General features: G+C 42.5%; 1 protein-coding gene across 2 annotated transcripts; it reads left to right on the top strand.

Moving 5' to 3' along the window:
• Positions 1-23357: 23357 nt before the first annotated feature.
• On the top strand, positions 23358-137684 carry FOXP4 (forkhead box P4). 2 transcript variants are annotated; one of them, XM_068269506.1, is made up of 17 exons: positions 23358-24065; positions 81844-82030; positions 82740-82829; positions 82912-83034; positions 84361-84447; positions 86004-86154; positions 94743-94932; positions 103192-103299; positions 106120-106207; positions 106637-106720; positions 109861-110062; positions 110462-110538; positions 110620-110721; positions 116556-116677; positions 128979-129045; positions 132266-132420; positions 133913-137684. In XM_068269506.1, the coding sequence occupies exons 2-17, from the start codon at positions 81860-81862 to the stop codon at positions 134046-134048; spliced, it is 1953 nt and encodes a 650-aa protein (XP_068125607.1). In that variant the 5' UTR covers positions 23358-24065; positions 81844-81859; the 3' UTR covers positions 134049-137684. The 2 variants fall into 2 exon arrangements, with proteins under 2 accessions (XP_068125607.1, XP_068125608.1); XM_068269507.1 differs by lacking the exon at positions 23358-24065 and adding an exon at positions 25018-25035.
• Positions 137685-144179: the final 6495 nt, after the last annotated feature.

Below are 144179 nucleotides of genomic sequence, written 5' to 3'. Positions count from 1 at the left end.
TAGAACAGGGTACATTGGTGGCCACCACCAATCAGAGCCAGGGACTGATCTAGGAGGGGGCAGGCGGGTCTCTTGCCCCAGGCGCAGTTTGTTGAATTCTTAAAAAGGCGGCAAAATTTGGATGGGGAATGGCAGTTTAGGCACCAAAAACTGACCTTTAGGCGCCAAAACCTGACCTTGCCCCAGGCGCAACTTGGTCTAGATCCATCCCTGATCAGAGCAAGAGATGTAGGGTTAGAGTAGGGCACATATACCGCACACATGAATCCAACTGTATTGTATGGTTTTTAGGGTGACTAGTACCAATCAGAGTAGGCCAGCGTAGTATAGTGTAGGATCCGCCCAAAAAGAGTCTACCATGACGTGGTGGGCGGGCTTTCAATCCTACTAAATGCAGACAAAACTGAAGTCCTTCTGATCGGAGGGCAGCGCATGACAACAAAACAACCTAACGTGCAGTCTTCACCACTGGGAATAGGAGGCATGGATCTATGCAGCTCTGATCATGTGCATAGCATGGGAGTTCTAATTGATGGGGATTTAAACTTCAGAACTCACATCTCTGCTGTGGTGAAATCATCCTATTTCACCTTAAGAACATCGCAAAAATCAAGCACCTCATCCCCCCAGAAGATCTACCAACTTTAGTTCATGCCTTCATTACCTCCCGACTGGACTACTGCAATGCTCTCTACACTGGCCTTCCAAAAAAGGACTTGTACCGCCTACAGCTGATACAGAATACTGCTGCCAGACTGCTAACCAACGAACCCCGTCACTGCCACATAACGCCAGTCCTGCACTCCCTTCACTGGCTACCTTTAGAATGGATGGTCCTATTCAAAATCGGCCTACTGACATTTAAATCACTGAATAATCTGGGCCCTGGATACATGAACGAAATGTTGCAGCTGTGTAGCAATACCCACATTCTCAGATCCAGAGGTTATAATAATCTAGTCATACCCAGAGTCCACTTGAAAACTTTTGGTCCCAGAGCCTTCTGTCATGCTGCCCCTACGTTTTGGCACTCCCTACCTCAACAGATTAGGACAGCTCCATCCCTGAACGTGTTCAAATGCAGACTGAAAACCCACCTGTTCAGTTCGGCATTTGCAGAAATATACGGTAACTTTTTTTGTGTGAATACTTCATCCTACTAACAATTACTGAATCTGAGAGAGTCTAAGCGCTTTGAGTCCTATGGGAGAAAAGCGCTATAGAAATGTTATTGTATTGTATTGTACTGCCCAAAAGATTTTACTTTCCACCAGTTGGATTAACTAAAAGACTCTTAATGCTTGGATCACCAACCATCATTACCCTGAAGTGCCAATTCACAATTCCAGTTACACCTTTTCAGACAGGTGGCTGAACTGCGCACTTGTTAAGCCAATTAGCACCATTTGGTTGTAATTTAAATGCAGCTGAATGGCAGCGTTATATAACAAGTGTCTCAGCGACTGATACGCGGTGGTGTAACTGCACAGCAGAAAACAGCCACAATGCAGCGGCCGCACTCAGATGTGCCTCCATGAAGAGGCTAGCCATGATGCTGGATGGCTGGCTGGACGTGATGCTGGCTGGTACTGATGCCGGGACCACCACAGCATGCCCCCAAAGAGAAACCACAGCTCCCAGCATGCCCCCATGGAGGCTCCACAGCTTTATGAGGTAGCCTGGAAACTGTAGTGCCTCTATGGCCACATGCTGGAACCTGTGGTGATTCAATGTAGGGTATGCTGGGAGCTGTGGTGCATCAATAGGGGGGGCATACTGGGTGCCATTGTGTGTGTGCCCCTCTCCTCTGACAGCTATCACCCCCCCCTTCTCTCTCCTCTGCCAGCCCCCACATTTGCTTGTGACGCAGTCATACACATTTGCTAGCTTGTGATGCAGTCATACACAAGTATGAAATGTGTGCCCCATTAACACAGTGCTTATGGAATGTAACCTAGATTCATGTACTTTTATGTTATCATCATTATTTGTATCCAACCATAATCTGTTATGATTATGGCCACTCATATGGGGGCCCTTCATTTATTCTGCAAGACTTGTGGCTAAAAAAGCCATATCTCTTATGTGAACACAAGGCCAAGCACCTCACCTATAGATGGATAGATGCATCAGGACTGGTGTGGAGAAAATTGTTGACATCACTGGACAGATATGTCAAAATGTTATATACTTAAAACGTAGTTGGGAATGCAATTACTGAGATCCTGAGACAGAAAATATGCATTAATTAAATATAAGTATTCAAATTGATAAGGGCCATGACACAGCCAATGTCAGTGAGTGGCAAAAACACAATAGCTAACAATACAGAAAGGTACTGTATACAGTGGTGTGAAAAACTATTTGCCCCCTTCCTGATTTCTTATTCTTTTGCATGTTTGTCACACTTAAATGTTTCTGCTCATCAAAAACCGTTAACTATTAGTCAAAGATAACATAATTGAACACAAAATGCAGTTTTAAATGATGGTTTTGATTATTTAGTGAGGAAAAAAACCTCAAAACCTACATGGCCCTGTGTGAAAAAGTGATTGCCCCCCTTGTTAAAAAATAACTTACCTGTGGTTTATCACACCTGAGTTAAATTTCTGTACTCACCCCCAGGCTTGATTACTGCCACACCTGTTTCAATCAAGAAATCACTTAAATAGGAGCTATCTGACACAGAGAAGTAGACCAAAAGCACCTCAAAAGCTAGACATCATGCCAAGATCCAAAGAAATTCAGAAACAAATGAGAACAAAAGTACTGTAATTGAGATCTATCAGTCTGGTAAAGGTTATAAAGCCATTTCTAAAGCTTTGGGACACCAGCGAACCACAGTGAGAGCCATTATCCACAAATGGCAAAAACATGGAACAGTGATGAACCTTCCCAGGAGTGGCTGGCCGACCAAAATTACCCCAAGAGCGCAGAGAAAACTCATCCAAGAGGCCACAAAAGGCCCCAGGACAAGATCTAAAGAACTGCAGGCCTCACTTGCCTCAATTAAGGTCAGTGTTCACAACTCCACCATAAGAAAGAGACTGGGCGAAAACGGCCTGCATAGAAGATATCCAAGGCGCAAACTTTTAAGCAAAAAGAACATTAAGGCTCGTCTCAATTTTGCTAAAAAAAACATCTCAATGATTGCCAAGACTTGTGGGAAAATACCTTGTGGACCGCCGAGACAAAAGTTGAACTTTTTGGAAGGTGCGTGTCCTGTTAAATCTGTCGTAGAAGTAACACAGCATTTCAGCAAAAGAACATCATACCAACAGTAAAATATGGTGGTGGTAGTGTGATGGTCTGGGGTTGTTTTGCTGCTTCAGGACCTGGAAGGCTTGCTGTGATAGATGGAACCATGAATTCTACTGTCTACCAAAAAATCCTGAAGGAGAATGTCCGGCCATCTGTTCGTCAACTCAAGCTGAAGCGATCTTGGGTGCTGGAGCAGGACAATGACCCAAAAGACACCAGCAAATCCACCTCTGAATGTCTGCAGAAAAACAAAATGAAGACTTTGGAGTGGCCTAGTCAAAGCCCTGACCTGAATCCTATTGAGATGTTGTGGCATGACCTTAAAAAGGCAGTTCATGCTAGAAAACCCTCAAATAAAGCTGAACTACAACAATTCTGCAAAGATGAGTGGGGCAAAATTCCTCCAGAGCGCTGTAAAAGACTCGTTGCAAGTTATCGCAAACGCTTAATTGCAGTTATTGATGCTAAGGGTGGCCCAACCAGTTATTAGGTTCAGGGCCATGTAGGTTTTGCGTTTTTTTTCTCACTAAATAATAAAAACCATAATTTAAAACTGCATTTTGTGTTCAATTATGTTATCTTTGACTAATGGTTAACGTTTTTTGATGAGCAGAAAAATTTAAGTGTGACAAACATGCAAAAGAATAAGAAATCAGGAAGGGGGCAAATAGTTTTTCACACCACTGTCAATAAAAATACATAAAATGATCAGAATTTGATTGCAAACAAATGATATTTGTTTGAGCAATAGAGTATATCTGTAAAAAGCACCAAATCAGGTTTGTAATCATGAAGTCGGCCTTGGCCATGCACCACAACTCTTATTATACATTTTGCTTCAGCATGGCCAGATTCCTGCTCCAGTATTGAGGTGTTCAGCCCTGCGCTGTGTGGTATAGCTACTTCTGTGTCAGTGGACTGACCCCTTGCTCTCCACTTGGCAGTGTAGAGAGCTGGGTGCTGCAACTAATTTGTGCCATTCAGTGGTCATTTACTTCATAATTTGTTGTATATCTATCTTGCCTTGTCCTCTGCTGAAGTGGATTATTGACCATGACACTCATCAGGACATTTGTAACTGGAATCAATTAACCACTCCTGCCGCCTGGACGTAATTGTCACATCTAGACGACTGCTGCTGGGCTGCTGCGCGATCTAATGCGCCCACTCGCTCCCGTGCTGCACTCATTAGCGCTGAGATCAATGAATGGGAATATAGTTCCCATTCATCGATCTAAGTCCCTGGCAGAAAAACCGACAGCTTCTTATCAGAGGCCGCTGTCTTTCTGAAAAAAAAAAGTTTCCTGTCCTCCTAGTGCTTCCTGGAAGCGAGCTCTCGCTTCCAGGGCTAAAAAAAAAAAATCTTATTGTGGCCATCTTGTGGCCAAATAGTAAAACTGCATGTACATACATTTTTTAATAAAATAAACACACATTATTAACCACTTTACCCCCAGCGATGCGGATTTCTCCGTCCCTTTTTTCCACCCTGTTAACACCAGGGACGGAGAAATCCGCACCTGACGCCGCTCCCGCCGTTGTCCGCGCTCCCACTCGCTCGTCCGTGCGCCCCCGTTCTCGCCCGGAGATCAATGAACGGGAAAAAACTTTCCCATTCGTTGAACCAAGCCCCGCAATGATCAGCTGCTTCTACGAGAAGCAGCGCGATCATTGTGAAAAAAAAAAAGTTTCCCAGCCTCATAACACTTCCTGCAAGCGTACTTCCGGACGCTTGCAGGACGCATAAAAAAAAAACTTACTGTGCCCATCTTATAGTAAAACTACACCCTAAAGCATTTTTCATATACAAATACATTAGTTATACACTAAAGATTAACTCATTTCCTCCCACACTCCCCAATATTTTTTTTTTTTGTAAAAAAAAAAAAAAAAAAAATTACAATTAAAAAAAATACATAAATAGTTACCTTAGGGACTGAACTTTTTAAATATTTATGTCAAGAGGGTATAACACTGTTACTTAATAAACTATGGGCTTGTAATTAGGGATGGACGCAAAACTGAAAAAAATGCACCTTTATTTCCAAATAAAATATTGGCACCAAACATTGTGATAGGGACATAATTTGAATGGTTTTATAAGCGGGACAAATGGGCAAATAAATTTCATGGGTTTTAATTACAGTAGCATGCATTATTTAAAGACTATAAAGGCCGAAAACTGAAAAATAATACATTTTTTCCCACATTTTTTCCTATTTTCCCATTAAAACACATTTAGAATAAAATAATTCTTGGCATAATGTCCCACCTAAAGAAAGCCTAATTGGTGGCGAAAAAAACAAGATATAGTTCATTTCATTGTGATAAGTAATGATAAAGTCATAGACAAATGAATGGAAGGAGCGCTGAAAGGTGAAAATTGCTCTGGTGCTCAAGGGGTAAAACCCCTAAGTTGTGAAGTGGTTACATTTAAAATTAATTGTTTACATCCCACACCAAAAATTACCCAAATACAATTTTTATGGAAAAAAAAACATAAATAGTTACCTAAGGGTCTGAACTTCTTACATATGCATGTGAAGAGGGTATATTACGAACATTTTTTAAATTATAAGCTTGTAAGTAGTGATGGACGCAAAACTGAAAAAATGCACCTATATTTTCAATTAAAATATTGGTGCCATACATTGTGATAGGGACAAAATGTAAATGGTGTAATAACCGAGACAAATGGACAAATAAAGTACATAGGTTTTAATTATGGTAGCATGTATTATTTTAAAGCTATAACGGCCGAAAACTGAGAAATAATTATTTTTTTCAATTTTTTTTCTTAATATTCCCATTAAAATGCATTTAGAAAAAAATAATTCTTAGCAAAATGTACCACCCAAAGAAAGCCTAATTGGTGGCGGAAAAAACAAGATATAGATCAATTCATTGTGATAATTAGTGATAAAGTTTTTGGCGAATGAATGGAAGTGAAAATTGCTCTGTTGCATGAGGTGAAAAATCCCAGCGGGCTGAAATGGTTAAAGTATATTTATCTGTGAGCCCCTGGAATAGCTCAATAAGTAATGTTTTTTTCATAGGCCTTGTTAAGGGCTGGTTCACACTACAGTAAAAAAAAACAACCCAAAAAAACATTCTAACTTAGCGGGGCACAAGCAGATATGTAACTGGATCCTTTGTTAAGCATGGGATCCATTCAGACATTCCAGTTGAAACAGAGTGGAACAAGAATAGAAGGGGTGCAAAATATACTTTCCCAACAGGCCTATGCTGCAGATGCTAAGGGAACCATTGCAAGTCTATGATAAAGCCGATGAGAAAGGACAGTGTCCAGTCTCCCTAGGCTGTTTATTCATTACAGAGCTACTCTTATGTGTCGTATGTGTTTTCTGGGTTTGGGGACAAGCACCAGAAATCCCGGCAAAAAAAAACAGGGTGCTCCTTGGATTGCAAAAGACCAATGTGAATCCTCTCTAACACTATACAGGATTCTCATTGGTTCATGGGTGGACCAATGAGAATCCTTTCTGTTGCTAGGTAGGATTCCCATTGATCTTTTATAATACAACAGGAGCTGTATGCATCTGCGGGGACTGCTGGCGCTTGTCCCAGAACCCAGGAGCCGTGTCAGCAGAACAGACGCCCCAAATAGTGGCGGCAGTCGACCTGAATTTCGGCAACGACAACAACAGTGGACCAAATGCATGGTTGTGAGTGGGGCATAGCGCATCCTCTCAAGATAGGCTGGGAAGAAACTATTTTGCATGCAAGTAGCCTTAGGATCCAGACACACTCTCATCCACTCAGGTGGGCGTGCTTACAGAAATTAAGTGCAGTGGTTAACCTATTCAATTATATTGAATGGGACAGCACAGTGTTGTACACAGGAACGCATGCAGACGTCTATTGTTAGAAAACACTGCTGTACAACACATACTTGTGCTCACTCATCAGACAGTGCAGTATACTTATCTGAAGTCACTGAGTACCGTTCATTGATATGTGTTGCTGAAATCAGCTGAGGAATTCAACAGTGTGCACAGGCCCTTAGTGGATAATAATTAGAAATTTGAACTATATTTAAAAAACAAATGTAGGTCACTAATTTTAAGGATAACTCTTGCAGTTTGATATAGCTTGATGGATGAGTTCCTTACAGTACATTGTTACATTTTTTTTTTTTTTTGCCACTGTCATTAGTGTTTTTTTAACACTAAGGCCTCTTGCACACTGCAAGCGATTCAGATTCAGATTCCGCTTTTTAATCTGTTTTTACTTCCGATTCAGATTCAGATTTGCAGTTTGCTCCTTGCACACTGCAAATCTGAATCTGAATCGGAGGTAAAAACAGATTAAAAAGCGGAATCTGAATCTGAATTTCTTGCAGTGTGCAAGAGGCCTTATATTTAATAAAGATATTTTGGATTCTATTGTATATAATTGAATGTCCGTAACTACACTGCTAAATTTCTTCTCCTTTCCTATAGTTCATTTTTGTCACAGATTTTATTTATGTGACTCATGATTTTAGGAATAGATTACGACCTCATTCACACTACGTGAGGTGTTTTTTTTGGTTTTTTTTGCATTCTTCCACAATGCAGGAACACATTAGCACTGACAGTTCATTGTTAATTAATAGGTTCATTCACATCTAATGCTTTTCTGTAAGTATTCGCATTTAAATATCTGACAGCTCCACATTTAAATAACCGTCCACTGTTTTCCACTATAAGGGCCCATTCACACTAAGCACATTGCGCAATGTATGTGTTATGATATGCTGTATGTACGTTTCCACATGTACATCATGCTATACCTACAATCAGCTTTCATTATAGTGCATATTGTTGGTGGAAAAAGGTGTGTGGTAATACATTCAAATGACCCTGTGTGTTACAGAGTGTAATTGTGCACAGACATTTGTGGCCTAAATGCACTAAACTGGGATAAGATTGCTGTGTGCTGACAGCACAGTACGATTTGCATAATTAACATGACCCATGTTACCTAGTGACACATTGTTAGCATACTTAGGTAACGCAGGTCGCGCTAATTAGGCAACTCGTGCTATGCTGCCACTGGTAGTAATGGTAAAATTGCTGTGCATTCTCTATCCATGGCAATCTTAACGCAGTTTAGTGAATCAGGACCATTCACAGTTATGGGTACTGCTTTGTCATGGGTTAATTACATATGTGAAGGCGCAACACAACACACAATGAACACAGTCCCTCATGTATTAAATGAAGCTGTAAACACGTGTATCGAAGTGACACACAGAACTCAAAGGGCGTAAGATGTGCCCAGGAGTGTATAAAACTGAGTTAAAAACAAATAAAAGAGAAAAAGGGGGAGGTGGCTTACCTCAATAACGACAAATGGGTCTCTATTCACTTCCTGTGCTGAAAGGTTTCAAAAGCTTTTAACTCCTGGGCGCCTCTTACCCCCTTGTTTCCCTCCTTGTGAAGGCTAAGTCTGGTCACCACGTGGCTGATGCCACATGTCAGGACCTTACTGCTGTTTTTCAAGAGTGCGACCATCACCACCCTCTCTGGGTACCTGTGTGGAGTCGGGTTTGTGCATCTCCACCTGCTTTCAGTGGTTGGTTGCTCCCTATGCAACCTCCCTTTGTGAGTATTCATTTCACCTCATTTTCATTTTCATATACTTTGTGACGTGCTGCACCATTTGGGCTCCTGCTCTGTGTTTTCTTCTAGGTCCCTTTTACACTTAATCAGTTGCTCTCAGTTATAAATGAAAGAAAACTGATTTTCAAAGTAATGCCCATGTTTTCCTATGGCACCTTTCACACTTAACGCGTTGTAACTGAAATATTTTTCACAATGCACTGCTATGGAAAAAACGCATACCAACACGTACTAACGCACACTAACTCGCACCAACTGATTAAGTGTAAATGGGCCCTAGGGTGCATGGCTCACCCTCCCCCACAGTACATGCATTTTTTACAATTGATAAGGGGGAATGTAGACTTTTATACCTTATGCACACTATGCATGTACTGATGCAAGACATCAATTACAATGCACACATTATTTTAACCCATCCAGTGCTTACTATTACTGCAGAACATTCCATTTCCATGCCCAGTATCCAGAAACATGTTATAGGCAGTGCGTTATGATAATGGAATCCATTGCAATGCAGAGACATGAACGTGTCTGTTGAGTGATACAGATAGTGAGTTTGCATGTGCCAAAGCATTATATTATTGCACAACACACTGTGCATAGTGCATACATGTCAAACTCCGGCCCGTGGGCCAGATTTGGCCCTTGGAGCCATCAGTTTTGGCCCTCAGATGGTTTCCTCACTTTGCATTATGTTTGGCCCACTCTAGACCTCATCATAGAAGCTGTATTGGAGGGTAAGTCCTAGATCACAAGGAAAGCCACGTGTTTGTGTGTGTGTGTGGGGGGGGGGGGGGCAGCACTAGATACCAGGGAACTGTTTAGGAGAGGGAAGGGGGCCACTAAACACCAGGGAACTGTATAGGTAAGGGAGGACCACTAAACATCAGGGAATTATATAGCTGAGGGAGGGAGGACAACTAAACATCGGGGAACTGTATAGTGGATGGAGGGGGCTATTAGACACCAGGGAACTTTATAAGGTAGAGAGGTGGCCACTGGACATTGAGGTTGGCCCGTGACAATTTCAGCCCACTTTGTATTTAAATTCGACACCCCTGGCATAGTGTGACTGAGGGCTAAAGCCGCATCTACACGAGTAGATGCGGCCGCGATGCTCCTTATCAATCGAGCTGCTGATGCGGCTCGATTGATAAGATCCGACAGGACGGATCTCCGCACCACCGGTTCCCTGCTCGATCTCCGCGAGGGGACAATGGCAGGGAATCGTGCGGGAGATAAGCGGCGCCGGCGGGGACAAGCGGGCACGAGCGGGGAATCGAATGCGGCGCACGCGCGGCGAGCGGGGACGTGGCGGGCACGCGGAAGAGGCGATCTGGCGGCTAATCGAGCCGCCGGATCGCTGCAATGTCCCATGGTGTAGATGGGGCTTAAGTTGTGTGTAACAGAAGGCAGATAGTTAACTGTAGAGCTGCATCTTTGCATATGGAGTTGGGGATTTGGTCAGAACTGGTAGTCTCCTCAATGCTAGTAAGCTCAGGCAGATACTTATCCATCATTCAGTGAGGTTTTTGTTCATCCTTAAAAGACAACTAAAGAGAGAGAGAGGCTGCCATGTTTATTTCCTTTTAAGCAAAACCAGTTGCCTGGCAGCCCTGTTGACCCTCTGCCTCTTATGCTGGGGATACACGGTACGTTTTGTACCGTGTATCGAGCCGCTCGATAGATTCCAGCGCATCCCCGGGGGCGCCCGGATCGATTCCCGCTCTTCCCCGCGGGCAGCTTCTTATCTTGCGCTTGTTTCTTCTATTGTCCTGCCCGCTGGTATCGAGCGCGGAACAGATCCGGCGGGGTATCGGACACGTCGGAAATTATCAATCGAGCCATCAGCAGCTCAATTGATAAAAAAAAGCGTACTGTGTATCCCCAGCATAATACTTTTAACCATAGACCCTGAACAAGCATGCAGTAGATCAGGTGTTTCTGACATTATTGTCAGATCTGACAGATTAGCTGCATGTTTGTTTCTGGGGTTATTTAGACACTTCTGCAGCCAAACAGACCAGCAGGGCTGCCAGGCAACTGGTATTGTTTAAAAGGAAATAAACATGGCAGCCTCCATAGTCTTCTCACTTCAGTTGCCCTTTAATTCATTTTGTAGCAGGACAATGACACCAAATGCTCAGTCAGAGTTTTGATAACTTATGTTCCGGGAATCGAACCAGGACCCTTAAAAGAGATGGTATGGCCTGCACAGATGGAGCAGCTGCAAAATCAGTGCTTTAGTGGCATCCAAATATAAATTCTAGATGCTCAACCCTAACCGGACTGAAGTAAAAAAAGGGAAGATGAGCTTCAGTAACTTTAAAACATTGGGGATTACTTGGGATTAATGTATTTTACAGAAAGAACATCACCCCACGCAAATGCTAAAGAGGAAAAAAAAAGTTAAATGTTATTAAACATTAGTTAAAACAGATTGTTCCTTTCAATAAAGGTGCCAATGAATAAAACAAACTTGATCTAACTTCTATGACAGGGCCTGCCTAAAGTATCTCTTGAAAGTATCATCACTTAGTTTATCCTTCTACTACATTGATTCGGTACAGTCAAGATTGTGTCATTGATGGGCATCTTTACTACAGTATTAACAAATTTAAGCACTTAACATAATTACATTTATACAGTCATTTATACAGTAGATATACCATATATACATACACTTACCTAAAAGATTATAAGGAACACCTGTTCATTTTCTCAATAATGCAGTTATCTAATCAACCAATCAGAATGGGAAATAAAGGTGATTTAAGCAATTCTGAGCGCGGCATGGTTCTTGGTGCCAGACGGGCTGGTCTGATTATTTCACAATCTGCTCAGTTACTGGGATTTTCACGCACAACCATTTCTAGGGTTTACAAAGAATAGTGTGAAAAGGGAAAAACATCCAGTATGCGGCAGTCCTGTGGGCAAAAATACCTTGTTGATGCTAGAGGTCAGAGGAGAATGGGCCGACTGATTCAAGCTGATAGAAGAGCAACGTTGACTGAAATAACCACTCGTTACAACCGAGGTATACAGCAAAGCATTTGTGAAGCCACAACACGCACAACCTTGAGGCGGATGGGCTACAACAGCAGAAGACCCCACCGGGTACCACTCATCTCCACTACAAATAGGAAGAAGAGGCTACAATTTGCACGAGCTCACAAAAATTGGACAGTTGATGACTGAAAAAATGTTGCCTGGTCTGATGACTTTTGATAGAGTCAGAATTTGGCGTAAACAGAATGAGAACATGGATCCATCATGCCTTGTTACCACTGTGCAGGCTGGTGCTGGTGTAATGGTGTGGGGGATGTTTTCTTGGCACACTTTAGGCCCCTTAGTGCCAATTGGGCATCGTTTAAATGCCACGGGCTACCTGAGCATTGTTTCTGACCATGTCCATCCCTTCATGACCACCATTTACCCATCCTCTGATGGCTACTTCTAGCAGGATAATGCACCATGTCACAAAGCTTGAATCATTTCAAATTGGTTTCTTGAACATGACAATGAGTTCACTGTACTTATCTCAACCCAACAGAGCATCTTTGGGATGTGATGGAACGGGAGCTTCATGCCCTGGATGTGCATCCCACAAATCTCCATCAACTGCAAGATGCTATCCTATCAATATGGGCCAACATTTCTAAAGAATGCTTTCAGCACCTTGTTGAATCAATTCCACATAGAATTAAGGCAGTTCTGAAGGCGAAAGGGGGTCAAACATCGTATTAGTATGGTGTTCCTAATAATCCTTTAGGTGATTGTATGGTAAATGTTCATAACTATGCCAGCCACTGCATAGACAGATGCCCAGGATTGAGTAAAACTCATCAAAATGTATGTATTAAAGGTGAGAGAGCTGGTGACCTTTTAAATGTTAATATCTTTTAGAGTTGGTGTGTATATAAAAGGGTTAATTCATTTGAATTCAGTTGTTAGTGTCTGAAGCATGTTTCATGGAATGCAGTTGCTTCCTCGGATGCCAATTATGCATGTACATGCAACAGAGGTATGAGGAAAACTGGGCCCCAGGTAATATCGATAGTAGAATATCAGTAATTAAACCAATATTCTACTATTGAGGATAGTAATTATACCAATTTTCTTTGTTTTAACAATCTTTTTCATTGAAGAAAAGTTATAAGATACAATTATAACATTTCTATATATTTTTTTTCCTTAAGTGAGGGTGTAGAGGATAAGCAAGTCTTCATAATAAACAGGTAAACATAAACATATAAAGCAATTAACTGGAAACAAAAGTGGAGGGCAAAATTAATGTATATATTAATTATATATACACTAATAATGTTTTGCATAGCAATATAAAGAGGTACCTTAAATAGAGATGTAGCGAACGGTTCGCCGGCGAACGGTTCCAGGCGAACTTAGGGGGTTCGCGTTCGCCTGCACCAGGCGACCTTTTGCGGAAGTTCGATTCGCCCCATAATGCACTATGAGGGTCAACTTTGACCCTCTGCATCACAGTCAGCAGGCACATTGTAGCCATTCAGGCTACACTAAGCCCTGGAGCCCCACCCCCTCTTATATAAGACAGGGTCCGGCGGCCATTAGCCTCACTCGTGTGCCTGCTAGAGAGAGGAAAGGGACAGCTGCTGCAGGCTTTTTCTCCTAGGGACAGATTAGTTAGGTTCTAGGCTGCTTTGCTTGCTCCTGACTGATTAATATTGCTTTTAAAGCACCCAGCAACAGCTCTTTTCAGAGCTCATCCTGTACATATTTTTTTTTCTGTGTGTCAAACTGACACTTTTGTTGCATGCACAGCCTTGCTAATTGATATTGTGTGTGCCACTGCCAGCAGCCCAGCACATTCAGTGACTACCTGTGTGTGTGACAGGGAGCTGCACATTGTACTACCCAGTACTGCATATACCCCAGTACCTGTTGTGTTTACTTAACCCACCTCATCACTGTATATACCTAGCTTTGTGTTGAGTGAACAAAGCTCACTGCATCTAACTACCCAGTACCTGTTGTGTTTACTTAACCCACCTCATCACTGCATATACCTAGCGTTGTGTTGAGTGAACCCAGCTCACTGCATATAACTACCTGTTGTGTTGAGTGAGAACCCATCTCACTGCATCTTAAGTACCTTTACTGTTCAGTGAACCCAGCTCACTGCATCTAACTACCCAGTACCTGTTGTGTTTACTTAACCCACCTCATCACTGCATATACCTAGCGTTGTGTTGAGTGAACCCAGCTCACTGCATCTAACTACCTGTTGTGCTGAGTGAGAACCCACCTGGCCACCTCACTGCATCTAACTACCTGTTGTGTTGAGTGAGAACCCACCTCACTGCATCTTAAGTACCTTTACTGTTCAGTGAACCCAGCTCACTGCATCTAACTGTGATTTCGTGTGGACCTGCCCCAAAATACAGTGCTTAGAAGAAGGCACGTGCCATCACTTCCCAAAATCGTGAGGAGGTGCTTGAGTATTTAACACAGAACACCTCATCTCCCGCAGCCACCAGCGCTACAACAAGCACCACATCCACTGCATTTGACACTTCGCAGGAGTTATTTGGTGGTGGTGGTGAAATCACTGATTCCCAGCCACTACTGCAACAACAACAAGAAGGCGCAGGTACACCACCTCATACTTCTGAGGTAGGTGGCGATAGTATGGACGTAACGTGTGTGGATGGGGATGATGGTGGACCACCTGAAGTTGGTGCACTTGAGGAGGTGTCTGAGGAAAGCGCAGCTGGCCAGGAGGATTATGATGACGATTATACGGATACTACATATGTTCCCGGTAGAGGAGATGACCAAGGGGACAGTTCAGAGGAGGAGTCAGAGAGGAGTAGGAGGAGACGACTCCATGATAGAAGCAGAGGGAGCTCGTCCTCAGAAACAGCTGGGGGCAGTGTCCGGCACCATGTATCACCAGCTATGGCCAGCCAGCCAACATGCCCTTCAACGTCAGCTGCTGATGCCACCGTAGCGCCATCACCCCAGGGGGGTTCAGTGATTTGGAAATTTTTTCACGTGTGTGTCTCAGATCGGAGCAAAGCAATCTGTTGTCTCTGCCAGCAAAAATTGAGCCATGGAAAGGCCAACTCTCACGTAGGGACAAGTGCCTTACGAAGGCACCTGGAGAGAAGGCACAAACAGCTATGGCAAGAACACCTGAGGAAAAGCAGCACCCCTCAAAAGACAAGCCACCCTCCTTCTCCTCTTCCTCCTTCAGGTGCATCATCTTCATCCACTTTCTCCCTTGCACCTTCACAGTCACCCTCCTCCACACCGCCTCTTCCCTTCAGCGGTTCCTTCTCCTCTGCCCACAGCAGTACCCAGCTGTCCGTGAAGGAAGTATTTGAGCGTAAGAAGCAAATGTCTGCCAGTCACCCTCTCGCCCGGCGTCTGACAGCTGGCGTGGCGGAACTATTAACTCGCCAGCTATTACCATACAAGCTGGTGGAGTCGGAGGCTTTCCGTAAGTTTGTGGCCATTGATACACCGCAGTGGAAGATACCAGGCCGCAATTATTTTTCGCAAAAGGCCATACCCAAACTGTACCGTGCAGTTGAGAGGCAAGTGGTGTCATCTCTGGCACACAGCATTGGGTCAAGGGTCCACCTGACCACGGATGCCTGGTCTGCCAAGCACGGGCAGGGCCACTACATTACATACACAGCCCATTGGGCCAACCTGGTGACCGATGGCAGCAAGCAGGGAGTAAGTGGCTGCGCAGCGGACCGACTTGTCACACCTCCACGGCTTGCAGGCAGGCCTCCAGCCACCTCCTCTCCACCTGCTACCACCGCTTCGCTGTCGTCATCCTCCTCCTGCTCCTTGGCTGGTGCCGCGATCTCCTCTCCAGCTACACAGCCCCAGCACCCCAGGGCCTATGCTGCATGCTAGGTACGACGGTGTCACACAGTGTTAGACATGTCTTGCCAGAAAGCGGAAAGTCACACTGGAGCAGCTCTCCTGGCTGCTCTTAACAAACAGGTGGAGCAATGGCTGACCACGCACAAGCTTGAGATCAGCAACGTGGTGTGTGACAATGGCAGCAATCTCATTGCTGCGTTGAATTTGGGAAAGCTAACACACATACCCTGCATGGCACATGTGCTGAATCTGGTCGTGCAAAGATTTGTGTCCAAGTACCCTGAATCTGGTCGTGCAAAGATTTGTGTCCAAGTACCCAGGCTTAGAGGACGTCCTGAAGCAGGCCAGGAAGTTGTGTGGGCATTTCAGGCGCTCTTACAAGGCCATGGCACGCTTTGCGGACATTCGGCGTAGAAACAACTTGCCGATGAGACGCCTGATTTTCGATAGCCCGACTCGCTGGAATTCCACCCTGCTGATGTTCTCTCGCCTGCTAGACCAGGAGAAAGCCGTCACCCAGTACCTGTATCATTACAGTACAAGGATACAATCTGGGAGGATGGGGATGTTGTGGCCCAACAACTGGACACTGATGCGAAATGCATGCAGGGTCATGGAGCCCTTTGAGGAGGTGACCAAACTGGTGAGTTGCGATGAGGGCACCATCAGCGATTTGATCCCCTACGCCTACTTCCTGGAGCGTGCCGTGCGTAGAGTGGTGGATACAGCTGTGGAGGAGCGTGAATGAGAAGAGTTACGGCAGCAGGAGTCAAGGGAGCCATTTACACCCGAACCCGATGTTCCCACAACACCTGCCGCAGCACAGAGGGGGGACGAGGAGGAGGAAGAAGAGGAGTCGTGTTGGGAAGGAGAGGAGTCAGACTCTGATGATGGTGATGATGAGGAAGGTGTTTCTGTGGAGGAGGAAGAGGCGGCGGAAGAAGAACAACCGTGGCAGCCGTCACAGGGGGCTTCTGCTGCTCCACGTTCCCGTGGTATTGTTCGTGGCTGGGGGGAGGAAGAGGAGTTGCATCCCGTCACTGAGGAAGAGCAAGAGGAGATGGAGAGTATGTCTGCATCCAACTCTGTGCAGATGTCCTCTTTCATGTTGTCCAGCCTGTTGAGGGACCCCCGTATTAAAAAACTTAAGACGAATGACCTGTACTGGGTGGCCTCGCTACTAGACCCTCGGTACAGGCACAAAGTGGCGGACCTGTTACCAAGTCAACACAAGGCAGAAAGGATGCAGCACTTGCAGAACAAGCTGTCGATGATGCTTTACAATGCGTTTAAGGGTGATGTGGCTGCACAACGCAATCAAGGTACCACTGGCAGTAACCCGCCTCCACGCAGGCAAGGACAGGACACTCCAGCGATCTCAGGGTGATGTCGAACATGCGGACGTTCTTTAGTCCAACTCCTCGCCATAGTCCTTCCGGATCCACCCTCCACCAATGCCTGGACCGGCAGGTAGCTGACTACCTGGCCTTGAGTGTGGATGTAGACTCTGCGAAAAGCGACGATGAACCCTTGGACTACTGGTTGCGCAGGCTTGACCTGTGGCCAGAGCTGTCCCAATTTGCCATACAATTTCTCTCTTGCCCTGCCGCAAGCGTCCTGTCAGAAAGGACCTTCAGTGCAGCTGGAGGCATAGTTACTGAGAAGAGAAGACGCCTAAGTCACGACAGTGTTCAGTACCTGACCTTTATCAAAATGAATGAGGAATGGATCACGGAGGGCTACTGCACGACCGAAGACTAAGTCAGTCCCCACACACAGCATCTCTGCCTGCAGGCCGCTTGACTGCCTTCTCCGCCACCACCAACAGGGTCCAGGACTCTAGGCGGATTCCTGAATTTTTAAGGCCGCTGCTAGCAGCGGCCGCTACACGAATTTCTCTGGTGCGTGTTCATGCCTGCCTAATTTTTCTGGCTGCACTGCGGGCGGCTGCAACAAAAAAAACAAATGGCATGTACATGTGCCCATCCCCCTTCGTGATCATTACCTTGCCGCGGTGAAGGGGCTTGCGCATCACAATGAAGCAATGACCGCCGGCTATTTGAGTGTCTCGGGTGGGGGTGGCACACAAAAGATAATAAGGTCGTTGCTTCATTGTGGTCAGACCAAATTTGATCAGCTGGACAGTCACTGTTGTTCTATCAGTGGGCTACCACAGCCCGGCGACCATATGGGCTTGAAAAACGCCACGGCCTACACTCTGGCCACGGTGCGCACCAGTCCAGCACGGCCGTCACTACGCAAACAGCTGTTTGCGGTGCGTTACTCAGTGAGTTTGGTGTGTCAGTGTGAAGCAGAACTCTAATTACACTCCCTAATTGATGTATACCCATGCAAGATGTTTGAAAGCACTTTAGGCCTGCAATTTAGCATTCAATGTGATTTCTGCCCTTAAATCGCTGCTTTGCGTCAAATCCAGATTTTTCCCCGGGACTTTGGGCATGTATCCCACTCCGCTATGCTCCCCCCCCCCCCCCCCTTGAAACATCTTTTCCATCACTTTTGTGGCCAGCATAATTTTTTCTATTTTTCAAAGTTCGCCTCCCCATTGAAGTCTATTGCGGTTCGCGAACTTTTACGCGAACCGAACCTTCCGTAGAAGTTCGCGAACCCGGTTCGCGAACCGAAAATCGGAGGTTCGCGACATCTCTAACCTTAAAGAACAAGTAACACCCATGGTAACCTAGAAATAAAACACACATATATAAGTAGATAAATACTAGTTCTACTTACATAACAGATGTATTGCACTGTCCACGTTATGATTCCTGTGAATTTTATAAAGGAAAAGCAGAGAATCCTATTCTAGACAGTTTCCATCTTGGTTACCTTTGAATGAAGCTAATCCTGACATCATTTCCTCCCTCACTCTTTTTTTTCTTCTCTTGCTAATTATGTATTCATTACCCGCCCTCCTCCGAGAGTCTTCAGACACTCCCACTGAGGTCTATACTAGGAAGTGTACAGTCTTATGTCATTAGAAGGAGGGGAAAATAAAGGGAAGAGGAGGAATATTATAAATAAAAAGATAACCCAGCATGCAACTATGTGGCAATGGCAATTAAAGGGCCAGTGCTCCTAAGGTATGTGGTAACTCCAAACCATAACAGCAAAAGTTTTGAAAGTTTTGAATGCAGGATTAGCATCTTTATCACTTAATACACTCAGACCAGTTGTTGAAAATAAATTTTTATGGTGACAATCCCGCTTTAAAAGCATGTATATATCAATTTTCTGCTATCAACCTCTGTACTCTAATTCTTCTACTAACCCTCCTCCATTTATGTCTAATGCTGGGCATACACGGGTCGATCCAGCGGCTAATCGGCTGCCGGATCGACTCCCGCCGCGTCCCCACTCGTCCGCGCGTGCGCACAGATCGATTCCCGCTAGTCCCTGCCGGCGCTTCTTATCTTCCGCTTGATTCGCCGCTATTGTCCGCCCGTGGGTATCGAGCGCGGAATCGATCCCCCCGGTGATCGGACATGTCGGATATTATCAATCGAGCCGTCAGGCTCGATTGATAAGCCTCCCTCGACGCCGTGTATGCCCAGCATAAAGCCTAGTAAACCCATCCAATTTCAACATGCAGTACCGAATAAAAATTGTAAATCAGAATCACATGTTAAAATCGATTAAAAAACGCAAATCGGAATCGCATGTAGTGTGCAAGAGGCCTCAGAAGCAAACATGGGTGCATAATAATACAGACAATTGTATACACCAAATATATGGTAGGCACTGGTACAAAATACAGAATTGGTAGATATAGTAATTACAGTGACAAATAAGATGTATGCATGTCCCTGAGTACAATGCACTGTAAACCATTGAATTTTTTCCTCTGTTGCGGTCATTTACAGAACATATTATTAATCAGACAGTTGAAACATGTTTTGCATTAGTGCAACACCTCATAGAGCATTCTCAAAGTTTCCTTTAGGTGCACACATAACATAGCGTGAAAGGCTGTGTTTTATTTCATGTTTTATGTTAATGTTGTGTGAGTTTTTGTGCGATTTTGCTGCGTTTTTGGTGCGTTGAAGTATCTGGATAGTCCAGAGGCTTCCCCAGTCTTCCTACACTCTTCTGTTCCTGTGCTGTGGATCCTTACTACAATATTCAACGTTGAATTTGAATATTGCTTACTGCCACACTCCGCTCAGTGTAGGAGCATGGGTGCACTGCGCAGGCCCAAAGTATGACCCGTGCCTCCACAGCAAAACGAAACCGCTAGTACACAACTTTTTCTTACATGCATGAGCAGCTTCATGCTACTGGGGCCTGCACAGTGTGGTCATGCTCGTACATGGAGGAGAGCGCGGCTGCAAAGCAGAAGAGGGTCCCGGCCGGCAGCGAAGGGGTCATGGAGGATTGGAGAAGCCTATGAAGCAACCTCTCTCTACAGTGCTATCTTTTTTTTCTGTGCCTACAGTTTACTTTGATTGCCAAAAGGTTGCATTCATTACCTGGTCATCTGGGTTATAACAGAACAGATTGAAAACTGCTGCAAGATTGGTGAAAGAGAGTTACAATTACATGCAGCACCCACAGCAATAATTTAAAGCTTCGAATGGGAAAATATACTGACATGATAAGCATATCTATAGTCCTAATCTTAAATATATAATGTAGTGCAGTAGTGTCTGCACACCTTTCAATGATGGGTGCTGGATTACTGAGGAAATGGCTACCTCATGCAAAGTTACAACTGTCTTTTGAAGTTTGTATTCCACACTCCAAAAGTTCTGGTAGAAATTATCTTTATTCCATCAAAAGTTACATTGTCTATGGAATGGATCTGGAACCCTTGGGACAATTCACGTAAGAGTTCTGTACAGACCCATCACTACAGTAGGCGAGAGGCTAGTGATGCGTTCTGTTGCTATGGAGGGGTGGGGGCAAGGGAGGATGGCACGTCACTAAATTAGCGATAGGGAAGTGGAGGAAAACAATGGGATCCACTTCCACCTCAGAGGAGCTCACAATCTAATTCGTACCATAGTCATATATCCATTGTAGTCTAGGGCCAATTTAGAAGGAAGCCAGTTAACTTATCTGTATGTTTTGGGGTGCAGGAGGAAACCGGAGTGCCTTGAGGAAACCTACTCAGGCACGGAGAGAACATACAAACTCCTTGCAGATGCTGCCCTCACTTAGTTGACATACTCTTCTTGCGCTTATGTGCAAAGGTTTTCTCAAACACTTTTCCAGTTGATTTTTCCCAAACTCTAATACACGGCCTACAGCTTTTCTGTTGCAGGGATATTAGTTGGGACAATCTCACTCAGGCAATAACTCACGGGAATAACTCTAGTCTATATAAATGAGTTAAATAAATAAATTGACTTTGGGTAAAATGTTTGTGAAGAAGCTGCTGCTTTATAAATGAATTACAATAACTGTTTTGTTAGGTATTTTGTAGGAATGGGTATTACACTTAATTTGCAGTCCAGTGATGGTCTTTTTGGCTACCTGCAATTTTTCAAGGTGTTGCCATACGGTCCAGAACCACAGATATACCTCTGTTTCCAAGAAACGGCTGTGCTATGGCCGAATGAAACATCTGTTGGTGAGAAAAATCCTCAGCTGAATACACAGTGGCTGCGCACAATGCACAGAACCACTTCACAAAGGACTTTTGGATAGTTTGCACACCACTGAAGGCTTTTCCCTGCAGTGCTAAGAATAAAAGAAAGCCTGATATGGTATTATATACGTCTGCATTACACATGGAGATGTCCCCAGTGCACGTCTGCAGAATGAAGTGCAATTATCATATGCTAAAATGAAACAGTATTTAAGAATATGTCATTTTTGTTCTATAGCGTTACTTTTTTTTTACATCAGCTAGACAGGATCTGTAAAGTAAAAGTAAAAGTGCCAGTAAAATAGCAGTGTGTTTTTAGACTAAAGCAGCAAAAAGCATGCCTGTCTGGGCACAGGTGGAATACGGTAGCTGAAACACGAAATCCATTTTTACCACTGATTTCTTCAGAATACCTCTCAAGGGCAATTCAAATTATTTGCTAATTAATGTAAGTGTGAGGCATTAAGCTGAAGCCTCCTGGTGCTTAACAAAGCAGAGAATTTTTCCTCTACTTGTGCTAGGAGGCCTCAGAACTGAACATGAAAGTTTACTTTGGGATGGACTCTTTCCTGCATGATTTGTTTTCAGTTTTGAAGGTGGGGCGTGTGTGAACACACAGGTTTGTCAGCTAAGCTCTTACACTGCTCTTCATGCATATACTCTCTCTCTATATGTGTATATGTATGTATATATATATATATATATTATATATGTATATATATATATATATATATATATATATATATATATATATATATATATATATATATATATATATATAAAATTAGACTTCTGTGTTAGGATACCACAAGGGTGGCTTGTGAATGCCAATGAGGGGGTACATTTATACAATTTTCTATTACAGGTTTACCCTCAACTTAATGCACAGGGAATCTCTGTCTCTCTCTCTCTCTCTCACACACACACTTTACTATCATAGGCAAATGCATAAACGTGCCGTACACTTATCAACATTCTTAATTGATTAGATTTTGATAACAACATTGCACTTAACAAAAATCAATTAAAAACTAGGGCCCAGACAATACATGTTTGATTGAAATATTAATGAAAACTTGATAAGGGAAGGTCTTTCATTTTTCCTAATCAAGAACAGGAGGGAGTTGTGGGGTACTGAGAACCAAGTAGCTTTATACTGTATCAAATGATACGTGGCCAGCGGTGGCAGTGTTTTAATCGATTTTTTAATGTTGCTTGATGGAAAATGCTGCAAATTGTCCATATCATGGAGATAGTGGTTGTTTGCTGGTCTTTCTTAAGTTCTAATAGAATATGACAAACTATTCTATATAATAATTTCCTGGTTCCTGTGTCCTCCTGTATCCCTTGTACCTGGCATTCAGTCAGACTTCGGGCAGCGGTTGTCGATGTGTGCATGCGCTGGTGTGGGTGGGGCACGATCATGCATGCAAGGTCGCGGCACTCACCCATTGGCCTAGCACCCGTTATTTTATTTTTTACTAGTATACTATAAGATGCCAATAACTTTTTGGCTTTTAGGTGGAGTTAGAAGCAGCACCCTGAGGAAACCCATATAGATGGAACAAAAACTTCATCCATACTGTCTACATGGTAATCCAACTAGGTACCAAGATGCTAGAGTTATTTGCCATTGCTTTCCATTTGTGCTATTTGTCCTGTCTGCAAGTTGTCATTCTGTGGGTGGAAAATACACACACACAATTTTAGAAATTAGAAAGTTGAGAAATGAAGGTGTAGAAGAGCTGGAAGGACATGCCCGGGTACTATTCCTCACAGGCAGTGCACTTACTAGGCTTCAACTCTCACTGTCCTTCTTTCCCCCAAATCCCAGTCTTGGAGGTGCTGGGTTTGTCACCTACAAGATAAGTCACACACAAAAAGCAAACAAAAACAAGTCCAAACTTTTTCTCTCCCCCCCTTGGAAATGTGCAGCCAGTGGGAGGCCGGGGGGGGAGCCCAGCTAGAAGAAAAGAGTGGCAGAAGAAAAGCGGGCTGGAAGCGTCCTCCGAGCCGGCAGAGCGAGCTGCTGCTGCCTTTCTTGTGAATAAGCCCTGTCTGAATCCGCGTGTGCACTGAGATGTGAAGAGGCGGCTCAGATTTCGTGCCTAAAGAGAAGACCCAATCTTTTCTTCTTCTTCCCTAGCCTGCCTCCTTTGCTTTCAGTCTCAGAGCTGGTGTCTTGCAGAGAGAGGGAGGAGGGGGCCGGGGAAGGATTGTCTGAATGTGTTTTGTGTGCTGTTTTGGGAGGGGAAGGGGCTCGGAGCAGATAGAGAGAGGTGCTGCTCTGCTCTTGTCTTTGTAGTGTCACGGTGGGGGGGCGAGGAAGGAGGGCTTTTTTCGGCTGTTTCTGTATCCAGTCACTCTCTGCCTTCTGCTTGGGAAGAAGCGAGGACGGTCTCTCCCTTCCCGTGAAGTTTGTATAGGGGATATTTGTGTGTGTGCACGTTGTGGCGGCGGAGAGCCTTCCTTCCACCTGCTGCTGTGGGATCCCCGGGGCCCGCGGACACGCGCTGGCTGCCGCCTATGTGACTGAGGGAGTCGGTGGGCTGGAGGAGTCGCTGCCACTCGCGACAACAAAAACTTCTCTCCGCGCTCCACCTAAGTTTTGTTGATGTTCTGAAGCGCTGCATGGATTCGGTATCTGGCCGATCACGTCTAGGAAGGCACTTGCAACGTATCTAGAGGTAATCTGGATTCTTGTGAAATACCCCGTACGATGAATTACATACACGTATAGATTACAGGACACAATTACTGCTCTCTCTTCCCCACAAAGCCCCGATTGTACTGTAATGTTGTGCATGTGTATGTTGAAATAAGTTAAGCTCGATGTGTCCAAAAGATAGATCCCTCTCAGATCATAATCTGATCAGATAGGGATCGATCTGATTGAATCCTTCCACACACTGCACATAGATTTTGAATAGGTTATTAAATATCTATTAAGTCGCAGTGTGGGCCAACGTTTCCGACATGCCACCGATTGATATCTACCTTCTTGTTCGATCAATTTCGTATGAAGATCGATCTGATGATTGATCTGGCCAGCATGTTGGGGCATCGATTTCTAGCAGATTAGATCAGTTAAAGTCAACAGAAAAATTGATACGTGTATGGCTACCTTTAGATTAGACCTGGGCCGTGTGATCACACGTATGGGATCCTCAAAGCAAGTGTAACAATTATATGGGGACACTAGTCTGCAGTCTTGCTCCTTTCACTACACTCCCATGTGTGCTGCTGTATAAGAAGTTTGGTAAACACTTTTATTGGCTAGTGAGGCACATAGGCCACAGATTCCTGATATGCTAACATACGTTGTGTAACATATGCTCAGTGAACCATATTTATCAAAACTAGTGCAAGGTCCGATATTGGAGCAAAACAGGTGCAAACGCTGCTCAGAATGACCAGTCAGAATCAAACATCTGCTCCACTTTTTGCTTTAGTTTTGTGCCAATTTACAGTTTTTTGATCAAGCTGGATCAGTGCTGGTCTAGCCTGGCAGCTGTAATTATTGAGCATGTCCTAAGAATAACAGATGCCTACTGATGGCTTTTATGGAGAACCTGCAGCAGTACACCATCTATAAAAGTAATAAGACAGAAATGAAAGGAATCATCATTTTCCTTCTATTTGGTGATTTCAGTACAGGTAAATGCATATTTCAACTTATCCTATATATTGTCAATGGTGCTAGTATAACTTGTGAGGATGTATACATCATGTAAACTTTGTTTTGAACTATTACAGCAAATAATTGCAGTCTAATAGTGTGCCTAATTCTACTCTGTGCTGGTGAAAAGGATTTACTGACTAGGTAGGGTTCAGGGCAAATCTTGTGAGACTTGCATGTCACTTCCCCATGCGTTAACGAGGTGACAGTAATCAGGGAATGATTGCTCCCATTATCTGTGTGGGTGTTTCTAAGTGTGTGCTTGGTATGTAAATATATGGAGATATGTTGGGAATATAGATGCCAAAATATTCTTGGTTATTAGAACTAATGCCAACATAATTTGCATTGTCATATATATCTACAGATTCAAGTTAATACTTCTTTTAGTGCACACGTTTAGCAGTGTGGCCTCAGGGCTGACTTTTTAAAAGACCTCTACAGAACGCCTATACGTATGTAGCCATTGAATATTTTTCCTTCATCAAGCATTTACTGCCTTTATAGACACAATTTCAACGCTGAAAGTACATGTTCTGTTATGAGTGATGCGCGTGTCGATACTTATACTTTGAAATTGATGAAATATTTAGGTGTGGGGAATAAAGGTTCAGGACGTTTTGTCTTAATTGCACTGAAAATCCTTATACTTTATTGGAGTTCATAGGGGAGGCTTCAGTTACTCACTCCTCTAGAGTGGGACATTTTTTTTTCTTGGCCACCTCTGCTTGACCCCTGATGGCTCAACATTCATTTATGGCCTTGCTACTAAAGTGCTTATTCCTAGAAAGCCTCTTGTGTGGCTTTTGTTTGAACACTGTCGTCAGGATGGCGAGCATACATATAGCTGTGTTTGTACATAGGTTAATCATTACATGTAGAAGTTACAGAGAAAACTACAACAATGGACATGCAAATACTTCACAATTTCATATGAGTTACCAAAAAAATTATGCTACCTGCATCACTACTGTTACTCAGATTTGTGATAATATGGTGGTCGTTCAATTTTCTGAACGACCACCATATATATTCACACTGTACTAGGGTGCATGTTGTATTCTAATAACTTTACATCAGTAGGCAATAAAACAACCCTGTGACCAGACATTTATAAAGCTTCATGCCCATAAATGATTGCACATGCAGTTGTGTACATCAGGGAATAGGGGATGTAGGAAAGTCTGTCAGGATCCCATAACGACATGCCATAGTGGGATATTGTGTCTATTATACCTGGGATGGTTACAGGTGTACGGCTTTTTGTTGTGCTTTAATAGTTTCACATGCCTGCGGTTTGGTATGTGTGCGCTAGTTTTTCTCTCTAACAATACCAGGCATTGAGGTACACCATAAGAACGTTTTTGGCTCAGTAAGGTAGCAGTTACATGACTATGGGACTTGCGCTTTTAGTTTTAATACTCTCACTGATTTAGGCTTCAGTATAGAAATATATATCTATTTATCTTCACAATGCAAATATATGTATCTATCTTTACTTTTTCATGTACCATATATTTTTTACCCTTTTTTTTTTTTTACACAAGTTTCAAGTCCTTGGAATAGATGGATACTGCACGCAAAAGACAATAGGTCTTCATATAGTAAATATACAGAAGAATACAAACTTTTCCAGACAAAAATGTTTCTAAACAAGAAAATACTAAAATACTAAACCCAGGAAATACTAAAATTCCTACAAAAATGTGTACAATGTAGCTGTTTTTTTAACCAATAGGCACAGTTCTGTCCAAGAAAAAAAGTAGACACAGTAGCGTGTGAGCTGGCAAGTTGTCCGTTTTGTTCTGCATCTGTCCTGTGATTTTTCTGTGAGCACCTCCCGCTAATGCTGCTTTTTGTCTAATTTGATTGTTCCATTCTGTAGCTTTTTATTAAGGGAAATTTAACAGATAAGCGTGAAATCTTAAAATTTAATTGGATAGGCCACAGTTTTCACAAGAAGGACTTTCATTTAGGTTTCAGTTGTATTGTTAAATGGCATCTCTGTTTTGGTTTTGAGACACCCTTGGATCTCAGGAGTTTGGAAATCCTCAGATTCATTTTACAAAAAGTTCCTTGAGGGACAAATAATATTCACATTTAAAAATGATTCCTACATTTTTTTTTACCATCAAAATCTTGCAGTTGTAGTTATGGGTGAAAGGAAAAGTTAGTAAATTGCCCCATCTTGCTATGCTGGTGCTGCTTTTGCTAGATGTGTGAACCTGGCGACAGATTTGGCTTTTCCTCATGCTTCGTAAGCCCCCTTTCAGAATTTAAGCTATGCTTTTTGTCCCTGCCACTCTGTCCCTGAGCCCTTTTTATAAAGTCTTGCCACTGACACCATGCTGAAGATTGCATCGCAACAATAGTTCATCCACTTTTTTAGTAATAGCTCCTCTCCTGTGTGTCCGGGCATCAGTGTGCTGTATGTATGGCTCAACTCTGAGCATAGTATATCAGTCAAAGTAGAGAATAAGCCAATTCAAAGAGCCCGAGCAACGTACTAGTATGCTTGCTTGAATGTGACTGACTATAGGTTAGACTGCTTTAGGATTCACTGACTATATGCAGGACTATTTGTTTCTGACTTAATCCACCTATTAGAAAAGCAAAATACATGTAGACAGAGAGATACTTCTAATTTACTCTGACTGTGGCATTAAAGAAACAATTAGAGCTGTAAAGTTGGCTGTTTTTGCCTGTTTTTCACTGTCAAGGTTGCCTTGGCAATATATTTTGGCTTAAAAAAAATCACATGCTGTTAGTTAAGTCATTAAGATGAATCCTTCATTATTTTTTCTTTCCTTTCTGCTTTCTGTAGAAGTAACTGGTGTATTTTCCTATATAAACTAACACCTGTTGCATTGGATGCAGCAGCATTATGTTATGTGATGTAACAGTACTTCACAATGCTGCCTTCCGGGCACAGGTTTCTCCTCAGTGTTATCTTCAGGGCAATCTAACTGATGTGATTTTACTTCCTACTGTTCATTTGTCAGAAATCACAGTGTCTATAAAGTTTTCTTTTTCCTGGGCTGTTACCCATTTTCACAGGAGACAGAATATACAGAATCGCAATGGAAGTAACGCTGCAGGACTTGACACAAATGATTCAGTTATCACCATTCAGTATATGTGCTAGAATGCATCATGGCCATTACAGACAGTATACACCTACATAGGTACCTACAGTAGGTGTGCGGAACACAGGACAGTGGATCCAGAATAGTTGTGCTTGTAGAGCACTATCAGGGCCTCAGAGACCAGCTGTGTGCCCCTGTCGGAACAGGGAAGTATTTTTTGGGTGAGGATGGGATGTTTGCACAGCTGAGACCAATAGGTCTGAAGGGAGGGGGCCATAGTACTACACAGTCACCCAACAGCGGCTCTCAGACCCCATAACTTTGGTGTGTAATGAGGCAGGAAATGTGCCATTAAAATCCAAGCGTGTGCAGTGAGGCCACCACTGTTGCATATTCTGTAGCAAATGTGACATTGTGTGGGTGATCCTGTCAGTGTGACACTTTCTATTTCCTATGAGACTTCAGGACACTTCATGTTTTTGTAGTGGTGCGGGCCTCATTGTAGGTCCAGGTCACTGACACCATGTACGCTCGGGAGTGTCTCCCTTTAGCCCCTCCGTTCTGTTCCACTTATGTCTCATTGTTCTGCATGATGAAGACATAGCTGCCAACATTCAAACCACAGCATTTATTCGCCACTGAGCTGATGTTTGGTGGACTACAGGGCATTTATATGCACCGAGGTGACATGGATGTGAAATTACAATACAAGTACTGATTTGTTTCATCACTACAGCTTCCCATTGAAGATTCATTAATTTAGATTTACTAAAGGAGATGCACAGCAATGAATAGTAAAGTTTTACTGAGATCTCCTCAAACATCCAATCAGATGCGGGAATACTGGATGTAAAAATGGAACTTCCTTGCAAATGGTTGGATATTTGACATGATCACCAGGAAGGATTGATGCAGTTTACATCAGCCACTTAGATCAACAAAGCAGGCGTTTACAACTACGCTATAATTATGATTAGGAACCAAAGGCAGAGACAAATCCAGAAAGAACAATATTTGCAATTAGTCTTAAATATCTACAAAAATGACAAGTCTTTGGCTTCCCATAGACCTAAAACAATCTTACGAGATTTGTAGGGAAATCCTTCAATTCTAGAGAAACAACTTTTTCAAAAAAATCATGTTTGTAAATAGATATGGCAAGGGCAGAAATGATGAAAAACCAACTTCCCAGTACATAAGATGTCTTAATGCCATTACTATGTAGGCTCACAGGTCGGACGCATCTGTTGGATAATGTTATAGTAGCAAAACAGACAGGCGAACAGATTTTTCTGTGAATGAAAACCGGCCAAACTTCCAGCTCCACAGATCCTCTTTTTTTTTCCCTGGGAACATTGTAACATTGTTTGCTGCGAGGATATCTCCTCTAAAATTCCCACGATTTTCTGAACAAACGAGCGACTTGAGATCACACATTTCTTAAGACCACTTATGTGTGACTAGTCTTTCAAAAGAATATGGTATGAAATCTGTCTCAACTGTGTTTGCTTTTCAAGCAGTGTTGCACAGAGTAGCCTCTGCTTTCATTGAACTTCTTTGTCTTTTGTTAATTCTGAGTCTTGTACAAAGTGTAAATGCCAGCGTGGACATGAGAGCAAACTGCCACTGAGCACAGAACTCATGGACAACAGCAGTTTAATAACCACAGAAAGAAAGCTGATTTTCTCAAGCTTGTTACTGTAGTATGCAGATTTATGGTACAATGCCATGCAGTATGCAGGCTAGGTGAGGCCATGTTGAATAATCTGTGGTATGTGGAGTCTGTGTGTTCATCCCATGTTTGTGTGGGTTTTCTCCACTTGCTCTCGTTTCCTCCCACTTCCCATGTAAACACTAGTAGGATAACCAGTGACTGACTTGAAGATCCTTGCTCTGTGGGAATGTCATAGGGACATTAGATTGTGGCCTTTTTGGGAGATATTTACAAATATGAATGATTTTATGTTCTAAATATACAAAATCAGTACATTCTTATGTTGTTTTAATCTGCGCTAACACCACAGTCTTGCTTAATTCACACCATAATATAAGAGGAATCAGTTATTGATCCAAATACAACCACACAGGCTATTTTAATGGTAGCGGATGGTAAATGTTAAGATGGTTATTGTTGCTAGGGTATCAAGCAGCATCATAACCACAAGATGAGGTATGGGAGATGTGGATTCCACGCAAAGGTAGCCATTCATAATGCTGTTCTTTGCATATGTGATCAATAATAAAGATCATTTATTTCCAATTATTATAATTTTCCAGAAAAGACAAAAGAACAATCAGAGGATTAGTTAATGCCTATGAAGGTATATTTGCATTCAGTGGTATGATAGATACTCTTAAGCCCCATACAGATAGTATACGAAATGACTGGCTGACAGCCTGATGTCTTCATAGGCTTCATTTTTCTTCTGCACCCAACAGATTGCAAGTGAATAGTAGTCATCCTGATTGCTTTGTCCCAGTGTACAGGTGCACAGAGGGGATCCTCCTGCTTCTCTCCCCCCTCACCTTTCCATAGGACAGTACTAGGTTCGCTGAGGCAAGCATGCATGACTGTCACCTGGTGCATGGCCTCCGTTGCCTTAAATGATTAGTTTGGGTGAAGGGCCATGTCCTACCAGCAACTTTGTAGTAGAGACATGCTGCTAATGTGCCATAGTTGCCAGCAGCTGCATTGGATGCATAAGATCCAGTTGCGCCTGGAGATTTGTCATTGCTTCAGTATTTGCTGCATGTTTCCTAGCCCTAATTGTCACAGTTTTCTGGCGGGTTCCAAGATAAATGATTTTTTTCTCTGCGGTGGCATAACGGCAGATGTCCATGTACATCTGTCTCTTCGTGTATACTTCAAGCAGATTGCTGTTGTGTTTGCTCATATCTGCTGTGACTTCTTTATAAACTAGTGCTTCACAGAGCTCTCAGCACATGTCAGATGACACACACGCCTGGGTGACATATGTCATTCATCTCATTAGTGGAATACAGATATCTGTAAATGAAAATGCCATTTCTATTAGATATCGCTGTAGAGGATTCACTGACATGAATTCATTCATGAATAGGGCACCATGTAAGTTTGCTTCATCCCAATGTCAGTTGGTGTTCTTATAAATATGAATGCAGGAATAATAACATTATGTATAGAGATGACAATTTCTGCAGTGCTTTACACTAAAGTTACTAGCTGTCCCTCAAAGGATTTCATAATTGATACTAAAGTTTTACATCTGTGTCATGAACAAGAGTCAATTTGATGGAAAAGGAACCAACTTACTGCTGTGTTTTTGGGATTTGGGAGGAAACCGGAGTGCCTGGAGGAAACCAATGCAAATACAGGTAGAATATATAACCTCCATGTAGATCATTTCCTGGTCAGAAATGGAACCTCAGACTCTAGAGTGGAAAAGTGGATTTGCCATCCACTCAGTTACTGTGCTACCCTTAATAATAAACATGAAGATTTGCCTCTCAAGCAGCTCTTTGGATTATCTCCAGTCATAATGTCTACAAGAACTATGTAGCAGTGTAGAATTCCCAAATATTTTTCTGAATAAACCTATTTGTAATATGTACTCCAGTCATAGATGAGTTCAGCTTTTAGCGAATTCACTAACCGAACTAACTTCACTAACCGAATATGATAGGTAGTTGTTTTTATACGTACAAGGTCTATATGATCCTTTACACTGCTTCTGTAACTTTTGAATGTGTAGGTCAGCAGAAGGACTCCTAATTTTATCTTATCTGATTGTGTTTACATAACCCTTTTGAGAGAGGCAGAGCTTACCTTCTGCCCCATCTAGGGACACTTTAATAGGCAGGAGGAGATGAGGAATTGCATTGTGGTACCCCTGCTACTGCAATGAAGACAGTAGAACTTTAGACTTTTGTATTGTTGAGTGCATGTCACATGATGTTAGAAAAAACAGATATTTGGACCAGGTCATGTAATATAAAAAAAATATATTTGGACTTTATTAACATGAATAACTATAAACAGCTATGTGCATTATTTAAGCTGTATGGTGGAGGTTATAATGCAACTTATTTTGTTAACAGCCCATACATTTTAGGTTTCTTCACATATTGACACTACTATTATGAGACTTTGTGATTTCACACGAGACGCTTTTTAGTAAGTGATACCATACAGGGTGTTTTCCTGCTTCCTTGAAGTCCGCACAACTTCCATCTACAGTGTAGGGAAGACAGTTGAGTGCATGTGCCTACTAATTTCTGCTGTGCTTATAATTGATTATCAGACGGTTTTCATATCACCACATTCAACCTACAACTGCACATAGACAAAGAAGGCTAATAAGGGTTATTTTTGTCAATGCTTAGGTGCTATACTGCCATTATTGGCTCTGAGGATGGTTGTATGCCTGTAGAAAGGCATTAGATTGGGCTGAGGGGAGTTGGATTACCCACTTCTACCTTGCTCACTTGCCCCTAGATTTCCCAACATGATCACACTTTCCATTTGATAAACTGCTAAAAGTGAATCACCCGGGTATACTGCAGGCCGTTGATTTTGGGAAGATTCCATAGAGTGAAGGTTAGGTATCAGGAAAGGTTTTATGTTTATGGGAGAGGTTAAAGAGAACCTGAATTGAAAATTAAAAGTCAAAATAAACATAAACACGGCATACTTACCTCCTGTGTAGTCTATTCATCAATCTCTTTCTCCTCTCCTGCATCCTGTTTGTCCACTGTTATCAATGGAAATCTGTCCCCCATTTTGAAAATGGCTATTAGCCCATAACAACTTCCTGGTCAGCAAACTGTTAAACTGTAATATTGCCCACTTGAGCCAAAGGGAAACATGGACATTACCTTGCACATTCAGTTGCAACTGACAGCAGCTGATATATAACTGGCAGCAAATGGTATATTTCAGTTCTGACAAAATATTGTCAGAACTGGAAGGGATCACTGTAAGAAGAAAATGGTGAACTTCTGAGAGGAACTGATGGCGAGGTAAGTATGTAATATTCATTTGCAGCTATATCATGTGTTTATTTTAAATAATTTTATTCAGTTCAGGTTCCCTTTAAGGTTAGGCATCAACAAAGGTTTACGTTAAGGGGCAAGGCTATGAATAGGCCTGAGAAAAAAGGTTTACCCAAAGGGGAATTGGTTACAGGTAGCTGAATTGCATGGGGAGAGATCACAAAATTGATGGGAAACAGAATATCACAAGCTGGAATTACAACCAGGGCTGTGGAGTCAGTACAAAAATCATCCGACTCCTCAGTTCATGAAACCTGACTCCAGGTACCCAAAATTGCTCCTTGCAGGGCTATGGAGTGGGTACAAAAATCATCCAACTCTTCAGTTTACGAAACCACCGCCTCTGACTCAAAGTACACAAAAATTGTGCCGACTCTTGACTCCACCTCCACAACCCTCATTACAACCTTGCAACCAAACCCTATACCATTGCCAGTCCTAGATGAGCATTACTTTTTTCTGCAGATAAGAACTTGTGTAAGTGGTTGGTGAGCGTATGTGCATAAAGACTTAAAAATATACATGTTCCCTTTTTTCACTCCCTTGGTAGAAGGATGTAGTTTTTCTTACAGGTAAGATCCAGCTGATCTCTATTACTCATTACTAAACATCTCTTTAGGAAATCACACCTTGTGGGAGTAAATTACTAAAAAAGATGTGAGGTTAGGGGTAGTAATGAGCAGTAAATTTTCCTAACAAGCACATTTTCACTGATCTAGGAATGGAAAGAAATTATAATCTTATAAAAGCCAGCGGCAATCAATTAGCGGACAGTTGGTTAAGTACCCAGCAGCTACAGGCTTTGCTTGGCTAATTTTAATTCCTGTGTGGGTCAGTGGAGATTTGCATGTTAAAAGAATTACTAGTAAAGGGTGGTGAAAGTCCACTGTGGATTTAAAATATTCTATCAGGATGTGAGGAAGTTCAAAAGAATTGTAACTCTCTTCGGGTCATGAGTAGATATACTGTATGCTTTAGTAAATTACTACGTAAAGTACCTCTATAAATAATTGTTTACGTATAAACAGCTATAAGTTCTCTGGACTTATAAGCATTAGACAAGACCTTTAAGCCACATCTACACAATACGATTCTTTGTGCGATTCGATTACGATTCTATTTACAATCCGATTAAATCCGACATGTCCGGGATTCGATTCGATTTGCTATTGTTTTGCAATGGCAAATCAAATTGAATTGAATCGAATCCCGTTCAAACATGTCGGATTTAATCGGATCGTAAATAGAATCGTAATTGAATCGCACAAAGAATCGTATCGTGTAGATTGGGCTTAACACGTACATCCTATCCTAAACTCATCTATCAGGCAAATTAAAAGTTAGAATTTAGTTTACAATGGGCTTAAACTGAAAAATTATAAGTGTCGACCCTCTCCGTTCATAATTGGTATAATCCTCTTTGCACTTAAAAAATTGTTTTGGGAAACCCGTAAGGCCCTTTTTACACTTAATGTATCTTAATGCGTTGCATTGCATGCCGTTTTAATGCGTTTTTGTTTTTCTCCATAGCAGTGCATTGTGAAAAAGATTCTGTTTTTCTGCGTATAGTGTGAAAGAAGCCATAGAGAAGCATGGACACTGGACTGCACATCAGTTGTCTGTTCAGTTACAACTGACAGCAACTGATATAGTTTATAAGGACCCTTAGGGCCAGTTTTCACTAGATGTGAATTTGTATTGTGATTCTCTGCAATAGATCTGCAACCAATGCATGCCAATGGAGTAATGTCCGTTGAATGCGGTTGGGCCATTGTGGAGCCAAACGGTGCGCTGCAGGTAAAAATAAGGATTGCATGCTGTAGATTTCTGCAGCATGCATCCAACTCCCCCAGCAGTGTAGTTGCTAGTGGAAATGCTCCTTACTCAGCTATGCAAATCACAGAGTCTCAGGGCATTGAGATTTGCACAGCCACTTCTGCCTGTATATCACCAGTTATTAGTCACTCAGTTAGCCTGCTGGAGGAGAGACTACTTTGCACATAGGAGGGAAGTGGCAGAAATTTGGAGGCCCATAGAGCCTGTGGAGTGAGTGGTTGTCGTGTCAGACGCATGATGGTGGAAACTATAATCAATCCACATGCTCAATTTTGATGAGATACTAGCAGAAATCAAGCATTGATCAACCACTCTTGGTTTACTGCTAGATGCAGTGCATTGCTATGGGCAATTGATCCTTTGCCACTCCTACCCTGCCCACTTGCACATAGATTTTATAAAATGTTTCATTACATTTTCAGTTGATAAACTATTAGAAATCACTCAGATATATTAGGGCAGTACTTTGCGCAATTATACCGGCCTTTTGTGAATTGTGCCATTGTGAGGTAACGCTAGTATTTCACAACTTTCGCAAATTACTCATCCTCTAGCTCCAAGGTATGTCAATTATGCAGATATAAATTGTAAAGCTTAAGTGTGCTTTCAAATGCTGATTTTTTTATTTACAGTATTGATTTATAAATTATTTAGTCAGTGTTTACCCATTGTAAACTATTTCCTCACCTTGATTTACATTCTGAAATTTATCACCGGTGGCAACATCCTGCCAGGTGCAGCCATGCAGAATGTTTGTCTCTGAAAATTCCGCAGCCAGTGAAAATAAGGCCTGGTCTCCCAGAATGCTCTGGGAGGAGAATTCTGCATATGTAAATAGCCTAGGTTTAGCATCACTGGGAGGGCCAGTGATACATTGGTACATACCAATATACAACCATATATAGCTATAGGAAGTGTTTCATGATGCTGAAAATTAGTGGGTATCCTGAATGATTTACTGCATTTTACTATATGTCACTAAAGTTCCCATACATGCTAAACTACAGTTTGCACACATGCTAAAGGAAAGTTTGCCGTAAGGGACTCTCTCGGCTGAGAATTTAGCATGAGTGAAGATGCTCCGCAAGGTTAGTGAGCCCATGTGCATTGCCCCTCCTTTCCCCGCCTTCCAGAAGCCACTCCCTCATGCCGTCGTCTCTCTTCTGTTCCTCACAGAATTGGATTAGTCACTTGGCTGTAGGCACAGGACAGGTCAGAACAGTGCTCATACACGGCAGGGTAGGCACTAGTCTAGCGTGTGTACTTAGCTTTAGGCATGATATTTCTACTAACTGTGAACAGGCAGTGTGTACTTGATGCCTTAGTGATAAATAGCGGCTGCAGAAACCTTGTGTCATGCTGGAAAATCTGTGCAAAATGATAAATATGCAGCCCTTGAATGACACAGTCCTCCCACTACATAAGTATTCTATAATTAATAAAATAACTATGATCAGCCCATACAATCCATTTTCTGAGAAATATTACACAGCTAAACAACTGCTACACGGTGCAAGTAATCAGTATTCAGTAAACTTTACTTGTCTTTGTGTAGCCCCTGAATAGGGACTGGTCTGTGAAGTTTGAAGTGATAATTGCACTGTGACAAGAAAAGGTTAAAACTGTATTGAACTTCTATTGTACATTGTATTTCAGAAGAATGTAAAGTACCCCTGATTCCACAGCTAAGCATTCAAACATTAATGGTACATTTAGCTAGAAAAGTTAATAAACATTTTTGTCCTGTATCTTATCTTGCTGTGTTGTATCTATAAATCTTTGTCTTGTCTCTGCATATTGTATTTTGTCTCCATATATTGGCTGCACATCTGTTTCTTGTCTGTTTTCCGTGCTGTCCTTGTACACCATCCCTGTGTGTATTAGGCATATATCTATTATGTCTCTATGTTGTGTCTGTACGTCTTTGTCATGTCTACTTTTATAACTTGTCTTGTGCCTCATAAATATATAAGTCTGCTCTGGAGCAGATACCTAACATACCTCTCATAATCTGTATCACTCTTCACGTCATATACACTGACTTTTTTGGTGCAGACCAGGGCTGGGAATATGGCCGTGTGATTAATGGGGCTTTTAGAGCTTTTATCACAGGAACAGTGAGTTAATGTACTTTATTTTATTCTAAAGAATAATATAAAATAATGCAATGTAACCGCACTTGTGAATGTTAAGAACCAAATGAATGTATATTTGTTATCTCCATAAATAATAATGGGCACTATCTGCAAAGAGTTTGTATGTTCTCTCCGTGTCTGCGTGGGTTTCCTCCGGGCACTCCGGTTTCCTCCCACATTCCAAAAACATACAGATAAGTTAATTGGCTCCCCCTAAAAATTGGCCCTAGACTACAGTACTTACACTACATAATATAGACATATGGCAATGGTAGGGATTAGATTGTGAGCTCCTTTGAGGGACAGTTAGTGACAAGATATATATATATATATATACACTGTACAGCGCTGCGTAATATGTCGGCGCTATATAAATACTAAATAATAATAATAATGTCGTAACAACCAAACTTCTGTTTTGGAGTCACAGCTGAATTACCCATGTGCAACCTAGACTGGTGCTTAGGGTCTGATGGGTGTCCAGGGGCCTTGCTGTTACCTCTTCTGAGCCCCAATTCCTACCTCACCTTACCAATGGTTTGCCAGGTGCCGAACAGGAACCAAAACTGCTATCTTGCCTAGTGCCTCATTTGACCTTTGACCTCATTTGACCTCAGTTTGTTTCTACAGTTAAAGCAATGAAAAATGAGCGCCCAGTATGAACGAGCCCTTATAACAGTTTTTTAACAAGATAACTGATGGGAATATAAGCACCAGGATGATTGTGTGAATGAGTCTTAAAGAGAAACTCCGACCAAGAATTGAACTTAATCACAATCAGTAGCTGATACCCCCTTTTACATGAGAAATCTATTCCTTTTCACAAACGGACCATCAGGGGGCGCTGTATGACTGATATTGTGGTGAAACCCCTCCCACAAGAAGCTGAGTACCGAGGTACTTCTGGCAGTTTCCTGTCTGTGAACCTTGTTGCATTGTGGGATATAGCGGTTTACAGCTGTTTACAACTGCCAAAACGGCAAGCAGCAGCTTCATCACATGCCAGCAGTAAAAATGTAACCATGTGATAAACGTCAGAATATAAATCAAGGATTTAACAGATTTTACAATGGGCAAACACTGACTAAATGATTTATACATACAGCGTTCTCCCCAGAAAATGTTTCCAACCGGGTGGCATGAAATAGTAGCCGGGTGGCATGAAATAGTAGCCGGGTGGGTTGAGATGAAAATGCAGGGCAACTCTGCTTACAGCATAGGAGGTGAGCCGATGACAGCCGGGTGGTCACCAAATCCAGCCGGGTGGAGCACCCGGCTAAAAGAGCCTGGGGAGAACACTGACATAATTATTGTAAAAATGAAGCACTTTTTTATTGCATTATTTTCACTGGAGTTCCTCTTTAACCACTTGCCGACCGCACACTCATAACGTGCGTCGGCAAAGTGGCAGCTGCAGGACCAGCGACGCAGTACTGCGTCGCCAGCTGCAGCCTAATTAATCAGGAAGCAGCCGCTCGTACGAGCGGCTGCTTCCTGTCAAATCACGGCGGGGGGCTCCGTGAATAGCCTGCGGGCCGCCGATGGCGGCTCGCAGGCTAGATGTAAACACAAGCGGAAATAATCCGCTTTGTTTACATTTGTACGGCGCTGCTGCGCAGCAGCGGCGTAAGGCAGATCGGCGATCCCCGGCCAATCAGCGGCCGGGGATCGCCGCCATGTGACAGGGGACGTCCTGTCACTGGCTGCACAGGACGGATAGCCGTCCTGTGCAGCCCCGATCACCGGGGGAGGCAGCAGGTAGGAGAGGGAGGGAGGAATTTCGCCGCGGAGGGGGGCTTTGAGGTGCCCCCCCCGCCACCCACAGCAGGCAGGAGAGATCAGACCCCCCCAGCACATCATCCCCATAGGGGGGAAAAAAGGGGGGCAATCTGATCTCCCTGCCTGCACCCTGATCTGTGCTGGGGGCTGCAGAGCCCACCCAGCACAGATCAATCAAACCAGCGCTGGTCCTTAAGGGGGGGTAAAGGGTGGGTCCTCAAGTGGTTAAAGCCTCTGCAATGAAAGTTGAGTGCCATGTTTAGGAACTGTCACCCTCATATCATAAGGTCATATCAAAGCATAGTGAGTCCCGTTGAAAGGAATATGCATTACGAGCTGCATGACTGCAGTTGCATGCATGCATCCACGGCAAGAGCCTTTTAAAGAGGCACTGTGGTGTATATATATGGTAGAATGCAGTAAATTATTCAGGATGCCCATTTTTATGGTAACTTTCCTTGTTTAAAGGGAACCTAAACTGAGAAGGATATGGATTTTTCCTTTTAAAATAACTCCAGTTGCCTGACTGTCTTGCTGATCCTGTGTCTCTAACACTTTTAGCCACAGCCCCTGAACAAGCATGCAGATCAGGTGCTCTGACTGAAGTCAGACTGGATTAGCTGCATGCTTGTTTCAGGTGTGTGATTCAGTCTCAGCTGCAGCCAAAGAGATCAACAGGACTGCCAGGCAACTGGTATTGTTTAAAAGGAAACATCCATATCCCTCTCAGTCCAGGTTCCCTTTAAGCACCAGAAATACTAATATATTAATATATATATATATATATATATATATATATATATATATATATATATATATATATATATATATATATATATATCTAGCTGTAGATTGGTATGTAGCCCCACCCTACCATTGATGCTTAGCCTAGGCTGTTTAACTATAAGGAATTCACCCCCCAGAACATTATGGGAAACCAGCTATTATTTCCACTGGCTTCAGGAATTCTCAGAAACAAACATTCAGCAGAGCTGCACCTAACAGGCCTAAAGATGTCACCACCTGTGATACATTTCAGAAAGTAAATCGGGGAGAGGAAAGATTTTGCAAGGGGAAAATACTGACTAAATCACTTATAAATGAATATTATAGATGAAAAAAAATATTGTTTACATTATTTTCACTATGATTCCTCTTTAATAAGTAAATCCAGGACAGCTTAGATTTATTAAAAGAGGCCTGACTGCAAATACAGTGGTGTGCAAAAGTATTCAGCCCCCTTGAAATTTTCCACATTTTGTCATATTACTGCCACAAAAATAAATTTTTTTGGGAATTCCACATGAAAGACCAATACAAAGTGATGTACACATGAGAAGTGGAACGAAAATCATACATAATTCCAAACATTTTTACAAATAAATAACTGCAAAGTGGGGTGTGCGTAATTATTCAGCCCCTTGAGTCAATACTTTGTAGAACCACCTTTTGCTGCAATTACAGCTGCCAGTCTTTTAGGATATGTCTCTACCAGCTTTGCACATCTAGAGACTGAAATCCATGCCTATTCTACACAACAGCTCCAGCTCAGTCAGATTAGATAGATAGCGTTTGTGAACAGCAGTTTTCAGATCTTTCCACATATTCTCAATTGGATTTAGACCTGGACTTTGACTGGGCCATTATATCACACGGATATGTTTTGTTTTAAACCATTCCATTGTTGCCCTGGCTTTATGTTTAGTGTCGTTGTCCTGCTGGAAGGTGAACCTCCGCCCCAGTCTCAAGTCTTTTGCAGACTTAAAGAGGTTTTCTTCCAAGTTTGCCCTGTATTTGGCTCCATCCACCTTCCCATCAACTCTGACCAGCTTCCCTGTCCCTGCTGAAAAAATGCACCCCCCCGAGCATGATCCTGCCACTACCAAATTTGACAGTGGGGATGGTTTGTTCAGAGTGATGTGCAGTGTTAGTTTTCCGCCACACATAGCGTTTTGCATTTTGGCCAAAAAGTTCCATTTTGGTCTCATCTGACCAGAGCACCTTCTTCCACATGGTTGCTGTGTCCCCCACATGGCTTGTGGCAAACTGCAAATGGGACTTCTTATGCTTTTCTGTTAACATTAGCTTTCTTCTTGAAACTCTTCCATAAAGGCCTACTTTGTGCAGTGCACGACTAATAGTTGTCCTATGGACAGATTCCCCCACCTGAGCTGTAGATCTCTGTAGCTCGTCCAGAGTCACCATGGGCCTCTTGACTACATTTCTGATCAGCGCTCTCCTTGTTCGGCCTGTGAGTTTAGGTGGATGGCCTTGTCTTGGTAAGTTTACAGTTGTGCCATACTCCCATTTCTGAAGGATCGCTTGAACAGTGCTCCGTGGGATGTTCAAGACTTTGGAAATCTTTTTGTAGCCTAATCCTGCTTTAAATTTCTCAATAGCTTTATCCCTAACCTGTCTGGTGTGTTCTTTGGACTTCATGGTGTTGTTGCTCCCAATATTCTCTTAGACAACCTCTGAGGCTATCACAGAGCAGCTGTATTTTTACTGACATTAGATTACACACAGGTGCACTCTATTTAGTCATTAGCACTCATCAGGCAATGTCTGTGGGCAACTGACTGCACTCAGACCAAAGGAGGCTGAATAATTACGCACACCTCACTTTGCAGTTATTTATTTGTAAAAAGTGTTTGGAGTCATGTATGATTTTCATTCCACTTCTCATGTGTATACCACTTTGTGTTGGTCTTTTACGTGGAATTCCAACAAAATTGATTCATGTTTGTGGCAGTAATGTGACAAAATGTGTAAAACTTCAAGGGGGCCGAATACTTTTGCAAACCACTGTATGTGCATGAGACTACGATCACACAACTACTAATGTCTCAGCAATACTCTCCACATTCTGAAACGTCCCAAACGCAACTTGCAACGTCTTACCTAATGGCAGACCATTCCGTAAGTCCAGCCCAGATTGCAGTACAGTACAGTACAGTATTTATTCTCAGTATGGTAGGTAGCGCTCCTCAATATACATGTATCCAGCTATAAACATCTCATATGGTATTGCACTCACCCCGTCCAATTGACCACTGCTAGATTAGTCATAAATCGTTCATCTAGTGTCCTGCACCTGTGCGCTTCCTGCTCCTTTTCTTCTCCTGATTTCACATCCACTGGCTCAAAGACGTCATCTATACCTCACAGGATGAGAAAAATCCCACATAGTACTGTTCCGTAAGTTAAAAGTACTTTTTATTATAAAATTTCACTCACAGATTCCTCCAGTTGTAACAGTGTGTAGAGAGCAGTCAGGCTCGTTCAGAAGATCCCGTTGCCGCCTCCGGTCACCGCTCGTCTCCTCGTGCCGGCGCAGCGTGTGTTCCTGAGAGTACGATAGACTCAACCTCTATAGGAGCCTATCGGACTGTCAGGAACTACTGCACACACGCTGCGCCGATACGAGGAGACGAGCAGTGACCGGAGGCGGCAACGGGATCTTCTGAACGAGCCTGACCAGGAGGCACGGGGAGAGCCTGTTCTAAATTACTCTACACGCTGTTACAACTGGAGGAATCTGTGAGGGAAATTTTATAATAAAAAGTACTTTTAACCTACGGAACTGTACTATGTGGGATTTTTCTCATCCTGTGAGGTATATATGACGTCTTTGAGCCAGTGGATGTGAAATCAGGAGAAGAAGAGGGAGCAGCAAGCGCACAGTCGGTGCAGGACACTAGATGAACGATTTATAACCAATCTAGCAGTGGTCAATTGGACGGGGTGAGTGCAATACCATATGAGACGTTTATAGCTGGATACATGTATATTGAGGAGCGCTACCTACCATACTGAGAGTTCTTGATTCAGGTGAAACTGACACCTTACTGGAGCGCATACATCTTAAAGGGACTGTACACCCATTTTCAAGACTTTATTGGACTGCAATAGACAGTGTTACATAGGGCTTACAGAAACCCCATAACAATATCTGTACCCACTATCCGTTTGTCGGTTGACTGTTTCATAACGTTTACACTGATCTGTGAAATCTTTTATTGAGTAACTATCCATCTGTAGCGCTTATCTTTAGAACCTTGCATAGTACAGTATTTATGGTATCTCCATTAGGAGTCCTCTGGACTCGCTGGTGATGGCTAAATAAATCAGGCCCCATGTCTATTTAAATCATATTGCTTCAGCGTGGCAGATTTATAAATCAGTGGCTATTCTGATCAGTTAGTCAGGGAGGGTGTTTTTTTTGTGAATTATGTGTTTTATTTGAGATTCAAGTGGAAAGAATGTGCATGTCAAGGAAGATAATGTCACATGAAAGGAATGTGTAAACTACAGTTAGTACATGGAACAACAATTGATCTGAATATTTAGTGGTTACAGATACATCATTTGTGTATGTGATGTAAAGCCGGTGGTGAGATAATCTTGTTGCTCATGTGCTAGGAGGCCATCTCTAGGCACGTATCTGCTCCTTTGCATATTACATAATTATGAGTGGCATCACCAGTTATGCTAACTTAGCTATTCGTCATAACAGATCACTGGTACAGAGTACCTAGATCGCTAATTCAGCTTTAAAGGGAACCTGAAGTGAGAATTATGTAGAGGCAGCCATATGTGTTTCCTATTAAAGACAGCCCAAGGTGGGCTCAAAAAAAAAAAGTAGGCTACCTGTTCCGTGGGGCTGAGCAGATCAGGTAGCCGCAAAAACACGCTCCGTGCCATCGCTGGGATGAAAGATTCATTCTCTCATCCAGCGTGCAGGAGGCAGGGGAATAGCAGGAGGTGTAGCCAGGGAGAGAAAGCTGCCCAGTGGCAGCTCTGGAAATCCTGTAAGAATGCCCCTGGCGGACGTTTTGAACAGGGAATCTCTCTCCCTGTGTTTACCTCTGAGATAGTGACAAATAATGTTGCCAAGCTTGGGGGTCTATAGTGCGGCAGTGGGGGGCAAAGAGCGGTGGTGTGAGGACACAGAGGTATGTTATGAGGCAGAAAACATGCCTCTGTGTCCCATCTGCCCCCCAATTGCCCACTTTGGGTTCTTTTTACACAATACCAGGTGCCTGGCAGTCCTACTGAAATCTTTGGCTGCAGTAGTGTCTGAATCACACACGTGAAAGAAGCATGCAGCTTATCGGGTTAGACTTCAGTCACAGCACCTGATCTGCATGCTTGTTCAGGGATCATGGCTGAAAATATTGGAGGCAGAGGATCAGCAGGGCAGATAGGCAATTTGCATTGTTTAAAAGGAAATAAATATGTTAGCCTCCATATCCCTATCACTTCAGTAAAATTACCCATGAGGCATCATTGGGAAACTGTACTTGCTCACTTAAAGGGCAACTGACCTGAGAGGGATATGGAGGCCGCCATATTTATTCCCTTTTTGAACAATACCAGTTGACTGACATTCTGTTTATCTTTCATGCATCAGTAGTGTCTGAATCACACCTGAAACAAGCATTCGGCAAATGTAGTAAAACGTAAATCAAACATCTGATCTGCATGCTTGTTCAGGGTCTATGGCTAAAAGTATTAGAGGCAGAGGATCAGCATCACAGCTGATCCTCTTTAGCTCCTTATACTCTCTTAGTGGTTCTGGGTCACCAGGAGCTCTCTGGGTATTCTGCAGTACGGGTCCAAGCCTTATCCCATAAGACCAGAATGTCCGAAACAGGCTATATGTACGTTGGATTGATGTGGCTCTGTGAAAAGTGGTACTGGGTACTGGGTGTGTGCCTGGCTTTTTTGGGTATAAAGAAAGCATTTGCATATTCGGGAGTCAAGCATCATGGGAAACTGTCCTTGCTCACTTGCTCTGGTTTAAGTATGCAAAATTTGATGAATCTTGTGGAGCGACAGTAGTAATCACAGTAACTTTAAACCCAAGATGATCATAAACGATAATCTCTGATGAAAATCTGCCATTTGTTGATAGCTCTAAAAATATCTATGGGATGCATTTTGAAAGTACTCTTGTGTTATGGCAGTTATTGCACTTAGTTTTAAATAACTTTTTTTCCATCATTTGTAAACTGCTATAAAAGGTCACTACAACATAATTTTTCTGTTCCTGTGTAAACCCAGCGTGTCCTGGTAGAAGTTTAAACAAACATAGATATTCTTTTCTTCTTCCCTCCCCCACCTGTGTAAGTAATAGCATCGAGGCACAATCTGCCCATTCTGTTGTCCATGAAGCATAATCCTCGCCCTACATATTGTGTTTAGTGCTGAAGCTAAGAGAAATAATAGTTTGATACTTACCTATGTAGAGTGAAGGCTCTGGACCCCATAGAGCATTCCCAATCCTCTCCACTACTTTGTTTCAGCGCTGGGTCCTGGTGAAGTCCTTCGGCCAGCTTGGTCAAACACGTCTTTGGCCCTCCATGAGCAGACAAGCAGATCCATACTGTGCACACGTCAAGTCTAGGCTCAGGCATGCACAATACAGATGCGCCCTATTCTGGGGGATGCAAGTACTTTTGGAAACAGCCAGAGTCGCAAAGACATGTAACTGCGTGAAACCAGGGGATGGTGCGAGGACAATAGGTAAGTATCCAACCCGAAGGGAGTTTCACGCTTCAGGTTTGCTTTAAGCATTTGAGAAGATTTGATAGGGAACTTATTAGAATGTACTGCTTGAAATACTAAAAACGTTTGGAAATTGTACCTTACCTGTTCAATATACATCATTGAGATATACAGTTTGCTGTCTCTTATTTCCTTTAATGAACAGAGTGAACAACAGAAAACAAAGCATAAGCAGCTTGCTTCCAGCTTAATGGAAACCTGAGACTAATAAAGGGAAAGCGTCTTCCCAGGCTGCTTGGATTCTCTGCTAGCTGTCCTGGTAAATCCTCCAGTTGTGTGCTGTACTCTGCATGCCCGGCCATGTGCGCATGGTCCCATTGCGCTCCCGTCACAGGCACAGAACACTCCCTGTGATGGGAGCATGGAATGCGCTAACTGGAGGATTCACCGGGGCGGCTAGAGGAGGATCAAGTGCCTCGGGAGAATAGTAAGGGAGCCCACAGCCTGAAGGGGGCCGGAGGAAGCCCCAGGTACGTAAAAATTCTTTCCTTTTATTAGTCTCAGGTACACTTTAAAGGGAACATGAGATGAGAGTAATATGGCTAACATATTTATTTATATTTAAACAACGTATACATTATCAAGTCATGCACTTTAAACAATGCACTTGGATAACATCATCTGTTAATTGTTTGGACAATGCGTTGAAATGTGGCAATGCAGCACGGCACAGCTTACATAGTGTAAATGTACCCTGACTTTGGGGGTTGAATTGCCTCCTCCTGTATCTGTACTTTTAGCATTTATCTCCATTTCTTAATTCTATTTCCTACTATAGCCATAAACCCAATCATGGCATTATCAGAATCATTTATTTCGCCAAGCATGACAGGGTCATGCCTGGAATTGGATTTGGCACATACAGAGCTCAGCAACAAACACAACAGTGGTGCAGTATACAGGAGACATACATGATAACACAATTAACCAGATAATACAGTTGCATTTAACAAAAAATACTACGGGTAACGATGCCAGTCTATGAGGACTGTGTACAAAAGGGCAGCCAATTATGCTGGGCATAGAAGGTTCGTTTATGCGCCGGTATCGAGCCAGCGCGTCACCGCTAGTCCGCGTGTGGATCGATCCCCACTCGTCCCCGCGGGCACTTCCTTATCAGCAATTCGTTTCTACCATTGTCTGCACGTGGGGATCGAGCTCGGTATCGACCCGCCGCGGTGATCGGACAAGTTGAATATTATCAATCAAGCCATCAGCGGCTCGATTGATAATATAAAACGAACCGTCTATGCCCAGCATTAGGCTTGTTTTGGGGAGGGTTGAGAGTGGAAATCAACCAGCATGTTTTTGAGATGGGGAAGGAAACCAGTTTGTCCACAGGAAACCCTCACAAACATGGCCAATATTTGAACATGGACTGCCAGTCACTACTCCACCCTTTAATTCTTCACTTTTTTTCAACAGTTTTTCTGTTTTACAACAACAGACAAAACGGGAGAGAAGGTTTAAAAAAAGTGGAGTTAAACCAAATTTGTCTCCACTTTTATAAATACTCTGCAAAGGTCCATGGAATTGGATATAACTGTAGTGCTTCCCTAAATTATCTATGTGTTTGTTTGAGAATTGTTTAGAGTTTAGAGGAGGTAATGTTATACTCATAGTTTAGGTAGAAAGAATCAATAAATTGTGTGAGGTGTGTGAAAGCTTTTTTTCCATAAGCAAGAGCAGGGAATATTTGGCAATCCAGAAAAGTTGAAATTCTCTAAAATAAATAGTGGATAAATGCATTTTTATCTCTTTTTCGTAAAAGAGGGAAATGCGGGGAAATTTTGTTTTTTTGCCACCATTTATATAAACATGGTTACGCCTGGTGCAAACCTAGGTCTTGATATAAGGGTTTACAGCTATTGTGATTTTACTTGGTAATATCATTCCATATTTATATTTAATTTGGTCTTATAAAGGAATAAAGTGATAAGTGTATTTGCTTGAGAGGTAATGTTAGTCCATAGTGGTAGAAAGACACCACATAAAAGCCACAAGGGACTCTGGAGATGTTTTTAGGATTCAAAATAAAATTTCTGTACATAATGTGCAGGATTGTAATTGGTTACATCACTCCTGAAATAAATATGTAAATTGTAAATCAAGTCAAAGTCAAGATCAGGATGAGTAGAAATATCAGATTTTAGATAAGGTGGCCATCACACTGATTGAATTTGCCCGAAATCTGTGTGCCAACGTCTTTGATCAATAGATATTTTGATTGATAGGCCTGAAAGATAAATCGAATTTAAATCGAAATCGCGATCACCAAGATCACAATTTCAGAATTGTCAAAGCGGCGAATATCGCAATCACGTCATTTCAACATGAGGAATTTTGAAGAAGCGCCTTCAAACTTTCCCAAAGTTCCAGTGCCCGCAGCGTTGGACATACCTTCCAACCTCTATCGCCCTCTGCCGCCTCTTGTGCTTGGCAAAACTTCGGGTTCCTGTATGTCACATAATATATACAGGAAGTATGCCGTGCAGTAGAGCCTGCAGGAGGCAAAGTGGATAGACGGGCATCGCTGGACTTGTGCTTGAAGCTATGTCCAGAACTGATGCAACTTGGGGGACAGAGGAGGCACAGAGAGAGACAGCGTGGGCAGAGAGAGAGACACAGGAGACAGAGAGGGGGCACAAAGAGAAACAGAGTGGGCACAGAGACACAAAGGAGGCATTAGAGAGACCCAGAGGAGGCATGAAGAGGCAAATGGGGGCACAATGAGAGACAGGGACAGAGGGGGAACAGACAGGCACAAAGGGGGGGGGAACAAAGCTTGATTTGAAGGAAATCGTGGATTGAATCGTAATCGTAATTTTGGACAGAAATCGCTCAATTCAATTTTTTCCAAAAATTGTTCAGGCCTATTGATTGATTTAGACCGAATATCGATCAAAACAATTGGACAGGACAGACAATCTCCGTTGATCGAGACGGAGCTGGCGGGAGGAAGCAGTGGTCAGTCGATGGCCTATAGCATTGAACTGCATTGAGTAGTGAGTCACTGCTGTTTCATTTATTTTTAATAGTTTTTGCTAAAAACTATTGAAAATCAAAGTGCTGTGCATGGCAGGAATCATTTCTTCTCTTGTCAGATTTCGATTAGAGAGGGATTGATTGTTTTGTCATTGCAGGTGGCAGTCTATAAGTGTGTATGGCTAGCTTTACTATTTCCATGCAGGTAATGGTACTGGTAGGAAAATCAATTACAGAAAGTGGGAGGGAAATGTGTCTCTGTGTGGAACCTCAATCATATATCCAGAAAAATGATCATAAGGGGGAGGATGCCTCTATATAATAATGAATAAACAACATATCTTTTCAGGCATTTGTCCTTTCTATGACTACTAAATAATAATCTATTACCACAAATATATCAAAATATCAAAAATGATTTATTAGAATAGGCTTAAAAATGTTTTGTGTTATACAATCACACATTTTCCTCCCCACAAGCCACCCCATAAACCACCCTCATAAAAACAGCCTCCCCTTTGTCATGGCATAGAGTTCCCCAAAAACAAAATAATGGTACTGGTACCTTGATTCCATTAGTTATTGAAGTACTGTGTGTGATAAGTTTATGGTACTTCACATAGAATGCAGTAAGACAAGTATTGGTATATAAAGTAGGAGAACATCAGGATGTAGAAAACCCTGGATTTTTTACGTACGTTCTACACAATCAGTAGTTTACTAACCTTTCAGCATCCTCCCACTAATGTTGTGATCTGGCCCAGCACAAGGATACACTTTGTGGATATGGTTGACACATATCGATCTATAGTCTTCATATGGAATTTTATCCTTGTCAGGTTTAGTATCTTTAGTAAAATAAGTATGTAAGTATGTAAATATGCTGATGGTGTTCAGTTGCTTTTCAGTATTCCTTATAGAGAAACTAAGGCATTGATTAGTGTGACGTTCTTATAGCAAAGCCATCCTGAATTGTATAATCATTTAGAATATATAATTTTGCCTTCTGGGCGTAATTCTCTGAGGGCAGTGCTGTCAGTTTCAGTTTAATGTCGTCAAGCCAACTGTTCATTTAGACATGCCAATCTATGGCATTAATGCAGATCACCTTTCCAAAGGCCTGTGAATATTTGCTTAAGCAGTAGTCAGACACCCTTGTTGGTTTTGGATTTGATAAGTGCTATTGCTCTGTTGAGTTTGGGCCAGTTTTTATGTGAACATTGCTGTCTTTTTGCTCGTATTTATGTAACATCTGGACATGGTCCATTTGAGAACTTCTAATGCTAACCTGTTACTAAGATTGAATTCAATTTAACGTCCATGTTCTTTCATGTAATAATTTTGTCTAGTGACTGTTTTTGCCTTTTCTCTAGGTTGTGTGTAAAATAAGAAGGAAACCTGTTTTGTACCTTTTGTATTTTTACATCTAACAAAGTAAGCTGCCCATTCAACATGGCCTTATAAGGTAGAAACAAGGTAGTTGCACAGCTAGAAAGATTTTAATTAGGAAGAACATAGACTGACAATTAGTCATCCATCCCTCATATTGTTTGTGAGCAGGGCAGTAATAAATTATTGTGTTTCTACCAATATTGCTTTGATGATAAATCAGGTTCTGGGAAATTTACTTGTTAGATGATGTAACCAAAGACATGTCATGTGTTTGGAGCTTAGGGCCTTAAGAGAACATTGGGAGTTCACCAATAAGAGATGTGGTCTGGAAAAACGATTATGTGGTGCTGAGCAGTTCAAGATTACTTTTACATAAGAGAATGTAATGATTTTCAAATATCTAGTAAGGAGTATTTCTGATAGCGCCAAGTGAAAGGCTAATCTCAGGACTACTAATATGTATGATTATTTGTAACCCCTCTTCCCATTGGGATTCTTCTTATTCTAATCTCCTCCAATTTAACTTGCAGAAGTGCTCAAAAGTTTCCTTTTCAATAGTTCTCTGGCCTAAAATGTAATCCTCTTTGAGGCAGGCTCTAAAACTAGATAATGAGCAAATCAGACAAGTTTAAAGGCCCATGCACACTCTTGATTGATGTTTCCCGATGGGGAGCAGGAGCCGATTCCTCGGTCAACATCGCTGGGCCAAGGCTGTACAGACATATAATCAGTCTACAGGTGGAGACAGAGCAGCATAGACGTGCAGGGAGAGCGGCTAGACCCAAGGTATTAGCCATCTCTCTGCCAAGTTGATCCACCTGGCGGATAGCTGGCTTGTTGGCTTAACAGGTTGTCTCGGCACGCACTGCCAGCCATGTAGCACCTGACTTGGGCCGGGTGACATTCCTCATGCATGTGTATAAGGCTTAGGGGTGGTTGTTGGTTCCCCTGAAACTCCTGTTCAGATTCCAACTGACTTGGAAAAAAAGCAATAATGACTGTAAGCAATGGGCAGCAGGCACAAACACTTTTCATACACCAGGCCTCAACATGCAGTTTTATCTCTGTCACAGGAAAAATATATTCTAGCTGCCCACCAATCCTGACCAGTGTCATATGACTATAGATGCAGGAAGGGTAGGCACCATTAACTACTCTAAGTATTACTCAATACACAGAAGAAAAATGTCAATTTCAGAACTAAGAAAATGAATACTGAAGCCAGACTTTAGTGTTTACACAACTTTGCATTACTTCACAAAAATTGGGCACAGAAATAACATCTGCCACTAAGAGATTATAGCACGCATAGCCCATGTATTATTGTTTATTTTTATTATTGTTCCTAAAATGTATTTTGCACTTACATGTTTCAGTGAAACCAGAAGTGGTTGCAGCAGCAACATAAATGTAAATCACTGTGGAGACCCTTACATAGTTTTTTAAGGATATAACGTAATAACCTTCTTTTCCTACTTCCTTTCACTGTGCTGCTCTTTTGGTTGCTGATCCAGTGACTATTTAGTTTTGAAAGAGAACAGGACATGGTCTTTCTCAATCAATGCCCAATGGATACTGTTACAAGTTGGCTAATCAGGCAGTACGGATTGTACCATAGAAGGGTCACAAAATGCCATCCTTTCAGTCTTACGGTTAAGTGTGCCAAACCTTACCTCAGATTATCTCCAGGGTCACTAGCTTGCAACATCAGTCTGTCAGTCTTTGACATTTACCAGCTTTACTGGCTCAGGACTCTTAAGTTACGCCTTGCCATGAGCCTAATGACACTCTCCTCCATTTGTTGGTCCAGATCCCTCCTGGATCCACAGCACTGGAATGTGCTGAATCACTCCAGCACTTCAGCAACCTCTGTGCTGCTCATCTCTATGCTTCTTGAGAGAATTGTCTGCTTTTGCAAATCTTCTAGGTGAGCGCAGTACACCTGCTGCTCTTACACTTAGGCCTGGGTTTGGAGAAATGGCATTTAGGGCTGGGGCCCATTAGAAATCGCTCTCAAAACTGCTACCACTGAACACTGGCATATCAATGAATGCGTACCTTGAATGAAATGTCTCTGAAAATGTGCAGGCAAGCAAATCGCTTCTGTGGAATCACCTCCTTGCTCTATCATTGCGCTCTAGTGGGCCCCGGACCTTCTACAAAAAACTGCTCACCTAAGCCGAATGGTTGTCCAACTCTGTATGTTATCATACTTTGTGCTCAATCTCCATTGAAGATAAATTAGTATTTTAGATTTGTCCTGTAATTAATGTTTACTAATTCTTGTTATTGTGCTGTGGTTGGCTTAGTGTTTTGAGGATGTGTATACTGTAAATCTGCTTTAAGATGCGCATTGGTTCTGCTGTGGAAAGTGTCTCATGCTGTTTTCATATAACGTCATGGCTGATATAATGCAGTGAGATACTCAAATTAGATAATTTTACTGGCCCCATTCCAACTTCCCACAAAGGCTTCTCATGGCTGTAAAGCCATTTTTCCAAGCCATGTGCTCACATGGAGGGGATGAAGCACAAAGAGATGTGGAATGTGAGCTCCACTCTGTTTTCCCTTCTTGGACTTTCATTCCTGGAATTTCTGCATTTAACCTGGTTATCTCCTTCTCCTTCTTTATCTTGTACACTCCGGTCTAATTTGAATTCAGCTGGAGGTATAATACATCCTACTTTTAACATCCCCTGTCTTTACAGAATGATAATTATGCATGCTGGCAATACATTTTTGATTGTTCTATATTTTTAATGAGAGTTTAAACAAATTTAGACTGAAACAGCAAGGGACCGTGTGTCTGCTCTGTGTGAACTGGTTTGTAGAGATGTAAAGCATGAAAAGTAACAGCACATTAATTAGAGTAAGGCCTCATTCACACTTATAATGCACTCACGGATGCATTTTCATACTTTCATGCTGAAATCGATTGAAAATCTGTGTGTGGAGGGAATCTAGCATAAAAATAATTTTGAAAAAAGATTCTGATGTGACAAGGAACCAATCACTTCCCATCTGTAATGGACCAGGTAGCAGGGATTGATGTACCTCGCTGCACTACTCTGGTCCAGGATCCTTTGAAATACTGCACCAGCTATCACTCTGCTACGTGATGCAGTCCAGTCAAAGTAACTGGCTACTTTCTGTGGGCTTCAGGGTTGTATATACTGGCTTCTGAGTGCCATGATAATTTCTCTATCATTTTGGATGTTGTGAATTCTCAAGAAGCTGTTTTAGGCTATACATTTATATTTATAAAAATGAGAAATTACCGTAGTTAAATGTAGCTTAATTAGCTAATAACCTTACCTTTTAAGTTAGGCCTGTAGGAAAGTCTAGGAATTCTAAGCTGTATGTCCAAATTTGAGTGGAGTGTAATTTTAGTTATCAGAGCTAAATGGATGCAGTGCAGTTATCGGGTATTTTACAAGACACAGCATAATATACTAAGAAACTTCAATGCTGGAGAACATTGTAAAACACCGAAAACTAAAAGGGCCCTTTTCCACCAGCGCGTTTGCTGAACGCTGAATCGCAAAAACGTAAACCGCTAGCGATTTTACAATCGCTACGGTTTGCTTTTTAACATAAGGAATCGCGGTAGGTCATTTCCACTACTGCGATTCGTTTTTGCCGGGAACGCGAACGCGCGGCAGAGCGATATTTGCCGCGATTTTGCTATGCAGTGCATAGCATAGCAAAATCGCGGCCGCGAACGTCGGGGAATCGCCGGTAATTGCGATTCAGCAATCGCTAGCGTTCAGCGTGAACGCTAGCGATTGCTAGTGGAAAAGGGCCCTTAGTGATCCTATAACTGTGAGCTTGTGAATGGCAAAAGATTACGGTTGTCACCTAGGTCATGTCACACAATAAGGAGGATTGCTGAAAGGATAGTAAAGTGACTTTGATATGGAATGGTGATACTGTGTGTCTCGTGCCTTTCAAGCAGCCCTGTGTGGGGGGTGCATTTGATATTGGCATTGGAACTGCACTTAGGTAATACAAAACTATTTTCAGTGATGCTTTTGTAAGTTCTTCCACTAATATTAACTCTCCTAAATTCCTCACTCAAAAAAAACTAACATGCACTCTTGTTTTGTCATCTTCACCCCAATCACAGAATTGAAATATTGGTGCTTGGCTATGTAAGAGCTTAACACCAATGCTCTCAGCTAAAATTATCCTTGGTTGATGGTAATCCTGGCCCAACCCATCCTCTGAACCAATGCAAAGATGGTAAAGTGGGCACTTGTAAAAAAGTTGGCTGGTAGGTGCTTGTCATGTGGGGGAGTTGCTGGAGCCGAGTTGTAGACAAGGTAGTCTGAAGAAGGTGTGCTGGAGCCAAGAATAAATAAATATTGAATGCAAGTAGGCATTCATTTTTATAATATAAGCATAGTTCCCCTTTACCCCCTGTCCTGCACCTGTGCTGGCTATGGAATTCAGTTCCACATTAATTGGAAGTTATGCAACTGCAGTACAATGCCCACATCTACAGCTAGAGCTATTCTTTTACTAAAGCGAGATTGTCCTGAATTCACCAAATGTATGGACCGTTTCTGAGATATTTGTACAGCTACATGGCCTACCCAGTTCTAAAGGTAAACTGTAACGATCGGTGTCAGCACGCAGAGAGAATCTGATTCTTGGCGATCTGCAGTACCACCAAGAATACAGATATACGCCTGATTATCGATGATCTGCAGAATCAGCGATAATACAGATGTATTGCTAACCTCTGGACACCAGAATAGTGAGAGTGTTTGGTGCAACAGTAACAACTCTGAGTAGAGACCACCAGAGGAGCTGGCGGCCTGAGACTCCTGAGGAATTCACCCCTGACTGTGGGTGATATTCCTGTAGCCTGTGGACCCCTGGGCGAGGGACCGAGGCTGGGTTGCAGGAAGCCCTGCAGCTAATATGAAAGGTATTTGCCCTGGACTGGGCTAATGTAATACAGTAATAGCACAATCCTAGTCTGGGTGTGAGGTCCGTAGTCACAACACCCTGGAACTAGTCTGGAGCATAACATAAATGATAATACAATTCCCTAGTCTTGGGTGTGAGGTCCGTGATCGTCAACACCCTGGAACTAGTCTGGAATATAACATAAATGATAATACAATTCCCTAGTCTTAGGTGTGAGGTCCGTGATCGTCAACACCCTGGAACTAGTCTGGAATATAACACAAAGACAATACAGTTCCCTAATCTTGGGTGTGAGGGCCTTTATCTCAACACCCTGGAACTATGCTAGAGAATACACAGAAGATACACAGTATTCCTAGTCTGGGGTGTGAGGGCCTTGATCTCAACACCCTGGAACTGGTCTAACAAATAAACAGTACAAAGTAATCTGGCTCAGTGTGAATTCCCAAGTCCTCTGGGTTCAAACACACTGTAAGGATCTGACTATGGTCTGAATGCTTCCACAAAGTGTTTGCAATGGCAGACAACCAGCAACCGACAAGCAAGCAGAATATATAGTAGCTGAACTCTGCTGCCCCGCCCGAGCCACTCAGCCAATCATGAGTCCAGCAGGAATCAGCTGATCGTCCTGATCAGCTGACACTTCCCCTGCTGGTATAAAGGTCTTGACTTCTGGCCCGCGCGCGCGTAGCTCTCTATTCATCTATGTGGACTAACAGACCCAACCACTCCAAAGGCACGCTGCTGCGTACAAACCGCCACCTTGGACGCGGAAACAGCCGCTTTGCTGTTAGAACATGTGGCGGCTTTTCCGCGTTCTGCCACACTACCAGACGCGTGCCTACGCGTGCAAACCGCCGCGTTGGACGCGGAATCAGCCCCCTTGCTTTTAGCACACGCGGCGGCTTTTCCGCGTTTTCTCACATAAACATAGTGTATTTTGTAACAACAAAGAAGAAACATGTTCATTCTACTTTTCTGCCCCAGAATCACAACCATTTGTGACCATTCACACCCCCCACACCCTCCCCCCTTCCCATACTGATTTCAGAGAAAGATGATTAGATCTGGATAACACTCACAGATGAAGTTTGCAGTTCATTCCCCTGATCTGACATTGCTGGGAATACACCATGAGTTTTTTCGGCAGATAGATGGCTCAATAGATCATTTCCGACAGGTCCGATCTGATTTGATCGTTTTTCTGATTGATTTCTCATAGAAGTGAATGGAAATCGATCAGAAAAACAATCGGAAAATCGATCATTAGAAGGATCGGAAAGTAAATCTACCAAAAAAACTCATTGTGTATTCCCAGCATGAAGGGCCAATGGCAGCAACTGGCCACAGAACACAAATATAGCAAATTGAGCATTCACATTTTGGGACAGAATATTGCTACTAAAAATAGACTATTGTGTTTCACACTAGCCACCAGAAAAAGCAATCCTACCCTAAGTAGTATACATACAACTACAATAGTACAAACATTAATCAACTAACCTTTCAGCAAATCTCACTGTGATCTGATATGATCCAGGTGACGGCTGCAGACTCTTGCCATGTAACGGCAGACCAAATTACGTTCTGTAGTGTTCACAAGCTTGAGAGAATCTTAATACATCCGGCTTGCGGGAGTCATTTTTGTATACTCTTATTTAGTTATTAATTTTAATGATGGATGGATTTATATCTCCATATACATCATCTGCTGTTCGGATTGAATAGTTGTATATCATAGTTATATAATTAGATAATTTCTTCTTCAAAAATGCCATAATGAAAGGGGTGTGGGGATCCGTCTACATAGAGACTGACAAGGCTCCCCTTACTCCGTCTCAAATTAAACATTTGGAATGTACAAATTAAGCAAGGCGCCAGTGTCCTTTCGTGCCCCTGATGATTTAAAAAGGATATTCATTTATGCCTTTTAAACACCATGCCGATTAAAATCAGAAAGATTTTCTTCATCAAAATCTAACATCCTTGAAAAATTAATTTGATGCTTCTGTTATCAGTTAATTGAATCAGCTAAGGGACGAGGTTTGTGTGGAGGGTGATTAAAAGCGGCCTCTCTCTAGGCTTTCTTTTCCCTTTCTTATTTCAAACACTGCAACATTATGAAACCTTCCTTTTATTTGCCCATTTATATAAACAGTTTCAGTAGACTAACAGATGGATGAGGGTTTGTTCTTCTCGCGTCAAGAAAAGCTTCCATGTTTCCATGTTCAGGCAGGAAGTCTTGGAGTTTCTAAAAATACCCACAAGGCATTGGGATCATAAGCAGGAAGTGGTATGCTAGTCATAGATAGATTTCTGTCAGATGCCTGTCAAGTTGAATCTGACAGGAATCTATCTGATGGGTGCCATACACTAGGAACAGATTTCCAATAGATTTCACAACAAAATCTATTGCAAATCGATCTAGATGTATTATTGGTCCATTAGATCCAATGCAACTCTATGGATCTTCCATCCTGTCAGATCAAATTGATCGAAATCAGTCACAAATCAATCGATCGGCTGATTTGATAGAATCGATTTCTAATCGATCAGTTCTATAGAATCGATTGATCAATGGCTGAAATCGAACAGTGTATGGGCCCCTTAATATTCTTGTCCTGGTAATTATCCGCTGAATATGTTATAGTCACTCTTCTGACATTTGAGTCAAGTTTAAAGAGGAATCTTTATTGAAAAAGACAGAAAAATAAATCAATACATTGCAAAGTGAGAAGTTAAAAATAGAAGAGAGATCAAGAAATGATTGATATTTGCCGTGTAATTAGTTCATGTTGTTTGATCCACAATCAGCCTGCACGTTAATTATCTTTATTACTGGCAGACATGAAAAAACTAGACCGTACCAGCTGGCATTATTTATAACCAAACCCCCTACCAATGTGATAGGCTAAAAGGTTGCTTTTTTAATAGATATACATACAGTATGCACAGAGGGAGATTCTAGTTGCTTGGCAGTTCTCCCACAATGCAACAAGGTTCACAGATAGGAAACTGTCAGGTCCTGACATCACATTGTGGGAGGGGTTTCACCATAATATCATCCATATAGACCCCCATGATGATCTATTTTAGAAAAGGGAAAGATGTCTCATGGGAAAGGGGGCATCAGCAACTGTTTGGGTTACAGTTCCTCTTTGATGTCTATACTGCTGTGCAGATTGCAGCCTTTTTTTTGCAGTGTTCTTGAGTGCAGTCTCTAGCTGGCTGCTCCGAATCCCTGAAAGCAACTGGGAATAGGTTAGGCTGCACAGTTGTTTTTGGCACACATCTGGCCCCCTTTAGTGAGTTACTCCATGGTATTGTGCTGATTGGCCCATTCAAACCTGCACAAGTGACGTTCACCTTTCACCTCGATGGCTCATGCTGCCCTGCAGTTACTATGTATGGTATCTGAAAAGGTTCTAGTGGTACACACTAATCACAGCAACTCATGAAGTGTTCATAAACTCCATTTCCAGCCACAATTGCTGTGTTGGCAACTTGCTTAAATCCAATCTTATATACCCATGAACTCTGTGCATGTCATGTATATGTTAACTGGCGCTACATCCCTGATGTCAGATGTATGAGGTGGTTACAGTAATGGGACTTGGTCTCGTATATTGCATTTTTATTCTGTCTTTTGTCATGGAATACCAAAAGCAACAGTCCAGTGTTTATTATCATTATTTGTCAAGATTTCGCAACCTGTCTTCATATTCTTGCTTCTGCCTTGTTTTCTATAAAAGCTTTTCCCATCCTAACCACCCTGCAGTCCTACAATGTGGGAGAAGAACTCTAGCCTCTGACTCTTCATGTAAACAAACTGTTTTAGTATAAACTAACTCCAAAAAAGTATAGATGTGTGACAGGATGGAGTTGGGAGTGGATGTTTTTCATATACTCTGGGGAATGCAGCAGGAGTATGGGGATAGGCTATGCACGCCAGCAGATATCTAACCAGGTAAACACGAGACTATTGCTGATGGGCGTCTCATGACAAGGAATGTAAATAGAGTACTATAATTGTATTACTGATCAAGCCTCAAACTTTAAATTAACAGTTGTCCTTTAACTCCAGGCAGACGCGTGTATGTGACAGCTAAAACTCAAAGTCTGGCCACTTTGTATATTGGCGTGCCTATTCAGCCAATATGCTAACAAACTTGTAACACTTGTGTTTATTTCATGTTTTTTTTTTACTATATATATATATATATATATATATATATATATATATATATATATATATATATATATATAGTCTTCAGTACCAAAAGATGTACTGCCAATGATGTGATTCATATATCCCATCTGAAGAGCCCATAACAGCCTAGACTCCCATTGAGTTTTGCATCTCGGCCAGAGCACAGGACCTTCCCATTCTGCTGATTGGACAGTAGATATCAGCAGCCCAGTGAAATTCACTGTCCAATCAACTTTCCTCTTCTCTAATTACAGTATTGTCCACAAGCTCAATTAGTGTTGCCTCAATGCCTCAATCAATTGTTTGTGATTGTTCTGGGTGATGGTTTTAGGAATGAGCTGTGCAGACATGTTGCTTGGCAACTAGTATACATATACGCTGCCCAGCAATTGCCAAGCATCCAGAGGTAAACAGTATTTTTAATGAACTATACACAAAACTGTTTGTAAAACTTAGTAAAGTCAGTCAGAGGCTTCTTTCATATCTAAGGTTGAAGGCGGCCTCCCATGCACCAGCTGTCAGCTGTTCCAGAGTACCGGCCGGGCTCTTGCTAGCACTTGGTACGGGCAGTGAATAAGCCACTCCCCCCATTAAGTCACATCTGAGTGTGGACGTGCTGAGATGCAACATGTTGCGTTTTCTTGTCGCTGGACAACTCTGACGTGTGGTAAATTATCACAATCATGGGGCTCAATTCACTAAAGCGTGCAACCTCTTAGCACGACAGTGATAAGCCGCTTTGCACATGATATCATGTGCTAAGTATCATTCTCACGTGCTAAGTATCATTATCACGTGAAGTCACTGCAGATCACGCAAACGGAATGTAGATCATGAATTATTACTGTATATACATAAAGCAACGCGTGTTAAACTTTGCACGTGCCGTATTACATTAACTCACATGTCAATGTAGGCACTATTGCTGATTTCATTACCAAACTCTATCTTCTGAGCATGCAAAACGCTGTAGTTTTCAATGGCATTCCGCACTTAGCACGTGAAGCGTAACGCCGTTCGCAAGTTATCACGTGTAAAGGTTTTGCAAGTGCAGTTTCCACCGTTCGCGTGTTAAGTTTTATCGCGCAAACGGCGTTACGCTTCACGTGCTAAGTGCAAAATGCCAATTGAAAACCATGGTGCGTCGCACGCTCAGAAGATAGAGTTTGGTAATGAAATCCGCAATGGTGCTTACATTAAAATGTGCGTTAATGTAGTACAGCGTGCACAAAGTTTAACGTGCGTCGCCTTATGTACTGTATACAGTACTAATTCACGATCTACATTCTGTTCACATGATCTGCAGTGACTTCACGTGATAATGATACTTAGCACGTGATAATGATACGTTGCACATGCAAAGCCTTTACACGGGATAACTAAGTTATCACGCTTTACTGAATCGAGCCCACAGTGTTACAAATTCTGCCATTCAACTGCATTTTAGTTGCACCCTGCTCTTTAATTGCAATCCTGCTTGTGGCAGGCAGAGGGGATGCTGTACTGCTCACCTGTCTGGAAGAGGCCTGAAGCACTTCTAGTTTGGTCACCTGGGACTGCAGAGGGGAGAGACTGGTCTGTCTGCAGAAGCCATGGTGGCTCCCTGCAAACTCATGGCCTATCATGGCTTCACACGGACTTTGAGAGAACTAATTGGTGCAACAGCTATATATTTTTTATTTTGCAAGCACTACAGTTTTTTATGCATAATTCATTTGAAATAATTTTCAGCTAAATTCATAAAAAGGTGGTTAAACTAGAATTTTAAGTACCCATTTTCACTACAAATCACAAACACTAAGAAAATTGTTGGGGCATCAGTCCTTGGCAGATTCAATCACAGTGGTCCAATCTGCCTCGGAATATTGTATAGTATATGGGCACCCTAAAGGACAACGGAAGTGAGAGGGATATGGAGGATGCCATATTTATTTCCTTTGAAACAATGCAAATTGCCTGGCTGTCCTATTGATCCTCTGATTCTATTACTTTTAGGTCTAGTTCACACTACAAATCGCAGGCACTAAGGTTGGGTGCACTCATAGCAGAAACACTAGCATTGCGTAAAACGCTGCATTTTTGCCACTAATGGAAGTTTATGAGCCACAGGAAAAGATGAAGATGAAGAATATATTTGGTCACATGACATCTCCAGTTGCTTCCTCTTCCTATATCTTAGGTCAGTGATATAAGCTGCCATTACCATGCTACACAAGTGTCATGGCAGACAGAAGCTGTTTTTTTTAATGGAGCCCGCAGTGATAGTGACTAGTAGCAGAGACTAAGAATAGGGACTTGTTGCTGCAGCTCAGTTGCGTGTATGACATGGCCCATATGCAACCAGAAGGAATGCCTGATAGAGAAAAGCTTTCAGTGTGGACATGGATGCAGGAGTGATAGGTGTTGCAGTTATGTTTTCCCAGTCTACCTCTGTGTGTAGGTTCAAATGAGCCTATCCAACTATTTGTCAGGATAATTGGCTGGAAGATGGATTGTGCACACATCTACCTGACTGTGCCAATATTACTCTCAATGTTTAGTGAGACTCATTGGCATGATTTGCTCACCTTGTCAGATTTCAGGTGGATTGAATCTGCGATCCAGCAAACACGTTTCGAAAATTATTCTCACTATAAAAGCTCAAAAGCATGTTGGGATTTTGTAACTTTTTTGTTTTACCTGATATGTGGCCAAGTTCAGGCATGTCAGCATAATCTCCTTGACTGAGTGACCCTAAGTATGTGTTTATGCAGCTCTTCAGCTGTCACACAAGGCTCCCACATCTTACCACAACCATTTCCAACTTTTGGGGATGAGTTAGGCCCCTTGCACACTACATGCGATTCCGATTCCTGAGGCTCCCTGCACACTGCAAATCCGATTTGCGATTACGATTTTCCCTGGATGCTATCAAAAGAAAAACGCAGAAAAAAAACGAAGCATGCAGTACTGATTAAAAATCGGAAATCAGAATCCCATGTTTAAATCGATTAAAAATCAGAATCGCATGTAGTGTGCAAGAGGCCTTAATGCTGAATCCACACTATAAGCGCTTTTGTGAGCACTTGTGATTGCTGAGCGCTTTTTCCCTTTCATAAAAATCACGTAAAATCTTTATTTTATGTGATTTTTACCGTTATTTTAATGAAAGTGAATGGGAAAAAGCGCTCAGCAATCACAAGCGCTCACAAAAGCGATCCTATAGTGTTTTTTATATTTGAGCATAGAAGCCATAGGTTGAAGAAACAATAGTGAACTAGCTGTTGTAAAGTTGCCTGCATGCTTCTGCAGCAAGGACCATCTGGCGTATTGTAACGTATTCATTCTGTCCTACATTTATTAATATCACATTTTTGCTGTGCTTATTCACTAAGGGTTTAAAATCCATTGCTACTTAATAGTAGACAGTTTTTAATCTCTCTAGGTTACCACTTGCAGCTAAAACTTCATATTTATATATTGCAATAAATATGTTTTGCAATATACTGTAACTTAAAAAAAACATTTTTAAAAATAATTGCATTACTCATAAAAGATATTTCTGAACTAGGGCTTTAATATGTCTGACCTTTTTATTTCAGTTTTCAACCACCTATGATTTTCTAAAATTGCACATATAAAGAATAAGTAACAACAAGTACTTTACTCTTCCCACGTGAGTAATTACCTGCATAAAGCAGGTGTTCTTGTTACTTGTTTTCCCCACTTGCACTTATTTAGTGACTGGCATTGGCTCTGACATGCCTAATCTGAGAGTCTGTTGGAATGTGGTGGAGGGGCTGCATTTCATATGCATTAATAACAAAGTAACAGGTTGAAATGCTTCCAATGCAATCTGCCACAGCAGTGTATAGAGCTGAGCTATAAGAATTGCTTCTTTCTCAACAAAAGTGGAGTCCCCCTTCAAGTGAAAGGGCAGATCTTAGCAGGGTAGTGACACTAGATCATTAATGATGTGTTGATCTGTTGTATTTGTGTTGGGAAGTCAAAGGTGGATTTACTAGGGCTTTGTAATGTTGCAGACATTAAATATGGTTACACTGTGCTCTGTAAGTGCAACATTCTGGGGCATAGAAAGTCCTGATGAAAAGATCCAGCCCTTACACACACAATTGTGAATGAACATCCCTGCCTGTGATGTAACCGCCCATTACATGATCACATGATACAGGCAGGCCATCTCCATTGAGAAAAATACAGGAGGCTTGCCACTCTCCTCACTGAGCTAAATGAAAAACTCCTTTGTGTCTTTCCATTGTGGGGGCACAAGACCATGTTTAAGGCGTTACTGTGCCAAGGCTCTCTTTAAATGATAGATTACACATGTGTTTGGCATATCAGTATGTGTGGTGAAACATTTATTGTCATTATACATGTATTAGGTACATTTCCTGTGTTCGCCTTGTGAGCTGGCACTCTGTAAACACGTGCCTCTCTGCTACTTGAGACCCTGCCATGCAGTCACATGTCACAATTTAATTAGGCGACCCTAATTAACAAAACTTGGCACTTGCCTCTCTCCTGGCCTTGTCTTCTCTGGCTGAGAATCAATGGCTTTGATATGCTAATTAGGGAGTAATTTAATTTCAAAGGCCGCAATTAACAAGGGTGTTGTGGACATGCTGTAGTTAAGCGGCGTAATCTAATTTGCATTAGTAACAAGCAGGGACTAATTAGAAGCTTAATTAGACACTTAGCTGGCTCTCATGTTTACCTTTTTAATGAGATGGAGAAGAGAAGCTTCCTCTTTTAATACTTCTTAACTTTCAAGATCTGGTGGCATGCTAATTCGCAGGCCAGCCTCTCTACTAGGGGATGTGTACAACAGAGCAATAGGAGGGTGACAATTTAGTTATGTCATGTGTATTTCGATTTGTTGGGATCACAGAGCAAAAAGAAGGGCAAAAAAAACCAAAAACTTATTGCATGTTCTTAGTTGCCACTTGACCTGGCTTTGCAGAGATTGTTCACAGCTGCTACCTGTCCTGGATTTCTAGCCCCTTATTTTCCCTTGTGTGTCTACAACTTTTTGTCCACTCTTTTTAAAACTACAGTCTGTACTAATACATTTTAGGGGTTCTAAACAGGCAGTTTGGCACCAAAAAAAAACAAAAATGAAGACCTTTGTTGCAGAAATCACAGAGAGGGGCTTACATACATTCTTCTTGATATGATTGTGCTCTGCTTCCTCCAACCACCAGAGGTCACTGCTGAAAGCTGAGTGAGAGACTGGTCATTCAGAAAAATACAAAAAGTCCTAGCTACATCTGACCTGAAAAAGTCCTGGCAGTGTTAATTACTATTCCCCCTCTAGGCTGCCATGGGCTCAGGGGGTAAGACAACCTGCAGCTATTGCTGATGGCCAATTAACGCTGTTTTAAAAGTAATTTGGGCTCTGTTTTTTGCTGTCTGAGCTCCGCTATAGCCGTAATTCACATTGCGGCCTATGGCGGCGCATAGCGTGTTTCAACTTCTCTACGCAGTTTCAGACTCAGGGGCCTCAAATGATATAACATAATGCAAAATCAGAAACGCTGATCAGAAAGTAAAGTTTCCCTATTTAAAATGTTGGTTTTTTTCTCCACAGTAGCTGCAGTAATTAGCAGTGAGAGTTTTTTTTAGTCCTGCTTATGTCTAGCAGCCTTATGGTTAGGAAGTGCTAAACTACTTAGTATGTATTTATGCCAAATATCATTTTTACCAAACTTAGTTTGTTTGATGGTCACAGGAGTCAATCGGCCTGATGTACGAAAGGCTGGTAATCTTGCTGTGCGCAGCCGTCCGTGGAAAAGAGGCCTAAGGGCCCGTTTCCACTAAAGCAGAAATCTGGCTGAATCCGCAGAGCTTCCCCACTGGCAATTCGCATGGGGAACTCTGCCATAGAGGACAATGCTGCCGTCGTCCCAATCACTTGCCATAGCAATTCGGCCAACATTGTAGCAAGTTTTTGCGTGCGTGGCAGCGAATCCCATACCCGTGCATGGCAAGGCTTCCAGGATTCTGCTGTGTACTCGCAGAACAGGAAGTGCTGCCACGCATCGCGTAGGACATGCGGCAGCTAGTGGAACCGAAGCCTTAATGATTTTTATCCAGCAGGTATATATCAAAGCCAAAAGTGTTGGGTATGTGAAAGGTGCACTTTGCTATCCCCTCTTATCATTCCAATTGCCTAGCTGTCACGCTGATATTTCTTTTCAAAAGCACTTACCGATTGGTAGTTGTTAAGCCCAGATGCACATGAGTAGGAAGCGAAGCAGGTAGTTTCAGCGCACAGTGCACACCGCCGGGCAATAAAACCAGACGCTCCATAGCAGCAATGTTATGCTGCGTGAGACGCGTAAGAGTGATTCGGGGTTCCGGCGATTGCTGGACCCTGAATTACACCTCCCTCCGAGTTGTGACGACTCGGAGGTGGATTATTTAATGCCACCGGGAAGGGGGGAGTAGCGGCAGCAGTGAGAGCCATCATTAAGCTCTCCTGGTGCCCAACCCACCGACGGCATACTAACACGTACGTGTACGAAGGCCTGTAGACATCTTTGTATAGATCCTTTTTTATGGAACACTTTTGTAAAGAATAAAGGAAATATTGAAAACCATGCATAAGAAGATGAACTAGTCTAAAATCTGTCAGATTTTTATCACCTACTAGAAGTGTTAGCAACATATGAAAAAAAAGTAATTTATACTGTATTGTACTTTGGAACAAATGTACATTTTACAACCGTTTATATTTTAAATGTTACTATTTTTGTAAACCTTTAAAGCACACCTGAAGTGAGAGGGATATGGAGGCTGACATATTTATTTCCTTTTAAATAAAGCACATTGCCTGGCTGTCCTGCTGATCCTCTGCTGCTAATACCTTTAGTCATAGACCCTGAACAAGCATGCAGGTTATATGTTCCGAGGCTAAAAATCTGTTAGGATTAGCTTCATACTTGTTTCAGGTGTGTGATTCAGACACCACTGATGCATGAAAGATCATCAGGCAACCAGTATTGTTTAAAAGGAAATAAAGATTGCAGCCTCCATAGCTATCTTGCTTTAACAATGTTACAGGCTACTCATTTAAAGCTAATTGGAGTCTTTAAAAAAAAAAAAAAAAAGATTTCCAAAGCCTCCCTTCGGCGCAGACAGCAGCATTTGACCAAATTAGTCGATGCTGCTATGGGGGAGCCAGCGCTGAAACGGGGACTGGGAGAGGAGAGGGAAGACTCATTAGGGCCCAGAGCCTTCCCTTTTCTTAGGTAAGTATCTGGCTTTTTTTTTCCAGCACGGTTCCCATTGACTTTAAGTCATGGGAAACCAGAACCTATGGGATTTTAGCAGAGGGCCTACGGGAACCAAAGTGAATCCTTTATGATAAAACTGAGAGAGCAGAGGACTAGTACATTGTTGATGTCTACATATAAACACAACAATAAACAAGTATTGAAGCATATACCATAGTTGCATATAATCATTCAGTATATCATAATTCACATTATTTTCAATCACTCAAGCAGAGAGTGTCTGATGCAAATTTCACAGTTTAACCATTTAATGACAACAAGACTTATAAAAACGTCCTGTTAAAACTTCTTAACGGCAGCAGGACATTTTTATAAGGCAAACAGTCTGCTGCAAACTATAGGGGATGAAATTGGACAAATACTGTATTTTTTCCTTGTTTTTCCCTTTAAAATGCATAGAAAATGAAGTAATTATTGAAAACAAATATCAACTCCAAAAAGCCTAATTAGTGGTGAAAAAAACAAGATATAAATCATTTCATTGTGATTAGTAGTGATTAAGCTATTGGCAAATGAAAGGGATGAGCACTGAAAGGTGAAAATCGCTCTTGTCTGTTAGGGTAACAACCCCTTTGGGGTGAAGTGGTTAAAACCACATCCAACTTCCAAGAACTTCCTGATTGGTAACAATACAAACAAAGGGCTTGATTCACAAAGCGGTGCTAACTGTTAGCACGCCTGTGAAAACCCCCTTAGCTCGTCTAAACCAGCTTTTCGCGCGCAAAACTTTATGCGTGTAAAACTTTATGCGCTTAAACTTTACGCGCGCACTGCACAGAGCGCAGGGTGCTCCGCGCGAAGTGCCCATTAAAGCCTATGAGACTTAGCGCACAAAACTTTGCGCGCGATCTGATTGAGAAATCCGGTGCTAACCTACTTAGCACCCTGGTTAGCACGTCTAAAGACTTAAGACGTGCTAAGTAGGTTAGCACTGCTTTGTGCATCAAGCCCAAAGTCTTGGTATGAAAGTGTTGTGTAGAAGAGGGATGACACTAAGAAAATAATGCTTTACCATTGATGCTGCACTGACTTGCATTGTGTTTGTGCACCAATACTTAAAGTGGATCCGAGATTAACTTTTACTCATTGCATAATTGTGTTCCTTTCATATGGTTTATAGGGCATTCCTCAAGCCAAATACTTTTTTGGTTTTAATACTTTAATTCCCTATAAACTAAACAAGCCCCGCCCACAGCTTTCAGAGAGCCTTGGCAGTAGCAAGGGCTCATGGGAACTCAGTCTGGGCAGGAGGAGGGGGGGGGGGGGGGGTATTACTAGCCAGAGATTTCAGAGGCAGAGGGGAGGAGGGGGGATTAGGTTTTTTTTTTACAGTTTAAGGCCTGGTGCACACCAAAAACCACTAGCAGATCCGCAAAATGCTAGCAGATTTTGAAACGCTTTTTCTTCTTTTTCTGTAGCGTTTCAGCTAGCATTTTGTGGTTTTGTGAAGCGTTTTTGGTGTAGTAGATTTAATGTATTGTTACAGTAAAGCTGTTACTGAACAACTACTGTAACAAAAAACGCCTGGCAAACCGCTCTGAAGTGCCGTTTTTCAGAGCGGTTTGCGTTTTTCCTATACTTAACATTGAGGCAGAAACGCATCCGCAATCCAAAATCTGCAGCAGCCCGGGAGTATGAGTTTCTGCAAAACGCCTCCCGCTCTGGTGTGCACCAGCCCATTGAAATACATTACCCTGGCGGATGCGCACCCGCAAGCGGATCGCAAACCGCAGCCGAACCGCTCTGGTGTGCACTAGGCCTTTATGCTGTTGGTGCAGATAAGCTTGGCTGTGTGTAATGTTTACAAACAACATGGCTGCAGTCATTGTATCACAGGAAGAAATAATAATTTTCTATTAAAGCTGTTTGCAGGCAGATTTGCTGTTCAAAACCATCTAAACTGTACATAAGATATATAGACAAGTTACTTGTTATAGTTAGTGTTTCATCTCGGATCCGATTTAAGTGCGGATGTGCACATTTTTGTGTCTGAGCATCTCGGGGACTCATAATAATAATGAGCAAAGTCCTATAGTGCTACTTTTTAGAATATCCGTGGTATTGACACCTGAGGATGATCAGTGAACTAATGCTGGGAATACACGGTTCGTTTTTGCCTTCGTTTAAACCTTCGATTCGTTCGGTAAACGAATCGAGTGTTGAAAACGTATGTGAAAATAGTCATAATCTCATTATAGTTTCGATTAATAGACCCCAAAAACGAACGACTAGTGATCGAACATGTTTGATATTATCTCTCTTTATCCATCTAATCGAGCCATTGGTAGGCTTGATGGCTGTTCAGATCGATTATATATTCGTTTATGCTAGTCCGTCCCTGTAAAAAGGGATTTTCGCTTCGTTTCTTTGCAGCCTTCGATCATTGGAAAAACGAAACCATCAGAATCGGAAAAAAAAACGAAACCGTGGGTGGTGATATTAACCGTATGACTGATTATTTCGGGATCGAAAAGGACAAAAGGCACAATCGAAACGAAGGTTTAAACGAAGGCAAAAACGAACCGTGTATTCCCAGCATAAGACCCATACAAATTGACAGGAATTCAATCTGATTGGTCCAATTTCACACTGCATATGATTTACAGAATTACAGTACATAATAATACATTTGAATGCAAGAATAAATTATTTGCGTCTCATTGATCATCCCTATTGACCACATGGAGCTTTCCAGATGTGTTTGTGATGTGAAATGTAAAGGTGTCAACACACGATACAATTCAAGAATTACAATCATATTTTTCTGATTGATTGTAACATAACCTAATGAAATCAAATGTATCAAATTTTTCCCCAGTTTTGAAAACTGTGAAATAGTTGCTTAGGTCTATAAATCAATAAATTGATAATATACCCTACATCATTCAATCACCCAAAAAACTGTACAGAAACTCCCAATTGAAAAAAAGGAAATTTCTTGCTCGAATTTAAAGAAAATAAAGTTTTTGTTTTTTCTGTACAACTGATTATTTTTATTGAATTGCTGTAAAATCGGAAGATACTCCTCCCTTGCTGCCATGCGCTCCCACTCACCTCCCACGCTCGTTACCACCAATCGCTAGACGGGAGATCAATGAATGGGAAGGCAGTTCCCATTCATTGATCTAAGTCCCCGTGTGAATGACTGCGGCCGTCAATGAGACTGCACCATCATTCACAAAAACTGATACTTACACTTCCATGCATTACTTCCGGTTTTCGTAGTAATACTACGAATAGGAAATTAATACGTGAGGACATATTGTGGCCAAATAGTAAAATTACATCTACAAATATTTTTTTTCATTGAAAGACTTTAGATTTAAAAAAAAAAAAAAAAAAACCTTACTCCCACACTCCAAAATAGCCCACATTTTTTTGTAAGATATATATATATATATATATATATATATATATATATATATATATATAATAAAAATACATAAATAATTCACTTAGGGACTGAACTTTTTTAATATGTATGTCAAGAAGTTACAGTATATTACTGTTACTTTTTATATGATGGGTTTGTAATTAGTGGTGGACGTAAAATTGAAAGAAAATGCACCTTTTTTTCCAAATAAAATATTGGCGACATACATTGTACTAGGGAAAAATTTGAAACGTTGCAATAACCGGGACAAATAAGCAAATAAAATGTGTGGGGTTTTAATTAAGGTAGCATGTATTATTTTAAAACTATAATGGCGGAAAACTGAGAAAAAAGCCTAATTAGTGGCTAAAAAAACAAGATATAGATTGTTTTATTGTAATAAAGTTATAGGCGGAAGGAGCGCTATTGCTCAGGTGTTTTAAGGAATCATCAGGCAAATTCCTCCCCCGCTCTATTCACCCGGAGCTTCCTCCAGCTCAATGCAGCCAACACGCCGCATCTCCGCTCGCACCCGCTGTTCCGAGGCCCCTCCTGTGCAGAGGCCGACCTTGAGGTCGTCCTTACTGCGCCTGTGCGAGCTCCGCTGTTACACAAGCCCTTGTTGTCTACAGCACCTGCGCAGTACACCGCAGACAATGTGGGCTTGATTGACAACGGTGCACACGCAGGCGCACTAGAGGAGCTTGGCCTCTGCACCGGCGGGGACTCCAGGTCTACGGCTGCGAGTTGAGATGCGGCATGGGACATGTCGGCTGCAAGGGGCTGGAGGAAGCCCAGGGTAGTAGGGAGGAGGGGGGATTGCCTGATGATTCCTTTAAGGGGAAAAACTCTTGATGGTGAAGTGGTTAAACCACTGAATTTACCTGTTGTACCCATCACGAGGCGTTCTTGGTCATTCTCTCTGGCAACATTATCACATGACTGATGTTGCAGTCAAATACAGTAACGTTTATGCAGTATTCTTCCCCCCCCCCCTCCCCCGATTGCTGGTGTGAAACTAGCTGAAGAAAGCGCACATAATGCTTATTTCAGCTGGGTGTTTGGCAGTCTGCCTGAAGTTCAACTTTTCAAATTCTGATGCATTATGCAGCACTTACACATTGAGTCATGTGCATAACCCTGGATCTTCTAGTCCAGAATTTCACTACACAGAGCAGAATTGTCCACTTAACTTGAGTAACATGACCCTGGGAAGGGAAGATGTCTAATTGGGCATAATTTTGACAGCCTTCACTTAGGGGTGTACTCATTTTTGTTACCAGCGCTTTAGACATTAATGGCTGTGTGTTCAGTTATTTTAATGGGACAGCAAATTTACACTGTTATACAAGCTGTGCACTGGCTACTTTACACTGTCATATCTTCAGTGTTGTCCCATGAAAAGATATAGTGGTAATACAATATTTACAAAAATGTGAGGAGGAGTACTCACTCTTCTGAAACATAATATACAGTATGTGTTTATTATGTACGTGTTTATTATTCTTGATTTTATTTGTTTATACTGTACATAATGCATTCATTTGAATGAAAATCCAAATCTTAAAGTGGTATTGTCACCATAAAAATAAAATTTCAGCAGCAACTGGTCTGAGTGTATTAAGTGATAAAAATGCTAATCCTGCATTCAAAACTTTTTCTGTTGTTATAGTGTGGGGTTATTACATGCATTAGGAGCACTGGCCCTTTAATAGCCATTGCCATTCAGTTGCATGCTGGGGGTTCTTTTTATCTGTAATATGTCCCTACTCTTCCATATATTTCCCTGCCTAGCTGCTCATCTTAAACACTTCTGTTCACTTGTTGTGTTTACAAGCACAGCTGAGGTGACTGTGCAGTTCTTAGTATACACCTCAGTGGGAGTGTCTGAAGACTGGGAGGAGGGCAGCTAATCAATACACAATGAGCAAGAGAAGGGAGGGGGAAACATGAGTCAGGGAGGATATGATATCAGCATTAGCTTGGCAAAATGGCCGCTGCCTAGAATAGGATTTTCTGCTTTTCCTTTATAAACTTCACAGGAATCATTACGTGGATAGCACAATACATCTGTTATGTAAGTAGAAGTAGTATTTATCTACTTATACATGTGTTTTTTATTTCTAGGTTAGCATGGGTGTCGCTTGTTCTTTAACCACTTGAGGACCCATCCTTTACCCCCCCTTAAGGACCAGCGTTGAATTCTGTGATCTGTGCTGGGTGGGCTCTACAGCCCCCAGCACAGATCAAACACCAGGCAGAGAGATCAGATCACCCCCCTTTTTTCCCCACTAGGGGGATGATGTGCTGGGGGGGGTCCGATCTCTCCTGCCTGCGTGTGGCTGGCGGGGGGGCACCTCAAAGCCCCCCTCCGCGGCGAAATTCCGCTTCCCCCTCTCCTACCTGGCCCCCTGGTGATCGGGGCTGCACAGGACGCTATCCGTCCTGTGCAGCCTGTGACAGGAGGTCCCCTGTCACATGGCGGCGATCCCCCCAGCAGCGCCGTACAATGTAAACAAAGCGGATTATTTCCGCTTGTGTTTACATTTAGCCTGCGAGCCGCGATCGACGGCCCGCAGGCTATTCACGGAGCCCCCCGCCGTGAATTGACAGGAAGCAGCCGCTCGCGCGAGCAGCTGCTTCCTGATTAATTAGCCTGCAGCCGGCGACGCAGAACTGCGTCGCTGGTCCTGCAGCTGCCACTTTGCCGACGCGCGGTATGAGTGCGCGGTCGGCAAGTGGTTAATAAGAATTGCTAAAGGGAGGCTTCCATATTTATTTCCTTTTATGCAATAACAGTTGCCTGGCAGCCCTGCTGATCTCCTCCAGTCGTGTCTGACTCACACACCTGAAACAAGCATATAGCTAATCCAGTCAGACTTCAGTCAGAGTGCTTGTTCTACATGCTTGTTCAGGGTCTATGGCTAAAAGTATTAAAGGCAAAGATCAGCAGGATAGCCAGGTACTATCCATTGGTTAAAACAAAATATTGCAGCCTGTGTATTACTCTAGCTATAGGTTTCCTTTAATTGCTAATAATAGTTACTAGTATAATAAATAATACTAGCCAACCCGCGTCGTAGCATACGCCGCATCTATCTATCTAATAGAGTACGTGCCTCAACCTTGAAGCAAGAAGAAGTAGGCTTTCCATGAGAAAATGTATGCGTGCTCAAACACCAAGTTTAACCCTAGCAAGTCTGGCTTTGCAAATCCGGCCTAATTGGCTATTCATGAGGCAATGCTCATGCAAATATGCATTTGCTTTCGCATGCCAAACTATGCAGGGTCAAAAAACCAATACTGCAAAGTGCTCTCTCACTGCCTGGGACCCACAGCGGCACCCCGGAGTGGGAGGCTGGGTGGCGCAGCTGCCCCCCCCCCCAAGCGTGGCCAGCGCTGGGGAGAGCCGTCCGCACCCACCTCCTAATATTAAAAACAGCCACTTACCTTAACGTCCATTGGGTTCTGCTACATGCGCATTAATTTTCTCATGGAAAGCATTTTGTGCAGTTCGTATCCTTTGGAGGCAGGTGGTGGATGGCTTGCTCCGGTGGTGTGAACCCTGGAGTGAGTGCGCCTGTCCTCCCCCCCCCCCCCCCCTCTGGAGTGCTGTATGTGAGCCAGCCCTTAGCTCTAAAGCTCGGGGTGACCCATGCTTCTCTCCTTTCTCATGTGGTGCCCCCAAATTAATGCGCATGTAGCAGAACGCAATGGACGTTAAGGTAAGTGCCTGTTTTTAATATTGGGAGGTGGGTGCAGACGGCTCTCCCCGGCGCTGGCCAAACTTGGGGGGGGGGGTCGTCCACGCCACCCAGCCTCCCCCTCCGGGGTGCCGCTGTGGTTATCAGGCAGTGAGAGAGCCTGGGACCCTGCGGTCCCCCAGTTGTATAAAAAGGGGGCATTGGGAATCCTTCCCGTGGCGCTCCTGGAGGCCTGGAGCACACCAAAAACTGCTAGCAGATCTGCAAAATGCTAGCAGATTTTGAAACGCTTTTTCTTATTTTTCTGTAGCATTTCACCTAGCATTTTGCGGTTTTGTAAAGCGTTTTTGGTGTAGTAGATTTCATATATTGTTACAGTAAAGCTGTTACTGAACAGCTTCTGTAACAAAAACGCCTGCAAATCCGCTCTGAACTGCCGTTTTTCAGAGCGGTTTGCGTTTTTCCTTTACTTAACATTGAGGCAAAAACGCATCCGAAATCCAAAAAAATGCCTCACCTCGGGAGTATGCGTTTCAGCAAAACGCCTCCCGCTCTGGTGTGCACCAGCCCATTGAAATACATTACCCAAGCGTATCCGCAGCCGCAAGTGGATCGCAAAACGCTGCCGAACCGCTCTGGTGTGCACTAAGCCGGATAGTGCTAATGTAGCATGTAGCAGGGTGACTGCTTTGTGGTATTGGTTTGTGCATGCATTTGCATGAGCATTTCCTCATGAATATCCATTTAGGCCAGATTTGCAAGTCAGACTTGCTAGGGTAAGGCCTCTTTTCCATGGACTGTGAATAGGCAGTGAAATGGCTCTCAAACTCTCACAACTGCTCACTGCTGCCTGGTAACTGCTCACTGCTGCCTGGTAACTGCTTGCTGCTGCCTGGTAACTGCTTGCTGCTGCCTGGTAACTGCTTGCTGCTGCCTGGTAACTGCTTGCTGCTGCCTGGTAACTGCTTGCTGCTGCCTGGTAACTGCTCGCTGCTGCCTGGTAACTGCTCGCTGCTGCCTGGTAACTGCTCGCTGCTGCCTGGTAACTGCTCGTTGCTGCCTGGTATCTGCTCGTTGCTGCCTGGTATCTGCTCGTTGCTGCCTGGTATCTGCTCGTTGCTGCCTGGTATCTGCTCGCTGCTGCCTGGTAACTGCTCGCTGCTGCCTGGTAACTGCTCGCTGCTGCCTGGTAACTGCTCGCTGTTGCCTGGTAACTGCTCGCTGCTGCCTGGTAACTGCTCGCTGCTGCCTGGTAACTGCTTGCTGCTGCCTGGTAACTGCTTGCTGCTGCCTGGTAACTGCTTGCTGCTGCCTGGTAACTGCTTGTTGCTGCCTGGTAACTGCTTGTTGCTGCCTGGTATCTGCTCACTGCTGCCTGGTAACCACTTGCTGAGCACACAGCTCAACAGTCCGTGGAAAAGAGGCCTTAAACTTGGTGTTTGATCACGCATAAATTTTCTCATGCAAAGTACTTCTTCTTCTTGTTTGAAGGTTGAGGCACTTAGTCTATTATATATATAGATAATAGTAACGTGGAATCTCGCTATAGTAAACTCTGATATAGTAAACCTCTGTATATATTACACTCAGTCCTCAGGTCCCAGCAAATGCATCTGTATAAATATACAATGTATGACCAATTCTGATATATAAATTACTTTTCCTGGTCCCTTGGAGTTTGCTACAAAGGGATTCTACTGTAGTAATATTCATAATATATCATTAAAACATTATGATTGAAGAATAGTGCATGTACAGAGTGAGTATGAAATTCAGCAAGTCTGAAACTCAAAGCAATAATGCTGGAACTTTGCCCCACAAAAATCAACAAACATAATTGCAGAGATATGCTGCAGTGTATGTAAATACTGACACACCTTATGTATGAGCGGAGTGCATGCTTTCCACATAGGTACAGAAACGTTTAAAGCATGTATAAGCTGTAACCTTCACTCACAGGTATGTACCTTATATACTTTATTTGCCCAGGACATTGAGATTTCTGTGTGTTTTGTGAAGGAATTGCACAAGCAGGTTTTTCCTATCTGAGTGGGGTGTGGGAGGACAGAGTCCAGAGACCCTTCATATGGTTATCTGTGTCAGGTACAGGTAAAACAATAAGCCTTCCTCTTCCCTTCTCTCCTTATCGCTTTCCTCCCCGCCCTGCACACTGTGACCCGAACAGCAGAATGTGGATTGGCCACTTCTCAAAGTCAGCTGTAAACTAATGCCCTACAATGTTTGTTCATTGAGAGGGCACTGATACTTACAGCTCACACTAGTAGCGAGCATAGTAATGTATACATAACATGGACTCCATGACTGCTCAGGCGCGATCTGCTCCGTATGTGTGAGTAACAACCTGATATTTGTAAAAGCGTGAGCTTTAGTGGCTCATTTTTTTTATTGCCTGCATTTTCATAAAATGATGTTGTATGTAGCATGCATACATTATATATTTCTTGACAGATTACAGATTAGATACAATAAAAAATATTGTGTCTAGTAAAATCTGTAAACTATGGAGTCCCATCTATGAATGCTTAATTGTTTTGTCAGTGGAACATGGATGGGGAAAGTCTATTTTCTGTGAAATTGATGTCTTGGAAGCTTAGGGGGAGCAGAAGCAGTACGGGGGAGAGTGAGGCTGCATAACTTTGTACTGCATCCAGCAAAACAAAGCATGCAACTGTGGCAGTGTGAGTAATATAAGACCAGGTCTGTTGTTAGATTGAGTGCGGCAACGTCAGGAAACAATAGATATCATGTAGATGTCAGTCATGTATCACATCTGTATACTGCACAGGGGTAGACTGGTAACACCCTAAGCCATTTTTAGGCATGCTGTCTTTTTAATATCTAAATAAAAGAGCTTTTTACTTGTGGTGGTGCCAGCCTGACTGTGTGGTTTGCAAATTGCTTTATAGTTTTGGTACAATGCCTATAGGCTTGGGCACATCAGTGTCATAGTACATGAGGGCTTCCTAACACCAACTGTTGCTACCTTTAAGGTAGGGAAAACACTTGTCTTTTAGTTTTCTCTCTGCGTTTTCTGCACACCATGGGCTCGATTCACTATGCGGCGCTAAGTGTTAACGCTGCAGTGAAAAGCCCATTAGTGCATGTAAAGTAGCTATGCGCACACTAATAGTCACGCAAAACTACATCGCGCCGAAAACTTGCGCGCAGTGCGGTGAAAACATCGCACTATGCGACGTTAACGGGGCATATGGTGCCCCTGAAACGTTGCACCAGTGCACCCTTAAGGTCGCACTGTCAGGCGCACTGGTGCACCGTTAAAGAGGCACCATATGCCCCGTTTTCGGCTCACCGCATGCAACATTATTGTAGCATCGCACATAATTTTCGGGGCACCGTGGTACCACGCGCAGTGTGACGTTTTTGGCGCACAAAGTCGTTTGCGCTGCAGTTTGGACGTCTTAACCTTTAAGAAGTCCAAACTGCCATACCGACGCTGCCACTTTGTGAAAATCGAGCCCCATGTGTGTTTGTATGCAAAAAAAAAAAATGCATGTTTTTTCACAGCAGCTAATGTAATTGATAGAGAAAACTGACAAAATGTGCAGAATTATCCTGCAGGATGTGAGGTTTTTTTCTGCATGCGAAAAAGGCATTGAGGCCTCTGTACTGCATGCTGCTACGTTTTTTTAATCGGAATAAAAATCAGATCGTATAAAAAATCGGAATTGCATGTAGTGTGCAAGAGGCCTAAGTGTGAACTAGCCCATTCATTAACATGAGTACTCAGTCTTTCTGTGCAGAAAATGTGTGCAAAAACAGTCAAGGGTGTCCCCTGTCTCAGTTAAACAGGAACTCCAGTGAAAATAATGTAATCAAAAAAGTGCTTCATTTTTACAATAATTATGTATAAATGATTTAGTCAGTGTTTGCCCATTGTAAAATCTTTTAAATCTCTAATTTACATTCTGACATTTATTACATGGTGCCATTTTTACTGTTGGCAAGTGATGTAGCTGCTGCATGCTTTTTTGGCAGTTGGAAACAGCTGTAAACAGCTATTTCCCACAATGTAACAAGGTTCACAGACAGGAAACTGCCAGGAGTACCACGGTCCTCAGAGTTTCTTGTGGGAAGGGTTTCACCACAATATGTCATACAGCGCCCCCTGATGATCTGTTTGTGAAAAGGAATAGATTTCTCATGTAAAAGGGGGTATCAGCTACTGATTGGGATAAAGTTCAATTCTTGTTCAGAGTTTCTCTTTAAGTACAGATATAGAATGACAGTTGAATTGGTTGAGCATTCAGATATTTCCTGTGCAGTAAGTAAGAGAAGCAGAAAACACACTGATGTGTTATAATGATGGACTGGAACAGTCTAGCCTGGCAGATCATGGTTCTACTCTGCAGAGTCAGTTCCAGACAACATTGAATGCTTGAACAGACAGTCAGTTGTTGACTCAGTCAGCCATAATCATTTGTTTTGGACATTGATTATGTTGTCTGTATGTAGCTTTATAGCCCACTAGGGGTTTGATTTACTAATGCTGGGGAGCAGCAAAGAAGCTGAGGTGGAGTTTCTGCTATTAGGTGACAAAAGCTTACATCCCTGTCTGGATCATATCCAAGTATAGTGAGCCTTACTGAATAGTAAGTGATTTTTTTTTTTTTGCAAAATTTTGCCCCCTAATAGCAGTCAAGGTTTGCTGGATCACTTATGCTCTCAACTGTTCTCCAAATTCTGTCATTCCACTCCGTATCACTGCATACAGAACATATTGGGCCTAATTTACTGCATATACCTTCAGAGATCTCCAAGCATCTCCAGTGGGAATAACATAAGTAAACTAGCTAATACAGAGTGTATTTCTTTATAAAGAACCATTAGTGAAAACACAGACTTTGCAATGTAAGGCTGTCTATTACTGCTGTAAGGATCGGTGGGTTTTATCAATTAGCTGTTCGCCCATAATTCATTAATGTTATAAGTTTCCCAACCCCATTCCCAGAACCTCCCCCCCCCCCCCCACTTTCGGCAAAACCGCCATGGCGTTTTTTGTTTTTTTTTAAGTTTTCCAAAGCTCTGTGGCCATCCTCACCTCCATACCGCAGCCCGCTCCAGCTCGGCAGCCACAACCTAATTGGGGCCGCCCCAGTTCGGCAGCCAATTAGGCCGCGGCTGCTCAGCTGGGACAGCCCATGACAATGCTGGTGGGGGTGGCCACAGACCTTTCAGAAAACTTCAGGGAAAAAAGCCACGGTTGTCTTGGAGGGGGTAGAGTTTCTGAAATCGAATGATTAACCTTACCAGCTGCTGATCCTTGCAGCAGTAAGGCCCCCTGCACACTGCAAATCCAATGCTGTAAAAAAAAAAAACGAAGCATGCATTACCAATTAAAAATCGTAAATCGGAGTCACATGTGGAAATCGATTAAAAAATGCAAATCGGAATTGCATGTAGTGTGCAAGAGGCCTAACAGAGCTTTTTACATAACAGGCTCTGGGGTACGCATATTTTTTTCTTTTTTTTTTTACCAGTGGTCGTCTTTAAATAAAAAAAAAAGTCTGCTATTGCATGGTAAAAGATTGTGACCCTCACCTGGGTTGTATTCAGACATAGTGCCTGATCCTACTGTATTCACTTCTTCTCCTAAGTTTTCTCCTAGGTTATACTTCACATTATAAATAAAATGCCTTTTAAGCCACCTGCAAACAAGAAAATACTTTTTCACTTAATTTTTGGTACTTTTTCAATTGCAGAGTGCAACATTTATTTCAAGCAGAAGATGAAAAATGATATCTTAGGCGAAAAATCGGGAGAAAAGTGAATTGGATCGGGTTCATGGCGCTTGTTGTGGTGTGCAATTCTTTTGAGAATTGGGGGTTTACTGGTTGTATATAATATACAGGGAGTTTGCAGGTGAGGCCACAGTTTTGTTTCATAAACATGCAGGCAAATCATAGCTTAAACATTGAAGTCACAATCATCAATGACAGCTTTCATTATTTTCCACATACATTTTGATCCTACTTATTCACTGAAGAAGTTACTGATGGGACTCCTGTATATCAACGCAGGTCAGTTCCCAAGTCAGATTGTACTGAGGAGTTCTGTAATGTGCAACTAGATTCAAAGCTTACACAAGTGATTGATTATTTATAGAGTACTAAATTGTGTTGCCCCCTATCAACACTCATTGCTTCTGTATAGTGACACACACCTCATTTAACAAGGGACAGTCCATGCAAGTTTTGGCTTGCCTGTGCAGTAGGTACTGTCTTGTGGTGAGGAGATAAAATAGGAGACACCTTGCTCTGGTAAGGAAATTGGATGTAAAATAGTACAGCCATTGCTTGTCATCCATTCTTTGACAGAAGATTGGAACAGACAGGAGATTAGAACAGACAAAACGATCACGGATGATGGTTTCAGCTATCAAATAGCTGAAATATGTACACAGGTTCAGGTTTATCTAGAGTTTCTGGTCTTACCCCTTGCTTTTAGTGTTTTCATTAGGTTGGGTGACAGTTTGATGTTAGATATTATTAAGATTAGAGTGCTTATGCAGTTAAAAAATATACAGACAGTCATACCCCCTTTCTACAAGGTGGCAATAAGAGCAGCCTACAGTCCCCTTTTTATTTCATAGTACCTTTTCTACACAATAAAGGCTTTCATCCTTCATTAGCTGCCTACATGTTAAGTATACCACGGGACAGGGATTCTTATATCACAGCCATAGACAATAATGGCAAATGGTAGCGCACTCAACCTTTAAAGGTTACTCTCTGTGTGTGTGTTTTGAGAATTAGCATTCATAGTACCGAGATATTAGTGCTGAAACCCTACTTACTGTTACAATTGAACTTAAAGGACTTCTGAGGCCCCATAACGAATCTATTTTTTACTCACTTGGGGCTTCTTCCTGCCCCTCGCAGCAGTCTCGGCCCCTCGTCGCAGCCTAGGTCCTCCTCCGTGTCCCCGCTGGCTGCCCGCAATGATGGCAACCCGCTGGCGGGCCGGCTCTTCTGCGAGTGTCCGTACGTCCACGTCATCTGGTGCGTACTCAGCCTTGCTGAAGAGCTGACCACACCGGCGGGTCGCCATCATCGTGGGCAGCTAGCGGGAACACGGAGGAGGACCTGGGCTGCGGTGAGGGACTAAGGCGGGCTGTGAGGGGCTGAAAGAAGCCCCAGAGGAATAAAAAAATAGATTTATTTGGTCTCGGAAGTCCTTTAAAGCTTAATTAAATTAATTAAGATAGATTTTGATGCTGTTTACAAATTTCAGTAGCATTTTATTCTGTTTTGTTTTCTTTATTATTAGAATGTTGACGCTTAAAAAAAATGGAGTAAGAAAGTATTCCTGAATAAGGGGTGGTATTCCTGCCAGATTTTATAAGAATCCTGACTCAGAATGGGAAACATCCTGTTCCAACTGTCATCTGATTCCTAATACATTGGCCAATGCGGTGCCGTGTTGGAGGGTTTCCTTGCATTTACAGTTGTTGTTTTCCACCATTATGAAGATCAGCTGCACTAATGGGGGAGTCTTATGAGTGTAGAAATGGCAGTGTAAGATCAACATCTAAAGTTAATCTTTGAGTAACATGGAAAAAAAAATGTAGCTAGGAGTTGGTTTTGATTTCTCTTATCTCGATAGGAAAAACAAAAGTATGCCTTTTTAAAACAGAAGGTATTTGCGATTATTCAGATTGGAGGGAGCATAGGATGTCTCCCATGATGCATCACAGGAGATGCAAATCGCATCGCTGCTCATGGGGCTTGAGGAAGCCCCAGGTAAGTATAAAATCTTTTAGTAAGCCCATCTTAGGTACACCTTAAGTAGCTGTAACTTATGTGAAAATAACACAGGGATATAATAAGAGGCCTGAGCATAGCTCCTGTTATGTAGCGAGCACTTGTGTATGTCCACATTCACCGTTTAAAAGCTACCATCCAGGCCTGTGGAGTTGGAGTCAAGGAGTTGGAGCAATCTTTGGGTACCTGGAGTCGGAGGTTTCATAAACTGGGGAGTCAGAGTTGGATGAATTCCGTACCACTACTCCATAGCCTTGCCAGGGCTGTGGAGTCATTGTCAAGGAGTTGGATGATTTTTGTACTGATGGCTTCTGCGAAACATGCCAAAGAGGTAGATAACCTTGGAATTGTGAATTTAGCTAGAGTGATTTTGAAACTCACATTATAAGATCCTGGTGTCACAGACCCTGCTACCATATTATATGCAGCACATTTGTGGCTGTTTCAGTTCTGGCTCGTCAGCCATGCTATGAATGTTCATGCATGAACAGTCTCACTGAGAAATCTGTGAGCCTTGTCAACGTCTGTGTAATGTGAAGGCTAACTTGATCATTCAGATTTTATTTGCAAACTGCACAGTTCTCTGTAAGATTACCCAAACATTTATTTATGAACCATCACTTCTATTAACATTACTGTTCTATTTTGCTCAGGTAGTACAAATAAGTCATGATGGTGGAATCTGCATCTGACTCCATACGATCTACTCCAACCAGTCAGAATGGAGTCAGCAGTCTTCCAAACCAGTCTGATGGTGGTGGAGCACGAGAAGCCAATTCAAGTGCAGAAACAAATGGAGAATTATCTACAGCAGAACTCCTACACTTCCAACAGCAACAGGTAAAGACTGGACTGCACCCCACCAGGTGCTAATTGTAAATACGTCAAAAGGAACCGCAGTGTTTTACATGCAATAATTCTCAACGTGCATTCAAAATTCAACTGATTTTAGTAAAAAACAAATTGATTGTTAAATTGGTTTCTAACCATTTTAATTAATCTCCAGTGTGCCCCATAAACATATGATTGTTATATGTAGCAGCAAAGAATTGCAAGCAGTTCTTGCATCTAGAAACATTTGGCCTGTGTTATTCAGGCATTTCCCACCGCAGAAACAGGTTGACCAGGGGGAAATCGCTCTAATGACATTCTATTTAATAGCACAGTATCATTAGCAATAGAGTGATCTGCAGATCTGTCACCAGCTGAAGCGGCTAACATTCAGCCACCAGTGACAGAGCAGCACATCATGCCTTTGCTAATAACGCTAAGCTAGCAATTGGAAGTTCATTCAGGTAAATCTCCACCGGTGGTCCTGGTGCTGTACAGAGAATTGTCCATGTGACAAATGTTTTTATGGTGTACAGTAACACCATAGTGGACTTTGCTGACAAGCAATCATGAACATTTGTGAAATGCAGTTCTCATTCACATTACAGCTCAGTCTGCAGTAATGGTGTTAATGGGAGGACGTTCAAGAAGCAGTAGATATTATTAATCTCTCAAAAGATGTTTTTTTATATTTTTACTATATTTTTGGTTCTCTTAGGCTATACAAGTGGCAAGGCAGCTTTTATTACAGCAGGCAACAGGAATGACTACCCCTAGCAGCACAGAAAACAAGCAACCCTCAGTTCAGGTGGGTACCACTTGGACGGTTCATGAAAAATTATGGGGATATGCCATATAAATATCTTATACTACTTATGCTCTTACCACAGGTCCCAGTGTCAGTGGCTATGATGTCTCCACAGATGTTAACTCAGCAACAGATGCAGCAGATTCTGTCCCCACCTCAGATTCAGGCAGTTCTGCAGCAACAACAAGCCCTCATGTTGCAGCAGGTGAGATCCATTATGTGGTCAGGATAAAGAGTGTAAACCTGTGACGTGCTTGAGAACCCTTTTAATGAAGCCCAACTCCAGGAAAGGAAGTTATTTTTGTTTGGATAGTGTGAAAAGAGCAGGGACCTTTGGTTTATCTCTGAAACTTTCCATCACTTTCTGTGGGTGAATCTTTCCAAGGGACAACAACAAATAACACAGTTTTTTTGTAAAATGTGGAAGAGTACAACACCCCAACAAGATTTTATTACTGTGGCATATTTTGTGTGTTGGGTTCATATCTAGATCTTTTTTAAATGTACACCTGAACTAAAAGGGATATGGAGGCTGCCATATGTATTTGTTTTTACACAATACTGGTTGCCTGGCATCCTGCTGATTTCTTTGGCAGCAGTAGTATATGAATCACACACCTGAAACAAGAATGTGTTTAATTCAGTCAGAAACACCTAGTCTTGGTCTATGACTAAGGTTTCAGAGACACTATAAGCGTGTTTCTGAGCGCTTTTTGGCTTTCTGAGAGCTTTTTATTGTGTAACGTACATTTTGAACCGTTCGTTATGTGCGTGCGGAACTTGCTATGATTTCACTTCCAGGTACAGTATGTGACATTGTTCCGGATTGATCGTTAACAAACGATCAGATCATTGCACACCTTTAAAAGCTAACTTTACTTAGGTCGTTCTTTCGTCAATTAAAAGATCATTCGTCGTTCACAACGAATGATCGTTGTCGTATGTGTGTACGTAGCTTTAGTGTTGCCATCTAGGCTTTCTCATTCCTCCACCAGAGTATCAGATTTCCCAAAGTCTTTGGCTATTTAAACATTTAGTGGAGTGGAGGATTTTGGCAGTGCGTTGCATGGACAAAGGTTTGTAGCATTTATATACTGAATTCCTCACTCACTGTTCTGTGTGAATTCCATTTAGTGGCTTCTCTTTAACTTGCTGCTACAATTATGCCAGGGTTGTGGGATATCCACCCTGTCACCATCAGAGCCCTGCAACTGGCAAGAGACTCTACCTGCCTTGCTACCTAGGGGTGCAAGAGCAAACAGGTATCTCTGGTAATAGGATGCCTGCGGAAGAACTAATTAATGAACAATGATATCCTTCCAAGATGTAGGCCTTCCTTCCAAGCACATTTGGACTGGGAACTGGTGTGTGATTTAGGTAGTTACCCTATTCACTTGTAGCTAGCTTTTCAACCAACTGAAATTGTTAATAATCCAACTTGTGTTTCAGAGTTATTGAAGTTTAAGCTTATTTTTTCCCAGTTAGAAATTCATTAAACCTTTGAAGTCATCATTTCTCTTGTTTCTTGCAGCTTCAGGAATATTATAAGAAGCAACAAGAGCAGCTACACCTCCAGTTATTAACACAGCAACAGTCAGGCAAACAACAGGCCAAAGAGGTCAGTTGATATTCATCCAGGTATTATTCATCAGAACAATACTCAGCCTTTGTTTAAATCACATATGGTTCTATTTTATTTTTTGTTTGAACACCAGTAATGGTAATTGCTAGAACTCATGGAGAAGCATGTGATTAGTTTGGTCATGTGATAGAAATGTAAGTCTGATTTTCTAGTCATGATTATGTGGTAAAGCAGGATGTGATCACAGCAAATCAGAGCTTTGCAAATCTATCAGCTGATCAAACAAATCACATGCTTCTCCATGAGTTTTCCCAGACATGACCATCACTATTGAGCACATGACTACCTTTCATCCAATTCTATTGGTTTAAAACATTATATATAGACTTGTTGCATATTACTTTACACTACTATAAATGTCAACGAATATCTATGAATTAGCTTTATATTCGGATAAAATGTAACATACAGAAGTTTACAGAATTGTTTCATACCTTCTTTATTATTCGAGAAAGTACTGCATAAATGTAACATGCACACATGCTTCATGAATCCAATTGACTAACAATATGACTACTGTTATTAAAGTCATGAGTAGTGCAATACATACCTTGGTATCAATGGCATTTTTTACAATTTACATAAAAATGCTATTCAAGCCTTTTTACTGTGGTTGGAATTGGTGATGTACTGGGAAAGACACCACCTTTGTCTCAGGAGACCAGGGTTTGAATTCTTACCAATTCAGCAAGGAGTCCTTAGGCAAGATTCCATAATGCTCCAGGGTGGCCTATTGAGCATGCCCTTAGTGGCTGCAGCTCTCAAGCACTTTGGGACAAGCTATTCTAAATGAATTGGGATGGGGTAAATGCGTTCTATGAGATCTGAGGTCCCGGCACAAACTTTGCATTGTGTGAAGTTTTATTAAGCTTATGTACTCATCGGATTAGTCAAATTAAATAAATACAATGCTACAATACATTCTGGATTCTGGAGGTTTATGACCGTGTTGAAGCATGAGGAAAATGGCTGAGAATGACATCCTGCATGATGCAACATTTTGTTTTTTATCTGTACTAAATTATGCTACAATCCTGTGTGGTGTCATGATTTTGTTGGTGCTCGTGTGGGATATCAAGTATGGGCTTGTTTATTACATTATTGCCTTGTGTTTAAGACTGCTTTTTGCCTAAAGACAGATTTCAAAATAGGCTGTAATCAAATATGGCATGAGACATCCAAACAACTGCCTGGTATGGCTGGGGTGTTCTTTGTGATTAGCATTAGGGAGATTAATCAAAAGCTTTAAACAAAAAAAGCTACCTTTTCACATGGATTTCACAAGTGTGAAGACTTCTATAGCCAATTAAAGATTACTTCCTTATCTCCATAGATGTGGGAACAACCTTCCACTCAATATGTGTTTGACTGAAATGCTGCCCAAGCTGTAATAAAGAGTACTGGCACCTACAAAGACTTCACTTCACCCACAATACCTTAGTGTTTAGCTCAATAGATGTGTTTATTGGTGTGTGAATTCATTCTGGAGGAGCATCTATTCCTGTTCCAATACTTCATCCTTCTCTATGCAGGTGTCTATGGGGAATAAACAACTAGCATTCCAGCAGCAGATTTTACAGATGCAACAGCTTCAACAGCAGCATTTGCTAAACCTGCAGAGACAGAGTCTAGTTGGGCTTCAGCCGGGCCAAGGGGCCGTAAGCATTCCAGGCCTCCCCCAAGGTGAGTGTTAACTTGTCACTGTACGTACTTTATAAAGGTAACAGCAGAACTGAGAGCATTGTTCACTTGTATAAAGCGCTCTCCATTTTCATGTATCCACCAACACACTAAGTAAGAATAAAACTATATTGGGTCCTGGCATATCATTTGTAAAAGTGAGCAGATAGTGGGTGAGCTGGGATTGACACAATTAGCATCAGTCCCAAGTGTTAACAGAATCAGAATCATTTTATTTCGCCAAGGATGACTGGGTCACGCCCGGAATTGGATTTGGCACAATGGAGCGGTACATAGAGAGAAAGGCAGGAAAAATGTCAGAATAACAGTAAAAACATACACAATTCAGAATAACAGTAAAACATACAAAAATGTCAGAATAACAGTAAAACATACGCAAATATACAAACATCATCAGATATACATATAGCTCTGAATTCATCTTTCAGAACCGCACTGCTGAAGACTACCGCTCCTATGCAGGTGTTATGGCGCTGGTAGAGGGTGGTAGAATGTTAAGGGAGTTCAGGAGGCTGACGGCCATGTGTCTGGTGGTCTTGGTGGAGATGGCCCGGAGTCTCCGACCCAGTGGAAGTGGGGTGAAGAAACAGTGGCCTGGGTGAGAGAGGTCACCTGCCATCCTTAGAGCCCTGGTTCGCAGCCTTGTGTTATACAGGTGGTCAAGTGGGGGCAGAGGTCTCCCAATGATCCTCTCCGCCGACCTGATGGTCCTCTGTAGCTTGTGTCTGTCACTGGCGGTGTCTCCCGCATACCAGACCAGGATGGCGGAGCAGAGGATCGATTCAATGGTGGCAGTGTAAAAGCATGTTAGAATCTCCTGCGCTATGCCGAACTTCCGCAGTTGGCGGAGGAAGAAGAGTCACAGAGGACTTTGTGGTGTTATGACAGCGGAACAAGCCACTTGCGTCTCATGGGAGACGTGTATTGCACTTAAACTGATCCCTTGGTTATCCAGGATAGGTTAAAGATCCCTGTGACCATTAGTGCTGAGCACATGTTCTCTGAGAGAGATGCTCGTTGTTCTGGAGAAACCCTTCTGAAGCAACCATAGTGAGAATGACATTGGGCTCTATTCACAATAAGCAGTTCGGTAAAATCATTTTGGACGGTAAAATACTCCTGCGGTATTTTACACTTTTTTTTTTCCCAAATTCACAAAAGTTTTCCCCCATGAGGCAGAAGTTGGATAATTTACTGAACAAACATGCCTCAATTCACTAAGCCCTGGTCAGTAAGTGTAACTTACCAGCCTTCTAGCGGGGCAGCAGGCAGGCAGGGAGCTGTGTGTGTGACTCGGAAGTTTTCCTTCCTGTGCATACTATCATCCCTTTAGATGTGCTGCAGCCACCAGAGGGAGCTCTTCTGTGTGCTACAACACAAAAATGCACATCTAAAGGGATGCAGGTATGCCCGCAGCAATGTTGTTTTTTTTCTGCTTTGATACACTAAAAGACCCACCGGCATACCTGTCGCATCCAATCAGAGTGCGAAGCAGGATGTGTGGCTCTCCCTATTGGCTGCCTGGCTCTCCCCAAAGGCTGTCTGTCAAGTTACCGCACAGAGACAGCAGGGGGAGAGCCAGTTATCGGCTGCTGTGAGCTGGTGAAAAAAAAACGAACACTTTTGGCCGGTAAATGACATGCGGAAATCTTTGTGAATTGACATTAAAGGAGAACTGTAGTGAGAGGCATATGGAAGCTGCCATATTTATTTCCTTCTAAGCAATACCAGTTGCCTGGCTAACCTGCAGATCCTCTGCCTCTAATACTTTTAACCCTAGACCCTGAACAAGCATGCAGCAGATCACGTGTTTCTGACATTTTTGTCAGATCTGACAAGATTAGCTGCATGCTTGTTTCTGGTGTGATTCACACTACTGCAGGCAAATAGCTCAGCAGGGCTGCCAGGCAACTGGTATTGCTTAACCACTTGCCGACCGCCCACAGCCGATGGTAAACACCCAAGCACACTGATCTGCCCCCCCCTTCCCTCTGATCGCCCACAGCACCCCTCAGACCCCCCCCTCTGCCCACCCTCCAGACCCCTGTTTGGACCCAATCACCCATCAATCACTCCCTGTCACTATCTATCAGCGCTATTTTTAACATTAGGTCCTAAACTGCCCCCTGGGGGCTCCTGATCACCCCCTATACTCTCAGATCCTCCCCAGACCCCCCCGTGTACGGTATACATCAATCCTCCCCTGTAATCACCTGTCAATCACCCGTCAATCACCACCTGTCACTGCCACCTATCAGATCAGACCCTAACCTGCCTCTTACAGGCATCTGATCACCCACCCACACCATCAGATCGCCCACAGACCCACCCTCAGATCACCTCCAAAGTGCATTGTTTACATCTGTTCTGCCATCTAATCACCCATTGAACACCCATCAATCACCCCCTGTCACCACCTGTCACTGCTACCCATTAGATCAGACCCTAAACTGCCCCTTGGGCACCCAATCACCCGCCCACACCCTCAGAACGCCCAGAGACCCCAGCCCTGATCACCTCACCAGTGCATTGCTTGCATCTATTCCCCCCTCTAATCACACCTTGAGACACCTATCAATCACCTCCTGTCACCACCTGTCACTCCCTAGCACACCTACCCATCAGATCAGGCCCTAATTTGCCCCGTGTGGGCTCCTGATCACTCGGCCAAACCCTCAGACCCCCTTCCGATCACCTCCCCAGTGCATTGATTGCATCTATTTTCCCCTCTAATCACCCCCTGAGATACCCTTCAATCACCTCCTGTCACCCCCCTAGCACTCCTATCCATCAGATCAGGCCCTAATCTGCCCCCTGCGGGCTTCTGATCACCCAGCCAAACCCTCACCCGCCCCACCGCAGTGACAGAATTTTTTTTTTCTGATCACTGCTGGTCTCTACGACTTTATTGTGGCTGAGACCAACCGTTATGCCACACAATGCCATGCCCAGCCTTTTCGGTGGAAACCACTCCAAGTTTCCGAACGTAACATTTTCGGGGCCTTCTCCTTAACATGGGTCTAGTCAAAAATAAAGTATTACGGTCTTATTGGTCTACGCACCCAATACATCACATGACCATGTTCTCTGCTGCCATGTCCAGGTCACGATTTGAGAACATCCTGCGCTTCCTGCACTTCAGTGCCAATACAACCTGTCATCTAAGAGGCCACCCTGCTTATGACCGGTACCTCAAAATTCGCCCCCTCATAGACCACCTGTCATCAAAATTTGCAGATGCTTATACCCCTGAACAGTCATTTTGAGGCATTTGGTTTCCAGACTACTCACGATTTTGAGCCCCTAAAATGCCAGGGCAGTATAGGAACCCCACAAGTGACCCCATTTTAGAAAAAAGACACCCCAAGGTATTTCGATAGGTGTATGACGAGTTCATAGAAGATTTTATTTTTTGTCAAAAGTTAGCGGAAATTGATTTTTATTTTTTTCACAAAGTGTCATTTTCCACTAACTTGTGACAAAAAATAAAATCTTCTATGAACTCACCATACACCTAACGGAATACCTTGGGGTGTCTTCTTTTTAAAATGGGGTCACTTGTGGGGTTCCTATACTGCCCTGGCATTTTAGGGGCCCTAAACCGTGAGGAGTAGTCTAGAAACCAAATGCCTCAAAATGACCTGTGAATAGGATGTTGGGCCCCTTAGCACATCTAGGCTCCAAAAAAGTGTCACACATGTGGTATCGCCGTACTTAGGGGAAGTAGTATAATGTGTTTTGGGGTGTATTTTTACACATACCCATGCTGGGTGGGAGAAATATCTATTTAAATGGACAATTGTGTGTAAAAAAAATCAAAAAATTGTCATTTACAGAGATATTTCTCCCACCCAGTATGGGTATATGTAAAAATACACCCCAAAACACATTATACTACTTCTCCTAAGTACGGCGGTACCACATGTGTGGCACTTTTTTGCACCCTAACTGCGTTAAGGGGCCCAAAGTCCAATGAGTACCTTTAGGACTTCACAGGTCATTTTTAGACATTTAGGTTCAAGACTACTCCTCACGGTTTAGGGCCCCTAAAATGCCAGGGCAGTATAGGAACCCCACAAGTGACCCCATTTTAGAAAGAAGACACCCCAAGGTATTCCGTTAGGTGTATGACGAGTTCATAGAAGATTTTATTTTTTGTCAAAAGTTAGCGGAAATTGATTTTTATTTTTTCCACAAAGTGTCAATTTCCGCTAACTTGTGACGAAAAAAAATCTTCTATGAACTCACCATACTCCTAGCAGAATACCTTGTGGTGTTGTCTTTCTAAAATGGGGTCACTTGTGGGGTTCCTAAACAACCCTGGCATTTTAGGAGCCCTAAACCGTGAGGAGTAGTCTTGAAACCAAATGTCTCAAAATGACCTGTGAAATCCTAAAGGTACTCATTGGACTTTGGGCCCCTTAGCGCACCTAGGCTGCAAAAAAGTGCCACACATGTGGTATTGCCGTACTCAGGAGAAGTAGTATAATGTGTTTTGGGGTGTATTTTTACACATACCCATGCTGGGTGGGAGAAATCTCTATGTAAATGGACAATTGTGTGTAAAAAAAAAATCTAAACTTTGTCATTTACAGAGATATTTCTCCCACCCAGCATGGGTATGTGTAAAAATACACCCCAAAACACATTATACTACTTCTCCTGAGTACGGCAATACCACATGTGTGGCACTTTTTTGCAGCCTGACTGCGCTAAGCGGCCCAAAGTCCAATGAGCACCTTTAGGCTTTACAGGGGTGCTTACAATTTATCCTGGAATTTCAGCACCTTATGAAACCTGACAGGTGCTCAGAAAAGTCAGAGATGCTTCAAAATGGGAAAATTCACTTTTGACACCATAGTTTCTAAACGCTATAACTTTTACCCAAACCAATAATTATACACTGAATGTTTTTATCAAAGACATGTAGCACAATAAATTTGGACAAAAATGTATACAGAAATTTTACTTTATTTGACAAATTTTATCACAGAAAGTAAAAAAAAAATCATTTTTTTTACAAAATTCATGTCTTTTTTGATTAATATAATAAAAACTAAAACTCGCAGCAGCAATCAAATAGCACCAAAAGAAAGCTGTATTAATAAAAAAAAAAAGGAGGTAAAATTCATTTAGATAGTAGGTTGTATGACTGAGCAATAAACCGTAAGGCCTGGAACCCACTGAAAACCGCAAACGCAAAACGCAACCGCTAGCGTTTTGTCTGAGCGGTTTGCAAGCGGATTCATGCGCGTTTTTGGTCGTGTTTTGCAACATTGTATTTTTTTCCCCAGCGGGTGCGTAGCGTTTTGCGTTTTTATCCTGATTGGTCCTGTGAATTATTTTTAATTTTGTTACAGTGTGCTGAACCGCAAAACGCTAGCAAAACCGCTCAGTTTAGGTTTTGCTGAGCGTTTCTGCTAGCGTTTCAATACTTTACATTGAAGCGCTAACGCTCCCAAAATGCTGCAGGTCCTGCGTTTGCGTTTCTGGGAAACGCAAACGCTCCTGTGGAAGTTGCCCCATCCATTAACATTAGCCCAGCGTTTTGGCAAACTGCTAGCGTATCGCAGTGCTGCCAAAACGCTGCCAAAAGCGCTCCTGTGGGTTCCAGCCCTTAAAGCTGCAGTGGTCTGAATGGAAAAAAAAGCTCTGGTCCTTAAGGGGCGAAAAGACTGTGGTCCTTAAAGGAATACTATCAAACTTTATCAATTTCTATCAGTAGCATAAATCAAAATCCCATCAATAGTCTAAGCGAACACAGCATATCTTTTTGCTGTGCAGCATCTTTTTTTATTTATTTTACCTTATAGGCTGCGTCCCCTGTGAAACTGACGGCGACGGGGAATGGGGCAGCTCATTTTGTGAGAGGGGATTCCTATATTACAGTGTAGCAGTGGATTACCCGACTTTCAGCTTTCCCCACATCAGCGCATTATTCAGCGGATGACACGCCGAAGTAGCCTGCTATGAGGAGCGAGAGACAACCGCTCTCGCTCCTATTCTGCCCAGCCAATCAGCCCCAGACTTCCGTGTCGGGCTGCCACCGCATCGTCATTGTTGTTTGCTATGCAACGGCAAACACATTAGCTGGAGGAGGGCGCGTCATTGCTCCTGAAAGCATTAGAAGCAGGAGCGGAAGGGAAGGATGGATCATGACGCGCACTCCTCCAGCTAATGTGTTTGCCGTTGCATAGCAAACAATGATGACGATGCGGCGGCGGCAGCCCGACACACGGAAGTCTGGGGCTGATTGGCTGGGCAGAGTAGGAGCGAGAGGGGTTGTCTCTCGCTCCTCATAGCAGGCTACTTCGGCGTGTCATCCGCTGAATAATGCGCTGATGTGGGGAAAGCTGAAAGTCGGGTAATCCACTGCTACACTGTAATATAGGAATCCCCTCTCACAAAATGAGCTGCCCCATTCCCCGTCGTCGTCAGTTTCACAGGGGACGCAGCCTATAAGGTAAAATAAATAAAAAAAGATACTGCACAGCAAAAAGATATGCTGTGTTCGCTTAGACTATTGATGTAATTTTGATTTATGCTACTGATAGAAATTGATAAAGTTTGATAGTATTCCTTTAACCATCCTGGCGGTATTGATGAGCTCAGCTCGTCCATTACCGCCGGAGGCTGCCGCTCAGGCCCTGCTGGGCCGATTCGGATGAAATAAAAAGGAGCACACGCAGCCGGCACTTTGCCAGCCGCGTGTGCTACCTGATCGCCGCCGCAGCGTGGCGATCCGCCACGTGCAGCGGCGAAAGAGGGTCCCCCCAGCCGCCGGAGCCCAGCGCAGCTGGAACAAATAGTTCCAGCCAGCGCTAAGGGCTAGATCGGAGGCGGCTGACGTCAGGACGTCGGCTGACGTCCATGACGTCACTCCGCTCGTCACCATGGCGACGAGGTAAGCAAAACAAGGAAGGCTGCTCATTGCAGCCTTCCTTGTTAACTCTGATCGCTGGAGGCGATCGGAATTACGCTTCAGGAGCGCCCTCTAGTGGGCTTTCATGCAGCCAACTTTCAGTTGGCTGCATGTAATAGGTTTTTTTTATTTAAAAAAAACCCTCCCGCAGCCGCCCTGGCGATCTTAATAGAACGCCAGGGTGGTTAAGTGGTTAAAAGGAAATCAATATGAAAGCCTCCATATACCTCTCACTACAGTTCTCCTTTAAGTGACATTTCCCGAGGTAATTACCACACAAGTCGATAATTTACCTCACTAGTCGGGAACTGTGATTTTCTGTGCGGAGATAGGTTTAATGAATTGTAACTTGGGAAGGTGATCGGTAAAATCAGCTGTTTTGAGCATTACCGAATGCGAATAATGCTTTGTGAATAGAGCCCATTGTGTAGATCCCAGCCTATATGGACAGTATCTTCAGATGTTGTTTTAGAATGTCCAGTAACATAAAAGCTCTATAAGTCTACGTATTACAAATGAAACATATTTTAAAGCTTGCTTTTTAATTTTTTGAAGAAATCTTTCTGAAACAGGTCTTGAAACCATAGGGCAAAATTTATAAGTATTTATATAAAGTATTTATAAGTATTTATATAAAGTATTTCTGCTTTTGTGAATCCACTATTATAGTATGTGGCAACATTGTTTGACTGATTAATTTTATATCAGATCTGACATTTCAACATTATCCTTCTTTCTTTTTGCATGTCAATATTTAAATAAAAATGAAAATATTGTAGTTAAAAGGAACCCGAGCTGAGAGTGATATGGAGGCTGCCATATTTATTTCCTTTTAAACACTACCAGTTGCCTGGCAGTCCTCCTGATTCTTTGTCTCAAATACTTTTAGCCATAGACTCTGAACAAGCATATGCAGGTTTTACTGAATTAGCTATATGCTTGTTCCAGGGTTTTGACTCAGACACTACGTATGCCAAAAGATCAACAGGACTGCCAGGCAACTGGCATTGTTTACACGGAAATAAATATGGTAGCCTCCATATCCCTCTCACCTCGGGTTCACTTTAATACTTAGGGGTTTTTTTAATGACATTTAGATAACAAGGCTTTTTGGAGGTTTCATAATAAATTAAACTTAACTGGATAAGTACAGAAAGTTAAGTAAAGATACTTTGAGGCCTGGATTCACTGGCAGTGTTTTTTCATAAATCGCAAAACGCTTGCAATTTCCAAAACGCTTAAGTCACATGATTTAATAATCCCAGAGCAATCATGATTTGGCTCTGCAGCCGTTAAATGTGATCAATCTTGGTTCACACTGAAAATGCTGCATGCAGCCCTTTATGATCGCGTGTAAAGTGGAACCACCCCATAGGGTTCCGCTGGTGCAGTGCTTTGACAATCCCAAAGTACTGCCAGAGGGCCCAGGCCTGAAGCATCTGCTGTTGCCAGCAGTGAATGCCAGAGATGCCTGCACTTGGCTGCTTTCTGACCAGTGAATGCTGAAGTGCTGGCTGTAGGACTATAAACACCAGTGTATTGGAGAGAACAATGCTTGACATCATTTACGCTAGTAATGCAGCAAGGAATACAGTGGAATGGTGACATTATAACCCGTGTGTTAACTTGCTTTTCAAACTTCTTTCAGCCGTATCTCCATCAGATTTGCACCAGCTCCTTAAGGAGATGAGTAATAATCAAGAAGATTCCAGCAAACAGGACAGCATTGAACTAAGCTCAACAGTTCCTACCTCATATCCATCTACCAGGATTTCCCCTCCAATTCACTCATCTTTACCGAATGGCCAGACTATGCTGCACAATACACGACGGGATAGGTAAATATGACATTGCCTTATCAAAGCCAGAGTTCAGGCTTGTGTTTTTTCATGCAAATTGGGCCAGATCTAATTTTCTTTTTCTTTGAAGTTTCCTCCAAGGAGACAAGGTTTCATCTTCTGTTTTTAATAACTTTTCAGCACTCTGCAATTGAAAAAGTACCAAAAAATAGGTGAAGAAGTACTATCATTATTATTCAGAGTACTTTCTTGCTTGCAGGTGGCTTAAAAGGCATTTTTTATTGATAGGATTTGAAAATATCACTTAAAAGGAGAAGTGGTCCAGGCCCATTGTGTGTAATGCATCCTAATTTGCAATGTGCAGTGTTTTTATGCAATATTCCTTTTTTTTTTTTTACTGGCTAGCTGGGTTCTCAAGGCTGATAATGCCAGATAATGTTTGGTTGAATGTTTGTTTCTCTGTTGAAAATCTAGCATGTGTACAGCTTTCCCTGCATCGCTGCAATATCCATAATTCTCTAACCCACCATTCCTGCTGGAAATCACTTAGTTGTGCCGTGCGCTGTCTACCATCAATAGGAACAATTCACGTTGTGAGGGTGAGGCTTGCACCCCCTGCCACCCCCACCTCCCAAGGCTCCGTTTCTGATCTGTGGGCAGGCCAGTGTTTTTAGGAGGCCGGCGCGGAGCACAGGGATCAATTGTGTGGCCACAGAGTCTGCCGGCGGATAGAGTCCTGTCATTTTTGGATAAATTCCCTATCTAGCCTGACCGTAAAGAACAACTGAAGTGAGAGTAATATGAAGTCTGACATACATACAGTGGGTTGCAAAAGTATTCGGTCCCCTTGAAGTTTTCCACATTTTGTCACATTACTGCCACAAACATGCATCAATTTTATTGGCATTCCACGTGATAGACCAATACACAGTGGTGTACACGTGAGAAGTGGATCGAAAATCATACATCATGCCAAACATTTTTTACAAATAAATAACTGCAAAGTGGGATGTGCGTAATTATTCGGCCCCCTGAGTCAATAGTTTGTAGAACCACCTTTTGCTGCAATTACAGCTGGCAGTTGTGAGAAAACGCGGAAGAGCCGCCTCAAGTGTTCTGAGTGAGGCGGCTGATTCCGCGTTTAGCATGGCAGCTGGAGCATTTAGGCACTCGTCCACCAGCGGGGCGGAACGCGGAGAAACCGCCGCATGCCTAGCGGCGGAATCCGCGTCCGACGCGGAAAGCGGTACGCCTAGGCCTATTACTGACACAGTGGCTGAGCGCGGGAAAACCGCCGCATGCTCGGTTAGCGGTGCGGCTTGTTCCGCGTCCTGCACAGCGGATACATTGCAAGACAGATCTGGTGTGGCTGGGACTGATAGTCCACACAGGTTCAGAAGGACGCGCGTGCGCGTTGAGAGGCAGAGCTTTTATGACAGCCAGAAGGGTGTCAGCTGACCAAGCCGGTCAGCTGACAAATCCACCACTTCCTATTGGTCCAGCACTTAGGGGAGGCGCTGGATAGCGCTAGTGTATATATACTGGGTGCTGGTCATTCCTCTGGTGTCTGGCGTTGCGATCACTACATGGTAGCACTCAGACCTTGTCAGTATCTGTGTTTATTAGACCAGTTTCCAAGGTGTTGATGGCCAAGGATCTCACACCTTAGTCTAGGAAATCTGTTATTATCTGTATTATACTCTTGTTCAGTTTCCAAAGGTGTTGACGGCCAAGGAACTCACACCTTAGCTTAGGCATTGTTGATTATTTGTTATGACCTTCTGCTTTGCTGACCATTCTTCTGATCTCTGATTGTGTACCTTTGTCATTCTGATACTCTGTTGCTGAACTCGGCTAGTCTCTGGAATCCGCATCTGTCTCCTGTCTCTGTACCTGATCTGTCTGTCTGTTGCCGACCTGGCCTGTCCGACCTCGAGAACTATCTTCCCTGTCTGGAGATAGTTCACAGACCTGTCAGTGACACTTCACCATTGGTGTCACTCACCTTCTGTCCTTCCCCCTCTCAGCCTTGCTCCGCCCCTTGGGGAGCTTCAGGCCTGTGGAAGGAATCTGATCCATAGCAGTATCTCTTACTGTCTAGCACCCATCTTACGGGTGCGTTCCTCAAAGTATTACTGTTGCACCAAACACTCTCACCTCTCAGGTGTCCAGAGGTTAGAAGATATATCTGATTATCGGTGATACTGCAGATCATCAATAATCGGGTATATTCTGTATTCTCGGTGATACTGCAGATCACCGGTAATCAGACCCTCTCTGTGTTACACCGATCGTTACACCAGTCTTTTAGGGTATGTCTCTACCAGCTTTGCACATCTAGAGACTGAAATCCTTGCCCATTCATCTTTGCAAAACAGCTCCAGCTCAGTCAGATTAGATGGACAGCGTTTTTGAACAGCAGTTTTCAGATCTTGCCACATATTCTCGATTGGATTTAGATCTGGACTTTGACTGGGCCATTCTAACACATAGATATGTTTTGTTTTAAACCATTCCATTGTTGCCCTGGCTTTATGTTTAGGGTCATTGTCCTGCTGGAAGGTGAACCTCCGCCACAGTCTCAAGTCTTTTGCAGACTCTAAGAGGTTTTCTTCCAAGTTTGCCCTGTATTTGGCTCCATCCATCTTCCCATCAACTCTGACCAGCTTCCCTGTCCCTGCTGAAGAGATGCACCCCCGAGCATGATGCTGCCAACACCATATTTGACAGTGGGGATGGTGTGTTCAGAGTGATGTGCAGTGTTAGTTTTCCGCCACACATTGGCCTCAATTCACTAAGATAATGCTGGAGATAATAAGGCAAGAGAAAACTTACCTCCACACAGTGGCCCATATGCAATTCACTTTTTCACCTGACTTTTCTCCCAGGAGATATTTTTTCATCTTCGATTTAAAATAACTTTTCAGCACTTTTCAATTAAAAAAGTACCAAAAAGTAGGTAAAATAGTACTATCAAATTATTTTGAGTATTTCCTTGCTTTCTGGTGGCTTAAAAGGCATTTTATTGACAAGTTTAAAAATATCACCTAGGAGAAAACTCAGGTGAAAAAGTGAATTGCATATGGCCCAGTGAGAGAGTTATCTTATCTCTTCATTCCTTAAGTTACCTCTTCTGTAGTTATTTTACCTCCTCTGTAGTTAATTTACCTCCTCTGTAGTTATTTTCACACGCAGTTAATAAACAGCCTGTCTTTAACTCTGGAGTTATTTTAAGGATTGGAGAGTTAACTTAAAGACAGAAGAGTTAACTTTAGGCTTGCATGAGGTAAAATGTTTCCTGCATACTACATGCCTTATCACCATGGTAACAACTCTAGAAGAGTTATTAAAGACAGGAGATAAGCTTAGTGAATTGAGGCCATAGTGCGTTGCATTTTGGCCAAAAAGTTCCATTTTGGTCTCATCTGACCAGAGCACCTTCTTCCACATGGTTGCTGTGTCCCCCACATGGCTTGTGGCAAACTGCAAACGGGACTTCTTATGCTTTCTGTTAACAATGCCTTTCTTCTTGCCACTCTTCCATAAAGGCTAACTTTGTACAGTGCATGACTAATAGTTGTCCCATGGACAGAGTCTCCCACCTGAGCTGTAGATCTCTGCAGCTCGTCCAGAGTCACCATGGGCCTCTTGACTGCATTTCTGATCAGCGCTCTCCTTGTTCGGCCTGTGAGTTTAGGTGGATGGCCTTGTATTGGTAGGTTTACAGTTGTGCCATACTCCTTCCATTTCTGAATGATCGCTTGAACAGTGCTCCGTGGGATGTTCAAGGCTTTCGAAATCTTTTTGTAGCCTAAGCCTGCTTTAAATTTCTTAATAATTTGATCCCTGACCTGTCTTGTTTGTTCTTTGGACTTCACGGTGTTGTTGCTCCCAATATTCTCTGAGACAACCTCTGAGGCCCTCACAAAGCAGCTGTATTTGTACTGACATTAGATTACACACAGGTGCACTCTATTTAGTCATTAGCACTGATCAGGCAATGTCTATAGGCAACTGACTGCACTCAGATCAAAGGGGGCCGAATAATTATGCACACACCACTTTGCGGTTATTTATTTGTAAAAAAAATGTTTGGAATCGTGCATGATTTTCGTTCCACTTCTCATGTGTACACCACTTTGTATTGGTCTTTCATGTGGAATTCCAATAAAATTGATTCATGTTTGTGCAGTAATGTGACAAAATGTGGAAAACTTCAAGGGGGCTGAATACTTTTGCAACCCACTGTATTTCCTTTGAAACAATGCAAATTTCCTGGCTGGCCTGCTGATCCTCTGCCTCTAATACTTTTAGCCATAGACACTGAACAAACATGCAGATCAGATGCTCTGACTGAAGTCTGACTAGATTAGCTGCATGCTTGTTTCAGGTGTGTAATTCAGACACTACTGCAATCGAAGACATCAGCAGGACTGCCAGGCAACTGATATTGTTTAACGATTTCAGCCTCCCGGACGTGATCATCACGTCCAGGCGGCTGCTCTGCTGCAGAGGCGCGCTTCTGCGCGTGCCCCCTTGCCGTTCCCCGGTAGCCCTGAGATCAGTAAACAGGAACATGGTTCCTGTTCACCGATCTAAGTCCCCAGCAGAAAAACCGATCAGAGGCCGCAGTCTTTGTGCAAAAAAAAGTTTCCTCGTCTTCCTTGTGCTTCTGGGAAGCGAGAAGCACGGGGTAAAAAGAAAAAAAAAAAAACAAGGTGGCCATCTTGTGGCCAAATAGTAAAACTACATCTACATACATTTTTTTAAGCCAATTTACACACATTATAACATTAACAATTAACAGTTTATTTCCCAACACAAAAAATTACCCAAATAACATTTTTAATGGGAAAAAAAATTACAATTAAAAAAAAATATAGTTACCTAAGGATCTCAACTTTTTAAATATACATGTGAAGGGGGTATACTACGTACATTTTTTAAATTATAAGCTTGTAAATAGTGATGGATGCAAAATTGAAAAAATGCACCTTTATTTCCAAATAAAATATTGGCGCCATACATTGTGATAGGGACAAAATGTAATGGTGTCATACCTGAGACAAACGGGCAAATAAAATACAATGGTTTTAATTATGGCAGCATGTATTATTTTAAAGCTATAATGGCCAAAAACTGAGAAATAATGATTTTTTCTTAATATTCCTGTTAAAATGCATTTACAAAAAAATAATTCTTAGCAAAATGTACCACCCAAAGAAGGCCTAATTAGTGACGGAAAAAACAAGATATAGATCAATAAATTGTGATAAGTAATGATAAAGTTATTAGCGAATGAATGGGAGGTGAAAATTGCTCTGATGCATAAGGTGAAAAATCCCCGCGGGCTGAAATGGTTAAAAGGAAATAAATATACCATATCCCTCTCACTTCAGGTTTCTTTTAACTTAACCCATTGCCCTGTTCCTAATGCTAACCTCAACCACCTCTTGTACCCAACAATATTTGTAAACACATCCTAACCGCTACCCCTCAAAAGGTTTAAATGTAACTGGATGCCTGACGGTTCACTTCCTGTTGCGTAACCCTGAACTGTAGCCAAGCACCAACCTCCACCGTTTAAAATATCTATAACTAACCTAACCATATTTAAGTAATATACTGTACATTCATCTAACCATTACCTGATCCCAATATCATACACAGAGGCCCTGATACTTAGACCCCATTTACACTTAATCAGTTGGTATGCATTTTTTCTTCTTCTCCATAGCAGTGCATTATAAAAAAGCTTTCAGTCAAAACACATTAAGTGTGAACTGAGCCATTGGGAAACATGGGCATTACTTTGAAAATCAGTTGTCCTTTCAGTTATAACTGAGAGCAACTGATTAAGTGTAAACGGGGCCTAACCTCTCATCGCAAACTCCCTGGTTAATCCCCAGAACTTTGAATGGTTTCTTAAACGCGTTGGGTCTTAAAGAGAATCTGTATTGTTAAAATCGCTCAAAAGTAAACATACCAGTGCGTTAGGGGACATCTCCTATTACCCTCTGTCACAATTTCGCCGCTCCTCGCCGCATTAAAAGTGGTTAAAAACAGTTTTAAAAAGTTTGTTTGTAAACAAACAAAATGGCCACCAAAACAGGAAGTAGGTTGATGTACAGTATGTCCACACATAGAAAATACATCCATACACAAGCAGGCTGTATACAGCATTCCTTTTGAATCTCAAGAGATCATTTGTGTGTTTCTTTCCCCCATGCACTGAAGTTTCAGGCTGCTCTTTTCTTCCTGCAAACAGCTTTGCCCTTGTTTGTAATTCCTCAGTATGTGAAAGCCCAGCCAGCTCAGAGGATGATTTATCCAGCTTGTAAAAGATAAGAGAGAAGAGAGAAGCTGCTCTAATCCTAAATAATACACAGGCAGTGTGCAGAGAGGGGCCAGAAGGGGGAGTTCATAGCAGAACCATAACACTGAAGAACTTGGCAGCCTTCCAGACACAGGCCGACAAGTCTGACAGGGGAAAGATACATTGATTTATTACAGAGACTGTCATAGTAGAAAGTGCTGCAGTAAGCCAGAACACATTAGAATAGCTTTTGGAACTTGTAGGATGATAAAAAACAGGATGCAATTTTTGTTACGGAGTCTCTTTAAGATATGCATGAAATTGGACATCCAGATTAACTAGCGCTCAGCTTGTTGGGCTCTGGCTTAAGGTATTTTGGAGTTAGCTGTAGTGTTCTTTTTGGTATTTAGCTGTTCTGACTAAATGAATGACTAAATGAAACTAGTATACTTGAATAGTTACGTGGTGGTTAACTACACAGAAGAGCAACACACGACCAGCGACGTAAACCTAGCATACCTCAGCTGTTGTGGACCAGAGACTGAAAAAACAAACCTCATGGGAAACAAGCTAATTCTGATTCACAAGGAGGAGAAAAACATTCTTCCCGATGTCTCAAAGCTGGATCAGTTTCCTGAATCAGAATTTACTACCCCTTACTAATTATAACTGTGGATATAATTAGCTATAAGAAACTCATATAGTTCTTTTATATATTTTGTCATTGATTTTGCCATTACTACCTCTTATGGTTCGGCATTTCACTGTGTAATCATACTTAGCATGAAGAGCCACTTCTTATACGGATGATAAAATCTTTTCTCCTCACATGTGTCTGATTTCCCTTGTCCTTTATACAGACCTTGGGATTCAAAGGTAATGTTGCCATACCTTTATGTTATCCTTTTTGATGTATTTCCCAACCTAGACAAGTCAGTGAAGCCTTTAATAGCTTTTAAAGAAAATAAACACAAACCCTTTTATTTGCGTACGTAAGGTACATTTATGTAGGATTACACAGCATTTTTTGTTTCCATGCATACAGCTGCATTCAGGAGAGTTCTGTCATTTGCAGGTTTCCAGATCTCAAAGATTACCTATCACATTGATCCAGCTCTGTCCCTCATCTGTGCTGCAAACCTCTTCAGTCACCTGCCCTCCATCCTTGAGGAAGTGTGATATGACCTATTTCCCTCACACAGGATTCTCTAGCACACAGACCTCTGCTGCCATGGGAGCTCAGCAGATAACAGTGGCAGTGTGTAGATTAACTCCTAGCTCTCCACACTCAGCTATTGATGGATGGCATCAGTGAATTGCTGACTGTGGTGTTACCAGGCTAGAGTGGAGATTGACAGCAATTTATGTCTTCTTCTTGGATTACTGAAAAGCAAGATGGCTGCACCCAGAGAATAAAGGAAATGATCTCTGCAGGAATGGTCAGAGTGGTTAGATGCCACAGAAAAATGTGAAAACATATATAAATAATTTAGAGCACTAGTCTTGTATAATTGCATGAGCATATAGCGTTCTGGTTTGCTTTAAATCTAAATGTTTCTGTTATGTGTAATCTTAGATCTTAGAATCTAAGAAGATCCTGCTTAAAGGACACCTGAAGTGAGAGGAATATGGAGGCTGCTATATTTATTTCCTTTTAAACAATGCAAATTGCCTGGCTATCCTACTGATGCTCTGCCTTTAATATTTTTAGCCATAGACACTGAACAAGCATGCGGATCAGATGTTTCTGACTGGATTAACTGTATGCTAGTTTCAGGTGTGTGATTCAGACGCTAATGATGCCACAGAAATCAGCAGGATGCCAGGCAACTGGTATTGTTTAAAAGGAAATAAATATGGCAGCCACCATATCCCTCTCACTTCAGGAGTCCTATAAGATTGCTTGACTGGGTACACAAATGTAATTTCCAGCTGTCCTTTCCTTCCATGTGTGCTTTTTTTACCATATTTTTCTTTTGCAGTTCCTCCCTGTATGAGATGCCTCCCAACTCACACCCCCTTTATGGACATGGAGAATGCCGATGGCCAGGCTGTGAAGCGCTCTGTGAGGATATGGGACAGTTTATAAAGTAAGTATAAGTTATTAGTGCATTCGCAGTGCATTTCTTTGTAAACTGAAGAGGGTGATTCACTAAAGCACAGTAAAGGTGTATATGCCAAAAACTGCTGTGTATACATTCACCAAGCAAAAACATGCAGCCTGCGATGGCTGTTAGGGAACCCACCAATCTGAATCCTGAGCAAAAGCAGCAGGGTGGTGATCACCTGCTCAATAGCAAGCTAATTTGCTGTACCAATACATTTACAATGTAGGAGGATGCATTTGGCAAATAAAATGTTTATAAAATGTCCCCATAATGCTTTGACTCTATTCGAGTGGTCTTTTAATGTAAATAATATTTATTTTAAATGAAAAGTATACCCCAAGCCTCATTAACTCCCTGATCCCCAAGCAGGTTGCTATAACCCAGGTACGGCAGGGCCCTTCAGTGTGATGTTGTGCCTATTGTGCAGTACCAATCTACACAGTCCATAACATTGGAGGACACCCTACTAAAAGATGGTGGAGGCAGAGCCTTCTTCACCCCCTCCACCTTTGTAAATTGCCCTTTAACAGTGTTAAGGGCACTTGGAGAGGTGGGGGTAAATACCTCTGTGCATTTGAGGGTAGGGTTTGGGGGCTTATGATGGAACCTGGGAGCCTCGTTATAAGGGTACACCCAGGTTACTTGGGCACAATCGTAGAATTTTTAACAAAAGGGTAAACTTGAAATTAATTTGAAATAAATCACGTTTATATTAATAAGATATGAAAATCCCATTTTGTTCTATTTCCTTACATACTCATCTATTTTAAGGGGCACTATTGATAAATTCTTCTTTTTTTGACCCTTTAGTGTACATATGAGTTGTTGTAGGATTGATTTTACACATTACTTAGTCTTTTACCATTGGTAATGTCTTTTGCCAATGGAACGGACACCTATTGTTGTCCGTTTCCACGGTAACCTGACCGGCTTTCCGATCTGCGCAATGTAGCGGCGGCATGAAAGAGCACACACAAAAGCGCTGCAGCTGTGTGTTGCTCTGTTCGGTGCAGTGCTCTTTCATGCCGCCGCTACATTGTGCAGATCGGAAAGCCGGTCAGGTTACCATGGAAACGGACAACAATGGGTGTCCGTTCCACTGCCAGCTTAGGGAAAAGGGGGTCCTTGGCGGCCGGGCAGCGTATGTTTTCCACACATCCACACACAGCAACAACTGACGCTGCACGGAGGAGAGGCCGCGTTCTTCACTTTACGGTGGCTGCTGTGAGTACAGTAACTGTTCGTTAGTACAGTTACAAGGTGGGAAATAATAACTGAAATGGCCAGAGGGGTGTAAGATAACGAATTCACACTATCCAGTAAAAGATGCCTCCCTACTACAGAATGGTTTAGGCTGCATTGGCGTCGGAAAGGTAAAAGTACTGACGTCAATGCATGCCTCAATATGTTTATTGCCAGTAACCAAATACATTGGTAAAAGACTAAGTAATGTGTAAAATCAATCCTACAACAACTCATATGTACGCTAAAGGGTAAAAAAAAGAAGAATTTAGCAATAGTGCCCCTTTAATCTGTAGCCATCTTTTTACACCTCTATACTTCTTTTTCTGTTTTGTGTCCTTCTCTCTTTGTTGTTCTCTTCTATTTTTCTGTCCTTCTGTTTTATTATTCTACTCGAAACGTCCTACTTGGTGTCTGCCACCATTACAACCCACCATAATACTTATCAGGAAATCTGTAAATGGGAATTTTAATTTCTCACTGGGGATTTGTGTTGGTCTGTGACGTGAACTAGTAAAAATTCAAAAGGAAAATTCCCTCCAAGCCATACTAATAAAAAAAAACAACAACGATAAAATGTTACGAGTCCTTCTTCATAAAGTATACGGTATTATTTAGATCCCACCAATCTGCAATTGTAACCCGCATGGTACATACCATGGAGGGGGTGGACATTCTGAGGTACCTTTATTGAGGGCTCGTTTCCACTATTGCGGTGCGGAATCGCCTGGATTCCACCGCTGATGAAATCGCATGCGGATGCAATTCCCTGTGCGTTTTTTGCCGCGAATTCGCATGCGAATTCGCATAGGTGAGGGTATATGCAATTTTAGCCATGTCATTGCCTGTGTGAATTTACATTGGTACCTATGCGAATTCGCGGCAAAAAACACATGGGGAAACCGCATACGATTTCCCTATCAGGGCTCGTTTCCACTATTGCGGTGCGGAATCGCCTGGATTCCACCGCTGATGAAATCGCATGCGGATGCGATTCCCCATGCGTTTTTTTTACCGCGAATTCGCATGCGAATTCGCATAGGTGAGGGTATATGCGATTTTAGCCATGTCATTGCCTGTGTGAATTTACATTGGTACCTATGCGAATTCGCGGCAAAAAACACATGGGGAAACCGCATACGATTTCCCTATTAAATACATTGCATGCGATTCGCATGCATTCCACTCGCAGGCAAATTCTGCAGCTCTTTTGTGCGTTTTTTCACCGCTGAAAAAAATGCACCTCAACAATGCTACAGTGGAAACAGGCCCATCCACTTGCATTACATGTGCGAATCCGCATGCGTTGGACGCATGCGGATTCACGATAGTGGAAACGAGCCCTAAGTCTTCCCCCAAGCATACCACAACATGCATGGGAGTAGTTTCCCCATTCCATTGAATCTGAGGTGGCGATGAGCCTAGTGTCCATAACATGTTCCATGGGCTATTTGTACCCTTTTCCTCCCATTTTGAAGCGTCACCTGTATGTTTATGGTAAAATTACATATGCACAATCTTCACCCTCACTAGTGATTAATATGTTTGTGAATTGTGCAGGCATCTGAACACGGAACATGCATTGGATGACCGCAGCACAGCACAATGCAGGGTACAGATGCAGGTGGTACAGCAACTGGAAATACAGGTTAGTAAGTGATATGGCATGGCGCATATCATGTATAGTAGCTTATTATATGCTGAATCTATATCATATCTGTAAAATAGTTTCAGACCTTCGAGTTAGTTACTTCTTTTTGTTTCCCTGGCAGAATATGTTTTAATGACTGACATTACCATGAACACACAAACATGTCTCACATTATGTGAGAGCATCAGTAGCTGTTGTTTTAATCTTTGAAAAAAATTTGTCCCATTTATTTTGGCTCCTGTAATTTTAAATCCTCCCCAAGGCAATCCAGCTGCTATATGAATTTGTTGTAATCAGAGATATGGGACAATGAGTGTCACTATAGAATGGAAAGCAAATATAGCCATATGCATTAATTAATAATGATTACGTGTCTTTATGTATGAGACATTGGATTTGTAGACTAACAAACTGTGTCCCCAATAGCTGGCAAAAGAAAGTGAGCGTCTGCAAGCCATGATGACACATCTACACATGAGACCATCTGAACCAAAACCCTTCAGCCAACCAGTAAGTCTTCATCATCTCCTCATCACATACACTTTGCAAGCTTAACTTCTCAAGATGGGTGCATAGAAAATTGGAGCAGTATCCCAGTGCCACCAATCAGCTTCCAGCTCACAAATTAAGCAAAAGCAGTTTATTCTTTAAGGGCTCTTTTTTACTAGGACACCTGATCGCAATTGTGCTGTGATGCAATTGCATTTCTTTCCAATTTCCTTTGCCGTGATCCGTCGGGTGTATGGTGCGATTGTGGTGCATTTTGAGTTTGTGATATGCATGGGGGGGGACAAGCTTGGAATTGCCAAATTTCAGGGGAAATCGCATAGCGGTACGATTGCTGTGTGATTTTACTGCATCAGAATCAGCTTTATTCGCCAAGTATGCCAGAGACATACCCGGAATTGTTTTTGGAGCACATGGCATGGAGTTTGTACATACATACATAAGACCTACATACATACGGCGTAGGGTGTGCTACATAACTTGAACATAAACATGAACATAGTGAGGCATTCAATCAATCAGGGGAAATATGCATGAAAGAAAAACACAAGCTACTATGTAAGGTTTGAGTTCAGTTGGAGTACCGCTTGGGGGAAGAAGGTACTCCAGCGTCTGGTGGTTCTGGTGGGGACAGCCCTGTAGCGGCGGCCCAGTGGAAGGAGCTTGAAGAACCGACTGCCCAGGTGGGAGGGGTCGGTCGAGATCTTGGTAGCCCTCGACCTCATTCTGGCCGTGTGGAGGAGATCGAGGGGTGGCAGTCCGACGATCTTTTCTGCAGTGCTGATTACTCTGTGAAGTTTGTACTTGTCGCTAGCAGATGCCCCTGCGTACCAGACGATGAGGGATGAGCAAAGAATGGACTCCACAGTGGCAGTGTAAAAGCTCCTGAGCAACTCGCGTGGGATGCCAAATTTTCTCAGTTGGCGCAAGAAAAATAACCTCTGCTGTGCCTTTTTCTGGGTTATGGTGGTGTTCTGCCCCCATTTTAGGTCCTTAGTGATGGTTGTGCCGAGGAACCGAACGCCGGGGACCCTGGAGACTTCAGTATCCCTTATGAGAATTGGGTGGAGAGGGGGTGGGCGTCTCCTGAAGTCCACAACCAGTTCAACTGTCTTTGCTGTGTTGAGGACCAAGTTGTTATCTGTGCACCAGTTGCAGATCCTGTCTACCTCGCTGTGGTAGGCATCCTCGTTCTTGCCACTGATGAGTCCAATGATTGTGGTGTCATCCGCAAACTTGATGACCTTGACAGAGTCCTCAGTTAAGGTGCAGCTGTTGGTGTACAGGGAGAACAGGAGCGGGGACAAGAAACACCCTTGCGGAGCACCTATGTTGGTAGTTCTCACCTTGGAGTAGCAGTTGCCTAGCTTGACCCTCTGCGTTCTATTGAAAAGGAAGTCGCCGATCCACCTGCAGAGGGTGGGGGCTACTCCCAGCTGAGCGAGGTTGGCAAGCAGGATGTCAGGGCAGATGGTATTGAAGGCAGAGCTGAAATCCAAGAACAGGAGCCTGGCGTAGGAGTTGGGCCTGTCGAGGTGCTCCGTGATGTACGCCAGGCTGATGTTGATGGCGTCCTCCACCGACCGGTTTGCCCTGTATGCGAATTGATGTGAGTCAAGGAGGGCATTTGTGGAGTGCTTCAGGGAGGCAAGGACCAGCCGTTCAAAGATCTTCATGATGGTGGGGGTTAGGGCCACTGGTCTGTAATTGTTGAGATCAGTGTTACCCGTCTTTTTGGGGACTGGGATAATCGTGGACCTCTTGAAGCAGGAGGGGACCTTGCCCTCCGTAAGAGATCTGTTGTATATGGAGGTGAGGACAGGGGCCAGCTGGTCTGCACACGTCCTCAGACAGATCGACGTCACACCGTCCGGGCCTGAGGCTTTCCTAGGGTCAAGGTTGCGTAGGTGGTCAAGCTTGCGTAGGTCCTATGCAAAGTATCAAAGTATAGGGGCTGAATCACACAGAGAATGTGGCAGGATGACAATTGCGTTAGGGAGAAAATCGTACCACAATGGATCGCGCTAAAGGAAACCAGTCAACGTGATTTTGCAATCTGCTAGCAATCTGGATTATATCACAAAACACTAGTAGTGGTAAAGCACTCTAAACCGTGGTACAATGTAAAAATCAGTATTTACACAAGTAGTGTAGGGCAGTATATAACATTCATCTTGTAAGTTTTATGTGCATTGCAGAAATGGTATAATGCGCATTATTAATTGAGGACCAGCGCATTTTCGGCTGATCTGTGCAGCGTTGGCTCTCCAGCCCACAGCACAGATCAGCTTTTATGCAGGGCGATCAGACTTGCCCCCCTTTTTTCCCCACTAGGGGGATGTCCTGCTGGGGGGGTCTGATCGCCGCCGGCTACGTGTGTTTAGCGGGGGGGGGGGGCTTCTCAAAGCCCCCCTCCGCAGCGATATCCTGCGCTCCCTCTCCTTCCCTCCCTCTCCTGTAGGCTTTGGGCGGCACAGGACGGAGATCCGTCCTGCTCCGCCTCTAATAGGCTTCAGCCTATCAGACTGCAGCGATCCCAAACGGAGGCCGGGGGTCGCCGATCTCCTTTACGGCGCTGCTGCGCAGCAGCGCCGTATTGATGTAAACACAGGGGATTTCTTCCCCGTGTGTTTACAATTAGCCTGCGAGCCGCGATCGGAGGCTCGCAGGCTGTTCATGGAGACACCCTCCGTGAACTGACATGGAAAGGCCGCTCCCATGTAAATCCACTTGAGACCTGCCGACGCCTATCGGCGTAAGGAGGTTGTTAAGTAGTTAAGGCAGAACCCATATTGTGTACATAATTTGAGATGCGCTATGTGGTCAATGTGTGCTTCTTTACTTACGTAAATACAGGGGTTTAGTATATCAGCCCCAAAGAGTCTAATTTGTAAGTGCATAATTGAGCCTGCACACACAGGATTAAGCAGCGGGTACATAACGTGACCACGATATATATATTTGAGTCCGCCAGGAGAAAAGCGCGATAAAAATGTTATTTGTCTTTGTGTGTGTGTGTGTGTGTGTATATATATATATATATATATATATATATATATATATATATATATATATATATATATTGTCACTTATGTAGATGTTTGCATCATTTAAATTGCGGTCTCTTTTTCTTCCTTTTCCAGCTTAACTTGGTCTCCAGTGCCTCCCTCAACAAAATGTCCCCAGATATATACCCCGATGGCTTACCACAACCCCCAACCTCAGCAACAGCACCCATCACTCCAATGAGAGCAGGCACCTCCGTGATCAGCTCCTCCAGCCTATCTAGCATTGGTCCTGTACGAAGAAGGATAGTTGATAAGTTCTGCACACCAATATCTTCAGGTGGGAACAGTTCTCCTTTCATTTATGTTATTTATTAGATGAATGTTTCCTAACACTATTACTATTGGTACTGTGCTAATATTCAAATATACTTTAAGCAATTGTAATTAATCTTAGTTACTTATGTGTATTAGAATTAGCTCTTCTAAATACTTAATGTAAAAGTTATTTTATTGTAATTTCTCAGCTGTCCTAGTGATAGCTGAGCTCTATACACCAGTTGCATTGACTCCTAACCTTGTGATCACTGTGAGCCAATCACAGTGATCACAATATGCAAAATGGGCAAAAGACATCTCTGGTGCTTAAAGCAGGATTAAAATCTATAAATGATGAAAAAACTGCAGTTTATTGTCTTTTTGTATGTCCACAATCAAATTTTCCTTTATTGTCTTTTAGAGCTTGCACAGAATCAGGAGTTTTATAAAAATGCAGAAGTCCGCCCACCATTCACGTATGCCTCACTCATACGCCAGGTAAGAGCTCAGAGACAAGACTGCATTTTTTTCATTGTTAAATTGTAAATACGTAACCCAGCTGTAATGTTTTCTGGGCAGGCTATTCTAGACACACCAGACAGGCAGCTGACTCTCAATGAGATCTACAACTGGTTTACCCGCATGTTTGCCTATTTCCGGAGAAACACAGCCACATGGAAGGTACGTAGGATAACACACAATGGTATATGACGCTCTTATTCTAGATATATACAGTATATACCGTATTTTTCGGACTATAAGACGCACTTTTTCTCCCCCAAAAGTAGGGAAAAAAGGTACTGCGTCTTATAGTCCGAATGTAGCACAAACCTACCTATCCTGGCACTTGTTTCCATTCTATTGAAGTGAGTAGAGGGGAGGCAGCAGCGCTATCTATAGTGTTTCCACGCCGCTGTAATTACCTGCAGTACTTCACCTTTGATCTTAAACTTTAATTATGCCCCGCAGCAGCCCGATCCTTGAAGTAGCCGCTGTTATTACCCGGAGTGCTTTACCATAATCTTAATCTTTAATTGTGCCCTGCAGTGCTTTACCACTGATCTTTAATTGTGCCCCGCTGCGCTTTAACCTTTGATCTTTAATTGTGCCCCGCAGCGCTTTACCTTTGATCTTTCATTGTGCCCCGCAGCAGCGCGATCCGTCTGCCCCGCAGCAGTGAGATCCACAGCGCTTCCAAGCGGCATTGGAGCAGCCGCTGTAATGATTTGCAGGGACTGTCACGTAGGGCTGCCTCTATCTTCATGCCCAGCATCAGCGCAATCCCAGCTGACAGGCACATCTTCAGCCGCTTTAGTGGCAGAGTCCTCAGAGGCTTCCGTAATGCCCTGTGTACTGGCGCCCTCTCATGACCACGTGCGCCGCAGGTCATGAGAGGGCGCCCCAGTACGGAAGCCTCTGAGGACTCTGCCAATAAAGCGGCCGAAGATGTGCCTGTCAGCTGGGATTGCGCTAATGCTGGGCATGAAGATAGAGGCAGCCGTACAACGTGACAGTCGCTGAAAATCATTACAGCGGCTGCTCCAATGCCGCTTGGAAGCGCTGTGGATCTCACTGCTGCGGGGCAGACGGATCGCGCTGCTGCGGGGCACAATGAAAGATCAAAGGTAAATCGCTGCAGGGCACAATTAAAGATCAAAGGTAGCGCAGCGGGGCACAATTAAAGATCAATGGTAAAGCACTGCAGGGCACAATTAAAGATTAAGATTATGGTAAAGCACTGCGGGTAATAACAGCAGCCACTTCAAGGATCAGGCTGCTGGGGGGCATAATTAAAGATTAAGATCAAAGGTAAAGTACTGCGGGTAATTACAGCTGCTACTATGGATCGCACTGCTGCCTCCCCTCTGCTCACCTCAATTGAATGATTTGCATCCTGGACACCCAGACTGGACCCAGCTACTGCCACCATGGGGCTGGTGAGAACCTGACATGTTATTGTAGTGATTGATTAATGTAGATGGGGGGGATAGGGGGTGTTGTGTAGTGCAGTGTAGCTATGGGGGCAGCAGGGGTGTAGCTTGTAAGTGTAATTTAGACAGAGACATCTTTGGGGGGGGGGGGGGAGGAAAGGTCCATAAGACACTCCTTGACCATGGACTCACCTAGGATTAGTTGTTTTTTTTCCTGGTTTTTACCCCATAAACCTGGGTGCGTCTTATAGTCCGGAGCGTCTTATAGTCCGAAAAATACGGTACATCAATGAATGGCCGTGTAAATGGAATTATTCTTCTTGCACTGTATATTTGCAAGAACCTATGATGACAGGAGCATATTGCTATATCAAAACGCAATAATAATTACATTGCTGTTGAGAGGTTACAGAATAATTTATTTGTTAGTGAACATAGCCACATGTAATTTATAGTGTTTATATGTTCAAATACATTTTCAAGTTTAAAAGGGGCCCACGTAGAAGGGGCTTATGCAATGCCTGAACTCGCCAGTGTTAAAGAGGAATTGTAGTGAAAACAATGGTGCCCATTCACGGTACAATAATATTTGTTTTTTCCGTTTATTCGACCAAAACAATCGAATCGAATGAAAGTTCAAAATAATCTTTTTTTCGAATAAGAAAAAACGAACGATTATCCATTTTTTTTTCAATAAAAATCTGATCGGACATATTTTTATATTTATATTCGATCTAACGGAATAATCAAACTAAATTATCTAATCAAAAAAATTGTACCATGTATGGGCACCTTAACATAATGAATAAAATTGCTTACTTTTTACAATATTAATTTATAAATGTTTAATTTAGAGTTTCCTCATTGTAAAATCTTTCCTCACCCCTATTTACATTTTGAAATTTATTACAGGTGGTGACATCTTTAGTCCTCCCAGGTGATGTCTGTGCATAGAACTCTCAGTAAACAAACATACTGCAAAGGTAGATACTGGTCGCTTGGCAGTTGGAAACAGCTGTTATTTCCCACAATGCAATGAGGTTCACAGACAGAACTGTCAGACTGTCAGGACCATGGTCCTGACATGACACTGTGGGAGGGGTTTCACCACAATATCACTCATATAGAGGTCCCTGATGATCTATTTGAGAAAAGGTAAAGATTTCTCATGAAAGGTGGGGTATCGGCTACTGATTGGGATGACGTTCAATCCGAGGTTAAAGTTCCTCTTTAAGCTAAGAGAAAAAAAGCTTCTTGTCACCTCAATTGCATATAGCCCTATATGTCATAGAAGTGACTCCTAATATCACTCTGTTTATTGTCAGTCTCTCTCTCGAGCATATCGCACCGTCCTCTCCATTAAGTAGACTGCTGGCAGGGACAATATGGGCCTCTTGTTATGGAGAAAAGTCGCAAGCACATTACAAGCAAGGAAGTTGCTAATCTACCAACTAAATGTATTATCATTACTGATTTTAATGGTGCCAGCGTATTCAGTGGTGCTATACAGATAGATTTTTACAGATTAGTATACAGTAATTTGTATTCCACTCTTTTTCATTTGGTTTGCTTTTAAATCAATTTCAGCCCAACCTTTATTTTTATTTTTTTACGTTTTGGATAAAATGAAAAAGACATAGACAATCTGTCAGGTTTTGCCTTTTCTCCATGTCCATATTGAGAGATTTCTTCTCACTTCCCCTTCTCAGTGGCCAGGAAGAGAGAAGAACCCTACATACAACAATGTTTCCATTTCCATGGACATTGTACCACATTTAGATGCTATTAAGTGTTACTGCTATTGTATCCATTTCAAAAATCTTTCCTTCCTCACTTCCTGTTGTAGCTGATCCCATCACTGGTACAGGAAGCGAGGGGATGCCTTCTCAACTGGAAATTGTACATTAATAAAGAATCTGAAAGGAGCTTCTAACCCCAAAACATTGCACACCCAACATGCTGGATCCACTTATCCCTGTGCTTTGTCCATTCCTCTCCTCGTTCCCCCAAGTTTCCATAATCACTCCTTAAGGTGGCCACACACCGTACAATTTTTTAAATATCTGTTCAATTTAAGAATTGCAATCAATTTTTCTGAGTGATTGTATTATTTAAAAAAAAAGCTGACCACTGTCCCACACACGTATGTTAGATTTTTCCCCAATTATGATAAAAATTATTGGAAACTCTAACAAAATTGCTATGGTGTGTATATTAACAAAATGACAATTTAACACACACCATGCAATCTTTAGAAAGATTGAAGAAAAATATCTGGCATTCCGGATCGATATAAATCGAAGAAAATGGGAAATCCGATCGGATTTTTCAGTAGAATTTTTCCGGGAGATCCGATCGTTTTTATCGAATTGCCGTAAAATTGGATCATTTTATTGTATCGTGTTTGTGGCCACCTTAAGAAAACTTGACTTGAGTCTAAAGTCAAATTTTCAGACAGGAAGAGGTGGGCTTGCAGCAATGTTCCCTCATATCATCCCTCCTTATCCCCTCTCCCACTTCACTTCACTGCACAGAGTTATGTGGATCCAGCATGAGGTAGCTTTGCCTTGGGTCAGGTATACTTTAACCTCTTTAACCAATGATTGAACTTCATTCCAATTAGTAGCCAATACTACCTTTCCCGAGGAGAAATATTTACCTTTCCTCAAATAGATCATCATGGAGTGTCTGTATGGCTGATATTGTGTTGAACCCTTCCCACAGTGTGATGGCATGACCAAGTTCCTTGACAGTATGCTGTCTGTGAAACTCGTTGCATTGTGGGAAATAACTGCTTTTTCCAACTGCCAAGCAAGCAATATCTCCCTCTGTGCATAGAACTCTCAGTAATGAACATTCCGTACAGATCACCTGGCAGAACATAAAATGTCACCACCAGTGGTACATTTCAGAATGTAAATCAGGGAGATTAAATATTTTACAATAGGTTAACACTGACTAAATAATCTATAAATGAAAATTGTGAACAATAAGCAATTTTTTTCATTATGTAATTTTCACTACAGTTCCTCTTTCAATAGTGTCTGCGTGCCTCTTATTCAATGTCACTTTTGCTAGAATCATAAGAATAAGAGCCACTAAATGGTAATTTGGGTGAATTCTACCAAATACCAATTTCCCGATCAGGGTGCGACTTGGTGAAATCCAGTTAGTGGTTTTCATGAAATTTCCCTCAGTGGACAATACATGTAATGTCACAGGGCTCTCAGACAATATAAGTAACACCAGTTCCATTTATGTACAGTTTAAAAACAGTTGATAACCCGGTTGTTTGAGTTAATGGACTATACTTGTACTGGAAACACACTGATTAACTGATGTTGAAGTAAAACAAAAAAATCTGTAAAGGTGCCCATTAACAGTACCATTTTTTCACCAAATTGCATAATAGGATAAAATCGATCTGAAAGTTGGATTTTATGTTCGAAATTTGAAGAATCGTTATGTAAATGTGAACAATCGATAATTACCTTCAAATTATTTTCAATCGTTAAAATCGCATCGAAATATCGCATTTAGTGAAAAAATCGTACCGTTAATTGCCACCTTTACTGGTAAAACACTCAGTGCCTATGTAGTCACTGCCAATTCATATTAAGCATTTTAAAAAGCCTTCTAATTATAGCTGTCCAGTATTGATTTAGTCCTCCATAGATAGTCTTTGTGAGGGGGCAAGTTAGCAGCATATAGTAGCATATTCCATGTATGCTGTCTGCCTGGAATTCTGCATGAAGTAAAACATAGCATTCTACTTGCCCATCCACCCTGCTCTTTACTAAAAATAGCTAATACTGCTTCTCTGTAGTTTCCTTGAAATGGCTTAATTGCACTTTTAAGTGTTCATGTTCATTATAATAGGTTACAAGATATTTAAGTTGGGGGGGGGGGGGGGGGGGGGGGCGGAGGGGGGGTTACATCTGCAGTAAAAAGACAGTACATTTCTGGTGAATTGATCTGAGTTTTGGGTTGTGTTTTATTTCAGTGGTTCATTTTACTTTTAACTCCTCTGGTCATTAATGGGCTTTGCATATGTGTGTTATTTCCTTATCTCTTGACTGCATTGTCTTTATTTCTCATTCTTTTTCCCTTTGCTTCTGTTTCATTCTCTGTGTGCAGCCCCCTCCTGCCCATCTGTCTGAGCTCTGCTTGCCTGACCCCCATCTGACCTCTCAAATTGCTGTTAATGTTTTAACCTAACGAATTAGTCTCTCATCTCCAGCCAGGGCTTCTAGCGAGAGAAAGGGGCGCTGCTTTGAAATTGGGGTCATATCATTTGTGTGTGGGAGCACCAGGAAAGGGCCATGATATGCACATGTTGCAATTTGTGCCCTGCTATTAACTCCTTGCTAATCAGAAATGGCGAGAGTAATGGCTCATGAGAAAATCTACCAGGCTTAATTAGTAGACTACTTTATGCTGCATATCTCTTAAACATATGGCACGGTGTTTTTTTTTTTTCTAGTAGGATGACTTATGTCTATGAAGCAATACTTGCAGAATAAATGTTTTTAGATAATTGGTGGTTCTTGATTTTAATGCATGATTGCTTTCTCACTGTTACAGAATGCTGTTCGTCACAACCTAAGCTTGCACAAATGTTTTGTGCGTGTGGAGAACGTGAAAGGAGCAGTGTGGACAGTGGATGAGCTGGAGTACCAAAAGAGGAGGCCACCAAAGATGACAGGGTAAAGGGGATTCATACATTCTGCAAGCATTATTCGTGGAATCCATCTGGAGTGTGTTTAGCTTCTAAGGGTACAATGGTTAATTTGCATATATTCAGCAGTGATGCTCTGGGAGACATCTCAAGCTCACTCCAACCTGAATTATCGCAAATTCTTTCTGTTTTAGGAAAGCAAACTTTTGTTTTTCTTAACATCTTAGTAAGGGGGCTTTTAGGACCATTGTAGTCTCTTACACACCCAATGAGTTCTGGGTCACCATGAGCTTGCTGGTTAGTCTGTGCCTCTCGGATTTACAAGCCCTACTCCATAGAGCCAAATTAATCCATGCCATGCACTGATGAGGATCAAACAATCCGAAACAGTCTGAATGCATGTTGGATTATTATGGCTCTGTACATATTAACAAGCTGACACATCATTGCATTTCAGCGGTTCTGGAGGTGTGTTTAGCTTCTAAGGGTACAATGGTTAATTTGCATATATTCAGCAGTGTTGCTCTGGGAGACATCTCGAGCTCACTCCAACCTGAATTATCGCAAATTCTTTCTGTTTTAGGAAAGCAAACTTTTGTTTTCCTTAACATCTTAGTAAGGGGGCTTTTAGGACCATTGTAGTCCCTTACACACCCCAATGAGTTCTGGGTCACCATGAGCTTGCTGGTTAGTCTGAACAAGTATCAGTGAGACAAACACACAGCAGGCCATTAGATACTAGCAGCAAAATGTAAAATCAAAAATGTAATAGAGGCAGTTTCATGAGGAAAAAAGTACAGTACATTAAATGGTACCTGAATTTCTATGTGACAAGATGAGATAAACCTGCGTATTTGCAGTCCCAGTCTTACTAAGAAGTAGGTTGTGTGAAGAATCCAGGGCCTTATTCAAATCTTCTAAGTTTTCTCCTAGGTGATATTTTTTATATTATAAATAAAATGCCTTATAAACCACCAGCAAGCAAGGAAATACTGACCATTTTCAGAGTGCAAAAAAACAGAAGATTATTTTAAACAGAAGATTAAAAATGATCTCCTGGGAGAAAAAGGGAATTCGGGCCCACTTTATCTTCTAGCTAGAAAACTCTTGCACGGCAGAGAAACACTTCTGAGTTCAGGGCATAATTAAAAAGGGTTAACAGTTCAAGATGGAAGCTGTAAAACATTGACATCATTCACCTAAGACAATTAGCTTTTAAACATAAAATAAAACTGTGGGACTCCAGTAACATTCTATTTAGGAGTAGCCTTAGATAAAATTGTTTAACTCATCAGTTTATTATCAGTTCAGGTCTCCTTTAATGGTTTTTATTATAAATAACATAAGATAAAATGGAAAACTAATGATAGCTTACAAATTTAGCAGACCTTTACATAAATATGCAAACCCCTGCTTTATGGTTTACAGTATTTTAAATTTCATTATCTGTAGTACATAATATTATTAGAAGATTCAGAGATTTCTGTACACAAGCAACAAGGTTGAAAGCCAATATTTAATGATTGTAATGTTCAGACCCTTGCAGGAATTTTGATAAAAAACAGACACATTTGTAGTGGAAATCACTCCCACAAATTATTGTCATAGGTCATCGCTGCATCCACAGGTACATTAAACTCTGCCATGCAAAGAAGAAACCATAAATAGACATGATCCAGGAGCACAACCACCTTCTCTGGGCCCAAGTTCATGTAAGATTGACTGGAGCAATGTGTTAAGCAGTCTTAACCACAGTAGTACAGATTGTATTTTGTATTTTTAAAGAAATTGGAACAGTGAGACTAATATGGAAGGAACAGTTTCTGCCTATCTCATCAAAATATTAGTTCCCTAGCTGTTGAAGTAAGTGCTACTGCTTTGCAGTTGTTGCTGTCCATTTAAACCCACAAACGTCTGAACCTGCCCATAAACTGTCATGCAGTATAACAATAAAAAGTTACATAAAATATTGAAATTGTGTGTAGTGAGGCAGCACTGTGGGTCTTAAAGGATATCCGAGGTGAAGAAAAAACTGAGGAGAAAAACAATTGTATTTATCTTCCTTCTCCTAAAAATGACTTTTTAGTTTCAAAAACTTTTATTAGGCACAAATGTGCCAATTTAACAGGTGTAACAAGCAACAGTTCTGCAGGTACCCCAACATGGGTTGCAGAAACCATAAAGTTAGCTACAAAACATAATACAGCAATCACGTTCAGAAGAACAAAAAATACAATAGTATTTTGAGAATAACATGAACCTTACTTACAGAATAGCAGGCTTAGATATGTTAAGGGTAGAAACAATGTAAAGGTACAACCTTTTAGAGATGGCGATACGTACACTTATAATTATTGTAGGGGTAGAGCTAGCAAGGAGGAAAGCATGATATATAGACTAGGTGGCTAATTAGCATTTATGCAGGATGGTCTAGGCCTAGTTGGAGTTGAGCACCTCTTGAAAGTTGGCTGGATGTCCAAGGGTCCCATACCTTTTGGAAATGCGGCAGACGATCATTGATTATGGCGTTTATACGTTCAGAGGTCATTGTGGGGTTTATCTTGTCAATCACTTGAAGGTAAGATAAGTATGACGTGTTCCAGTTAGCTGCAATATGAACTTTCCCTGCAGAGATTATAAATTGTATTAGCTTATGCTGTGCATGGAGTATGGAGGTTGGTTTATATCCTAATAGGAAGATTTTAGGATCAAGGGCAATGTGAGTAGGGATTAGTTTATTTATCAGGAGTCGGATTCTGCCCCAAAAGCGGGCGACCCTTGGACATGAGAACCAGGTATGATACATAGTACCAGGAACATTACATCCTCTGAAACATAGTGAGCTTCTCTTGTGATCTATAGGGTGAAGTTTATGAGGGACAAGATAGGTGCGATGGAGTAGACGTATAGAGACTTCCGTATTTGTTGTTTGTAGGCTACCTTTAGATAGTTTCAAAACATTGCGCCCAATCCTCGCCAGTGAGTTGGGAACGCATGTCAAGTTCCCATTGTTTTTGATAGGTGTGCGTGAAGTTGGGTGGGGGGGGGGGGAGTTAAAAATGGAATAAAGAAATGAGAGTATTCCCTTTTGCATGGGATCATTGAGGCAGATGCTTTCAAATTGAGTAGGATGAAGGGATGTACCCGGCTTGGCCAAGGACGACAAAAAGTGATATAATTGTCTTATTTTAAGCCATTCAGATAGGCGTGGTTTTGTTATTTCTATTAGCTGCGGCCAAGTAGGGATTGCTCCCCTGTGGAGATAGGCTTTAATTGTAGGATTATCTTCCTCTGACCACCATGCGAAGGGTGGAACCTGGATGTCTTCTTGGAAGTCAGGGTTTGACTTGATTTCTGTCAAGATAGAGAGCTGGGATTGGAGTGCGGCTGAGGATCTGACTGATCTCCAGATCTTTAGAGTATGACAGGTTATTATTGAGTCGTCTCGTATAGAACCTAGATCTTTAGATTGTGACCAGAGGAGACCTTTCCATGAAAAAGGTGCTAAAATTAGATTTTCGAGGGAGACCCATCTAGAGGCGTGATGGTCGCCGTAGATGGTTGGGAGAATCGCAAGTTGGGCTGGTTTATAATATAGGTTGTGGTTAGGGGCAGACATACCTCCATTATGTTTATGCCAAAATAGGATTTTGCTAGAAATTCTGGGTCTTTTACCAGCCCAAATAAATTTGGTAATTTCTTTTTGAAGGGTCATTAAATCACCTCTATTAACGGGTATTGGAAGGACCCGGAAATAGTACAAGATTTTGGGCAATAGCGTCATCTTTATACTTGCGATTCTCCCTGCCCATGATATCTTACAGGAATTCCACGACCTGAGCAGAGCATTCAACTCCCCATATAGGGGGACATAATTTCTCCTATAAAGTTGGGAGTATTCGTTTGTAAGTTTTATACCTAGGTATTGTGTGAAATGGTCACGATGTTGGAATTTATGTTGCTGCGAGATGGATTGTGCTTGGGTTTTGGTATAGTTACAGTACATGGCCTCTGATTTCTCGTAGTTGAGCCTTAGCCCTGAGAGTCCTTCAAAAAATGTGAGGGCTTTCATTAGATTGGGGATAGATATATGCGGATTGGTTATGGTAAGAAGGATATCATCAGCAAAAAGGCTAAGTTTAAATTCTTCATTGGATATGGTGTAACCCTGAATTGAAGTGTTTTGTCTGAGATAAGATGCTAGGGGCTCTATAATGATGGCAAAGATTGGTGGTGAAAGGGGGCATCCTTGTCTGGTGCCCCTCTGTATGAATATTGGAGTATTAGGGGATCCTGGGAGTTTAAGAGTTGCATGAGGTGCTGAGTAGATTTGTTTAAGCCAATGGGTATAGGAGGTCGGGATTCCTAGGTGGGATAGCACGTCGAACATATATGGCCAGGCAATCATGTCGAAGGCTTTTTCTATGTCTAATGTTAGGGTCATTAATGGCCTTTTGGTTCTATTTGCGTGGGAGATTAGGACTAGATTTTTCCTAATACTGTCCGTAGCTTGCCTGAAGGGGACAAAGCCCACTTGATCCTTATGGACAATATCTGGGAGGAGTTTATTAAGTCTTTGGGCTAGGATAGCTGTAAATATTTTATAATCGATGTTAAGAAGGGAAATTGTTCTGTAATTTTTGGGTTGTAAAGTGTCTCTATTGGGTTTAGGGATCAGTGTAATGAAGGCATCTAAAAATTCTGAGTGCGATAGATCTTTTTTACGCAAATCGTTAAACGTTTGAAGATGCAAGCATAATATTCCCTGGAATTTCTTATAATAAAGGGCCGTGAGACCATCAGGGCCGGGAGCTTTTTTAGTCTTAAGTTTTCCAATTGCTTTATAGATTTCTTCTGATGTTATTGGAATGTCAAGAGCCTCCTTGGAAATATTATTCAGAATAGGGAAATTAATTTGCTTGAGGAAATTGGAGACTTTTTGGTGTTGGGGGGGGGGGGGGGGGGGGGGGGGGGGAGTGGAATCGGTATAAAGTTTTTGGTAAAACGAATGGAAGGTTTGCATAATCTTATTCGGATCACTGGTGACCTGGCTTTGGGGAGTCCTGAGTTTAAATATAGTATTGGTTTTATGGGAATTCCTTAGTTTGTTAGCGAGCCACGTATCAGGTTTGTTTGCATATCTATAATATTTAGCTCTAGTCCATGTCAGGGCTTTTTCTACGTTGTGGGATAGGAGAATATGAAGTTGCAGCTCGACATCTTTAATTTGTTTTAAAAGAAAATTGGTGTATTCAACTTGATGCAGTGATCTCAATCGCTGAAGCTTGAAAGAGAGGTTTGCTATATCTTCGGTTCTTTTCCTTTTTTTTGAGCTCCTAGTTGTATAAATTTGCCCCGAATTACAGCTTTGTGGGCCATCCAAAGTGTGGCAGGGGACGTTTCAGGAGTTTCATTTTCTAAAAAATATTGTTGAAGATGGGAGAGGATTTCCACTCTTAATTTAGTATCTATGAGTAGTGATTCATTTAGGCGCCAGGAGCGAAATTTGGCAACTTCAGCATGGAGATCAAAGCATACAAGGACCATATCATGGTTAGATAGGGGGGTTGGGATATGCCTAATATAGGTTAAAAGAGGGACAGTGGATGAGGTTAGTAAGATGTGATCAATTTTAGCGTATGAATGGTGGGGCGCAGAGTAGTGAGTGTATCCTCTTCTATCTCCGTGAAGCTCCCTCCATGCGTCTACCAGAAATTCGTTTTCCATAAGCGTTTGGAGGCGATTTTGCTGGTGTTTTGATAGCTTATCAGGGGATGGTTTGGATTTGTCTAATTTCTCATTTAAGGTAAGATTAAAGTCACCACACCATGTAAATAGAGTGTTTGGGGCTATTGAGATTTTTTTCTGCATGGTTTGAAATGTTTTAAATGCTTGATCAGGTGGGGCGTACGAATTTATAAACTGGAGGCGCCAGGAGTATAAGGAACCAGTTATGATCATAAATTTCCCGTTGGGGTCTGACTGTGTGTCAGTTATTTCAAGGAGAAGGTTATTATGTATTAAGATTAGGACACCTCTGTGTTTTTTAGATGCGTTGGAGAAATATTTAATCATATAATTTTTATGGAAGTATGAGGGACAGGAGGCAGCCGAAAAGTGTGTCTCCTGAAGACAAATAATATCGGGGTGATGCCTGCTCAGGTCGTGGAACAGTTTTCTCCTCTTATGGGGAGAGTTGAGGCCCCGTGCGTTAAGGGATAGGACCTTTAAAACGTGCTACTAGCCGAGGAAGTCATCTAGGATATATATAAAAAAGATGCTTATAGTGTACGTGCTGTAAGTAAGTAGCAATTGGGAGTGTGAACGTGAGCGCGTGGACTGTTATGACAGTCCAAAAGTGGTGGGTATGAGAGAGATCAGATATATCAAATCTAATCCCTGTCATGCCTCTTAGTGGGGGAACAGCAAGAGAACCCTGAACGACAAGGGCTAGGTGTGTTTGCTTAAGTGAAGAGCTAGTATAAAACAGGAATAATAAAACGATAAAATGCAAGAACAAGTAGTTATAGTATTTCACAGGGGTGACCTTGGTTCCCGTTTTCCCTCTCCCCCATTCCGCGGCTGCATTTTGAAGAAAGGGGAAGTATGCTTCAGTAGCATTTATATCGCATATGTGAGCTTCGCCCTAGGATTAGTCATATGTTGAGGGGGTGATCCGGGTGTGCAGGAGGACCCCAGGCAGGTTTCTTCGGCTCGGGGGAGATGCACGGGCCCCAGCGCCCAAAGTGGGCGACTGAGGGGCCCGCGCATGTCCCCCCCGGCCTCCACCCCAAGCCCGTGCGACCAAGCCACACACCAGGTCAGACCCATATATGCCAGGGGTGTGCTAAATCAAGTGGTACGACTAGCAAGATGAAAGGAATAAATCATATATAGGCTTACATTATACGTGAACTTATTAGTGCCTTGACGTTTTTGCTCAAGCATAAAGGATCAATTGTGGACCCCATGGGAACACAACCAGGTCTCCTCAGCTCGGGGGGTGCGCGGGGGCCGCCCGAGAGCCCAGCCAAAATTCAGGCTCCCCGGCGACCCCCGCCCACCCCCCGGCCCCTCCCCCTCCAGGCCATGTCACCTCACACAATTGCCCAACAGATATCCTATGCATGGGAAAACAAGCTGTTAGATCAAGACATGGTTTAACTAGTACATTACAGAGTATAGGTGCAGGATCCTAAGAGGAGGAAAAAAGAAGAGGTTAGTGAGCTCATGCATTACGGAGATACAGGCCTGGGTCAGCCAGATTTCACAACATGTGAGGGACGTCTGTTCTGGGATGAAAGTTAGTTGAGGTCCAGGTTCGATGGAGGTGATAACATGTCAGCCGATCATACGGATCAGGTCACAAACTTGAGCGATTAAGTTCACAATGTTTTTAACCGGGCAAAGGTATCAGGGAAAGTGAAGAGATCAGGCTGCCTTAATAAAAAGTTCCGTAGGAGTTCGGGCCCAGAGTCTTTTATGGATAGGATCAGACTTCACGGCGAGGTAGAGGCCTTTGTAAAGTCAGCCGGGGTTAGGGTGGGATGTATAGGAACAAAACGATGGGGAGCTAGGGAACCGAGGCCACACCAAGTCATGTGAAAACGAATAGAAAGTTACCATTTCAGAGATGCAGGACTAATCCTGTTGTAAGGAAGGGCCTGCACCGCCAGGTCTACGTCTGCTCACCGTGGACCACTCTCTTTCAGGCCTTTGTGGTCTCGGGGATAGTGGTGCCGCACTTTGCTGACCAAGGGGTTCAGGGGTCTCCATCCTGATATTCTCTGCTTAAAAAAGTTGCCTGCCCTCTCTCAGGGACTTGACCAGCTGAGTAGTACCATTAAGTTGAAATTGCAGTCCACATGGGAATGTCCACCGGTACCTGATGTTCTCTCGGATGAGAGTTTGGGTAACAGGGCGCAGGGTTCTTCGCTTTTGTCGAGTGAGCGGGGAGAGATCGGCATACAGCCGTACGGATTGTGGGACCCCCGGCAAGTTGGTGAGGTTCCGCGCTGCGTTCATGACTCTCTCCTTTGCTTCGTAATAGTGGAACTTCAGAACGACATCTCTTGGGAGATCAGGGTTGCGGGGCCTGCCCATGGCTCTGTGGATCCTGTCTAGGCGGAACTCCACAGGGTCTGCTTGTGGAAGTAAAGCCGCAAAGAGGTTAAGAGCTGCCTTCTTGATGTCGATTATGTTCTCCTGGAGCCCGCGTATACGGATATTGGATCGCCTTGTGTGGTTTTCATAGTCTTCCAAACGAGACTCAAGCTGGGCTATTTTGGCATCCTGAGCATCCATTCTGGTGGTGTCCTCCTTAAGAGCGTCTGCACAAGAGTCAACTCTTTGTTCCAGATCGTTTACGCGGCCTCCTATGTCGTGTATCTGGGTTGTAAGGCCTGCCACTGCGTTAGTTCCTCTCGAAGTAGTAGCTTGATCTCGGCTAGGAGCTCGGCATGGGATTCCCGTAAGACTGGAGAAGCCAGAGGAGTGTTCTGGGTAGTTACGGCAGCCGGGGAGTCCTGAGCACGTGGCGTCTTAGGCGAATGTCCGTTTATGGGGGAGAGCGCGGCAGAGGAGGAAGTTGTTCCGTCCGGGGAGAATGGTATTGGCCGATTCTCTGCCTGCGGAGAAGATTTAGTAGAGCCCTGAGAGCGAGGGGAAGCCGGTAAGGATTCGTTTGGATTCGGAGATCCTTTGGCGGAGTTTTGGTTGGGTGGTGGAGAAGCGGTGGCGGCCATCTTGCTAGTCCCTGTGCCACGTTTCTTAGAGAGAAGGTCTGTGATGGAAGGCTGGGTCGCAGGGTTTCCAGCCTTCTCATTCTTCTTCTTTCCCATCTTAGGAAGCGGTTATAGGAGCGGCTGCAGGGTAGAAAGCTCTTGATATGGGGTTAAATCGCCCGTTTTTGTCGATCAGGCACGGAGCTCACACGGAGTGCATCCACTTCCGTTGGCGCCGCGCATGCGCCCCCCTAAAAATGACTTTTTAATAAGATATCCCACAGTTTTATTTTGTATTTAAATCTAGTTTTTAATTTTTTACAGTTTCATTGTCTCTGCTCAATGACACCTTCATTGAAGTATGCTTGAGCTCAAATCTATGAACTATTGACCCTTTTTATCTCTGTCCTGCTCTCAGAAGCCATTTAATGACAGGAAGGTGTTTTATGGCTGTAATTACTTATCAGTAAGGGTTATGCTATTGTCTGACCCAGTCCGACCCGGTCCCGACCCGGATAGAAACTGTCACTTGCATACCTGATGTTTAACTCTTTCAGGCAGAGAAAGAAAAAAATTAACAACCTAGTTATTTGTATGCTTGGCACTATACATGCACATGTCTATCTCATCATGTCACATGTCACCTCGGGTGTCCTTTGCTCGAGCTTCCCCAGAGATAGGCTAACATAACAGTTGCCTCATTGAATTGTTAGGTTTAATCTGCACCATCTTTGTGCATGGGAATCCAAATTTATCCTGGTGATTCCCAAGGGGATCATGTGGGTTGTTTTCTTTAGATAGATCGTTCTGTTTAGTTACCTAATATGGCTTAGCAAGTATGTTTTGGCTCCAGTAGTATCAGCTTGATAACTTTGTTGTTGACCCAGGTAAGATAGAATGGTTGGTGTGAGTCTAGAGTTAATGCTATGGATATGTAATGTTAGGTATAATTAGGCAAACCTTGGAGGAATAGTGCTAAGGTTAGTGTTGGGGTAACTGTACATAGGTCTATTTTATGGCACATACAATTATTTGATGTAATAAACTGCCAGGAATTGATGCACTGCCATTTTCCAGATTGATTAATTTATGGTCTGTTTTGAAGAGATTATTGATAAGCATGATTGTAAGTTGTACATTTTAGTCAGCCTAAGTACTGCATTGAGCTGAGGTATTCAATTTAGTCAAATTTTAGCATACATTTAATTGAGATTAAAGAGACACTGAAGCGAAAAAAAAATATGATATAATGAATTGGTTGTGTACTATGAATAATTATTAGAAGATTAGCAGCAAAGAAAATATTCTCATATTTTTATTTTCAGGTATATAGTGTTTTTTCTAACATTGCATCATTCTATAATATGTACAGATTACACAACACTCAGCATTCAAAATGAGTCTTTCAGAGCAGTCTGTGAAGTAATGACCTCTCCTCTAGCAGAGGAAAAGTAAACAGTTCAATTACAGTTGAGATAATAAAAGTCAGATAACAGCCCTCTCGACTAAGTTAGTCAGAGAGCTTAATAGCTTTTTTGCATAGAGATAACAACTGGAGTTTCTCAACTCTTCCTGTACTGGAAACAATTACACTGATGTATCTGATCTTAATGTTTTATTTCTTAGCTGTGCTACACATACAAATCATAATAATATCATTTTTTTTTTCACTTCAGTGTCTCTTTAAATACTGCAGCATTGTGTTTCAGTTGCTGTGTTGGCCATGCCCTTCTGCATTCAGTGGTACTTTTGATGTGATAAAACAAGCACTTTTGCAAAGTCAGACCAACATGTTCAACACTATTGGTCAATTGCAAATTTTCCATCAAATGCAAAACCGGAACTGCACTATAACTGACACCTATTGGGATCAGCACTTGACCCGTAGAGCAACAGCACACGCTCACACAGATGCCCCTCTTGGCTACAGCAGAGGAACAGGGGGAGGGAAGGAGGGGTGAAGAGGCGGTACATGATGGAGTGGATTCCAGGGGGGGGGGGGGAGTAGGCTGGGTGCGTATGGGAACAATGTCAGCATTGTTTAAAGATCCTACACAGCTTCCTGCAGTTTAACCAAACCTTTGTTGCATAGCTGTCCACTTTATCTCTGGATAGCTAGGCATAATTTATTCTCTTGTCTGCCTGCTCAGCTTCCTTAGCTCTTGCTTGCCCACTAAGCACTTAAAGTGCCATGCTCCAGTACATGAACAACCCATCCTGAGATGTGCCTAGTTGGTACTGGTTTTCCAGTCACATGTGAAATAGTAAATAGATTACAGTACCTGAGTACTGCAGCCACAGATTTAACTTTTCATGAGCTGCAGCCTTTTGGTGTTAGGTAGACATGGTCTTGTGATTTATGCTTAGCCAGCCACTAGATGGCAATATTGTGATGCAGACTGAACTCTGTACACCTCTCTTGTAGTTGACAAAGCCCTGCAGAACTGAACATCTAGGCGAGTGATGCCATTGCTTATTTAAGCTTTGCAGCTTATCGCAAAACATACCTATTCATTTGACAAATTAGTGTGATTATTGATTAGTAAGCAAGTAAAAGATGGGGTATTGACAAAAAAAAAATCATAGTTTTTAAAACTGACCACTGTTGTATTCTATAATACAACAGTGTATAATAGATTAGGAACCTTTTAAAACTGACCACGGTTGTATTCCCTGTCTTCAATAGATTAGGAACCTTTCTGGCTGAGAGAGCCGTAAACGCCACATATTTTAAAATGTAGTTCCGTGAGAGCCATACAATATGCTTCAAACTGGGACAGTGTTCATGCACAGCAGAGGGCTTGTGTCCCTGTTGCCATAGTGATGTGTATACAATTGATCCGCCGGGCAGCGGAAGTGTCAGACACGTTCTCAGCTTCTCTTGGGCTTCAGCAACATCAACAATTCCTCGAGAGTCAGACAGGAGAAATACCAACCAACAGCTTGTACTATTAGCTGGCTGACTTGGGTGTTGATTCACTTTGCAGGACGAGATCCCCGTACTTTGGCCCAATAGGCTGCCTGTTAAGTGACAGACAGCCTATTGGGCCAATCAAAGTGCAGGGATCTCATCCTACAAAGTCACTGGACTTGACAGGGTCCAGAGTGGGACAATTGATGCAGCTGTTAGTTTAGTGGGAGCGTCCAAACATCCCCAGCAGGTTGCAGCAGAGATCTATTGCTTCACTTTTCTCTAAAATTGGACTTTTGCCAAGATTCAATTTTCTTATAGTAAGGCAGAGTTTCACTATTGCAATTTTTATTTGTTTCTCCACATGCAATTTTAAAGTCTGTTCAAATTGTGAGGAGGAAATAAAATGGAGGGTCTGGAGCATAAGATCAGATTTCACTTGCAAAGACCTTCTATTTTAGGAAGGCAAAGTTGATCTTTGACTTCTTCATAGAGGGAATTTTTATCTGTGGCTCTGGTTCTGGTTCTCCATGACTTAACAGGACTTTTTTTTTCCCAAATCATTTCCACTACCTAGCTAATTGTTTATAAACTGAAAGCATTGATTTGTTAAGACACATTTCTTTCAGATGAACTTGTTATACTTGGTTAAGGTAATCTTCATGGCCTGTTTTCTTTGCATTCGTTAAACACAGGAGCCCTACACTTGTAAAGAACATGATTTCTGGCTTGGGCTACGGAGGTTTAAATGCCAGTTATCAGGTGAGTGAAGCATCTTATGGAAGATTCTTTACTGTGTGCTACAAAGCTGGTGAAAGCTCCACCTCAGTCTCTCTGCATGTTAGGAATACCATTGCTTTCAGCTGAATGAAAGGTAGCTTCTTAAAGTTGAACTAAACTCATGGGAATAAAATCATGCTATAAGTCATCTAAAGAAAATAGCAAATTTGCATGTGGTTCTACAGATTGGAAGATGGCACTAGATGTCAGGGGGTGGAGCTGTGGCATCTCTTACCTATCACATGCGATCTCACACACTGCAGATAATGTCTCAGGGTGAACACATGGAGCGATCAGTAGTCCAAACTTTGCAGCAGTACATGCAAGCTGAAGATTGTGTCAGTAGAAAGTATTCTTTAAAACTAATAAAATTATACAGCGTTTACTGATTGATTCCGCGGAAACCCAATAAGGGCTATAAGTACTTGCTATATCTGGCAGTTAGAGACTTCTTAAAATGGAGTACGCAGCACCTATTGATGAGGTTATAATGTCTGCCCTAATATCCTTGTGCCATTTTGAATTCCCATGAAAAAGGGTATGATATATTTGGCACAGGAATATCCTATAAAAAAGGAGCAAGCACATATTACAAGATTAGAGCTGCTAGCTTGTCTTTAGCTCATTAGGCAGCGGTGCCATGCACTTGTATGCTGATGAGTTATACTGTGTATAGTAAAAAGATGTGTTGTTGTGTTATTAAAGAGGTAAAAACAAGGAACACCAAGAGCCCCAATAGTGTAATATGTACTGGTAAATGGTTACTAGATAGAGTAAATATTAATACTCACAAACCAGGGTTACCATTAGGCAACCACTGTAAAGGCAGGTGGGGAGATTTTTCCTGACCCCACTCAGGGATAAGAAGTCACTCTCTGTAGATGAGAAAAAGGGGTTCAACCCTCCACCCAGGGTGGACCCAATATTATGCAGGAGAACAGAGGCGCCAAGAGGATAAAAGGAAGCTAAATGAGCTTAAAAACCAAATTCTTGGTAAATAGAGGAGGTAGTGGTGGACTTACCTCCTTACCTCTGTCTTACAGAGGTGCCTGGCTCTTCTACTGACCACATATGCTATTGCTCCGTTGTTATTGCCTGATAAAGCGGGATCAAACCTGCAAAACGCGTTGCATATTTGGAGTTCATAAATAAAATATATTGACTGTCTTTACTACAGTCGTTGTGTGTCTACTTGGAGGAGGTAAGTCCACCATTACCTCCTCTATTTACCAAGAATTTGGTTTTTAAGCTCATTTAGCTTCCTTTTATCCTCTTGGCGCCTCTGTTCTCCTGCATGTTATTAAAGAGGAACTGTAGTATAAAGTATGTAATAAATAATTTTTTTACAATATTCATTTATAAATTAGTCAGTGTAAAATCTTTCCTCGCCCTGATTTACATTGTGAAATGTATAATTGGTGGCAAAATCTTGTGTAGTCCTGCCAGGTGATCTCTGCGGAAAGAGCGCTCCAATGGTGCATTAAACTTGTAATATGAAAATGGAGCGCCTTCTCAGACTCAAAGAAAACCAAAACCTGTTGAAAAGTAAATGGGATTTCGACTGGGCCTCCTTCCTACAATTATAACAATTCTACAAGGGCCTACCCCAATCATCTTAAAACACCTGCCCCCCCCCCCCCAATCCACTATTCTGCCTGACCACCCTATAAGTTACAAGTCCTAGTCACTATTGAATAGTGTAGTCTAAGACCTCTGTAACTTAATTATTAAATCATTAATACATTTCTTTTAGGTTCACAAACAAAGATACCACTTTTTTGATACTCACGATACGATCTTTAGATCGGATATCCACATTCCTTACCCTACATTAACATCAATCAAGAGCTGCCATATTCTCCTTTACTATGAACATCGTATAGTGAGTATAGTGAAACCCTCACCTCTCACACAAGAGGCTCACCTCACACCATCGGTACATTACACAATGTTCCTTGTTTCAGTCTGTCCTACTGTTTAAGACAGCAGTTAATTATTAATTCTGTATTTTGTTTCAAGTGTGTTCAAATCCATGTTAAAAACTGTTATGAAATTGTATAAGCTTTTCATATAAGAATCCTCATTTAGCTATTGAAAACTTGTTTATTCATGTGCAAAATTTCAATAAAAATTATTTACACAAAAAAAAACTTATAATAGGTTCTCAAACGCTAAAATTTACAATTGCATAAGTTGAAGTGTTAAGCGTGTGTCTGATGGCCGCCAACAGGTTCTCTCGCTCTCAAAGCCTGGCCAGGGCTTCGAGCACTGTGGTGGTAAGGGAGAGGTGTGTGGTGGACAGTGTCACATGTGTGCTGTTTTATCGTCACCACATTTTGGCATACTCCACGCCTTCCTTAGGGACCCCGAACAGCAGTGCAGAATAACTTTTTTTTTATCTCTGCAGAATGTTTGGTTACTGAGAGTTCCAAAGCTAGAACAAAATATACTTGGTCTCCAGAATGCTCTGGGGGGAGGGGAATTCCACATAGCTAATCAGCCTAGGCTAAGCATCACTGGGAGGCCTGGGCTACATTGAATATACAGCAATATTTATAGGAAGTGTTTCTGATGCTGGCACTAAAAAAATACCATAAAAGTGGGTATCCTGAATCATTTACTGCATTCTGTTATATGTCCCTACAGTGCCTCTTTCAGAGACACCACTCTCTCTGAATGCTGTATGTTTTTAGTGGTTTAGCAGGGTTTGTGTGCCTTGTTATATTCAAAACCAACCAGTTAGTGAGGGAGCAGTCAGTACTCCTGACTTGCATCTGCTGTGGGCCAGTATGTAGGTGTTGCAGGAAGAGGATCAGACGAGTAAACAACGTTTAAGGAAGTATATAGCAGCACTTTTTCTATTTCCAACACTTCTTATTTCCTTTATCTATTTAGCTGAGGACAGTGTATCTGCATCCTCCGAGACTTCATTTAAAGTTTACCTAAACTGACATGGCATAATGAGACAAACAAGGGTGTATCTAGTACTGGTCCTGCTAAGAAAGTGTCACATGAGGGAGTAGACCCAAGGAGGATTTATGGTGTTAGGTCAAGTGGGGCTGAATCTGAGAGCTCCCTTTAATAATAAATGGATCTTAAGATGTTTTAACATATTTAGGATCTGTACAGCGATACATGTTTTCATTATAAAGGTGTTTTGCGAGTTTTTCTTAGGCCACTTACTATTCTCTTACTTTCACAGGCTGCACTTGCTGAGAGTAGCTTTCCTCTGATGAATAGTCCTCCAACTCTCAACAGCTCTGGCAGTGGACTTCATGGCGGACATGATGATGTTACCAGTACTGGAGAGCCTGGAAACAGTAATGGTAGCAGCCCCCGACTTTCTCCACAGTACAGGTAACACCTCTTTTATTACTCTGCTCTTGAGAAATTGTCATGGTAGGCTCTGCACATAAAATGTGGCTCAGTAATTAACATACTGCACCCTAATATCCAACTACCCAACATTGAGGATGGAAAATTCTTAAAGCAGTTTCGTAGATTTGTGCAAAGGATAGCCTTTGAAACTATTTGAATTTTTTGGATAGGTGGCTCTAATTGGCCTCTTCGGGTGACAATTATCTAGCTCAGCGCTTGCCAAAGTACGGCCCACAAACACTGTGAATCCGGCCCGCTGCTGTGTGGCTGTATTCTTCTCCGCCCTCCCTGCAGATTTGCGAGCGACCATAAGCGAGATAATTACCTCACCTAATCGCTGCTTCCAGTGTCGGTTTTCCATGGCCACAGCAACATCATGTAACACGCTATCAGTACATACCAAAAATGGAAAGAAGTTTGCCCATTCCTGATCTAGCATGCGTAAAAACACTTACAAAAAAGTGTCTGATACAAGTAGTGTCATTTTCCAAATTCTACAGGGAGCAAGGTGGCAGCTCTGTGACACAAAGACAATATTTTCTACAGCTTTGGCCAGCTAAGCTAGATTGAAATATGCATTAGTAAAACAATATTATTTAGTTATGCTGAACATGAGATCAGGTGATTTTCAAATTTTTTTATTAGGTTGGCGTTAAAGGCAACCCGAGGTGGGCAGATGGGGAGCAGATGGGACACAGATGCATGTTCTCTGCCTCATAACATGCCTCCGTGTCCCCACAACGCTTAGAGACAATATTTGTCGTCATCTTGGAGGTAAACACAGGGAGAGGGATTCCCGGTTCAAAACGCCCGCCAGGGGCATTCTTACAGGATTTCCAGAGCTGCCATTGGGCAGCTCTCTCTCCCTAGCCACGCCCCTTGCCGCTCCCCCGCCTCCCTGCACGCGGGATGAGAGAATGAATCTCTCATCCCAGCATCGTGAGCCAGAGGTCACGAAAGTGAAAGTGGGCCAGCACGGCCCACAGGAGCGGCATGGAGGGTTTTTTCGCTGCTATCTGATCCGCTCAGCCCCATGGATCAGGTAGCCTACTTTTTATTTAATTTTTTGAGCCCAGCTCGGGCTCTCTTTAAGACCTATACTGTCTGCCTCCACAGTCAAACAGATATAGAAAACATGGTTTTACTGTAATGCAGGCATGTTGTGAAATGAACTCTGACTTTTATTGTTCTTACTTGGAAGGCCACATGGTCATACGTGATTTACCTGGCCTCTGGGTGGACCCAGAGAAGAGAAGAAAAAAGTTGTGGTGGAGTATGCCAAGCATATTTGGTCCATAAAATAACTGTTTCTGTCAAAGCATGACCATGTATGTGTTTTTCTTTGTGACAGGTTCAACACTCATATAAATCATGCATAATTTTATAAAACAAGAATAATAATAAAAATTACCAATAAAAGTTGATCTCTTCCCTGCTGTGAATTTTATCTTTCTTATTTTCTGAATTGCAGCCAGTCGGTTCATGTCAAAGAAGAGCCAGCTGAAGAGGACGTTAGACTTGCTTCTCTTTCAGTCTCCAAGCAGAGCACAGTGCTGCCCGAGGACCATGATTTGGAACCAGAGACAGTTATGGAAGACTTGCCCTAATAGCTTCAGTGTCCAAAATCTACAACCCTTGCCCCAAAGTCCAGCACTTCCACCAGAGACCAACATGACTCTCTACCCTTATTCAGTTTGTTTCTGAAAAAGACTTGAACTTGCCTGCCTGCCACCTCTTGGGTCTTCCTCAGTTTTGCAGCACTTCACATCAATGACTTGTGGACCACGGAGGGAACCCGCGATGCATTTCTCCTCAACCAGATATGGAACGGACATTGATAATTGGTGACCAGATATTTACAGGCAGAGGGAAAACTTGCTATCCTACCTGCATATGAAGAAACCTATGGACTCCTTCCATAATTGCTTAAAGGAGACTCCTGGACTTCTTTTCACTGACCACAACACAATACAGTATTGGGCATCCTTTATGAAAAACTTCTACTAGTTATTCATTTTTGGTTGTTTTTAAAGGTACCAAAAATCAGATTTTGTTATTTATTTTCCTCTGTGTGTTTTAGATCAGTGTTACTGCTGGCATTCCTCACACTTGTTGATATATGGTACGTACACTTTAAAGCAGAGGTCCCCCCAAAGAAATCATGTGTATAAATATCAGTACTTGGCCTGGCTATAGACAGATGTACACAATGAAGAGTGCTGTGCCTTGGAGGCAACATGCACCATAGCATGGCTCAAGTGCTGCTTCATATGCTACATATATAGCTATTCTCCCTTTATCCCATATCACTCTCACAAGAGAGAATGTGAAAGAGGAGTACTGGCAGTAGATTTGCCCCAAATCAGATTCTCTTTGCTGAATGCACAATTCCATGATATATGCATTTCAGCAGAAACTGTGCTATGTCTGTGCTGATCTTCATGTTCTTCAGTTCCTTCTATCATGTTGTCAGAGATTTCTCACAGATATTTTTGAGTTTGTAGGCCCAGTACTTGTGGACTCATTCAGAAAAGCAGTAAGCAATGAGTGTCTGAAATAGGTGGTAACCCATGGCAACCAATCAGACTAAAGTCCGAAAAGTTAAGAGGATTTCTGACTCACCTCATTTGCCCGCATGCATTGGTTTTTCCACTGGTCTAGTCAATAAGTCAGTTATGGAATGTGGAGAGTTGAAAACTGATTGATCAAGCAGATGACTTAGGCCCCATTGCAGCTCTGAGCTTTAGCGCATCTTCCAGGTTCAAACTTTTGCACCAAAACTGTGCCTAAGGCACTTGAACCTTTGTTTTCAATGTAATCACTTGTAAAGTGTATCTAAAGCACATCAAAAACATTTCTAAAATGTATATAAACGATGTCTAAAATTAAATATAGAAGTGTTAATAGTGCATAAGGATAGCCATATATTTAAAGCCCAGCTAAACCCTAGCAGCATCAGTGCTGCTAGGTTTCCTCTTCAAAACTATACAAAATTGTTATGGGACCCAGGACTGGAGGGGCCCAGTTCGTCCCTAACCTGTTCACTACTCTTCATATTTTTTTTTTGCAACTCTGTATCTGGTGCTCCCCAGACATTTGTGCTGAGTGGAGTGAACTGAGTGGAGGAGCACAGGTATTGGTTGTAGAAGGAAATCAGTGGGCTAAAGCAGGTGCAGAATGTGCAGGAGGCGTAACTACACAGCTCTGTGTCCAGACACCGTGTGCAGGTTACATGTGACTTTACTTGGCCATGTACATAATCATGGGTGAGGGGAGAGGGAGGGTATTTGCCCAGGGCTGAGAACCCTTTTGATTTGGGAGCCTAGTAAAGCAGGTCTTGCCTGCTAAAGCTACTTTATGACCTAAAATCTCATGCAGAGCTGTTGGCAGCAGTGGAAATCTGCCCCACATTCACTTGTACTAGGTGGCATGTTCATCCTGATGCAACTGAATGGGAGGTGGAGTGCAAGTGTGTCAGAAGTGGCTGTCACAGCCGTGATCTGCCGGGTGCTTCTGCTGCTGACTGCTTTGCTACAGAAGGGCTTTCAGACAATAAATCAGCTTCATTAGCATGTAAAACCTGTTTCTATATGTGGGGGGTACATATAGAGACAGCAATCACGGTGCCAAGGTTTAGTTGGGCTTTGAAATGATCCTCTCCCGATGTGGCCAGAATGGGAGAGTTTAGGAAACAATTCTATATATGTGGATCAGCGGCTGCAGATTCTTCTGGGTTGACAGATTAAAAAGGATAGCTTGACCACGTTGGATTTTTCCCAACTGATTACTGCTGTGCTCCCTGAGATTTCCGCACTGGTGGTCTCTGCAGCTGCCTTCCCATAACATAAACATGCTAACTCAGCCAATGAGAACATATTCAAGTGATTGAGTAGTAGTCAGACCTTCTGACCCCTATCTGATATCTGTGGTGTGGGCTACATTGACATAAAGACACAATGTGGAGTGCTAAATACACCCTCCTGATAGCTCTCAGAGGTGTTAGCAAACTTCCTCATTAAACAGTTACAATAAAGATATACTCTATAGCTTCCATAACCAGAGCACTTACAAGTAAAAATGTACAGCAGAAACACTCCCGTCATACTAGGATCCTTGTTGTCTCTCAGGATAGATATCTTATTTGGGACCAGTCCATAGCAATAATGCATCATTCAAGTACAGTTGTATCTTGAAAGGTTCGGAATAATGAATCATAAGATCTGCTTGTTCCATAGAGTGCACACATCCCTAGCCATCTCCCATCCATGTTGTACATTTTGCATTCCTCTGTTAATATGTCCATTAGCACTGCCCTATCACACTTCTCACACCCACTTCCTGTACAAGTGAAGGGCTAGTAGGAGCCTCCATATCCTGTGTGCTGCATCCGCTTAACCCTTCCTGACCAAAGATACCTCTTCATGCCAAATATTCCCAAACCATCGTTGGCTTTACGTTCTTTGAACACAAAAGAAAATACAAAGGTTAACCCTATACCAAAAGGTACTAGTAATATAATATTTGTGAAAGTCACTGTTAACTCAACTCCTCTTTGCTGAAACCTGACCTCACCTCACGCTGTATCTCATGAATCTGCATACATACCTACATTGTGATGCCTAGCATCGGCCTGGCACTACCATCCAACAAGAGCTCTGTGCAAAGGTCTGTTGACTGTGAAAAATGATCATTGTAATTTTATTTGTGAGTGGACACAAAATCTAAAGTATTCCTTTTGATCTTTTAGTAGTCATATATCAGTGCAAATGGCGAGTGTACCACACCCAGATTTCTGTGTGCACATTTACACTCAGTGAGTGTGAGCTGACATTATTTTGTGAGATTTTTTTTTTATTAATATTATTGTGCTATAGGTCAGGTGGGTGGAGATTTCACACTTAAAGTAGACACGTGTTCTTTAAGAAGGTGTAAATGGCAATTTGTGTGTACAGTAGTAACTATGGAGACTTACACACAGCAGCCCTTACCTTCTGTCCTTTCCTCTGCACTTGGTCTTGTCTTGTGTCACTATTGTCACTGGTGGTTGGGAGAAGAAAGAGGGAAGAGGGGGCAGGACTTACCTCAACAGGGCTGGGGTTCTCTGTCTAAAGGATCCAGCACTGTTCCAGCATCACGTGTGCGCCTGGTGCAGATTCCTCATGTACAATAGGTTCTAGGTGCATGAAACAAACATGTATGGATATTGGCATATAAAATGCAATAAATGTAATTCTGTCACATAAGCTGCTATTTGTGTAGCCACAGCAGAGTGGTGTGTTTCTGATTGCTCCTGAATTGTACGGTATGCAGTTACAACCAACATACACATTACACACTGTGAAACTGAGCTATGAACGTGTGCCCACTGTAACAAAGCATTACAGTTTTGTCATCTACATTGAAAAGCAACTAATACATTTGTCACAGCTGGCTGGCAAAAAGGTTGAACATATGATAAGGCTTCTACCAGCTGCCTGTATGTCTCAAAAGTAGGCAGTTAAAATCTGACAGAACAGACAGGTTTTGGGCCAGTCCATCTCCTCATGGGGATTCTCAGGGTTTCTCTGTTTTCAACAGCATTTACTGAACAGCAGTTTAACTACCAAAATACGGTAGTAAGATTCCGGCCAGCCTCCCTAATCACTTGCACACTATTATGTCAGTTAGACTTTGCAACTGCTGTTCAGGAAACAGGTTCTGTCAGATTTTAACTGCCTACTTTTTTTTGCGATAGTGGTCCTCTAAAGGTAGCCACTAACGATCCAATTTCTAGCGAAAAATCATGTGAGCAATCAAATAGTTCTGATCGGAAGAAAAATCGTTCCCTACACTACAATCTTTGCTTCCTATCCATCACAACCAACAAGAAAATCCAAATTTTGGTTTGATGAAAATCCAATCGGACGACTATTTTTATAATCGTTCTTAATCGATTGTGCCCATCAACTGAGATTATTTACAACTAAAGTGATCAGAATTTCTGATAGCTTGAACGATTTTTCGCTAGAAATTGGACCGTTAGTGGCCACCTTTAGTGTATAGAACCCACTTCCTTGATTAGAAAAGGCCAACAAGAAGACAACCTGGTCTTAGGGCCCTTACACACTGGCTGCGTTTTGTTTGGTTTTTAAAAAGGGTTGCGATTTTCCAAATGCAAACCGCAAAGAGCCCATACAGTTTTCTAGAACATTGGGGTTTAGTTGGGGTAAATCAAGATAATGTAGAGATTACCATTCACCTAAATGATATCATACAACCTAAACGTTTATTAAAAAATAACACATTTTATTGTACTGTATTTGCATTAAAAATACTAGAAATCATTGGCCCTTATTCAATTCACTTTTTCTTCTAAGTTTCTCCTAGGATATATTTTTTCATCTTCTGTTTAAAATAACTTTTCAGCACTCTGCAACTGAAAAGTAATAAAAAGTAGGTGAAAAAGTGCTGTCAAAATTATTCTTGAGTATTTTTTATTGCTAGCTGGTGGCATTTAATTGACAAGGTGTCAATACGGGTGCCAATATATGAGGAAACTTCAGAGAAAAATGTAATTGCACGGGCTCCTGAGTTCATTGGAGATGTAAAACATATAGTAAAATCTTTTGTGGCATTATTTTTATCATTATATTAAAGCAGCATAAGTTGTTAAGGCCTCACCACTATTCTAAGAAACTAGCCCAGATTGTCTTCTAGTTTGCCAGGTAGCTTGGTAACAGTATTAAGGTGTAGCTCATTTTTTAGTCACCCCCCCAGATACCGCATGATGCCTTTCATGAGCAGCAGTTATTATGAATGAAAATGCTTGTCCTGAGCAATTTTCAAGATTAGGAAGGGGTTTACATGCAGTGGCCCTCTCAAATTCTCCATGTTACATATTGGGATGCTCACGTTAACCACTTAATATACTGTTTATAAAGAAGCAAGAAAAGTTGCTTTAGGAAAGAACTCTCCAGGCAAAATGTTATTCCTCCTGTTCCACAAGACTAGTAGCATAAGTGAACGCTTTCAAATATATTTATTTTCATGTAAATAGCAGAGGTCACATGTCTGTCACAGTGGCTCCTTTGCAAATGATGGGTATGCTATCGCCGCAAGAGCTTGTGGTTTCAACCACTCTCCCTTCTTTCCTGGGCTAATGCTGCCATGGAACCCTACTGGAGGAGCATACATGGTGGCTCAGATGTGGCCCCATCCCACTTCATAATTTGGGGGGACAGTGAGCAGTATGTTGGTCAGGGATGGTCAATGATTTAAGTTAATATTTGAAAATGTGCATAATCTTGCATGTAGATAATAGGATAACAGAGGCGCCAATAGGATAAAAAACACTAAAAGAACTTAAAAACCCATCTTGGTAATAGAGGAGGCAGTGGTGGACTCACCCCCTCCAAGCAGAACACACGACTGTGGATTTTCAGTCAAAACAATTTTATTGGATACTCCAAATAAAGTGCAACGCGTTTCACGGGATACAAACCCGCTTCATCAGGCAATAACAGATAGGAGTAAACAGCATCTGCCAGTATCATCAACACTGAGCGCCTCGACAGTGTTGGAGTATCCAATAAAATTGTTTTGACTGAAAATCCACAGTCGTGTGTTCTGCTTGGAGGGGGTGAGTCCACCACTGCCTCCTCTATTACCAAGATGGGTTTTTAAGTTCTTTTAGTGTTTTTTATCCTATTGGCGCCTCTGTTATCCTATTATCTACATCAACTCCACCCTTGGTGGAGGGTTGTACCCTTCCTTCTCCAACTACAGAGAGCGACTTTTTAATCCTGAGTGGGGTCAGGACAATCTCCCCACCTGCTTTGACAGTGGTTGCCTACTTGGTAACCCTGGTTTGTGAGTATTAAATTAATATTATTACTCTATCAATTATACCTTACCAGTACATACTACACTATATTGGGCTCTTGGTGTTCTCTCTTTTTCTCATAATCTTGCATGTACTTGGAACAATTTGCATGTAATTGACCATCCCTAATCTTGGCCATGTCACCTTTCATAGAAGGCAACAGGCAGACTGCTACTTCTTATAGGTATTTGCAAGCTTTTAAAAAAAAAAACTACATTTCTGTTGCTGGGAGGGGAAAGGAGTGATTAGGTTTATAAAATTTGAAGAAGATGTAAATGCTGAGGGGTTGCACACAATAGGTAATGCAGGCGTTATATAGAAATGCACGGTGTTACTCTCTGCTGCAACACTGATTCCATTGCTGAGTTGTGGAGTGGTCTACTAAAATGCATGCAGTACGGTGTGTGATATACAAGGATGTCAGACTGCTGGCTGTGCTGTGTCTGGTGTCCTTGTATATTGCAATACTCCACATGGCAACATGTTAATGTGAACAAGCCAAAAATGTAACATGCCCCAATATAGTTATCGTAAGCCCCCCATATGCCTGTTTTGTTTAACCACTTGCCGACCGCACACTCATAACGTGCGTCGGCAAAGTGGCAGCTGCAGGACCAGCGACGCAGTACTGCGTCGCCAGCTGCAGCCTAATTAATCAGGAAGCAGCCGCTCCTACGAGCGGCTGCTTCCTGTCAAATCACGGCGGGGGGCTCCGTGAATAGCCTGCGGGCCGCCGATGGCGGCTCGCAGGCTAGATGTAAACACAAGCGGAAATAATCCGCTTTGTTTACATTTGTACGGCGCTGCTGCGCAGCAGCGCCGTAAGGCAGATCGGCGATCCCCGGCCAATCAGCGGCCGGGGATCGCCGCCATGTGACAGGAGACAGCCTGTCACTGGCTGCACAGGACGGATAGCGTCCTGTGCAGCCCGGCTTACCAAAGGGGGCCAGGTAGGAGAGGGAGGGGGAGCATTTCGCCGCGGAGGGGGGCTTTGAGGTGCCCCCCCCGCCAGCCACTCGCAGGCAGCAGAGATCAGACCCCCCCAGCACATCATCCCCATAGGGGGGGAAAAAGGGGGGCAATCTGATCTCCCTGCCTGCACCCTGATCTGTGCTGGGGGCTGCAGAGCCCACCCAGCACAGATCAATCAAACCAGCGCTGGTCCTTAAGGGGGGGTAAAGGGTGGGTCCTCAAGTGGTTAAACAGGATTACTATGTCTCTGTAATCTTATGTTAAGAATGCCTTCCATCTCCATATGAAAAGGAGGAAGTCTGGCTTTCACCAAGGAGTGGGACCACCTCCATCCTATCCCTTCCAGCTAGTGAAATGGCTCCCCACCCACCTTCTTACTTAATTTCACATCACTAACTAGGCCTGGGTGCTTCAGCTTTTGGGTAATAGCTGAACTTTTGCCCTGTTCACACTGTCTGTTTGGTTTGTATTTTTTACATTACAGAAATACATTAGAACTGACCCATTGCTAATCAATGGGCTCATTTACATCTACTACGTTTTTTCCATACATTATGTGGCCAGAAATGTTGAGAGTGAAAATACTTGCGTGAATACTATTAATGGTGTGAATAAAGTCTCCTTTTTAGATGGTGGGAGGGGGGGGGGGTGATTTTTAAAAAGGTTTACAGCAAATGGGAATAAAAATATAACTAACATGGTTAAGGGGGGTCTTAGATTTAGTATTTAAAGGGACTCCGAGCAGTGCCTGTGGGCATGCCTTTAAGCATACCCACAACTAATTAATTATATCCTCACACCTACCAGCATAATGTTTGTAATTATATCCCCCTGGGTTCCTTGTATTTCATTGCATTGTGCTGAATGGAGCTGCCGACTTTGGGGAAAAGTCGCCCTGTGTAATACAATGTAACTATGGAAAGATGCATACCATTTTGAAGCTCTCTTTTTCCAACAATATATAAACCGCCACCCTACGCCTTTTAGTTTTTATTATTTTCGCGATCGAAATTGCGGCCACCGCGATTTCGATCACGAAAATAGCGAAAACTAAAAGGCGTGGGCGGCGGTTTATATATCGTTGGAAAGAGGAGAAAGAGAGCTTCAAAATGGTATGCATCTTTCCATAGTTACTGCACTGCTCGGAGTCCCTTTAAATCTGTTCCAAGTTTTCTTTATTAAAGGGGGCACTATGGCAAAGAACTGTAACATTTTAAATTCATATTTACATATAAGATGTACATTTATCGCAGAGTAAATGCACTATAAATGTTTTGCTTCTTATGAAGCGATCCTTTACAGCATGTATTGTAACCTGGCAATTCTGAATCTCTTACCGACATGTTTTAAAGTAGTCCAATTCCTTGAGGGGGGTTCTCTGGATTTCCCTTACTTTTAAAGGCACTCTTTGAATGGCAGTGGCACAGTCCAGCTGTCAAAATAGTGGCAGATGCGTAGACAGGTTGGCTGGTATGCTTGTATATGTCTTTTTCTGGAAGTGCTGAACAAATAAAAGAAACTTCTCATGAGGAGATGGACTAATCTAAAACCTGTCAGTAAGAGGATAGATATGTCAGATTATAATATCTAGTATAATTGTAAGTTAAAAAAATGTATGGTGCATTTGCTCTGGGACAAGTGTTTGTATTTTGTATATACAAATTTTACATTTTTTTTGCCATAGTGTTCTTTTAAGTAGTGGTTATATTATTGAAAGTAAAGCTTGCTTGGATGTGAGCAGAAATGTACATACAAATCATGGGAGTCACCAACAAAACCTGTATGCCCATAAGTCTATACACCCTACCCATTACCCACCTTGGTGACACCCACAGGCATTGGATGCATCTGCCAGATTCATGTCAGCCAACCGACAAAAAGTGTGGACACAACAACACCAAAACGAAAAAAATTGACATTTTACTTTAGCTGCATTTTCACAGACAGCTAAAGTCTTTGCCATGGGACTGGTGAGAGTACTGTAGCTAATGGGTGTTGCAGATTGCTGATCTCTGCAGATTATTATTCCTCTGGTTCTGCTATACTGCCAGCTCTGGGCTGCTAATTACCCATGCAGGAATGGAGTGTTACTGGGCAGGATGTTCTTTAAACAGCACATGAAAAGGAAGGATTTCATGGTTGGTGATTTGAGCTTAAATTTCCTTGTAAACATTCATGGCTCTCTGCAAACTGAAAGGGAAAGAGTTTTCTAAGTGAAATTCCACAGGGAAAAAACAGCTATGACACGTATCAGTGACTGGATAATGTGCTGGAAGCTCGGACTCTTCCTATTCAGTAAGCCAGCACCTATTCAGTAGGAGGCCTTGGGCAAGACTCCCTAACACTGCTACTGCCTACTGAGCGCACCCTAGTGGCTGCAGCTTAAGCACTTTGAGTCCGACAGGAGAAAATATAATTTTTATTTGTCTTATCTATACAAGTCATTTTGTAGTTTAATGGTAAAAATGATCTTTCCATTTCAGATTGTAGCCTGCTGTGCATGTCTATAACAGCCTGGATGCTCAAACAGCAATGTTCTTTCATGTGCACCTGAGGTGAGAAGCATATACAGGCTGTTGTATTCAATTACTTTTGAACCATACCAATTGACTGGCAGTCCTTTTGATCTCTTTGGCTTCAGCAGTATCTGAATCACACACCTGAAACAAGCATGTATCTAACCCAGTCAGACTTCAATGCGGAACATCTAATCTGTGGAACAAGGGTGAAGAGGCACCCAGGACGGATACAACTCAATTAAAAACAGAGTATAATAGAAGAAAGGTGGATGTGGCTTACCTCTAAAAACGACACAACCAATTCTAAACAAAGGTAGATAGTGGTACAAGCCCACTTCCTTAGGCCAATAACAGGGCCGCTACTTTGATGCCAAAAAGCTTGGAGT

Source organism: Hyperolius riggenbachi, chromosome 2 (assembly GCF_040937935.1).
Source record: "Hyperolius riggenbachi isolate aHypRig1 chromosome 2, aHypRig1.pri, whole genome shotgun sequence".
Taxonomy (NCBI): domain Eukaryota; kingdom Metazoa; phylum Chordata; class Amphibia; order Anura; family Hyperoliidae; genus Hyperolius; species Hyperolius riggenbachi.
This window is presented reverse-complemented; position numbering and strand designations above follow the sequence as displayed.

What these genes read in the sequence shown, in the direction of transcription:
- FOXP4 (XM_068269506.1), top strand. Translation starts at nt 81,860, where the DNA reads ATGATGGTGGAATCTGCATCTGACTCCATACGATCTACTCCAACCAGT. An exon ending in AAGCCCTCATGTTGCAGCAG is followed by an intron (nt 83,035 to 84,360) that starts GTGAGATCCATT and finishes TGTTTCTTGCAG; the next exon opens with CTTCAGGAATATTATAAGAA. An exon ending in AGGCCACCAAAGATGACAGG is followed by an intron (nt 116,678 to 128,978) that starts GTAAAGGGGATT and finishes CGTTAAACACAG; the next exon opens with GAGCCCTACACTTGTAAAGA.